Here is a 130,525-nt window from a genome sequence, read left to right as displayed (position 1 = left end):
TTTTGACTGTAGGGAATGCCTCTTATTGTAAACCCACATTTCTTATGAAACATATGAAAGCTGATATCAAACAATGGAAAATCCAGGATGGAATGTAACAATACCAGAGAAGGAAAGTTGCTACTCAACATATGGCGGAGATGCTGAGTCACGATGTGCACAACAAAAAGATTCACACAATTAAAGCTTTTGGCCATTAAGACCTTTGTCAGCAGCGCGCGCGCGCACACACTTACACACACACACACACACACACACACACACACACACACACACACACACACACACACGTAAACACAACTTGCACATGTCTGCAGTCTCAGAGAGGTGAAACTACACTGCGAACAGCAGAACCAGTGCATGATGGGAGTGGTGACTGGGTGGGGGTAAGGAGGAGGCTGGGGCAGGGAGGGAGAGGGATAGTATGGGGGGAGTGTTGCAGTTTACACGGAGGGCAGGAGAGAAGGTGTGGAGGGGGGAGGGAGTAAATAGCGGAAAGGAAAGAAATTAAAAGACTGGGTGTGGTGGTGAAATGATGGCTGTGTAGTGCTGGAATGGGAGCAGGGAGGGGGCTGGATGGGTGAGGACAGTGACTAATGAAGATTGAGGCCAGGAGGGTTACGGGAACGTAGGATGTATTGCAGAGAAAGTTCCCACCTGTGCAATTCAGAAAAGCTGGTGTTGGTGGGAAGGATCCATATGGCACAAGCTGTGAAGCAATCATTTAGATGAGGGATATCATGTTTGGCAGCGTGTTCAGCAGCAGGGTGGTCCACTTGTTTTTTGGCCACAGTTTGTCGGTGGCGATTCATACAGACAGACAGATCGTTGGCTGTCATGTCTACATAGAATGCAGCACAGAGGTTGCAGCTTAGCTTGTAAATCACGTGACTGGTTTCACAGGTAGCCCTGCCTTTGAAGGAATAGGTGATTTCAGTGACCGGACTGGAGTAGGTGGTGGTAGTAGGATGTATGGGACAGGTCTTGCATCTAGGTCTATTACAGGGATATGAGCCATGAGGTAAGGGATTGGGAGCAGGGGTTGTGTAAGGATAGATGAGTGTATTGTTTAGGTTCGGTGGATGACGGAATACCACGGTAGGAGGGGTGAGAAGGATATTTGGCTGGACATTTCTCATTTCAGGGCACGACAAGAAGTCTAGAACTTCAATTTCAAATGACTTTCATCAGTAGCATTAGATTTCCCTTCAGTCTTATAAACACTTACCTTACTATGTTTTCTCAATGTGTGCAAAGCCCAAATTACAAGGTAATATGCCGAGAGCATATTCTAGGAGGCGAGCATTTTAGAATAATAATCGCTGAGACTTTTGCTGCCACTTGTTGACATATTGCTGAAGGTACCTGTTTTCATTTCTTTGGCTGATGGCTGTTTTATTAGTAATCTGGCATTTCGAGTGCTAGCATTCTTAAAGAGTTATCCTCCAATGCTCTTTTTGAATAGATGTCAAGTAGTGGATGGAGGTTACACATACTTACAGTAGTGTTGTCAAAGGGCTGAACTGGAGGCATTATTAGCTTGCTTTCGCATTTACAACCTGCTGTTGATATCTGAAAGACAGGAATCCAACATCTGCTTAGCCTTGGGTTTTTTTCTTTATTGTCAAAGGTGTTTCCTTGCTTATATAACTCAATGGCTTCTCAGAATAAGTGGGTAATGTAACACCTTTCCACAAATTGAACTTGAAGTTTGGTGAATATTATACAACGTTGCACACCACTCAACACACACTGCCCCTGCTATCAATTCTGTTTATGTTGGATGAACCTGGCATTAAGCAGATCATCCTTTCATTTCTATGTGCACTTCATCATAAGTGTTTTAGGTACACAGCTGAGTCTGTGAGTGAGGTCTCATTCGTCTCTGGCTGATCTGATGCTCTCGTGAATTTTCCTGGCCTGTCTGCATATTGTCCTTATGTCATGTTATTGGAATATACTGCTAAATCTGTTTGCCACTTTAGGCATGTAGGGTTAAAATGCCATCCCCGGAATTTCTTCTTTAAAGATGTCATTTTTCCAGGTGTTGATGTTTTTCATGCTTTCATGGAATATCCATTGCTTCTCAGAACATATTCAAATTTGTGTATCTCACAAGTGGAACACTGTGGCTCACATATTCTTATTGTGCGTGTCACAAGTGTATTAATTTCTTGATTCTGATGATTTGGCTTGAGAGGTTATGTAATGCTAACTGATTTGAGTAGGTTTGTGATGTACACTAATAATAAAATTGTAAAATCATTGTACCTGTCTGTCTGTCGATTTGAACTTGTTGATCTTCAAAATTCTCATGGGGTTTTCACAGGTACCTTAGCGTAGCTTGGGGTGATATATAGGCATTATTTCATCAAAATTGGATGACAATCAAAAAGATATGTGATTTGAAGTGCCACCTAAAACAGTTTTGTCTGACTGTTTGAGCATGCTAATCTCCAAAACTACTAGACAAGCTATGCTTATCTAAATTGGCAGACAGACACATGGGGGTTGCTGATGTTATTGCATACACATAATAGCTGACTTGCTTGTCATGTAACAAAGCCACTGATATGCGAGCACAGCCATGGCTCGTGGCCAATGTATATTACGCCCCTTGTTTACACCGACTAGATCTACGTGTATGACGACAACCTGAAAAAATGAAAGTGGAAGTCTCAGGCTAAGTACAGTGCACCATAAGCAGTGGAGGATATTTCTTTGAGAATGCCAATTATTTGGTGCTTTTGAAATGTCACATTATCAGGTAGACATCAACCGAATAAACCAAAACAGATACCTTCAAGCACTATGTAGTCATAGTATGTTCTCATATTTTCACCAAAGACAACTGAAACTAAAATCTTAAAATATCATTTTCACATGTACAGTTATCACCAATGAGGTACAAAATATGGACATTGTTTCTTATAGTTGTTGGTGCAATGTTTCAGTTATGACATTTTCATAGCTGTTTCACCGTACAAGTAAAAAAGACTGTTCCTATGTCAGCATGTATTATCCACTATGTGCTAATGCCTTTGTACAGATTTTATGCCTCCATTTCTCTAACTGATTTTCCCCATTTTTGACCACTGCTGTTGTCACTATGCTGAAACTTAAGATCTTCATCAGAATCAAATAAAGGATCATTTTTTCTGCGTATAAGGTACTGTAATGAACATCTGTGTAGAGACAGTCACAGTGTATAATTAATCAATACACATATGTAGCTTAGAATATTTAGCCATTAACAGCACTGTCAGCATCACCTAAAACAATGTCCGCTCCTGGTAGCTGAGTGGTCAGTGCGACGGAATGTCATACCTAACGGCCCGGGTTCGATTCCCAGCTGGGTCGGAGATTTTATCCATTCAGGGACTGGGTGTTGTGTTGTCCTTATCATCATCATTTCATCCCCATACACATGCAAGTCACCGAAGTGGCGTCAACTCGAAAGACTTGCAGCAGGCGAATGGTCTACCTGACGGAAGGCCCTAGCCACACGGCATTTCCATTTACCTAAAACAATAAACAGACTTCTGGTGAACACTATTTGCTGTAGTCATAAAAATCTGCAAATATGAGATGTTAGCTAACATTGTCCTATCCGTAGTGGAGTAATAAATGAATACTGTGTATCTTGCACTGAACAATGCGTCATGTTTGGAAGATGCAAAAGTAGGATACAAGAAGATTTAAAGATTTGTTGTGTCATCAGTTGTTGCACTGAGTACTCTGTTGCACTTTTCAGACTTTTACAGACTTTTGTAATTTTTTTGGTCGTTATTTCTGTTGTTTTTTAATCACAATACTTTGCCAAATGCCAAGATCCCGGATATAAAATTTCCATGGGGCACATTTTCTTTATCTTAAAGATATTCATATTTTTTCTGAGATATAAATTGCTAATCTGGCATACTTTCATTGATACTAGTGATATGGTCTACTTATACTCATTTTCACTTTTGTGCACATGTGAATGACGTCCTGTGTTGGTTTGGAGACTCCCCCCCCTCATTTGGGGGCCATGTCATGTATGTAAGAATGAATCATTTCTTTCTTAAAATGATTCAAATCTACTGAAGATTAGTATGACTATCACAGTGAAAAATTGTGGGCGATCATAGTGGTTGTGGAAAGTATGGGTGTCGACTAAGAAATGAGCCTGGTTGTGATTCAAACAGCTCTACGGGAGATTCTGATTGGCTACCTGGGAATTAAACAGATCAGAAGAGCATCATACAGAATTGTGGGTATGAAGAGCTAAGCAAGATTCTTGGAGATTTAACTCTGGAAGAGAGTAGAGAACTGAATGGTCATAATTATAATTTGCACTCTAGTACAAAGAAGGATCACTAATGGCAAATGAAAGTAACATGTGGGAATTTTCTATTTGCTGGTTGGAAGGACTTCCAGAATGCAGTTGATACCAACAGTTTACCACTTGATATATTCCTGCGTCTGGTGTACGAGGACGCCTGAAACCTCAATGAAATTAACAGATCTTTGGAGCAGCGTATGACTGTATTGTGTAAATAAGTGGATAAAACCAAATACTGTACAGATGAAGCCATACTTCGTGTTTATGGTAAGAACGGGTCATTCTGGGAAGATGACAGTTCAATTCCTCCTCCACTCATCAGGATTTACTTTTTTTCTGGGTTTCCCTAAATCATTTAAGGATAATGCTCAGATAGTTTCTTTATACGGTCACGGCCAATTTATTTCACCAATCTGAATTTGTGCTCCATTTCTAGTGACCTTGTTGTGAGAACGTTGCAGATGTTTCAGCTCTGTAGACCAGTGACCTCTGAACCATGAATCTTTTTTCAGTTTATTTTAGGTAATTGGATTTTTTTTTTTTTTTTTTTTTTTTATCTCGAGGCAAGGAGAATGGCAAAGTCAAGTGTTACAAACATGAAAATATGGCTTTATCTGCAGTAAGACACATTTTAAAAAATACTAAAATGTGTTTAACCTCTCGTGGTTTAGTTCAATCTATCATTGAATAAATTTTATAAGAACCAGAACAATCAATTTTTGACACAATAATTTAATTGAATAGATGAAAAATCTATTCACCAAGTGGCGGCAGAACAAACACATAAAAGAAGGTTGTAATTAGGCAGTTTTTTGTGTGTGTGTTGTTCTGCTGCTTGGTGAGTAGATTTTTTGCCTATCGAATGTTGCTGTGTAATGTGGAATTGACCACTAGGATATCATGAGAGGTGGACCAATCAGCATAAAAGAATGTGGGGAGCATTGTTTTGTTAGCACAGAAGTAGTAACAGCAGAATGGGTTTGTCAAGAGAGCTCTTGTCTTTGAATGCAGACTAGTATTGGATGTCACATAAGTAACACATCCATTAGAGACATTCCAAGCCTTCTCGATTTGCCCAAGTTGACTGTTGATGATGATATTGTGAAGTGCAAATGTGAAGGAACAACCATAGCTAAATTGAGAGCAGGTAGACCACATGTACGGACGCAGGATCTATTCAGCATTGCAGAGGGTGGCTGTAAAATATCACATGAAATTGTGTAAGAAATCACTAGTGAGTTTCAAAATGCTGCCAGCATCCAGTTAGCATGATGACTGTACCAGGAAGCTAAAAAGAATGGGGTACAATGGTTGAGCAGCTCCTCACAAGCCATACATTTCTGTAGCCAGTGCTAAACAAAGCATGAGGTGTTGTCAAGAGCACTGTCACTGGACAGCAGATGACTTGAAGTAAATGATTTGGAGTGATGAACGATGCTACATCCCGTGGCGATCGATGGAATGATTTGGGTGTGGTGAATGCCTGGAGAATGTTACCTGCTGTCATGTGTAATGCCAGCTGTGAAGTACGGTGGAGCTGGTAATACAGTAGGTGTTTTCCATGGTTAGGGTGTGCTTAAGAAAGGGCTAAATGTGGAAAAATATGAACTCATTTTACAGTATTGTGTACTGCATACAGTAGAGGACATTTCGGAAATGATTGTATGTGCATGCCAGTGCACCCTGTCATAAAGCAACATTTGTGAGGCACTGTTTTGTGGACAATAATATTCCCAAAATGGTCTGGCCTACCCAGAGTCCTACCGAGCGAGGTGGCGCAGTGGTTAGCACACTGGACTCGCATTCGGGAGGACGACGGTTCAATCCCGTCTCCAGCCATCCTGATTTAGGTTTTCTGTGATTTCCCTAAATCGTTTCAGGCAAATGCCGGGATGGTTCCTTCGAAAGGGCACGGCCGATATCCTTCCCCATCCTTCCCTAACCCGAGCTTGCGCTCCGTCTCTAATGACCTCGTTGTCGACGGGACGTTAAACACCACTAACCTAACGCCTACCCAGAGTCCCAACCAGAACCCAATGGAACACCTTGGTGTTAGTTACAATGCTGATTTTGTTCCAGCACCTGCGTCCTACATTGCTACCTACCCTGGTTTTGGCTCTTGAGGAAGATCGGCCTGCCATTCCTTCACATATGTTCAGACCCGTCATTGAAAAAACCACTAGCAGAGCTCAAGCCATCTTTGAAGGTGGAGGGTGGACGAACCACACAGTAATTTCCATTAATAGGTGTCTGGATGCTTCTGATCAGATTGTGTGCAATGTCAATACTACTTAGATCAGATCAAGCATATCTAGAAAAACCACACACACTTGTCAGTGAATTGCTATGAATCATTAAAGACAATTCTAATAATCCAGCTGTTGTGAAACATTGTAAAACCTTTGTAAGGCTGATAGTTAACAAAAGATTGAATTTCAGATTTTTTGTTATATAACCTTTGGTATCCAAAACATTTCCTAAAAATACAGTGTTGATGACTTTCCTTGATAAATAACTTCTGTATATGTTAATAAGTTTTGTGTAGAAATCAGTGAAGAATGTTAACTAAATACCTGATCCATAAATAACAAAGTAAACAATATTCTGATGAATACACTAAAAATTGGTGTGTTAGTTTCAATTTTAGGGTGCTACTATTATTTTATGTAATGGACAATATTATTCTCATCTGTTTTGATCTCTGAGTGAATGGAGAATGACTGCAGTATGTATGTGAAGTATGAATCATTGAAATTGTGAATAACTAAGTGTGAGTGGGAATCAGATTGTGTAGTCTTGATGTGAGTTACATACATAAGGGAAAATGATAATTGTAAAACAGCTAGTTTTTGATACTGCAAAAATGTAAATGTTACTTCAGTCATCCAGACAATTTAATATGAGGTTAATTTGCTTTTGTTTGCTTACTGGGATTGTGTTGGTTTGCAATTTCATGTAAATTAGTTTCAGAATGGAGACTGACCAAAGAGGGAGAATACTGGATTATGTGAATCAAATTATCTACCTGATTGGCAACTATGTTATTCAGCCAACCACAAGAGAGATCTTTCATGTGCTTTGTACTGAGAAAGGAATTTTGTTCATGTGGTTGAGAAAGAGACCTGGTCAGGTATTGTGAGGAAAGATCATATTGCCTGGACCTCTAGGCATTTTATATAAGATGATGATGATGATGATGATAATGTTTTCATGGAGAATTTAATTTATCATTAAAAGTTTATGATCAATTGTAGCTTTTGTCTACAAAGATTTCAGTTTTTTAGTGAATATTGAGCCTTCCTTTTGGAGGGCATAAATTCCATTTGGCATACTGTGCAGTCATAACCACAAATTTACAGAGTCCAAAAGTAGAATCTGCATAGTATCTAAATGAGTGTTCAAAACTGTTAAACACTGTGTGTTTTTGCAACTGTTTATTAACTGACAAAAAGTGTTCTTCCAGTAACAGGTGAGTTAAAATGTTAAACTGGATGCCAGAGAGAGAGAGAGAGACAGAGAGCTGTAAGTGAGAAAGGATTAGTAAAAACAGTGTTTAATTTGGTTCTTTCCTTTCTGAAACTACATGGTAAGACGGACTTGATAGAAAATGTGTGCACACAAAGTGACAATACAGAACATATTTCAATGTCAGTATGTTTCTTTATTTGGTAGTTAGAACCAGGCTTGTTAAAGTTAACTCATTTCAACAGTATAATGCAATTAAAAATATCTGTGCACCCTTTTAACATGTGAAGTGCAGCTGATCTTTTACAACTTTTCTCAGGAAAGGAGTATCACATGTCACATGAGGGCAGGCCATGCTTTTGAAGAACTCACAAGATGAGTACTTTCTATATTACTAGGACGGAAAAAAAAAAAAAAAAAAAAAAACTGTGCTGCCACCACAACATGGTCCAAAGACAGCTCAGAAGGGAAACATTATCAGTGTGATTGACCTGGTCACTTTGAACATTGTTGTAGGAAATCCTGGTGTAATAGGTGTAAACAGGTGAAACACTTAGAGCAAGTGTTTTGGTGGAAGCAAGGTGGCTGGTTGCAAGGTGCATTTATTGCCCTGTCATTAAAAGGAAACAAGGGTGCCGTGGCCACTTTGCGGTGTTCCCAGTAAATGCAAGCACAGGAAACCTGGGTGCAGGATCAGTGGCAAATTACTGTTTGACCATCTTTAGACGGGGTAGAACATTACAGTTTTTCCTGAATACACGTTCTCAGGTATCCATGGCAAATCAAAAGATACTGAAGTTGATGAATTTGGAACTGATTCAGTGGAGTCCGAGAGGGGTAAGCAGGAGTAAAGAGTGTTCACTTGGTTCGGCATGTGTGAACTTCCAAGCAAGTGGGGCTTTCCAACTTGTATGCAAGTGCTTCTTCCTCAAGTTGACACTTCCAGAAAAAAAAAAAGTTAGTACAGCACTGCAGAGGTTTCCAATTCAATCAAGATTTATTCTTGCAACAATGCATATGGAGTCATGAAATGTGTACACAAACAGATCAGTAGAACAAGCAGTTATGAGGTACCAGGTATCGATCCATGCTGAAACGCCCATATTAGTACATGGTGTAGCCTCCATAGGTGGCAATTGCAGGTGCTGATTTTGGCATTTAGTCAATCATACGGATGGCCAAATTCTGTCTTGGGATACATTACACCACATCTGCTTGAACTATACACATAGTTCTGTAAGATGGTTGACAAGTTGCACAAGTTACATCTTATCCCACCTTACCCCTCAAATGCTCTATTGGAGGCAAGTCCATAGATCATGCTGGCCAGGGAAGCTGCTGCCCATCTTGCAGAGCACATTGAGTTTCCCAGGCAGTGTGTGTGGGCAAGCGTTATCCTGGTGGGACAACAAATCACCTTCCTGTTTCAAGAACAGAAACAGAATGGGTCTAACAACATTCTGCATGCACTGAATACTGATTAGCATGCCCTCTAGAACCATCAAAGGTGAACAAGAGTCATAGCTTATCACACCCAAGACTATAAGGCCAGACTATAAGGCCAGTGTGTCTTGGACAAATACTCCCTTTGCTTCCACCAAAACACCAGGTCTACATCGTATGTTCAAACAACCTTCACTTGCATACAGGAAGAATCTGCTTTCATTGCTGAAGACCACAGCACATCATTCCATCTTCCAGGTGATCCTCTGATGGCACCACTCAAGCAGTGCACATCGATGCTGTGGCATGAGTGGAAGAACAGGCTCAAGGTGTGCATGATTGTAGTCCCAGTGTTAATAACTGGTTCACAGCATTTCAGGTGGACACATCTGGGTTCACAAAGTCTCGTATCTGTGCTGTGGCAGCTGTATGATCCACCTTTGTTACTCTTACAATAAGACAATCTTGGTGGGCATCTGTGCTGTGTGGACATCCAGAACCTCATCTATAGGTGTGAGAATGTTCACGTGATCACTGATGCCAGTATCATTGCACAACTGGTGTAGCATGTACAACTTGTGTGGCGGTTCTCTGAAAGAACCATACTACCACTTAGAAGGACACATTTTACCCCTTTCAAACTCACTTAGCTAATTGCAGGAAGCATGAATGTGTGTCTGTGGCATGGTTGCCTGTTTGCTTTACAGGCACTGTACTTTCTGGATGTGAGCATTTCCTAGTAAAGGACACATGAAGATGGTGCTCTGGTAGGTATGCCAATATGTCATCTGTTGGCAAATGATGCTGAAACCACTATCAGTATGTCTACTATCCCCTAGGTTGCATATACCATCATCAGATGAAAATTTACATCTTCTTTCCAGATGTCCTTTTTTTTCAGCTTTGTGGGACATCATATTTGGGCTGGATTCCCTGGTTAAGTGTCATGCCAAAGTTGATCTGAAGTGGAACATGGAAGAACTGGATGATACATCATTTGATTTAGGTGCTGCCACCCGAAAAACCAAACTGCCAGAAGGCACAGCCCTTGGTCTGGGGAAGACACCTAAATTATGTGAACGGTCCCTTAGAGTAGACTTGTGTGATAGTACAGCACAAGGTGCAGGGGAGCTAGTCTGGGTAGATGTAGGTGCAGACGTGCAACTCAATATTGTATGTGTGGTATAGCCATTAGCAAGAAATGGGGAACAGATATGGTTTGCTATAGCATATCTTGTGTACAAGAGGAGGATAGAATTCAGGTAGCAACCATCAGCATGGATGATTTTAGGTCAAAGTACATCTATCATGGGGTGCACTGACAGCCAATCTGGAGGTATTAGAGGAAGAAGAATTAGAGTGTTAGGTATGAAGGATATTTGTTGAGTCATTCAAGCAGAATAGCTGCATTGCTGGAGAAAATGTAACATTTGCAGGGGAAAGATAGGGAAGAAATGGAGGAATTGCTGGTAGATAATGTAGAGTTATTTATCTGACTGGACCAGTGCCAGTAACTCTGGTAACACAGCAAAGGATTCTCACTGGGAATAAACCTACAGTGTATAAGAATCCAGACTGAATTCTACGACTCCTCCAACCTATAATGGGGGAATTTGTAAACCAGTAACTCTGACATGAGGTTATGGAGGAATATACCACCCTTTGGGGGACATTCATGGTACTTGTACCCAAGAGAAGAATGGGTAGAGTAAGGCATAAAGTTCTGTTATGATTGTTGCTATTAAAATTGGCACAGAGTCACAAATTCATATCCAGTGCTGAATGTCACAGTGAATAAGCTAGGGCAATGCCATTATTTTGCAGTGCTGGATATATGAAGTGAGTACAATCAGTTAGAAGTGGCACCAGCGCAAGATAAGAGTTCATGGTTCCTTCCGAGCATTACCAACACTGCAAAATGCCATTTGGATTGAAGAACACACTGGCAACATTCCAGGATTTGCAAGATGAGGTGTTCTGGGACCTAAAACTGAGACAGTGCATAGTTTACTTGGATAACATTATAATATTCTCTGTGGACATACAGGAACATGTAGCCTTTTATGGGACAAATTCAGTCATATACAAGCAGCACAGTTAACCCTGAAACTGGAAAAAATGTCTGTTCGCATTAAAGGAAGTTCACTATTTAGGCTTATTAATGGCCAGGATGAAGTGCAAACTGACCCTCAGCTCGTGCAAAACATAAGAGAATTTCCTACCCCTGAGATGGTAATGGAGCTGCAGGCCTTTTTAGGTATAGTTGACTATTGTCAACAGTTCACGACTAATTTTGCAGAGATAATGAGACCCCTCACACATATTTTGAAGAAGGGGTAAAATTCCACTGGTCACCATAGTGAAAAGAGACCTTTTGATGATTAAAAGGCTTCTTGGCCAATGGCCCTCTCCTTTCTTTCCCAGACTATAAAAAACATTTTATATTATCATGCTATGATAGTAACCTTGCCTTGAGATGTGTGCTGAGTCAGGAGGTGGATGCTGAGTGAGGAGGTGAATAAAGCAGAGCATGTGATAGCCTGTGCTTCCAGGCAATTAAACATAACTGAGAAGAACTAGTCCACTACGGAAAAAGGAATTCTGTGTCTGAAGAATAATGTATTTTCATTGCTACTTGTATTGAAGACATTTTAAGTTAATAATGGATCAGACTGCCTTAAAGTGGTTTATGGGTCTAAAGTTTCCCACCAGCTGTCTGACCCTCTGGACATTGTGGCTGAATGAACATAATTTTGAAATAATTCTTCATCTTAAGAAAACCCACTACAATGCAGATGTTTTCAATTGCAAACTGTACACATTAGAACAAGTCCATATTTCCACAGAGTGATGGCAAGCAGTGGAGAATGCTGAGCCAGATTGTCAACTAATTTGCGACACAAACAAGGTTCAGCACTGATGATGGGATACTGTTTAAGCAGGTCCAGTGTGGGCAGAATGTAGTTATACCACTGAGTTTACGTGATAAATGCTGGTGGCACATCCACAGTTCTGTCCAGGCTGGTCATGGGAGACATTGAGCTACAACAATGTGTCACTGAAAATTACTGCTAATGAACCTGCAAGTGGGATGTGGAGCAATACATAAAGAACTGTGTACCATACACACAAATGGCAGAACTTAGCCATCAGCAGGTACCAATGCAGAGATTACTGGAGGTCAGCCAACCTCTTAAAATTGGACCTTTCATTCACCCACCAAAAAGGAAATGGTATGTCTTAACTAACACTGATATAATGATAGTAACCAATCCATATCAACAAGGCGAGACTGTGACTTAAGCAATGGTTGCCTATTGGATCTTGAAGTTTTGGATGCCAGAAACACTGATAACTGATCAGGGAACCAATTAATGAAGCAGTTCTATCAGTTACAAAAATTCAGTAGTAGTGGACAAGTGCACTGCATCCACAAGCCAGTCAGAGACATGAGCAGGTACACAAGACTGTAAGTACAATTTAGGCTCACTATGTAAACAGTTATCATAACAATTGGGACACTTTGGTACCCTATGTAGTTGTTGTTGTTGTGGTCTTCAGTCCTGAGACTGGTTTGATGCAGCTCTCCATGCTACTCTATCCTGTGCAAGCTTTTTCATCTCCCAGTACCTACTGCAACCTACATCCTTCTGAATCTGCTTAGTGTATTCATCTCTTGGTCTCCCTCTACGATTTCTACCCTCCACGCTGCCCTCCAATACTAAATTGGTGATCCCTTGATGCCTCAGAACATGTCCTACCAACCGATCCCTTCTTCTGGTCAAGTTGTGCCACAAACTTCTCTTCTCCCCAATCCTATTCAATACTTCCTCATTAGTTATGTGATCTACCCATCTAATCTTCAGCATTCTTCTGTAGCACCACATTTCCAAAGCTTCTATTCTCTTCTTGTCCAAACTATTTATCGTCCATGTTTCACTTCCATACATGGCTACACTCCATACGAATACTTTCAGAAATGACTTCCTGACACTTAAATCAATACTGGATGTTAACAAATTTATCTTCTTCAGAAACGCTTTCCTTGCCATTGCCAGCCTACATTTTATATCCTCTCTACTTCGACCATCATCAGTTATTTTGCTCCCCAAATAGCAAAACTCCTTTACTACTTTAAGTGCCTCATTTCCTAATCTAATTCCCTCATCATCACCTGACTTAATTAGACTACATTCCATTATCCTTGTTTTGTTTTTGTTGATGTTCATCTTATATCCTCCTTTCAAGACACTGTCCATTCCATTCAACTGCTCTTCCAAGTCCTTTGCTGTCTCTGACAGAATTACAATGTCATCAGCGAACTTCAAAGTTTTTACTTCTTCTCCATGAATTTTAATACCTACTCCGAATTTATCTTTTGTTTCCTTTACTGCTTGCTCAATATACAGATTGAACAACATCGGGGAGAGGCTACAACCCTGTCTTACTCCCTTCCCAACCACTGCTTCCCTTTCATGTCCCTCGACTCTTATAACTGCCATCTGGTTTCTGTACAAATTGTAAATAGCCCTTCGCTCCCTGTATTTCACCCCTGCCACCTTTAGAATTTGAAAGAGAGTATTCCAGTCAACATTGTCAAAAGCTTTCTCTAAGTCTACAAATGCTAGAAACGTAGGTTTGCCTTTCCTTAATCTTTCTTCTAAGATAAGTCGTAAGGTCAGTATTGCCTCACGTGTTCCAGTGTTTCTACGGAATCCAAACTGATCTTCCCCGTGGTTGGCTTCTACTAGTTTTTCCATTCGTCTGTAAAGAATTCGTGTTAGTATTTTGCAGCTGTGACTTATTAAGCTGATAGTTCGGTAATTTTCACATCTGTCAACACCTGCTTTCTTTGGGATTGGAATTATTATATTCTTCTTGAAGTCTGAGGGTATTTCGCCTGTTTCATACATCTTGCTCACCAGATGGGAGAGTTTTGTCAGGACTGGCTCTCCCACAGCCGTCAGTAGTTCCAATGGAATATTGTCTACTCCGGGGGCCTTGTTTCGACTCAGGTCTTTCAGTGCTCTGTCAAACTCTTCACGCAGTATCATATCTCCCATTTCATCTTCATCTACATCCTCTTCCATTTCCATAATATTGTCCTCAAGTACATCGCCCTTGTATAGACCCTCTATATACTCCTTCGACCTTTCTGCTTTCCCTTCTTTGCTTAGAACTGGGTTTCCATCTGAGCTCTTGATATTCATACAAGTCGTTCTCTTATTTCCAAAGGTCTCTTTAATTTTCCTGTAGGCGGTATCTATCTTACCCCTAGTGAGATAGGCCTCTACATCCTTACATTTGTCCTCTAGCTATCCCTGCTTAGCCATTTTGCACTTCCTGTCGATCTCATTTTTGAGACGTTTGTATTCCTTTTTGCCTGTTTTACTTACTGCATTTTTATATTTTCTCCTTTCATCAATTAAATTCAATATTTCTTCTGTTACCCAAGGATTACTACTAGCCCTCGTCTTTTTACCTACTTGATCCTCTGCTGCCTTCACTACTTCATCCCTCAAAGCTACCCATTCTTCTTCTACTGTATTTATTTCCCCCATTCCTGTCAATTGCTCCCTTATGCTCTCCCTGAATCTCTGTACAACCTCTGGTTCTTTTAGTTTATCCAGGTCCCATCTCCTTAAATTCCCACCTTTTTGCAGTTTCTTCAGTTTTAATCTACAGGTCATAACCAATAGATTGTGGTCAGAGACCACATCTGCCCCTGGAAATGTCTTACAATTTAAAACCTGCTTCCTAAATCTCTGTCTTACCATTATATAATCTATCTGATACCTTTTAATATCTCCAGGGTTCTTCCATGTATACAACCTTCTTTCATGATTCTTAAACCAAGTGTTAGTTATGATTATGTTGTGCTCTGTGCAAAATTCGACCAGGCGGCTTCTTCTTTCATTTCTGTCCCCCAATCCATATTCACCTACTATGTTTCCTTCTCTCCCTTTTCCTACACTCGAATTCCAGTCACCCATGACTATTAAATTTTCGTCTCCCTTCACAATCTGAATAATTTCTTTTATTTCATCATACATTTCTTCGATTTCTTCGTCATCTGCAGAGCTAGTTGGCATATAAACTTGTACTACTGTAGTAGGCGTGGGCTTCGTATCCATCTTGGCCACAATAATGCGTTCACTATGCTGTTTGTAGTAGCTTACCCGCATTCCTATTTTCCTATTCATTATTAAACCTACTCCTGCATTACCCCTATTTGATTTTGTGTTTATAACCCTGTAGTCACCTGACCAGAAGTCTTGTTCCTCCTGCCACCGAACTTCACTAATTCCCACTATATCTAACTTCAACCTATCCATTTCCCTTTTTACCTATGTAGTAACAGCATAAAATTTGAAGGTGCATTAAAGTATAGGCCTCTGGTCCTATGTAGTTGTCATTGAGTGGAAATGACTTCCTCCTTTGAGGTATGTAAACCATCATCTGGGGAGGATGTGTCAACTAACTGTGGTTTCGCAATAAGGTGAAGAGACATGCAGCACCAGGTGTGGAAGGCAAATACTGAAGCAATTGAATGCTAAGAAAATGTACAAAAATGTGAAAACCAAATTGCATTCTGATACTCACCAACTCCTAAGCTCCTAAACAGAAATGAGCTCTATCAGGTGTATGAATGAGCTCCCTGCCGCCACTGGATAAGCAGCACCCAGCAGCAAGTCGTACTATGAGCTCACTTATTTGTTTCAGTTTTCTTTGAGTGTTTTTGGGTACTTGCATAGTTTAATTCACAAATTTCCGGCATATTATAGTATTTGAGAGTTTTAGCATTGCATTTTAGTACCTGAATAATGTAAATTCGTGTAGACATCAGTCATCTGTATTTGTTTTGAATGGCCAGTGTTAGTTGGTCATGCCAGTGAGCTCCCTGCCACCATTGAATAAGCAGCAGCCAGCAGCAAGGCGTACTCTGAGCTTGCTTACTTGTTTCATAGTTTAATTTTTAATTTCTTTGCGTGTTTTGGGGCACTTGCATAGTTTAACTCACAAATTTTGGGCATATTATAGTATTTGAGAATTGTAGCATCACGTTTTAGTACCCGTATAGTGTAAATACACGTAGTCATCAGTCTGTTTGTTTTGAACAGCTTGTGAGATAAAAGAGGGGAAAAAATTGTTAGGGATGGATGGGGACTGCGCCTGTTGTGTACGGATTCAGGGGGAATTGGCCACTGTCCATAGACAGTTGGAAGCTGTGTTGGACATGGTCGACAGGCTCCAGGCTGTTGCCCTGGGCCGCAGTGACACTGGGACACCCGAGGTTATTGCTTTGGCACCTCCGGAACCTGTAGCATTGCCTGAGACCTCTGATGACACTGCGCCCTCAGATTTGGATGTCCCTGCTGGTCAATACTTGCCTGACAGTGATTGGCGAACCGTCGTGGGGCCGCGAATCCCTGGGCGGAAGGCAAAAGTTGGTGCTGGCCGCAAGGCTGTACCCTTGCGCCTCCGTAACAGGTGTGAGGTGCTGCCCACTGCTGAAAGTACTTCTGAGCCAGCAAGGGTGGCCTCGCCTGTTGCAGCAGTAGCCGGTCTTCCTGAGAGGTCTGGACAAGCGCAGAGGGTGGGATTACTTGTCATTGGGAGCTCCAATATTAGGCAGGTGATGGAGCCCCTTAGGTATATGGCTGCTAAGGATGGGAAGAAAGCCAATGTGCACTCCGTGTGTATACCGGGGGGAGTCATCCAAGATGTGAAAAGGGTCCTTCGGGATGCCATGAAGGGTACAGGGTGCAGCCAACTGCAGGTGGTGGCTCATGTCGGCACTAATGATGTGTGCTGCTATGGATTGGGAGAGATTCTCTCTGATTTCTGGCTGCTATCTGAGTTGGTGAAGACTGCCGGTCTTGCTAGCGAGATGAAGGCAGAGCTCACTATCTGCAGCATCATCGACAGGACCGATTGCGGACCTTTGGTACAGAGCCAAGTGGAGGGTGTGAATTAGAAGCTCAGACAGTTCTGCGACCATGTAGGCTGCAGATTCCTCGACTTGTGGCGTAGGGTGGTGGGGTTTCAGCTTCCGCTAAATAGGTCAGGCGTCCACTACACACAGGAGGTGGCTACATGGATAGCAGGGGCTTTGTGGCGTGGACTGGGTGGTTTTTTTAGGTTAGACAGTCTTGGGAGAGATCAAAAAGGGCTCCAGTCTCAAAGGGTACAGGGCAAAGAAATGACAAGAATCCACGAAGCAACAGTCGGTATTGTAGTTGTAAATTGTCATAGCAGTGTTGGAAAAGTACCAGAGCTTCAAGTGCTGATAGAAAGCACTGAAGCTGAAATCGTTATAGGAACAGAAAGCTGGCTAAAGCCGGAGATAAATTCTGTTGAAATTTTTACAGAGGTGCAAACCATGTTCAGAAAGGATAGATTAAATAAAGTAGGTGGTGGTGTGTTTGTGTCTGTTGGTAGTAGTTTATCTTGTAGTGAAGTTGAAATAGATAGTTCCTGCGAATTATTATGGTTAGAGGTTATACTCAACAGCTGTACCAAAATAATAATTGGCTTCTTCTACCTACCCCCTGACTCAGATGATATAATAACTGAACACTTCAAAGAAAACTTGAATCTCATTACAAATAAGTACCCCACTCACACAGTTATAATTGGTGGAGACTTCAATCTACCCTCGATTTGTTGGCGAAAATACATGTTCAGAGCTGATGGTAGACAGAAAACATCTTCCGAAATTGTACTAAGTGCTTTCTCAGAGAATTACTTTGAACAATTAGTTCATGAGCCCAAATGAATTGTAAATTGTTGCGAAAACACGCTTGACCTCTTAGCCACAAATAATGCCCATCTAATAGAGAGTGTCATGATGGATACAAGGATTAGCGAACACAAGGTCTTTGTAGCGAGGGTCAAAACCATATCAACTAAAACCACTAAAAATAAACGCAAAATGTATCTATTTAAAACAACAGATAAAAATTCGCTTGATGCCTTCCTAAGGGAGAGTCTCCATTTGTCCCAAGCTAATTATGTAAGTGTAGACCAGATATGGCTCAAATTCAAAGATACAGTATTGACAGCAATAGATAGATTCATACCACATAAGTTAATAAGCAATGGGACTGATCCACCATGGTTCACAAAACACGTCAGAACACTGTTGCTGAAACAACGAATAAAGCATGCGAAATTCAGAACGCAAAATCCCCAAGACTGGCTAAGTTTCACGGAAGCTCTAAATTTAGTGCAGATGTCAATGTGAGAGGCTTTTAATAGTTTCCACAATGAAATATTGTCTCAAAATATGATAGAAAACCCAAAAGATATTCTGGTCATATGTAAAGTACACCAGTGGCAAAAAAACAGTCAATACTGTCACTGCACGATAGCGATGGAAATGTTGTCGATGATTGTGCCACTAAAGCGGAGTTACTAAATACAGTTTTCCATAATTCCTTCATGAAAGAAGACAAAATAAATATTCCAGAATTCGAAACCAGAACAGCTGTTAGCATGAGTGACATAAAAGTAGATATCTTAGGTGTTGTGAAACAACTCATATCGCTTAAGAAAGGCAAGTCTTCTGGTCCAGATGGTATACCAATCAGGTTCCTCTCAGGGTATGCAGACACAATAACGCCTTTCTTAGCAATCATATACAACTGACAAAAGGTAAGTTCCTAAAGACTGGAAAGTAGCACAGGTCACACCAATATTCAAGATGGGAAATAGGAGTAACCCATTGAATTACAGACCTATATCACTGACCTCAATTTGCAGTAGGATTTTGGAGCATATACTGTATTCGAACAGTATGCATCACCTTGAAGAAAATGACTTATTGATGCATAACCAACATGGATTCAGACAATATTGTTCTTGTGCAACACAGCTAGCTCTTTATTCCCATGAAGTAATGAGTGCTGTCGACAAGGGATCTGAGATCGATTCCATATTCCTAGATTTCCAGAAGGCTTTTGATACCGTTCCTCACAAGTGATTATTAATCAAATTGTGTGCATATGAAGCATTGCTCAGTTGTGTGACTGGATTCATGATTTCCTGTCAGAGAGGTCACAGTTCGTAGTGACAGACGGTAAATCATCGAGTAGAACAGAAGTGATATCTGGCATTCCGCATGGTAGTGTCATAGGCCCTCTGCTGTTCCTGATTTATATAAATGATCTAGGTGATAATCTGAGCAGCCCCTTAGATTGTTTGCAGATGCCACTACAATTTACTGTCTAGTAAAATCTTCAGATGATCAATTTCATCTAAAGAGAATTTCTGTATGGTGCAAAAAGTGGCAATTAGCACTAAACAAGAAAGTGCAAGGTCATCCACATGGATACTAAAAGAAATCTTATAAATTTAGGGTATATGATAAATTGCACAAATCTAAGGGCTGCCAATTCGACTAAATACCTAGCAATTACAATTACGAGCAACTTAAATTGGAAAGACTACATAGATAATACTGTGGGGAAGGCAAAACAAAGACTGCGCTTTGTTGGCAGAACACTTAGAAGATGCGACAAACCCACTAAAGAGACAGCCTACATTACACCTGTCTGTCCTCTGCTGGAATATTGCTGCACGGTACGGAATCCTTACCAGGTAGGATTGACGGAAGACATCGAAAAAGTGCAAAGCAGGGAAGCTCGTTTTGTGTTATCACAGAGTAGGGGTGAGAGTGTCACTGACATGATACGTGAGTTGGGGTGGCAGTCACTGAAACAAAGGTGGTTTTCTTTGCGGCGAGATCTATTTACGAAATTTCAATCACCAACTTTCTCTTCCAAATGTGAAAATATTTTGTTGACACCCACCTACGTAGGAAGAAATGATCATCATAATAAAATAAGAGAAGTCAGAGGTTGAATGGAAATATTTAGGTGTTCTTTTTTCCCATGCGCCATTCGAGAGTGGAATGGTAGAGTAGTAGTTTGAAAATGGTTTGATGAACCCTCTGCCAGGCACTTAAGTGTGAATTGCAGAGTAACCATGTAGATGTAGATCATATGATGTCTCTGGTAAAGTTATAGCTCCAGATGCACATCACTGTGGTGCCTGTGGAATGAGCTCATCCATTCAAAGACACTCCAGAAATTGTTACACTGTTACTGGAGGAGGTAAAGGTAAGACCAGCAGGGTGAGTAACTTTTCACTTAGCTACACTATCTACCTGTAAACCATAAGGTTATGAGATACACTGTGTGATCAAAAGTAGCCAGACATCCCAAAACACACACATTTTTCATATTAGGCGCATTGTGCTGCCACCTACCGCCAGGTACTCCATGTAAGCGACCTCAGTAGTCATTAGACATCATGAGAGAGCACAATGGGGTGCTCCGTGGATCTCACAGACTTCGAACGTGGTCAGGTGATTGGGTTTCACTTGTGTCATACGTCTGTACGTGAGATTTCCATACTCCTGAACATCCCTAGGTCCACTGTTTCCGATGTGATAGTGAAGTGGGAATGTTAAGGGACACATACAGCACAAAAGCGTACAGGCTGACCTCATCTGTTGACTAACAGAGACCACCGACAGTTGAAGAGAGTCATAATGTGTAGCAGGCAGACATCTGTCCAGACCATCACAAAGGAATTCCAAACTGCATCAGGATTCACTGCAAGTACTATGACAGTTAGGCAGGAGATGAGAAAACATGGATTTCATGGACGAGGGGTCGCTCATAAGCCACACATCACGTCAGTAAATGCCAAACAATGCAAGCAGCATAAACATTGGATGACTGAACAGTGGAAAAACATTGTGTGGAGTGATGAATCATGGTACACAATATGACGATCCAATGGCAGGGTGTGGGTATGGCAAATGCCCGATGAACATCATCTGCCAGCGTGTGTAGTGCCGACAGTAAAATTCGGAGGTGGTGGTGTTACGGTGTGGTCGTGTTTTTCATAGAGGGGGCTTGCACCCCTTGTTTGTTTGCATGGCACTATCACAGCACAGGCCTACATTAATGTTTGAAGCACTTTCTTGCTTCCCACTGTTGAAGAGCAATTTAGGGATGGCGATTGCATCTTTCAACATTATCGAGCACCTGTTCATAATGCACAGCCTGTGGCAGAGTGGTTACACGACAATAACATCCTTGTAATGGACTGGCCTGCATGTAGTCCTGATCTGAATCCTATAGAACACGTTTGGGATGTTTTGGAAAGCAGACTTCGTGCCAGGCCTCACCGATCAACATCGATACATCTCCTCAATGCAACACTCCGTGAAGAATGGGCTGCCATTCCCAAAGAAACCTTCCAGCACTTGACTGAACATATGCCTGTGAGAGTGGAAGCTGTTATCAAGGCTAAAGGTGAGCCAACACCATGTTGAATTCCAGCATTACTGATGGAGGGTGCCATGGACTTGTAAGTCATTTTCAGACAGGTGTCCGGATACTTTTGATCACATAATGTAAGTCGTCACATTGATTGTAAAATCCCTCTTCCCCTAGTGCATGATCCAGGCACAACCTGAAGCCAGCACTTGGGAAATGCCGTGTAGCAGCACTACCATGTGCTCCCTGCCGCCGTTGGATAAGCAGCTGCCAGCAGCAAGTCATATACTCTTAGCTCACTTATTTGTTACATAGTTTAATTCTTAATTTCTTTGTGTGTTTTTGGGTACTTGCAGTGTTTAATTCATAAATTTCGGGCGTATTATAATATCTGAGAGTTGTAGCATCGCGTTTTAGTACCTGAATAGTGTAAATTTGCGTAGTCGTCTGTCTTCTGTTTTTGTTTTGAATGGCCAGTGTCAGTTGGTCATAGCCAGTGTGCTCCCTGCTGCCATTGGATAAGCAGCTGCCAGCAGCAAGTTGTATACTCTTAGCTCACTTATTTGTAACATAGTTTAATTCTTAATTTCTTTGTGTGTTTTTGGGTACTTGCATTGTTTAATCCATATATTTTGGGCGTATTATAGTATCTGAGAGTTGTAGCATCGCGTTTTAATACCTGAATAGTGTAAAATCACGTAGTCTCCTCCTGCCGTTCTGCAGTGTGTCAGCAGTGCTCAAGTAGCAGCATTACTGCATTTACTAGGCAATCTTGTATTTTAATAACCGTTTAAATTTTGTGTCAAATTGTTTGTGCCCTATGTAGATTAGTTCAGATGTTCTTTGCACAATAGTATTTAGCATGGATAGGGACTGCAACTGCTGTGTTCGGATATGGGCTGAGTTGGCATCCCTTCACTCCCAGCTTCAGGCAGTGTTGGCTGCGGTCACACAGCTTGAGGCTGTTGCCAATGGGCATCACTGTGGGGGTCTAGATGGGGGTTTCACTCATCCCACGCATCCCCTGATCAGACTACGGCTGTGGCTGCCCGGGATACTGCCCACATTGAGGCTGACCTCTCACCCGTGGTAGAGTGGGAGGTTGTCTCGAGGTGTGGCAGGGGGCGAAAGACATTCCATAGGGCTGAACGGAAGGCCTCTCCAGTTTGTCTCATGAACCGGTTTCAGGCTCTGTCTCTGGCTGATACTGAGCTTCGGCCGTTCCAGAGGTTGCCCCTCAGTCTGCAAGATCCGGGCAGTCGCAGAGGGTGGGCTTACTGGTAGTTGGGAGCTCCAATGTCAGGCACGTAATGGGGACCCTTAGGGATATGAAGCAAGAGAGGGGAAGAAAACCAATGTGCACTCCATGTGCATACTGAGGGGAGTCATTCCAGATGTGGAAAGGGTCCTTCCGGATGTCATGAAGGGTACAGGGTACACCCATCTGCAGGTGGTTGCTCATGTCCGCACCAGTGATGGTACGCTATGGATCAGAGGAAATCCTCTCTGGCTTCTGGTGGCTATCTGATTTGGTGAAGACAGCCAGTCTTGCTAGTGGGATGAAAGCAGAGCTCACCATCTGCAGCATCGTCAACTGGACTGACTGCGGACCTTTGGTACAGAGCCAAGTGGAGGGTCTGAATCAGAGGCTGAGATGGTTCTGCGACTGTGTGGGTTGCAGATTCCTTGACTTGCGCCATAGGGTGGTAGGGTTTCGGGTTCTGCTGGATAGGTCAGGAGTCCACTAAACATGGCAGGCGGCTACACGGGTAGCAGCGGTTGTGTGGCGTGGACTGGGCGGTTTTTTACGTTAGATGGCCTCGGGCGAGTACCGATAGGGCAACAGCCTCAAAGGGTGCGGGGCAAAGTCAGGACATGCGGGAACCAAGCAGCAATCTGTCGAAGCTGCGTTGGTAAAGTACCAGAACTTCAAGCGCTGATAGAAAGCACCAAAGCTGAAATCGTTATAGGTACGGAAAGCTGGCTGAAGCCAGAGATAAATTCTGCCGAAATTTTTACAAAGGTACAGACGGTGTTTAGAAAGGATAGATTGCATGCAACCATTGGTAGCGTGTTTGTCACTGTTAGTAGTAGTTTATCCTGTAGTGAAGTAGAAGTGGATAGTTCCTGTGAATTATTATGGGTGGAGGTTACACTCAACAACTGAGCTAGGTTAATAATTGGCTCCTTTTACCAACCTCCCGACTCAGCAGCGTTAGTGGCAGAACAACTGAGAGAAAATCTGGAATACGTTTCACATAAATTTTCTCAGCATGTTATAGTCTTAGGTGGAGATTTCAATTTACCAGATATAGACTAGGACACTCAGATGTTTAGAACGGGTGGTAGGGACAGAGCATCGAGTGACATTATACTGAATGCACTACCCGAAAATTACCTGGAGCAGTTAAACAGAGAACTGACTCATGGAGATAACATCTTGGACCTACTGATAACAAACAGACCCGAACTTTTCAACTCTGTAAGTGCAGAACAGGGAATCAGTGATCATAAGGCCATTGCAGCATCCCTGAATATGGAAGTAAATAGGAAGGTTTATCTGTTTAGCAAGAGTAATAGAAGGCAGATTTCAGAGTACCTAACACATCAAAATGAAAATTTCTGTTCTGACACTGACAATGTTGAGTATTTATGGAAAAAGTTCAAGGCAATTGTAAAATGCATTTTAGACAGGTACATGCTGAGTAAAACTGTGAGGGATGGGAAAAACCCACCGTGGTTCAACAACAAAGTTGAAACTACTGCAAAAGCAAAGAGAGGTTTCCTGCAAGTTCAAACACAGCCAAAACTTCTCAGACAAACAGAAGCTAAATGATGTCAATGTTAGCATAAGGAGGGCTATGCATGAAGCGTTCAGTGAAGTTGAAAGTAAAATCCTATGTACCGACTTGACAGAAAATCCTAGGAAGTTCTGGTCTTACGTTAAATCAGTAAGTGGCTCGAAACAGCATATCCAGACACTCTGGGATGATGATAGCATTGAAACAGAGGATGACACGTGTAAAGCTGAAATACTAAACACATTTTTCCAAAGCTGTTTCACAGAGGAAGACCGCACTGCAGTTCCTTCTCTAAATCCTCGCACAAACGAAAAAATGGCTGACATCGAAATAAGTGTCCAAGGAATAGAAAAGCAACTGAAATCACTCAATGGAGGAAAGTCCACTGGACCTGATGGGATACCAATTTGATTCTGCACAGAGTACGCGAAAGAACTTGCTCCCCTTCTAACAGCCGTGAACCACAAGTCTCTAGAGGAACGGAAGGTTCCAAATGATTGGAAAAGAGCACAGGTAGTCCCAGTCTTCAAGAAGGGTCGTCGAGCAGATGCGCAAAACTATAGACCTATATCTCTGACATCGATCTGTTATAGAATTTTAGAACATGTTTTTTGCTCACGTATCATGTCATTTCTGGAAACCCAGAACCTACTCTGTAGGATTCAACATTGATTCCAGAAACACCGATCGTGTGAGACCCAACTCGCTTTATTTGTTCATGAGACCCAGAAAATATTAGATACAGGCTCCCAGGTAGATGCCATTTTCTTTGACTTCCAGAAGGCGTTCAATACAGTTCTGCACTGTCGCCTGATAAACAAAGTCAGAGCCTACGGAATATCAGACCAGCTGTGTGGCTGGATTGAAGAGTTTTTACCAGACAGAACACAGCATGTTGTTCTCAATGGAGAGATGTCTACAGACGTTAAAGTAACATTTGTGTAAATAAGGACATCAGCATTGAACAATGTTATTATGCTGTTTACTAAATATGATAAACCATTTATGTATATTGACCTCACTGGTGGTCCTGTGATGTCCTTTGGGGCAGACCAGATATTACATTTGTTTCTGAGGTATATTCGGTGTCCATTATAACTGGTAATGTACGAGAATTCACTGATCCAATTCTTTGAAGGAAGCTTATTTCCTCCAATAACATTATAAAGTTCAAGCTTAAAATATGCTCTAGTACCCTGAAACAAATGGACAAGAGAGCTATTGATCTGTAACTCTGTACTTTTATGCTTTTTGTTAGCAGGAGTGGTGTACACTCTTTTGCAGTTATGTGGGACTGTTTGTCACACTAGAAATGCTTGGTGAGTATAAGCTACGAAATGAGCGAATTTCACAACACATTCAGTCCAAATTGCATTAAATGCCTGGTGCCTTGTTCACTGTGATTGGTCTTAACTGTTTTCCAATATCAGGAATGCTTATTTTAAAATATTTAGTGTGTGAGAATATGTGGTGGTGGTGTAACATTGGTATGATAGTACCCTCATGTGTAAAGCTCTTTTCAAATGCAAATTTAATGTTTCGGCATTCTGTCTGCAGTCTTCAGTTTTAAATCTAATCTACAAGAATTTGGATGAAAGCTTTGAATCATTCACTAAATTTACATTAAACCAGAATGTCTGAGGATTTTCTAGAAGGTCCTTTTCCATAATCTATCCAAAATATTATGGGTATAACATGTAGCCCTTCCAACAAAGTATCACATGCCATCAAGTTTTTTTCTTTAAGTTTCTCTGTGTCCTTTTTTGTAGTTAGACCATAGTAGACATTATATTGTTACATTTTCTATGTTGTATCATTATACCAAGCTGGGTCTTTCCACTTTTGTTTTAGTTTACTAAGTACATACTAGTGTTAATTTGAAGAGCACTTTAAATTAAAAGACCATAACATTGTAAGATGAAGTTTTGAGCTGTTTCTCACTTTCATTCAGAATAATGCTGTCTGATTCATTGTTTGAAGCTCAAAAGTATATTTCTCAATCAAGGGAAACTAAAGCACAAAGGAAATATACTTCCCAGAATAATGATGAAATGAACTTCCTAATGTACAATTTAAGGTATGACATAATGATATGATACGAACTTCTTACTTGTACAATTTAAATTGCAACACTTTAGAACAAATCCATAACTAGAATGGTGTAAGACTTTGTACAGTTATGGTAGATATGACAAAGCAATACTGACTGAGACTGAAAGGACAAATATGATGGTGGTTACTAGCTAGAGAAACTTCTGAAAGAACTTGAAGATGAAAGGACATGCAGAACATTGACTTTGTTCATGAAGTTACATATGCAGCTGCTACATTTTTGGATATCATGCAGATTTTATTTCTAAACAGATACATTGAATCTATAGTTACTGACACTCCTTTTATTACAGAACACACACACACACACACACACACACACACAGAGGCACATGCCTCTCTCCCTACATTGTGTTCAGGTGACTGGCATCTCTTTTCTGGCCCACAGTGAGGTGGGGGTGCAGGGTAGGGTGGGGTGATGCATGAAGAGAGGCAGGGGGCAGAGAGGGGGTTGGGGGGAGTGCCCAGCGGCTTGTGGGAGGATGGGGAGCTGTCTGTGGGCTATCTAAGGGTGCAGGTAGAGGGGGCAGGTGGCAGAAGGCTGAGCATGTGATTTTACAGATTAGGGCATGAGATGGCAGCATAGAACTATGTGACACATATTGGGTGGACATACTGTGGGGTTGTTGTTGTTGTTGTTGTGGTCTTCAGTCCTGAGACTGGTTTGATGCAGCTCTACATGCTACTCCACCCTGTGCAAGCTTCTTCATCTCCCAGTACCTACTGCAACCTACATCCTTCTGAACCTGCTTAGTGTATTGATCTCTTGGTCTCCCTCTATGATTTTTACCCTCCACGCTGCCCTCCAATGCTAAATTTGTGATCCCTTGATGCCTCAAAACATGTCCTACCAACCGATCCCTTCTTCTAGTCAAGTTGTGCCACAAACTTCTCTTCTCCCCAATTCTATTCAATACCTCCTCATTAGTTACGTGATCTACTCACCTTATCTTCAGCATTCTTCTGTAGCACCACATTTCAAAAGCTTCTATTCTCTTCCTGTCCAAACTGGTTATCGTCCATGTTTCACTTCCATACATGGCTACACTCCGTACAAATACTTTCAGAAATGACTTCCTGACACTTAAATCAATACTGGATGTTAACAAATTTCTCTTCTTCAGAAACGCTTTCCTTGCCATTGCCAGCCTACATTTTATATCCTCTCTACTTCGACCAACATCAGTTATTTTGCTCCCCAAATAGCAAAACTCCTTTACTACTTTAAGTGTCTCATTTCCTAATCTAATCCCCTCAGCATCACCTGATTTAATTTGACTACATTCCATTATCCTCGTTTTGCTTTTGTTGATGTTCATCTTATATCCCCCTTTCAAGACACTGTCCATTCCGTTCAACTGCTCTTCCAAGTCCTTTGCTGTTTCTGACAGAATTACAGTGTCATCAGTGAACCTCAAAGTTTTTATTTCTTCTCCATGGATTTTAATACCTACTCCGAATTTTTCTTTTGTTTCCTTTACTGCTTGCTTAATATACAGATTGAATAACATCGGGGAGAGACTACAACCCTGTCTCACTCCTTTCCCAACCACTGCTTCCCTTTCATGCCTCGACTCTTATAACTGCCATCTGGTTTCTGTACAAATTGTAAATAGCCTTTCACTCCCTGTATTTTACCCCTGCCACCTTCAGAATTTGAAAGAGAGTATTCCAGTCAACATTGTCAAAAGCTTTCTCTAAGTCTACAAATGCTAGAAATGTAGGTTTGCCTTTTCTTAATCTTTCTTCTAAGATGAGTCGTAAGGTTAGTATTGCCTCACGTGTTCCAACATTTCTACGGAATCCAAACTGATCTTCCCCGAGGTCAGCTTCTACCAGTTTTTCCATTCGTCTGTAAAGAATTCGTGTTAGTATTTTGCAGCTGTGACTTATTAAACTGATAGTTCGGTAATTTTCACATCTGTCAACACCTGCTTTCTTTGGGATTGGAATTATTATATTCTTCTTGAAGTCTGTGGGTATTTCGCCTGTCTCATACATCTTGCTCACCAGATGGTAGAGTTTTGTCATGACTGGCTCTCACAAGGTCATCAGTAGTTCTAATGGAATGTTGTCTACTCCTGGAGCCTTGTTTCGACTCAGGTCTTTCAGTGCTCTGTCAAACTCTTCACGCAGTATCTTATCTCCCGTTTCATCTTCATCTACATCCTCTTCCATTTCCATAATATTGTCCTCAAGTACATCGCCCTTGTATAAACCCTCTATATACTCCTTCCACCTTTCTGCCTTCCCTTCTTTGCTTAGAACTGGGTTGCCATCTGAGCTCTTGATATTCATAAAAGTCGTTCTCTTCTCTCCAAAGGTCTCTTTAATTTTCCTGTAGGCAGTATCTATCTTACCCCTAGTGAGACAAGCCTCTACATCCTTACATTTGTCCTCTAGCCATCCCTGCTTAGCCATTTTGCACTTCCTGTCGATCTCATTTTTGAGACGTTTGTATTCCTTTTTGCCTGCTTCATTTACTGCATTTTTATATTTTCTCCTTTCATCAATTAAATTCAATATTTCTTCTGTTACCCAAGGATTTCTATTAGCCCTCGTCTTTTTACCTACTTGATCCTCTGCTGCCTTCACTACTGCATCCCTCAGAGCTACCCATTCTTCTTCTACTGTATTTCTTTCCCCCATTCCTGTCAATTGTTCCCTTATGCTTTCCCTGAAACTCTGTACAACCTCTGGTTCTTTCAGTTTATCCAGGTCCCATCTCCTTAAATTCCCGCCTTTTTGCAGTTTCTTCAGTTTCAGTCTGCAGTTCATAACCAATATATTGTGGTCAGAATCCACATCTGCCCCTGGAAATGTCTTACAATTTAAAACCTGCTTCCTAAATCTCTGTCTTACCATTATGTAATCTATCTGATACCTTTTAGTATCTCCAGGATTCTTCCAGGTATACAACCTTCTTTCATGATTCTTGAACCAAGTGTTAGCTATGATTAAGTTATGCTCTGTGCAAAATTCTACAAGGCGGCTTCCTCTTTCATTTCTTCCCCCCAATCCATATTCACCTACCATGTTTCCTTCTCTCCCTTTTCCTACTGACGAATTCCAGTCACCCATGACTATTAAATTTTCGTCTCCCTTCACTACCTGAATAATTTCTTTTATCTCGTCATACATTTTATCAATTTCTTCATCATCTGCAGAGCTAGTTGGCATATAAACTTGTACTACTGTAGTAGGCATGGGCTTTGTGTCTATCTTGGCCACAATAATGCGTTCACTATGCTGTTTGTAGTAGCTAACCCCCACTCCTATTTTTTTATTCATTATTAAACCTACTCCTGCATTACCCCTATTTGATTTTGTATTTATAACCCTGTAATCACCTGACCAAAAGTCTTGTTCCTCCTGCCACCGAACTTCACTAATTCCCACTATATCTAACTGTAACCTACCCATTTCCCTTTTTAAATTTTCTGACCTACCTGCCCGATTAAGGGATCTGACATTCCACGCTCCGATCCGTAGAATGCCAGTTTTCTTTCTCCTGATAACGACGCCCTCTTGAGTAGTCCCCGCCCGGAGATCCGAATGGAGGACTATTTTACCTCCGGAATATTTTACCCAAGAGGACGCCATCATCATTTAATCATACAGTAAAGCTGCATGTCCTCGGGAAAAATTACGGCTGTAGTTTCCCCCTTGCTTTCAGCCGTTCGCAGTACCAGCACAGCAAGGCCGTTTTGGTTAATGTTACAAGGCCAGATCAGTCAATCATCCAGACTGTTGCCCCTGCAACTACTGAAAAGGCTGCTGCCCCTCTTCAGGAACCACATGTTTGTCTGGCCTCTCAACAGATACCCCTCCGTTGTGGTTGCACCTACGGTACGGCCATCTGTATTGCTGAGGCACGCAAGCCTCCCCACCAACGGCAAGGTCCATGGTTCATGGGGGGAGGACTGTGGGGATGGTGTGTGTATTTACAAACAATCTCTCTCTCTCTCTCTCTCTCTCTCTCTCTCTCTCTCTCACACACACACACACACACACACACACACACACACACACACACACACACTACTGGTTGGGAGATGGGTGGAGGGGGAGAGCAAATTACCTTAGGTTTAAACCAGGGAGGTTGCAGGAGCGAAGCATGTGCTGTAATGGTAGCTCCAATCTGCACAGCTGAGAAAGGTTAGTAGTGGTGGGGAGGATCCAGATGACATTTGTTGTGAAGCAGCCATTGAAATCTTGTATGTTGCGCTCTGCTGCATGTTTTGCCACTGGGAGGTCAACCTTGTCTTGGGCAACAGTTAGGAAGTGGCCATTCATTCTGGTTGACAGCTGGTTGGTTGTCATATGAATGTAAAATCCTGTGTAGTGGTTACAGCAGAGCTGGTATATAACATGGCTGCTTTCACAGGTGGCTTGGTGTTTGATGGGACAGGATAAGTCTGTGACGGGACTGGAGTAGGTGGTGCTGGAAGGGTGGATAGGTCAGGTTCTTGCATCTAGGTCTTCCACAAGGATATGACTTGTGTGGCAGGAGATTGGGGGTGAGAGTGGCTTACGGATGGACTAGGATGTTGTGGAGGTTACACCCTATGCCACTCCCACCCCCAAACCCCTGCCACAGGGATCCTATCCTTGTGGAAGACCCAGATGCAAGACCTGCCCTATCCACCCACCCAGCACCTCCTACTCCAGTCCCATCACAGGCTTAATCCACCCCATCAGAGGCTGGGCCACCTGTGAAAGCAGGCATGGTATGTGCAAGATTCCAGTGAATCTTCACACCCCGTGCCATCAGGATCATCCCCATCACCACCAGCTTTCCTCAGTTGTGTAGATAGGAGCAATCCTTACAGCACACGCTTTGCTCCCACAACCTCCCTGTCGAAACCTAAGGTAACTTGCTGTTCCCCTTTCTCCGCAATCCCCACTCCCTAGCATCGTTCCGAAAGCTAGTAAAGCAAAGCTAGTAAAGCAAAGTGCTGTACATCTTATTTGTGTAACTGTCGATGAAGCAGCGCTTCTGCCTATGTTTCCGACCTTATTTTCATAGTCTCTACTACCTTCTTATTTGAGCCCCTTTCTTTTATTCCATGCCTTCAGTTTATTTATCATGTATAAAAATGCAATAAATGAAGCCAGTGAAAGGGAATACAAATGTGTAAAAAATGGCTAAGTGGGAATGGCTAGAGGAGAAATGTAAGGATGTAGAAGCATATATTACTAGGGATAAGTTAGATGCTGCCTACAGGAAAATTAAAGAGACCTCTGTAGAAAAGACAACCACCTATATGAATATCAAGAGCTCAGATGGAAAACCAGTCCTAAGCAAAGAAGTGAAAGCAGAAAGGTGGAAGGAGTATATAGAGGTTATACACAAAGGAGATGCACTTGAGGGCAATAATGTGGAAATGAAAGAGGACGTAGAAGAAAATGAAAGGGAATATGATACTGCATGAAGAATTCGACAAAACACAGAAAGACTCAATTCGAAACAAGGCCTTGGGAGTAGAGAACATTCCATTAGAGCAACTGATACCCTTGGGAGACCCAGCCATGAGAAATCTCTTCCATCTGGTGAGACAGGTGAAATACCCTCAGACTTCAAGAGGAATGCAATAATCTCAGTTCCAAAGAAAGCAGGTGCTGACAAGTGTGAAAATTACCAAAGTGTCAATTTATTAAGTCTCAGCTGCAAAATACTAACATGAATCGTTTACGGAAGAATGGAAAAACTGGTAGAAGCTGACCTCGGGGAAGATCAGTTTGGATTCCAGAGAAATGTAGGGATATGCAAGGCAGTACTGACCCTACAACTTCTCTTATAATGTAGGTTAAGGAAAGGGAAACCTTCATTTATAGCATTTGTAGATAAAGCTGTTGACGATGTTGATTGGAATGCTGTCTTTCAAATACTAAAGGTGGCAAGGGTAAAATACAGGGAGCGAAAGGTATTCCCAATTTATACAGAAACCGAATGGCAGTTATAAGAGTCAAGGGGCATGAAAGGGAAGCAGTGGTTGAGAAGGGAGTGAGACAGAATTGTAGCCTATCCCTGATGTTATTCCATCTGTATATTGAGCAACCAGTAAATAAAACAAAAGAAAATTTTGGAGTAGGAATTAAAGTCCAATGAGAAGAAATGAAACCTTTGAGGTGACATTGGCATTCTGTCAGAGACAGCAAAGGAATTGGAAGAGCAGCTGAATGGAATGGACAGTGTCTTGAAAGGAGGATGTAAGATAGACGTCAACAAAAGCAAAACAAGGATAATGGAATGTTGTCGCATTAAATCAGGTGATACTGTGGAAATTAGATTAGAAAATGAGACACTTAAAGTAGTAAATGAGTTTTACTGTTTGGGAAGCAAAGTAACAGATGATGGTCGAACTAGGGAAGATATAAAATGTAGACTGGCAATGCCAAGAAAAGTATTTCTGAAGAAGAGAAATTAGTTAACACTAAGTATTCATTTAATTGTCAGGAAGCCCTTTCTGAAATTATTTGTGTAGAGTGTAGCCCTGTATGGATGTGAAATGTGCACATAAACAGTTTAGACAAAAAGAGAATAGAAGTTTTTGAAGTGTGGTGCTAGAGAAAAATGCTAAGATTAGATGAGTATATCATGTAACTAATGAGAAGGTACTGAATAGGATTGGGGAGAAGAGAAATTTATGGTAAGACCTAACTAAAAGAAGGGATTGGTTGGTTGAACACATTTTGAGGCATCAAGGGATTGCCAGTTTAGTACTGGAGGGAAGTGTAGAAGGTAAAAATTGTAGAGGGAAACCAAGGAATTCGTACAGTAAGCAGAATCATAGGGATGTAGGTTGCAGTAGTTACTAGAAGATGAAGAGGCTTGCATAGGATAGAGTAGCCTTGAGAACTGCATCAACCAGTCTTTGGACTGAAGAATACAACAACAACAAGATGACATGAGACCAGTGTACATAAGCTTCTGACCCTTATCAGTTCCTCTTTTCATTTGACATATAAAGACAAGCACAATATATTTTCTGACAGAACAAATTTGAAAATATCAGTTAATTGCTAATTATTAACTCTTAAGCTCTCTGTTAGTTATACTCATATTATTTTACTTCTCGGTAAAAATGTAATCTTTTTCATTGATACTGTAAAGTCATGTTTAAGGTAACCACCTCACCTTCCTCACTCATTATTCCCTGAAGTGTGAATTATAGTAAATTGGATCTGTTGTCCCAATAAATTTGGTGATTTGTCTGGGTTTTTCTTTTACTTCACGCTGTTATGAGGATCTTGAGGAAGAGTACTCATTCTGTATGAGGCAGCAGTTCATTTTTCTTAAATTTATTTTGTGGTTGCCACATGCTCTGCTTCAGAAATAGTGTACTGGAAAGTACAAGCTGCTTACTTGTTACGGTGTCTGTTTGTAACTTAACATTGTATATCAGGCATCAAAGTTTAATCACTGGCAGATTTTATATGGTCCTGTTGTACAGAGATTGGTAAATTGTTGAACTGGTTCCAGATTCATGAGTATTTGTTGACGATAAATGCTATATCACTGTGCACAGAACCTCATGCGTATTTTTATATGCGTTATACTCCTTTAGGTATTTTCTGGTTTTTAAATTTACACATGTGACTCTTCTGCAGTCTGCAGTAAGCACTTTAATAATAATCAGTGGTGCATTTAGTAAATAATCGTGGTTTATCATATGTTTGATAGTATTGCTGACATAATCAAATTTTTGATTGCTGCTGTCTGTCATTACATTGTGGGCAATTGAAGCATCTTTTGGGACACTGAATATGATCATGCAGCCAATTATATATATTTATGGCTATCTAATGGTTTTCTACCTCACTTCATTTCCAGTTTTATCACACAAATTTACTAGACACAGCCTGAAAATCTATTACAACATTTATGTGTCTTGTGTTGAGAAGGACATAATGTGTTTCGTTATGAAAAAAAAAAGAAAGAAAAAGAAACATTTGGGTGCCAGTACACAACAAAGTGAAAATCATTAATGTTATAAGCAGGCAACAGTATGCGGTAAATATACATTCTCTGTTGAGAAACAATTATGAAATCTGTAAGTGAAAGATGTTATTAGCTATATTTGCTGTCATTTGTTCATAATTTTATAAAGAGACTCCTGAGCTACACCACCTTTTTCCACCCCTCCTTCAAGTTTTGTATCTATGCCACCCTACTTAGTGAATGTATTCAGTTTCTTTTGTATGAAATCTAGGCGCTAAGAAACAAATTTGCTCACACAAAATAGGTTTAATCAAAGCTATTTGGCCAATTCTATTTCTTTAGAATTTTTATTACCAAAAAAAAAAGTCACCTATAATTTCTTTGTTCAGTATTTGTGGATAACAGTACAGAAAGCACATACAAAGCTTTTATTCAACAAAGTTTTTCTTTATTCCAGTTATATAAGTACACAATTTTCCAGTCAAGTTTTAATTTTAATTTACACTTTTATATCCCTCCTCCCCAACTTACATTAAGCAGATAAGAAATTGATATTTTTTTTCAAGGCTCATAGAATTAAATTGATATTCCCTGATCCTTAAAGACTGCAAGCTATGTAGTTGCACTGTGGTTATGAATTTTTAAATGATCATATAAATGAAAGAAATTGTACCATTTTCAGTGGATACAATGGCTAGAAAAGGCCAATAAAACTACTGACTGTTTCTAAAACTTTTAGAAACAATTGCTCATTTTTAAATTAAATTGTGTAAAATAAAGGAAGAGGAACTTCAAGAAGAAAACAAAAGTAACTGAAAAATAGTCAAAATTTTGTGCCAACAGAAATGCAGTATGCACTGAAGGATATAAGTAAAATATGGACATAATGAATAATTGCATCACAATGTAAAAATGGCATGATAGCCACTAATGCTGTATAGCAGAGAATGCAGTGAATTCCTCAGAGAATAGAGCAAACATAAAAAAGATTAGTAAAGGACAGAAATGCGGTGTGAAATATAGGCAGGAAAGATGTTTATGTGCACATTTCCTGGTTTACATATTCTTCATTTTCTTTTTTGTGTTCTCTCATCCCTTTATTTGTACTGATCTTTTTTTCCCTCTTAGTTATATCTCTTTTTATCCCTCTCTGTGCTCATCTCTAAGTATGTGACTGCATTCTCTTCACATTTTGTCACAGACTTATTTTTCATTTGACATTTCATCCATACAATTGTTCCTCATCACAACTTGTGACCAGTGTATTTGTTTATGCTGATAGTATTTGCACTGATTCATGCTTACATTAATACATTTCAGATGTAATATAGTTTTCTTCTCACTTCAATCAAAAACCGTAAAAGAAATCAAAACAGCTGTTTAAAAGGCAATTTTGAATGCTCAGGATGGCCTATTGGTCTAATAATGTTTTTGTTATAATGAGGACAAATCCTTAATTATCAGTATCATATGTGATGATCCCATTTATTTATTTATATTTATTTTTGCTTAAATTTGTAGAATGCATTGCATGACAGTATTAGAGATATCACATCAGCATTTAGCAGCATTTGTCATGTCACCATCAAAGGTTTCCTGTCGAAATGTCTCTATGTCAGCTTGACTATCTGCATGTACAGCTTTCATCTTTTCTGGCTGTTATTAAAAAAGAAATAAAAAAGAATTATTAAGTGTATTTGTATATTACTTAATGAATTGCATGAATAAATGGAATAGAGCAGGTTGCTTTTAATTATTGCAATGAATTTGAAGTTCATTATTAAATAGTTAATGACATTAAATGACAAAATTTATTTTCAAAATGTAAAATTTTTGTGCATCAGATATTTCTTGTAAACATATACTCTTTTAGGAAGTATGCTAATGAGCAATGTATTTCATAATGGAATTGAAACACATAAAATATTAAATAGATAATTGAAACTAATAATTGAAATACCTTAGGATGCATAAGAACTAACGGTAGTTCTGCAACAAGTTCACCTCCAAGAGCACCAAGATAAAGTTTCACTTTCACGGAATATGACACCACTATTCCAAATGCATCTCGATGATCTGGAGAGGCAAGTCTGTCAATGAAATGGCATGTATTTAAACTCCGAACAGTTTGCTGATGGTGAGAAAGGTATAAATTTCTAAGCTATACTAATCATTGAGCATGAGGAAAAAATCATTATTAATTCTGTGACTATGACAGCAGACAGTAAGTTGCTGATTTTGAACAACAAAATTTTAAAATTGCCATTTTGAACTACAAGCAGTAAACATATTCACAACTATGACAGAATTAAAATATGATTACAAACTCTTTACAAACAAATTACTACTTTGGCACAACTAGAAACTAAACAGAAATTTTATTGTGACATGTATCATTAATTTGTGTTATTTAATCTCAAGATGAGAGGTCACTAAAATTAGTTTTGGTCTACATTTTTGGATTTCATGATGAAACAATGTCTTGCTGACACTCTTTGGCATAGTGCCTGACTTTGACACCAACTGAAATAATCCAAAAGAGCCTCAGTAATGCATAGAGGTTTTACCTAAAAATGCCAGTCGAGCATTGGTTCCCAGAATTCCATAGACCATTACCCCTGAGTGCAGTTAGACATTAGCTATTACCTGGCTCTTGGTTCCATCCCCCCTGCCATCTGTTGCCCTTCCCCCACATTATCACCAATGTAAGCACCTAACTGAACTTCCGAATGACAGACTTTTCTTGGAAAACTTTTATTTTTAAAATCATAAAAAATGAATAATATTTTGTGTGTGTGTGTGTGTAAACTTTTATTTTTAAAATGATAAAAGATGAATAATATTTTGTGTGTGTGTGTGTGTGTGTGTGTGTGTGTGTGTGTGTGTGTGTGTGTGTGTGTGTTAGAATGAATGAAGAAGGAATTTGTGGTGCATCACAAGTGCTACCCGCAATTCCTTCTCAGATAATAAAGCTAACTTCCACAGTGAGGGTAGACACTTGTTACAAAACATACTTCCCTCTTCTCCATTGTGGCACTTGCTTGACCTGCACACTGCAAACTCATGTAAAATCAATGAAGTTAAAATGTATACACTATATGTTATACCAGAGCCAAGGTAGCACCTGAGGGCTGCCAACCCATATTACACCACAGAGGACGAGGTTGTCTATGCCCAAGGCGTACCAAAAGTACCATGGTAAACACTGGCTATTTACATACAAGATAACGGAAACAGACATTCTGAGCACTACTTCCTGCAGGGGGAGCAAGAGCCACAGCCTGTGGGAAGTATCAATCTTCTGAACTTACATCAATAAAAGTTGTGTTTGTGAAAAATTGCGAATTGTCAGTCGCAACACTATACATACTGTTTGTAAATCACTTGGTTGCTGCACTACTTACTTCTGAACTGACAGAAGTTGCAAGACTTCAGGCTGTTAATGTTTTGCATCTAACTGTTCTAATAATAATAATAATAATAATAATAATGCTGTGTACAGCACTATGGTAGCCCTTATGTAGTTACTGCTGTGTCTTGCTGTCAGTTAATTCATTTACTTTTTTCGAAGTGAGTAATGAAGCAATTTATGAACTACTGCAGGTACTGTCAACAACCTGGAGAAGACATTTTCTTGAGATTTTAGCATTTATTCTGTATATATCTCACTTCATCATCAGCGATGGATGGGACAAAACACAACATATGTATGTAGTCAATGAACTATGTCAGTAATCTGTAACCTCCACTGCATTAATGCTACAAATTGAGAAAAAGTAATTATTCTAACTTATATAATCAATATTACAGTTTTACAGAATTGTGCTAATAGTAATGATCTTCTGAAAATAATTTAGTTTTGTGACTGAAATAGAATTGAATCATTTACTTTTTATCCCTCAGAAAATTTCAATTTATCCCTGAGGGGATAATCACCCTCAGGTTGGGAACCACTGCAATAGTGTGTTATTGATATCAAGGATAACATAAGCACTATTTATGATGTTCAACACCACCATTTCTGGGATTTTTGACACTTATTTCATTTCCATTTCCATCCACATTGAAGGTCACTACATATGTTAGTTGAGTTATCGATCCAAAATCCAGTCATGGAAAATAATTGACAATGAGAATTTAGCTGGGAAGGGTAGGAGATGTGATACAAAAGTGGGCATCAGAATGTGTGCAAATATCATAGATTGGATTAAAAATCTCTCCACGGTGCCCCATGAAATGAGAGAATGTGACATTACTCTATGAAAGGGATAAGCTCAGAGATCACTTTTGTAATATTCAAAAATAATATTAATTGAATATTATGAAAAACACAGTGTAATAATTGTGTGCTTGTGACTTACTGAGTAAATATTATACTGTATATGTAAATATTGTATTTTTTATTCCTAGCTGCTTGTAGGATTTCTTTCTTTCATTTAATACAACCATCTCTAACAATGTTTTGCATATATACCCAGCTGCTCACTGTTCAGACTCTGCACTTTACTGGAAGCACTTCCACAATAGCCTGAGAGAGTTGGTTCATAGACAAGAAGCTGACTGAGGATGTATCATCTCCAAAAGACCAGGCCTAAAATATCAGTGTAGTGTTCAACTTAATGTTTAGATTCTTGCCTGATTCATGTTTTTAATCTTGTAATATTTGGAAAATAGTGAAGCACAAAACACTTTAATCATTCTTACCTGCATTCCTACTTAATAGTTTAACATACACAGTAAACACTATTCACAATGTAAAATTGACATTTACTATGCCATAGTCTATATTTTACAAAATCATCACTGATACAATGATGTCTTGAACTTACAGAGTTGTTGATGCTAATGTAACATCTTCGTGTTTGAGAGTACCATCCAGAGCAACACCTCGTCTTCCTCTATTAGACTCTAATGTAGGTATTAGGTAGATTACTTTCTGGAGACTGGATCCAGGATTTACAGGACAACCTTCTCTGGAAAAAAGAAGAATATATACAATATCAACTGGGAGAAAACTATGAAGAACTTTAATTTAGAAGATGTTTCTGAATTGTGTTGTACTTAAGTGCACAAGACCAATATCATTGACCTTATATTCCAAGAGAAGTGTAGTATAAGCTCCTAGTATTGTAAGGAACAAAATCTACAACAATCGTAGCTCACAAAGCTCTGTTTTAGGTCCTATACTCTTTCTGATTTTTATAAAGTATTTAGACTTAGTCAAATTCTAATGTAAATATACATAAATTCACAGACAACACCATTGTACTGACCAAAGGAAGATCTATTGAAGACATTGAAAAGTTTTTTTCTATTTAAGACATTATACTAAATAAACAAATACATTTGCACACAACACTTGCATGTGGTGCTGAATACCTATCCTCTGGAGCCAACTGTAACTATTCAGCAAAACCATGGATAACAAACAAGTCATAAAATTCCTTGGAATAAGGGTGCTACATATCTAAGAAAACAAGTTTCTGTAATGTCTTCATCTAATCATAGTGCATCATAATTTTTTGTTCCTATTATAATTTAATCATCTAATCATACCATGGCACATCGCCATCTGTACTGACAGAAAAAAATTGCAGCACCAAGAAGGAGTTCTGTGACATGGCAGGCATGTTTCAACATCTGAAAGATGACATCTATTCAAATTTCATGCTAGTCACACAATAATGGTGCTAGTAGTGCCAATATGAGGATGTACATTAAGTTTGCATTAAATACATGCTGTAAAGCTCTTGAGCATTAGTTACCTTTGAGATTGGACATGGTGAGTTGAAGTTAGTCAAGAATGCCTTTAAGGTGACAAAGACGCAATTATCAACATAACTATGTGATCAAAAGTATCCGGTCACCCCAAAAACATATGTGTTTCACATTAGGTGCATTGTGCTGTCACCTGCCACCAGGTACTCCATATCAGTGAACTCAGTAGTCATTAAACATTGTGAGAGAGCAGAGTGGGGCGCTCTGCGGAACTCACAGACTTCTAAGGTGGTCAGGTGACTGGGTGTCCGTTGTGTCATACGTCTGTATGCAAGATTTCCACACCCATAAACATCCCTAGGTCCACTGTTTCCGATGTGATAGTGAAGTGGAAACATGAAGGGACTCGTACAGTATAAAAGTGTACAGGCTGACCTCATCTGTTGACTGACAGAGACCACTGACAGTTGAAGAGGGTTGCAATGTGTGATAGGCAGACATCCATCCAGACCATCACACAGGAATTCCAAACTGCATCAGGATCCATTGTAAGTACTGTGGAAGTTAGGTGGAAAGTGAGAAAACTTGGATTTCATGGTGGAGTGGCTGATTATAAGCCACACATCACACCGGTAAATGTCAAACGACACCTCGCTTGGTGTAAGGAGCATAAACATTGGACAACTGAACAGTGGAAAAATGTTGTGCGGAGTGACAAATCATGATACAAAATATGGTGATCTGATGTCAGAGTGTGGGTATGGCGAATGCCCTATGAACATCGTCTGCCAGTGTGTGTAGTGCCAACAATAAAATTCGGAGGCGGTGGTGTTATGGTGTGGTCGTGTTTTTCATGGAGGAGGCTTGTGCCCCTTGTTGTTTTGCATGTCACTATCACATCACAGGCCTACACTGATGTTTTAAGCACCTTCTTACTTTCCACTGTTGATGAGCTATTTGGGGATGGTGATTGCATCTTTCAGCACAATCATAATGCACGGCTTTTGGCAGAGTGGTTCATGACAATAACATCCTTGTAATGGACTGGCCTGCACACTGTCCTGACCTGAAACCTATAGAACACCTGTGCAATGCCGACTTCATGCCAGGCCTCACCAACCGACATCGATACCTCTCCTCAGTGCAGCAGTCCGTGAAGAATGGGCTGCCATTCCTCAAGAAACCTTCCAGCACCTGATTGAACATATGCGTGCGACAGTGGAAGCTGACATCAATGCTAAGGGTGGGCCAACACCATATTGAATTGCAGCATTACGATGGAGGGTGCCGCAAACTTGTAAGTCATTTTCAGCCAGGTGTTCGGATACTTTTGATCACATAGTGTGTAACTGAGTTTGACTGAGGTCATGAAATAGGGCAACAAGAAGTTGGATGCTCCTTCTACGATAATACAGAAAGACTTGGCTGAAATATACCACTGTACATGACTGCTAGTGGTGGTGGCCACGAGAATGTATGATCACAAGACGAAGATAAGGCTCCGGGTGGTCACGTGGCAGTACCGAGAGGGAAGACCACTGTCTTTAGCATATGGCTCTAGCACATTGTACTGCATCTGCAACAGCAATTTGAGCAGCAATCGGTACCACAGTGAGACAACAAACTGTTACAATTGGTTACTTCAAGGACAGCTCCGAGCTAGATGCCCTGTAGCGTGCATTCCACTGACCCCAAACCACCACCGTTTGTGATTTCAGTGGTGTCAAGCGAGAGCTCATTAGAGGGCAGGGTGAAGGTCTGTTGTGTTTTCTGATGAAAGTTGGTTTAGCCTTGGCACCGGTGAGGGTCATGTGTTGGTTAGCAGGCGGCCAGTTGAGGGCCTGCAACTAACCTGTCTGCATGCTATACACACTGGCCTTACACCTAGAGTTATGGTCTGGGGTGCAATTTTGAAAGACAGGAGGAACAGTCTTCAGTTATCCCATGCACCCTAACTGCAAATTTGTGCATCAGTATGGTGATTCAACCTGCTTTGCTGCCATTCATGAACAGCATTCCAGAGGACATTTTCCAATAGGATAACGCTCACCCTCTTACCATGGTTGTAACCCAGCATGCTCTACAAAGTGTCAATGTGTTGCCTTGGCCTGCTTGATTGCCAGATCTGTATCCAATTGGGGACATCATTGGATGGCAACTCCAGTGTCATCCACAAATAGCAGTGAATGACGTCTGTATTGACACACCAAGTGCAATTGGCATGGAACTCCATCCCACAAACTGACATCCAGCACCTGTACAACACAATGCATGCACATTTGCTTGCACACTTACATTAATATGTCATTTTGCAGTGCTAATCACTTAAATAAGTTACTTAGACAAATTCCTGTAATTTCATTACTCCACATTAATTATTTTTTAGTGTTGTGATTCTTTTCTGTCAGTGTACGTTTGTTATCATATGATCTTGCATAATCCACAATATCACTATGCTGACTTGTCCTATATCATCCTGTACCACTTTTACTACAATGATTTATGAATGAATACATAAAAATTACAGTTACAAGTTATTGTAATTTGCTTACTGTGATTCAACACTTGCAACAGCAGAACGGTATTGGCCATTTTGGAAAAGTACAACATCAACACCTTGTTGAACCATTGCTTTAATTTTCTTAACAACTTTGTTGCTGTTATTTCGAATACAAATATTGACACCAATTTTTTCTCCATGGTGGTAAACCTGCAATCAGAACCAAGATAGGCAAAACTAATACAATGTAACAAAAATATAGATTCATTTCTCATTAATTTGGGTTATCACATCAATTAGTCATGGAAGCTGACTATATTAGTTGATTAACTGAAGTGTGTAAAATGCTTTAGAATACTGCACACGAGCATTAACTAGCTAGACAAAATCAAGTAACAGCTTGGACCTCTTAATTTCTAATGAAATTTTTCAGTGCAGTTATTATCAGTTTGTAAGAAATATCTCATTGAATTCTATAAACATTTGTGTCTGTAAAAGTCTTTTGTTGTAAAAATAGTTCTTGACATTGACACAAATTTCATATAACTTAGACTAACAGATAATATCGGTGTCAGGAGAATTTGTGTACTCAATTGTTTATGCTGTGTTGTTTCCCATACTTAGTAAGGCATAGGGCCAGACTTTGGACTTCGAGTGGGAGGCAAAGACAGGTGCTTGATACTTGTAAGGAAGAGGAAGCAGCAATTTCAAGCACGGTGCTGGCCCATTGTGCCAGTTGCTCCTGCGGTGGGCCAGAGTTGCCAAGAGCTTGTCCAGCTCACTTTCCTATGCACGCACCACTCCAGCCCTATTTGGAAGGTTCCAGACACTGCTGTCATGCCTGTTAAAGTGAAACACTGTGCCGGCCCCAGCAGTCAGTAGTTTTTACTCCAATGCTAATGGTGGAGAAAACAATTAAAAATTCAAATATTTTGTTTCAAATGATGTGGCTTGAAAACTGATAAGATTTTATTTTTATTTTCCTTATGCTGTGTTATTACAGTCACAACATAATATCATTGTAATTTTAAATTTCAATGAGAAAACCACCGCAGAACTTAAAAATTGTTTCATTGTCCTCTTTTGTTTTCATCAACTAATTAAAAAGAAACATAAAGCAATAAACACAGATAGCACTCTATGGTATTGATAAAAGCATTTTCACTTGCACGTTCAAAAAATCTAAAACATAGCAACGGCACTAGATTATCATTTCCAACATAATTTGTGAATGATTTCAGCCGGATATTACTGGGTTTAAAAGAAGTTTCGCATGTGCCAAACATTTCTGCATACATTCCAATGAAAAATGATTTCCTTACAGCTGTTCTTTATTTTTATTTTGATATTCATCTCATGTCTGTACAATCAATTTCAAGGCAATTTTGTCTCATCTTCAGGCAGTTGTTAGGTGTGTTTCATGAATCGCATGCCATAAGTACTGTAACTGTTCAGTTCTGCCTTCAACTCCTCTAACCTGAGTCTTGTTTTTGTATAATTTGTAGACAGTCCTTTGCTCTTCACTGAAGCTGACTTCTACCAGTCTTTCCATTCTCCAGTAATAATTTGTGTTAGTATTTTCCAACTACGGCTTATTAAACTTATGGTTCAGTAATATTAACACTTTTTGGCATCTTCCTTCTTTGAAATTTGAATTATTGCATTCTTCTGGATGTGTGAGGGTATTTTGCCTATCTAATATGTCCTGCATACCAGATGGAATAGCTCTGTCAAGGATGGTTCTCCCAGTTCTGCCAAAGATCTCAGTAATTCTAAGGGAATGTTGTCTAATCATGGTGACTTGTTTTAACTTTATGCTATGTCAAGTTATTTGTGCAGTATTATAGATTCCATCTGATCTTCAACTACTTCCTCTTCACTTTCCATAATATTGTTTCCAATTTGTTCCTTTTGTACAGCAACTCTGTATATTCCTTCCATCTTTCTGTCTTCCCTTCTTTGCTTAGTACTTGCTTTCCATATCAGTTCTTACAACTGTAATATTACTGATTATTCTGAGGTTGTTTTATACCTTAAGTCAAATTATATTATTTATGAAACTGGGATGTATAGGTATTAAACAATCACAAATGTATGGATAATATAATTCCTACAAATAAAAAATAGGTAATGGAACCCGTATTCTATAAAATACAGAGGCATGATGCGGTTAGTAAACATATTGACCTGAGCACTGTAAGACACGATACGTATAACGTCCTTGTGGCTGTGGCACGTGCAAGAGAGGGCGAATAAATTTTGCACAGCTTGGCAGAGGCTGCGAGATGATCGCCATTACCTCAGCTAATGACGCAGCCACTTGTGCAGCTTATACAGCCTCGTGGAAAGCTGCAGATGCACACAGGTCGCAGCGCTGCAATGTGTGAAGGCTCGATACTTTTCCGTAGGCCTCGCACTGCATTATGGTGTAATTAAACATAGTGTTTCCTTATACATATGAAAGGGCCCACATGCCGTGTTAGACTGCACTTGCCAAGTATGAACGAGATTGGACCACGTGGATGGCAAGTGATGGGGAAAGAGTGGCACTAGCTCAGTTTGTCACACAGATTATGATGTAATAATGTCTTTACATGTATCTACAAATACCATTGTATGTGCCTATTGGTACTAATGGGTATGGACTGCTATGGTATGTGGTGTAATCGAGTCTAACCAATACCTTATATGTACCTACTGATATCACTGAGTGTCAGTAACTACAGTAGAAAAATCAAACTTTATGTAAGTTAATTTTCAAGTATGAGTAATTTAAATTTGATTTTTTACATTCATTTGTTATGGATTAAATAATTTTGACAAATAGCAACTTGAAAATGAAAATATATCAAACTTACATCACAAATTACAATAATATTTTCTTTAACTTCTGTTAGATAAAATTTATACAAAATTAAATCAGGGAGTTTGTTTAAAGCTATATTGACTCTTAAGTGATTGTACCTTTTTTAAAAAATGCAAGAAAGTTCACCAAAGACTATTACCAATTGCTGGTGACATGTGGTGGTCTCTGAAATTTTTTTTTAAGTAGTTTGTTTGCTAATAATATGAATGTTATCACTCTCTGTTTTGATTATAGTGATTAATGTACAATAAATTGTACTGTAATAATTATTGTAAAGGAAAGCATTGTTTGGACAATATTTTGCCATGCTCATCTTAAGTGGCAGTTTCAGTTGGTAGTTGTTAGCAGGCAGCTGGTTTTTTTATTTTTCTGTGTATATAAAATATACTGTCATTTAGAAGATTATTTTGAGGGCAAAATTCATAACAGAAAACTCAAAAGAAAATTGTGTTAAGATGATTTAATTGATGCTATCTGCATGGTTCACTTTGGTTTATAAAGAAAATTACAGCCACTTCATAATGCAAGATCTGAGTCAACATTCATTACCCTTGAAGAAGACAATGAGATGATCATATAATGAGATAAGTATTGTTTTAGGAAATTAGTAATGTGAATGTGTCTCTATACGATCCATATTGAAATGACACAAATCTGAATATTGAGCCTCAGATAGCAATGACAGAAAGTGTCGTGCACATATGATCAGCCTATCACGTGTGAACGACATGGCAAAGAGTGAAGCCAATGTACATTTTTTTCACTGTGAAAGGCTTTGTTATCCTTAAAATATGAAAGTGGTTGTAGGTGGAGCACCACACAGACAAGACCTGGCAGACTGAACATGTATAAGTCAAGAAATCCCATACATAAATATGAAACTAAACAGAGGCTTTCAAAATATGGTAACCATCAACACTTCTATTAGCAGAGATAACAGGCAGACATACACAGCAAATTTTTGCACCTGAACATTAGAAACAAATGGTAAAAATGATTACTGAATTATTGACAATAAGAGAAAGTGTGTAAAAACTCATGAGAACTTGGCTGGAAAACCATTTGGACACAAGGAAGTATAACAATAGACTCATAAAAATTAAATGCTTCAATAAGTAATTCAACAACCAACAAACTCACCATCCTCAATTCACCATGAAGGAGAGAGGGAAAAGTTGACTATTTATTGAGCAGAAGTGGAAGTTGAGTGTAAAGTGTGATTGAATTGACAGGAACACGGATGACTTGGATTGAGATTTGATGATTTACACTTCATGATTTTGCATGATATATTAAATTGTAAGACATTTCCAGGGGCAGATGTGGATTCTGACCACAATCTATTGGTTATGAACTGCAGATTAAAACTGAAGAAACTGCAAAAAGGTGGGAATTTAAAGAGATGGGACCTGGATAAACTGAAAGAACCAGAGGTTGTACAGAGTTTCAGGGAGAGCATAAGGGAACAATTGACAGGAATGGGGGAAAGAAATACAGTACAAGAAGAATGGGTAGCTTTGAGGAATGAAATAGTGAAGGCAGCAGTAGGTAAAAAGACGACGGCTAGTAGAAATCCTTGGGTAACAGAAGAGATACTGAATTTAATTGATGAAAGGAGAAAATACAAAAATGCAGTAAGTGAAGCAGGCAAAAAGGAATACAAACGTCTCAAAAACGAGATCGGCAGGAAGTGCAAAATGGCTAAGCAGGGATGGCTAGAGGACAAATGTAAGGATGTAGAGGCTTATATCATGAAGGGTAAGATAGATACTGCCTACAGGAAAATTAAAGAGACCTTTGGAGAAAAGAGAACCACTTGCATGAATATCAAGAGCTCAGATGTAAACCCAGTTCTAAGCAAAGAAGGGAAAGCAGAAAGGTGGAAGGAGTATATAGAGGGTCTATACAGGGGCAATGTTCTTGAGGACAATATTATGGAAGCGGAAGAGGAGGTAGATGAAGATGAAATGGGAGATATAATACTCTGAGAAGAGTTTGACAGAGCACTGAAAGACCTAAGTCGAAACAAGGACCTGGGAGTGTACAACATTCCATTAGAACTATTGACAGCCTTGGGAGAGCCATTCCTGACAAAACTCTATCATCTGGTGAGCAAAATGTATGAGACAGGCGAAATTCCCCCAGACTTCAAGAAGAATATAATAATTCCAATCCCAAAGAAAGCAGGTGTTGACAGATGTGAAAATTACCGAACTATCAGTTTAATAAGTCACAGCTGCAAAATACTAACGTGAATGCTGTACAGACAAATGGAAAAACTGGTAGAAGCTGACCTCAGGGAAGATCAGTTTGGATTCCGTAGAAATGTTGGAACATGTGAGGCAATACTGACCCTACTACTTATCTTAGAAGAAAGATTTAAGGAAAGGCAAACCTACATTTCTAGCATTTGTAGACTTAGAGAAAGCTTTTGACAATATTGACTGGAATACTCTCTTTCAAATTCTAAAGGTGGCAGGGGTAAAATACAGGGAGCGAAAGGCTATTTACAATTTGTACAGAAACCAGATGGCAGTTATAAGAATCGAGGGACATGAAAGGGAAGCAGTGGTTGGGAAGGGAGTGAGACAGTGTTGTAGCCTCTCCCCGATGCTATTTAATCTGTATATTGAGCAAGCAGTAAAGGAAACAAAAGAAAAATTCAGAGTAGGTATTAAAAAACCATGGAGAAGAAATAAAAACTTTGAGGTTCGCCGATGACATTGTAATTCTGTCAGAGACAGCAAAGGACTTGGAAGAGCAGTTGAATGGAATGGACAGTGTCTTGAAAGGAGGGTATAAGATGAACATCAACAAAAGCAAAACAAGGGTAATTGAATGTAGTCGAATTAAGTCGGGTGACGCTGAGGGAATTAGATTAGGAAATGAGACACTTAAAGTAGTAAAGGAGTTTTGCTATTTGGGGAGCAAAATAACTGATGATGGTCAAAGTAGAGAGGATATAAAATGTAGACTGGCAATGGCAAGGAAAGCGTTTCTGAAGAAGATAAATTTGTTAACATCGAGCATAGATTTAAGTGTCAGGAAGTCGTTTCTGAAAGTATTTGTATGGAGTGTAGCCATGTATGGAAGTGAAACATGGACGATAAATAGTTTGGACAAGAAGAGAATAGAAGCTTTGGAAATGTGGTGCTACAGAAGAATGCTGAAGATTAGATGGGTAGATCACGTAACTAATGAGGAAGTACTGAATAGAATTGGGGAGAAGAGGAGTTTGTGGCACAACTTGACTAGAAGAAGGGATCGGTTGGTAGGACCTGTTCTGAGGCATCAAGGGATCACAAATTTAGTACTGGAGGGCAGCGTGGAGGGTAAAAATCATAGAGGGAGACCAAGAGATGAATACACTAAGAAGATTGAGAAGGATGTAGGCTGCAGTAGGTACTGGGAGATGAAGAAGCTTGCACAGGATAGAGTAGCATGGAGAGCTGCATCAAACCAGTCTCAGGACTGAAGACCACAACAACAACAACAACAACATGGATTATTTTAATGTATACTGAACGATGAAATAGAAAATCAATTTAACTTTGCAAATGTGTGGATAAGAGCACAATGATGCACCTGACTTTATATGTTGGTGATTCTGAAGCAGCTTTCTCAGTTTTTGGTGTTACAGTTGTGTAAGGTTTAAATTCAGAGTGTTTGAATTACCAGTAGAAGTGTCAATGTTAAATTAATTTTCCTGGTGATCATCTTTAATTATCCTGCAGAGTCACAAATACATATGGAGTAGTCATAACAATCTATTTTAGATTATGTGCAGTTGCTTGCTATAAGTATAAAAATATATTTGTTACTTTATTGGTCTACAAAGTTACAAAGTATAAATCTGAAATCAAACAATTAAAAAGCCAGACCAGAATATCAACAATATTATGAAAAATACAGATTGCTACTCACCATAAAGATGACACTTTGAGTTTCCGACAGGCACAATGAAAGGTAAAGCCCTCTTCTGAAAGGAAAACACACAAGCATTCACACAAGCAAGTGCACCACACACACACACACATGTGACCACTATTTCTGGCCACTCAAGGCAGAATGCAATGTGTCACACAACAGAAATAGCAGTCCACCATGTGGCAGGGTTAGAGGAGGGATAACAAAGTATGGGAGGGGGGGGGGGGGGGTGAGGGGGAGAAGTCAGCACTGCCTGGCAGAGTGTGCAGGGAGTAGATGGTGGCAGGAGAAAGCTACCAGGTGCAGTGTCAGGAGGATGTGAGTGTGAGCGAGGAGAGGTGATAGGACAGAGGGGATGGAAACTATTGGGTGCAGGATGTGGAGACAGTAGTTTACTGTAGGTTGAGGCTGGGATAATTTTGGGAATGGAGAATGTGTTGTAAGGATAACTCCAGTCTGCACAGTTCAGGAAAGCTGCTGGTGGAGAGAGGGTCCAAATAGCTTGGATTGTGAAGCAGCCATTGAAATCAAGCATGTTATTTTCACCTGCATATTTTGCACAGGGTTATCCACTTTGCTTTTATCCACTTTGCCGTTAGTCACAGTTTGGTGATGGCCATTCATTCTGGTGGGCAGCTGGTTGGTAGTCATACCAATGCAAAAAGCTATGGAATGATTGCAACAGAGCCGGTATATGAGATGGGCATTTTCACAGATGGCCTGGGCTCTGATGTGATAGGATAAGACTGTGACAGGAATGGAATAGGAACTGTTGCTTGGATGGACTTGGCAGATCTGTTGCATTTGGGTATTTCACAGGAATATGATCTCTGTGCCAAGGGGTTGGGTTTGGGAGTGACACAGGGATGATCTAGGATGTTGTGGAGCTTGGTGTAGGATGCCCCTCATTTCAGGGCTTAATAATAGATAATGAAAGCCCTCAAGTCCCAGAAGTCCAGTATAACCTCCAATCCCTGCTTAAAGCCTTAGGCTCTTCCCAGAACTTCTCCCCTGAATGCCTTTCCCTGCTCATCCCCATGATATTACATACTACATGCTCCACAAAAATTCACAAACCCAACAATTTTGAACATCCCACTGGAACTGGTCATTGTGCTACCACAGAAAGAAGTTTGGCCCTCACTGAAAAACACCTCCAAACAATTTCCTGAAGTCTAGCCTCCCATGACTGTGATACCAATCATTTCCTCCACCAACTCTCCACCATTCCCACCCCTTTACCTCCTGGATTCCTACTCATCACTGTTGATGCCACTTCACTATTCACCAACATCCCTCATGTCCAAGGCCTTTCTGCTATTGAACACTCCCTCTTGCAGACTCCAAACACACTATCTCATTCTTCATACCACACAATTACTTCTCCTTTGAAGAAAAAGTATGCAAACACATCCATGGCACAGACATGGGCACCCACATGGCATCCTCTAGTGCTACCCTGTTTATTGGCCATTTAGAGGGAACCTTCATAGCCTCCCCAGACCCCACGTCTGATCAGGATCATTTAAAATACCTTCATGATCTGGACTCAGGACCCAGACACCCTATCCTCAGTCCTTCACAAGCTCAATACCTTCTCTCCCATCCACTTCACCTGGTCCTCCTCAAGCCAAAGAGCCACCTTCTGGGACATTGACTTCTTCCTCTCTGATGGCTCCATCCACAGTGCTGTCCACGTTAAATCCACCAACAGTCCCTGAATTTCAAAAGCTGCCACTGCTTTAACACCAAAAAAATCCCTTTCATACTGCCTGACCAACCAGTGACAAGCAATCCCATGCCAAAAACGCTGAAGGTTTCACAGACAGGCATTATCCTCAGACATAGTCCACAAACTGATTTCCCATGCCATATCACCACACACCCCCATTCCTCTCACTACACCCAAGAATCATCTAGAAAGGAGTGCCACCTTTGTCACCCAATACGAACTGAACCACATCCTCCATTAGAGCTTTGATTACCCATCATCATGTCCTGAAATGAGGGACACCCTACCCGATACCCTACCCACTTCTCTTATTGTGGTGTTTTATCACCAGTCCAAAGTTCTAAAACAGTATAGTCCATGCCTATGCCACTCCCAATCTCAGCCCCCTGCCACAGGCATCATATACTTGTAGGAGACCCAGGTGCAAGACCTGCCCAATCCACCCAGCCAACACTTCCTATTCCAGTCCTGTCACAGACTTATCGTATCCCATCAGAGACCAGGCCATCTGTGAAAGTAGCCATGTCATATACCACCTCTGCTGCAATTGTTGCACAGATTTTTATATTGGTATGACTACTAACCAGCTGTCCACCAGGATGAAAATGGCCACTGCCAAACTTTGGCCAAGAGAAAAGTGGATCACCCTGTCCAAAACATGCAGCTGAACATCATAACATGCTTCATTTCAGTGGCTGCTTCACAATCCAAGCTATTTGGACACTCTCCCCACAACCAGCTTTTCTGAACTGTGCAGATTGGAGTTATCCTTACAACACATTCTCCATTCCCAAAATTATCCCAGTCTCAATATATTGTAGCCTACTGTTCCCAGACCCTGCACCCAACAGTTTCCATTCCCTGTGCTCTATCACCTTCTCCCAATTCATGTCCCCTCACCCTCATTGTGCACTGTTCTCTGCCAAAGCACCCATTGGTATTTTCCCCTTCTCTGCTCCTCTCCGTTTCCACTCCCTGATTCCCTCCCCCCACCCACCCACACAGCCTCTTGACGCTGCACCTCGCAGCTAAGCCCTGCCAACTTCTAGTCCCAGCATGCTCTGCCAGGCAGTGCTGACTTCTCTCCCCCCACCCGTACCCTGTTATCGTGCCTCCTTCCCCGCCCCGCTGTGTATTGCTGTTTCTGTTTTGTGAACAGTGCATTCTGCCTGGAGTGGCCAGAAATAGTGGTCACGTGTGTATGAAGTGTGCTTGCTTGTGTAACAGTGTGTGTGTTTTCCTTTCTGAAGAAGTCTTTGGCCAAAAGCTGAATGTGTAACAGTCTTTCGTTGTCCCTATCCGGAACTCTTTGTATCATGTTTAAAGTGACCAGCAATCTATCCTTTTCATAATAGAGTATAAATATGGAGCCTTTTCATGTTTCTCTGTCTTCCAAGTGTGAGAATTTCATTTTTCGTGTTCTTGATTACTTGTGTTAATAGCATCAATTGTGTTGAATTCTATTTTCTGAACTGAAGGGGAATATTTTTAAAAAGGATATTTTCATATGAGACTACTTTATTGTCAGTGATGCACTGGAATACTGAATCATTTAGAATTGGCAGAAGCTGGTGTTTTGGTTGGTGTGTCAAGTAGTTCTACTCACTGCTTTGGTCATCAAACATCAAGTTATCCATTACAAGATCAGTGGGAAAAATGAATGACAATAGACCAGCAGTAAGACAAACATTACACCTCACAAAAGCAGTCAGTTCAAATGGCAGCAAAAATAACAAGAGAAATCAAACACAAGCACAGCTAATAACCCATGCAAGAGCTGCAGAATTGTAAGCCAGTATGAAGTTGTCTACAATTAATTAAAGTGTCAGTACAAGAAATGAATAATTTATTTCAACAAGTAAATAAGAAAAAGTATAATTACTGTTTCAAGACTCTAGGAAGAAAAACCAAATTTTAAAAATCCTGTATCCCATCAGCAGGCTACATACAGCAATTAAATCATAGAAAGAAACTGCCAAACATTTTTTTGGTGGTACCAGGTAGCATGCAACTCCAACCTAAATGATACAGACTGTCAAGTTCAGCAGACTGTCAAGTTCATCACCAAGTACGTGTAAAAGAAATAAAGTAGGCAGAAATACTGGATTGCAGACAGTCATCATGGCTAGAACTATGAGTGAATGTGTATAGGTAAATTGCTAGTAGAGGAAAACGGGTAAAGACAACATGCTGACTTAGTTGCAAGTTGACATCTGCTGTATTAAATGTAAGCTATTAGAAATGGAACATTTTTGTAATATTAATATACTCAGTGTTATATTTATATCTGAACAAGCACTGACAAAAATTAACTGTATTTTCCCCTCAAGGAAATATTGTAGCAGACATCACATGTAGAAGACACACCAAGTGTAATTTTGTAAGATAGTGGGAGTGCAATTTTCAAAAACTGAGGTATCAGCATGCTATGAGAGTGGGGAGTTGAGTTGTGTAGGACTTGTGTACTAAGACGTAATAATTGTTAGCTTGTTCTGTAATGTATTTACTGAACAATTTAGTAGCTAAAAAACTTAAAATTTCAAAACCAGAGTTCATTATTATAGTGTAACATAGTGATACTGAGATGGACATGTAACAGGGGGCAGTCTCTTGCTGGAGGACAGTGCACTCTTGGGCATGGTGGGATGTTCTGTGTCGCATATGGTGTGTGTGTCCTGTGGCATGGTGTAACCATTAAAAGCCATCATCACATCCTGATCACTTCACTTGGTATTCATCACTCACCATGTTGTTCACTCAAACTTTCAGACTTCTCTAAGGACAATGATCCCCGGAACCTTGGTACATTTGTGGATGCTATTTCGATTCACTGTGACCATGTTATTGACAACTCACTATAAACTGGTGTATGGACTGCCACTTCAGTTGCATATCCGTACTAAAACTACATATTTTGTCATGAGTATTCATTACTGTAATGATTTTCATGTGTTTAAAATAAATTCCTCCTCCAGAGTGATTTTTTGCTGGTGATGAGATGTGTCAGACTTTACATTTTAATTAACAAATAATGTAATGGATGCTGTTGTTATAGGAACAACAGTTAGGGAAATTACAGGAACAAATGAACTACAACAGAATAAACAGTTTTTCTAGCGTTCCCATCATTCAAGGAAGCCAAAGAGGATTGGGAAGCTTACATCAAAGTAAAGGACATTGTCAACCGAAAAGCCTTCTTTTGTTATGGTTTAAAATAGATGTGTTTCATTTGCTACATAGTCTGGCCTCAGTAGCAGACCCAGGTGCATTGCCATTTGTGGAAACGTGCGATAGAATCTATTGTTCATGACACAATGGTGCAACATGCACCAGACAAGAAGGTGTGACACATGGATTCAAAGTTATGTGAGCCTTCTCTAGATTTCATTGCCCAATCATTTGAGCTTGCCCAATAAGCTAATGTACAAATAGAACTTCAAAGAGTAACAGTTCTGGAGCAGAGAGCTTCTAATGTATCACAGTCGTTCGGCACATCAGATAGGAGCTCAGACTCACAACAAGTGTGCCCCAAGCATGTTGGGTCATGGCTACAGAATCAATCATGGACTCCATGTCAGAACCGCTAGCATCATGAACAGTCAATAAACCAAGTTGCACAGCAGTTGTTTTCTTGTCCATAGTGCTTTATTAGGTACTGTAGTGTAACTGTAGTGTACTGTAGTGTAACAATCCCTAAAAAATCTTAAATCTGTGGGCTGGGATGAAATTCCAACAAATATCATAAAGACAGGAAGTGACAGCATTGCACCTCAACTCTGTAAAATAATAAACCAATCATTTGATGAGGGCTGCTTTCCAGACAGACTGAAATATGCTGAATTCTGTCCAATCTACAAAAAGGGAAAACAAGATGATTTAGTAAATTTCCACCCAGTGTCTATACTCCCAGTTTTCTCTAAAATAGTTGAATAAATAGTATGTAATCAATTAGAAAAGTACAATAAGGAAGGTAATATTATTCTCAATAACCAATATGGGTTTAGGAAGGGACAAAACACTTTGCAAGCTGTAAATGAACTAATCTTTAAAGTAAGTAAATGCCTTGACAACAAACAAAGTGTATCTGGTATTTTTTGTGACCTCTCAAAGGCGTTTGGTACAGTAAACCATAAGCTACTGCTCCAAAAATTGGGTACCTATGGCTTCCATGGAAAATCTATAAGATGGTTTTCATCTTATCTCAAAAATAGATACCAAAGGGTGGTGATACATCAAAAGGGAGAGAAAACTTGCTCTATCTGGAAAGAAATTCAAGCAGGCATGCCCCAGGGTTCGATATTAGGACCACTTCTGTTCTTATATTACATAAATGACATGCCTAGCAAAGTAAATACAGATACAATACTTTACACAGATGACTCAACTGCTGTAGTCTGCTGCAAAAACACTGATGAATTAGTAAGGACCACAAAGCAAACTCTACAAGAACTTGAACAATGGATAAAAGATAATGCTATGAAATTAAATCTTGAAAAAACCCAAATCATACACTTCAGGACCAAACAAACTACTGAATGTATATCACAAATAGAATATTCAGGTAAAAAACTGACCACAGTTGATTCTATAAAATTTCTTGGGATAACTTTAAATAAAAACTTGCAATGGACCGACCATGTGGACAGTTTACTGAAGAGATTAAATAGTTTAGTTTATGCAATGAGGGTACTACATTCATGCAAACCACTATTCAAAAGCTTGGACTTCATGACAATCCCTTCCATCTTCATATATGAAATACTTCTCTTTGAACAGAAAAACTCGCATTTGTTTGAAGGAAATACATTCACACATGCCTATGAAGCTAGACATAAATTGAAATACATGCTACCTTGTCACCGACTCACAGTATATGAAAATACTCCATATTACATGGCTCTGAAGATCAGAAATAAGATAAGGTCAATATTTGGGGAATCCACATTGGAGACCATTGGCACATACCTAAAAAGCAAATGTTATTATAGTCTAGAAGAATTTCTAAATGAATAAAAAGCAATGTTATAGTTTAGAAGAATTTATAAAGAGGAATAGGGAGTAAAGATACAAGTACAAGTGGTATACTTTCGAAGCCATATAGATACAAAGTATACATGTTCACTGTATATTCATGTTTATATATAGAATTATAGTTTGAATGGCAGTTTGTATCCCGTTCACTACATCCATACTTCATATAGGTGAGTGAAGGCTACGGTAATGATTGGATGAGTTATGAAAAGATTTAAAATATAATGTTGTATTTTTATTATAATAAACAATGTGTGTATTACGTATTTCCTGTAGTATATAAAATACTGTAACAACTTAGGTTAAAGACTGACGAGTCACCAATGTTCTCAATCAAATGATTGTACAAAAACATGTTATATGACAAAAAGTATCTTATCTTATCTTATCTTACCTGAAGTAATGTTTTACAAAAACATTTTTCAAACCAATGAATGATGAGCTTCATTATAAAAAGTTTATTTTCATAATGAATTACATAACCTCCTGTTTGGATGTATGTTTTATGCATGCACATGTATTATGAAATGGATGGACACAACTTTTCTGCAAACTGGATTTATGATAAACATTGTACCATGTTCATAGTACCTGCTGGAGAGGCAATTTATCCCATGCCATCGGGTCCTGCCTTGGAGGTATGATATGAGTCATGGAAGAAGAGTGGTGGCCTTGACCATGCCTATGACATCATGGGGACAAGAGGAAACTTGTTATACACTCCTTTGGAACCTCTTAAATAAGACAGACTGTTTTTGGGCTTGGTCCTTATCAATGTGATTATGATGTTTCGAATATTGAAGCAATTTTTATAGTTAATGGTCAATCTAAACAATAGTACAATATCTGAAAAGGATAGATTGCTACTCACCGTGTAGAGGAGTTGTTGAATCACAGACAGGCACAACAAAAACACTGCTAAACATGTGAGCTTTCAACTAAAGACCTTCTTCTAAAGTACACACACACACACACACACACACACACACACACACACACACACACACATACACACACATGATTACTGTCTAATACTGTCTCTGCCCACTGAGACAGTGGTCATGTGTGAGTTGTGCTTGTGTGAATGTGTGTGCTGTCTACTTTAGAAGAAGGCCTTTTGGCTGAAATCTCTTCATGTTTAGCAATCTTTTTGTTATGACTGTCTGCAGCTCAACATCTCCTCTATATTACAATAAGAAATCTCTCCTTTTCACAATATTGTCATTATTCCATCCTAGATTTTCCATTGTTAGAATACAATATACAATACATTGTTTATGGGAAGCTTCATATTTATTTCAAGAAATGGATGTTGGGTTTGTAGTCTTAACTTCCTACAGTAACTGCCACACTTTGACAAACATAGTTCAATTGGAAAAGGTGGGCAAGTGTGCTGAAAGAATGAAATGAGCAAGATTGGATACCAGAAAGTCTTAGCTCCTGATCAGACTTTACTTTTTCACCTAATATCACAGTAAAGAACAGGCAGAACTTTGCATGTGATGACTGTGACAGGATTCAGAACAAATGCAACTGGGAGTAAACAAAGTTATGAAGATTGAGAAAAGTATACAGAAAATTGAAATTTTAAAGAGGCTTGGTAAATTTTGAGCAATCAGATTTGCAGAGTTGATATTATTGTCAATAGTAACAAAGATCAATAGCCAAAATCATGCTGCAGTGCAAAATCAATTGCTAGCCCTGCAAATCAAGAGAAGTTGGGTAGTTGATGGACAATTATTAAATCCTTTGACTATAATTACCACGGAGACGAAAATAACGATTCCACAAGTCAGAAGATTTCAAGTATGACTATGGAGGGCTTTGACTGTATTACTTCCACAATAGTCTACAACAGCAGTTGCAGATCACAGCTGTAGCTTGTCAACCTGCAGTGGTGGAAGTGTCAACAGTGCACTCACTTTCGGTGATACGGTACAACCTACACCAATCCAGCTTTGTGTCAGCATTTACATGTGCTGAGATTCTTGTGGGCTGTATAAAATCTGAGTTGATTAGTTTCCAGTACAGTTGTGGTGGTGGTGTTTGTGTTGTGGGGTGAACTGCAAGTGATAGTGGAACAGCGAGTGTGGGGGTATTGCAGCGGCATACCTAGCTTTGATACAATATTAAGCTGAGGTTAATTAAACATGCATTCTTGTAGATATTGAGGGCCCATGGTGACAAGAAAAATTGATGTGTATGTATCTGTTTGGTTTAGAAAAATATAGTATACAACTGAGTAATGACCTAATCGAGTTCACTGTTAGTATAAGGCAATAAACATGAGAGCAGAAAATACTAAAACTGAATTAAAAAGTGAAATAAAAACAAGAAACACAACACTAGAACAGCATATCAATGATTCATTTAAGGCAAAGGAAGTCATCGAAACTGGAAAATTGCAGTTACAGATGAAACTTTCCACCTTACCACAGGAGCTAATTTTGGAAATTTTGAAATAGTGTGATTTAATTCAAAATTAAGTGAATGAGCAATCAGAGATGTGAACAAGAACCTGAAACAATCAAAAGAATCAACTGAGTAGGAATCTAACACAACACATGATCAAATCTCAGGCACACAAGTAAGTTTCAGATTGTCGGAAAAATTGAAGATTCAAATGTGACCATCATTCCAGGCTCCATGCTTGGTAGTTTCTATGGGCAAGTAGTTGAATTAGCTGATAATAAAGTATGAAAAAGGATTGAATCATCTGTAGATACATCTTATTTTAACACAGAAACAGAGAAAGACTTCAGAAGGAAACTCTGAGGTGGAGTTAAGCGTACATTTAAAAATGTCAGATGCTACATATAGAATCTATTATTTATGACAAAAATTGTACGGCATGAACCAGATAAGAGGCATGACACAAGGCTTCAGAGTTACAGGACCCTTCACTAGACCACACTGCCTGTGAATTTGAGGAGGAAGGAACAGGAGGAGGCAACTGATGCCCTAACAACACAAGTTTCTGAAATAACAAATTCTTATGAAGCAGATTTTAAGCAACAATTTACATGTCCATGGGAATGTGCTAAAGTATACCATGCTCAGAAACCTACCTGAGTATGCCGATGAAGATTTAAGCCTCGAACATAGTCTGTGTCAGTGGGAGGTGGGATATGAGTGGATACATCAAATCATACTGTGATTTTTATTTTGACTGTGTCTGCTTCCTTAACTGAGCGGTCAGCATGTCTGACTGTCATACAGCAGGCCTGACCAGGTCAGAAGTTTCTCTGCTCAGGTACAGCATGTTGTGTTGTCCTCACGTCATTTCATCATCATTGTCCTCACATCATTTCATCATCATTGACAAGCAAGTCGCCCAATGTGGTGTAACGTGAAAAGACTTGCGCTTCAGTGGCCAAACTTCTCCAGGTGGGGACTCCCAGTCATCAGTGTCATACAATAACCTCACTTCATTTTTATTGTGAGAAGTATTTGAACAAGAATATGCATTTGTATGGAGCACTACCTATGAAAGTGTTTTACATAAACTGCTATGCAATTTATTATCTGTGGAAGCAGTAAGGTTTCTTAGTAGTGTACGGTGCATAATTTTAGGTATGCTATCTTATGTAGATGCTTGGTGCCAAGTAACAAGAAGTGTACTGTTCAGTGCAAAGAGTCAGAAGGTTAGATTTAAAATGTGTCTTTTGCCCAAATCCTAGAGGTGGTTCAGTTATTTTATGCTGAAGACACATAGGACCTGTCTGATGTTGTGTGCCTCACAAAAACCAGTATCTGAAGCATTTTTATTTCATTTACGGTGTTGGTTAAGATTTCTATAATTTTAGTTACCGTTACTCATATTTATTTACCTGAAGCAATAGAGTTATCTATACATTTATTTGTTTGTTGTTGGAGGAGAAGAATAATGTCTCATGTTAGCAAAATGCAGAAAATAAAAGATGAGCCAAAAACTGATGAATATTTTGGAAACATAATAAATTTGTGCGCAGTATATAGGTTATGAAGGAAGGTAAGAGAAATGGTTTACTCAAAAGAAGAACATTATATTGGAGACAGCATGAAAAGTCATACCACCGGAAGCTGCATATATTTAAAATAGCAGTAGGGGATCTGATTTGGTTCATATACACGAGATATGGACATTCTGGTATACAATAGTGAATCTGGCATATGAAAAAGTTTTATTATTTTAAAAATCTAAGTAGATAAATAAAAAGGAATTAAAAAGTTGTGATCTTTGTCAGAATGTTAAAGAAAATAATGAACAAACAATATTAATTGTATCCAGTTAAATTACATGATTTAACCTGGATGTTAGCTTTGCCCTTTTTGCTGGTGGAATGAAGGGGGATATACCCTTAGTTGTGAAGTGTAAACATGATGAGCTAACATCCAGGTATGATTGTTGAACCATATAACAGGAGGACACTCATTAAAACACACGATAAGAGGGCTTTCAGAGTTACTGCAGTGAGTAAGCATGTACGGGGAATGAAACAAATGCGAGAGTGAGTATATAAGGGGAGTGAAATAAATGCAACATAAAGAACAAATTAAAAACCAGGGCTACAGCAGGAGAAGGTTACCTCAATATATAAGTATAAAAGGAGAAGGTAGAGGAAAAGGAAGACCTACATCTGGGAGAAAAAGAAGACTACATAAATATGACAATGAAAACAATCAATTTTTGACAAAATAATTTAATAATTTAATCTAATTGGATAGATAAAAAAAATCTACTCACCAAGTGTTGGGAGAACACACACATCAAAGAAGGTTGTAATTAGGCAAGCTTTCAGAGATAGTGGCTCCTTCTTCAGGCAGAAGAGAAAGGAAGAGGGGTGAAGGAAAAAGACTGGAGAGATCTAGGAAAAGGGGTAGATTTCAGGAAAGGCACTCAGAACCATGGGTCAGTGTAGACTTACCATATGGGATGAGAAGGAAACACTGATTGTTGGGGACTACATCCAATTAGAATACATAAATCGTAGCACTGTAACTATGAAAAATTAAAAAATCGTTAAAGGATAATCTTTCTTCAGAAGGAGGTGTATCTCGAAGATTACTACATAAGTTGGTACCATTAGTTTTAAGGTATCTCCAAAACAGCAAAGTAGATTAATTTAACTGAGTTTGTCAATCTGTTCTATATGCTACTTTATGGACAACATAATAATGAGCCAAGTGTCTGAGTTTTGTATGCTGTTCTTCAGGATTGGAAAGATAGGTAACTGATTATAGAATGTCCAACAACAAATGCTTGTTAATTATTCAAAACACATAACTCCTCTGGTTCGATGAGAGTTTATAAATGCTGATGGTGTTTGATGAGGAAAGTGGCCTCATAACAATGAATGTTGTGTTCCCTACAACAACCACATAGGACAGCATCCCAGTATAGCTCTGTGAGTTTTATAGAGTCTCATATAATCCTGCTAGAATAATATCTTTATTATTATTAATAGGGATGATAAGTATTATGACTACTCTTATAATAATTTTCTTTGGGAGTTTTGGGTGATCAAGTCCATGGAATTAATATGAATGTGGAGTTTACAAAGGCAAATGTGATTACTGTGTTGTGTTGCTACCTTCTTCTCTAGCCATCAATAGTAAGGTGTTAGGGCCACTTTTTGGGGTCTGCATGAATGAAGCCAGGAAGTCAGTTCTGAAGGGTATGCTGAACAACTTCAACCTCTACCTCCTCAATGAAGAACTTGTCAGGAAGGAAATCTTGGGGGGGGATCAGTCTTTGGAATCAATTTTCTTTTTCTCTTAGGTTCTAACATCCTTAGTCTTTCTTTTTCTTTCTTTCTTCTCCTCCTGGATACCTTGGATAATTTCCCTATTTACTATATTCGATAGTCTCCATCATGGAAACCTACTTTTATCTGTTCATCAAAACCTATATTCACACACTTGCCCATGGGGTAGCACAAGACCAGTAATTTCCAAAAGTTTCATGAGCATGGCTAGAAAAGCCTGAGTTCTGGATGCAGCATATTTGATTATGTGAAATAGGGTAGTATATGTTTGCCATCCAAGATTCATATCCAGAGTAAAATAATGATTACTGGGTAGAAAGGTTAAGAAACTTAATTAAAGTGAAGTCAAGGCAAATATATGCCTATGGTTGATGGTTTGCAATTCATTGTGGAGCATTCCACATGCAATAAACATGAATAAGCATAATAATTACATATGAGATACAAGTACATCTGTGGTTGTACATAAAATAAACACAATATATTAATTCCTGTTGCGAGTAGCTTAAAACTAGTTTTAAACTCTGAATATTTACTGTTTGGTCAGCACAGTGATGGCATCATTCTCTAAGGGAAGGAATCTGTAGTGCAGAGCTTCCCAACGTGTGGTCTGTGGACCCCTTAGGGGTCCGCCGGCTCTTTCTAGGGGGTTCGTGGCCACCTTTCACCAAATCGTGTAAAGTAATGAGTGAAATTATTGAATAAAAATGTGAAAATCAAATTCATCATATTTTTATTTTTATTTTTTTTTCATGTGAAAAACATGTGTACTTTTACTTGAGGTCGTATTCCCAAGCAGCCTTTGCAGTTTCTAAGTGAGAACGCATACACAGTTTAGTGCTGGAGAATGCGGCTTCTCTGATCGACTGTTTCACAACAATACGGGGGTTGTTTGCGCGGCGGCTCACAGCGCTAGATGCGCTGAAACCTTTTAAGCATGCACAGAGCGAGCTTTGTCAACCAATCACAGTGCTCGCTGGCACGTATGCGATCCCAGGCATCATTAAATGTTAAACTTGCTTTGTCAGTGCACTACCTATTTCATAAGTCGATTTTTGACCAGTTTATTACTTCTAACATGAATCCTTGGCTGAAGTTGGGGTTGGGTTGGGTTGTTTTGGAAAGGAGACCAGACAGCAAGGTCATCGGTCTCATCGGATTAGGGAAGGATGGGGAAGGAAGTCAGCTGTGCCCTTTGAAAGGCATTTGCCTGTAGCGATTGAGGGAAATCACGGTAAACCTAAATCAGGATGGCCGGACGCGGGATTGAACCATCGTCCTCTCGAATGCGAGTCCAGTGTCTAACCACTGTGTCACCTCGCTCGGTTTGGCTGAAGTCAGGATCATTGAAGAAGGGTGCGGTTTCTCCATCGCCTTCACAACAGGGGAAGTGCCCAGTTGAAATGAATGAGGAGGGGGGACGACCAAAGGAAGAACTATCACAAGAAGCTCCAAAGACTATTGATGCTGCGGGAAGGTGGGGGGTGGGGGGGTGGGGGGTGAGGATGGGGGGGGGGAGGGGCAGGGTGTCATTGGGAACATGGCACTTCCATTAAGAAGCTTTCAGTTCCCATGGGTTTCGCTCTGAAATTTAAAGTTACTGTGCTCTTGATTGACTAGGGTCCCCCATGGATTTTCGACTGTAGAAGGGGTCCACCAGCTGAAAAGTATGGGAAGCCCTGCTGTAGTGGAACATACCACTTTGGTGAAGTGATGTGTTGCACAAGCATTTTTTGAACTGATAAGTGATAATCACCACTACAAAAATTTTATTTTTGTGATGCATTAGATAATCTACTATTTGGATGTATGTTTTATTTATGTTCATGTATCATGAAATGGATGGATGCAGCTTATTGGCAAACTGGAATGACACTAAACATCATACCATGTTCATGGTACCTGTTGATCAAGTGGTTTATTTTGTGTTGTTGGACTCTGCCTTTGAGATATGGTGAGAGTTGTGGAGGAAGAGTAGCAGTGAAAATGCCTACGATGTCACGGGGTCAAGAGAAAACTTGTTATACACTTAATCAATTGGAATCTATTAAATAAGACAGTCAATTTTTGGGCTTAGTCCATATCAATGTAATTTAGATGTTCTGAATAATGAAGAAATTTTATAATTCATGGTCACTGTAAACAAGAGTACAATATATGATACATTATTTATGTGAAATCTTGTATTTATTTTGAGAACTGGATGCTGGGTTTGTATTTTTCACTACCAACTGCAGCACTTTGAGAAACGAAGTTCAATCAGGAAAGGTGGGTAAGCGTGCTGAAATAATAATTTGAGCAAAATTGGATAATAAGAAGTGTTAGCTCCTGATTAGACTTAACATCACCACACAATATCACAGAAAAGAACCAACAGAAGTTCACAGTATCAACATGAACACAGCCATTTTTGTAATGCAGTCTGATAATGATGCAATGTACGATGCCACCTAGAAATAGTCTAATAAAAAGACTGTATGATTGGTCATCCTCAAGTGAGGAAGCTGTTGTAATGAGAGCAAATGTATTAGAAACCCAGTGTTATCCTGATCCAATATGCTCTATGAAATATCAGTGACAGTTAATATCACTAAGCACCAGCATCATTTCTAGTACAAAACAGTGCAATAGTAATGTTAAACAGCACTGAAATGTTGGACCTTGTGGTCCAGTGGTAAAGTGCATACCTGGAAACGAAAAGGACATGTGATTGAATAATAGTCAGACCACAAAATATCTCAATCTGCCTTTAACCTAGCCTTCACTTCTTAATTATATGAATGACATATGGTTTCAGATTCCACATTAAACTGGAGGTTCTCTTTCCTCAGTCTGATTAATGAAGTAGGTTAGGGGTATGAATGTCAGTGAATTGGTCTTGAAAAGTTTCAGAATTCAGCAGAATTAAATTTTGGAAAATTTCCCATTTACATTATAAGCACAAGAATTTCTGTACTTAGGTCATCTGAAAATGAGCAAGTGTGTGATAGAACAACTGTGTTGACTAATTTAATACCAACAATTAAAAGAGATGAAAATGTTCAAGCAGTCCAGGAAGCTCTAATATTCATATGTGGATAAAAATTTTTTATATGTCCCAATACTTATTTTGTGTTTCAATATTTTGTTTGAGGTACTCCTTGGTCGACCTGTGGCAGCCAGAGTTATGAAGCGGAAGGCTGGACATCACATCAAGTGCTGTACGAAGCTACCAATGCCAAATTGGATGTCAAGGAGGGCCTCAGATTACTCCATTCATTGATGTTGAGTCAAAAATTGTCTAAGTATTGAATGTAGAAACAAAAACCTACTAACAGTTAGTACTATATGAGTAAGTGTCAATGTTGTGATGATCAAAGATCTGCAGATTTGTAAGCCAGAGGTTGTCTAGAATAAATGAAAGTATCAGTATAAGGAACAGAGTGTTTAAATTCAACAAGAACATATTGTATAATTATTTAAATATGGGTGAACCTGAGTAATGAAAGCAGAGCTGTGGCAATTGGGAAAGAAGGAGAAGAATGTCTTGAATTGTACATACATGATCTACTGGTTCATGACTCCAGAAAGAGAAACAAAGTATGAATACCTCATCGCATTTTTATTACATCCTCAATAGACAAAGTTGCATTTCAGAATCTAATCAACAGACTTGCATCAGACATTGTGCCACATGAAATAATAATAATAATAATAATAATAATACTAGTATAATATGGAAGTGTTCACCATTATCATGAGCTGGCCACTGACTGACATAATATGGCAAACAAGGAATACCAGTTGTGATGAAGCAAGCTGGGATATTTTTACTTCCCCTCTTATTGTGCCATCAGCCTCCTTAAATTCATTTTTTTTTATTTTTAACTGATTACCATTAACATACGTGAGTATAATCTACATTTTCATAAAAGAGAAAGAGTGGCCCGCAGTTTTATAGAATATAACACCAGATATAATTTTGTGCTTGGTTTTATGTATGTAATTGATTTTCTAATTTATTTTGACTATTACTAGTTAGTATCTTTCATTATAGGGCAAAATCAGTAATTGTTTTGTAACTTAAATTCTATTGTAGACATACAAACAAATATAAATTCTGTATTAATTATACACATTTGGAAGACAAAATACTAGTAATCTTAAAGTATCTATTTGGCTATATTTGAAAACACATTAGCAAAGCCAGCCCTTAATTAATTCCAAAGTAATTAACAAGTATTAAGTGATACATAATGAGTGACCTTAACAAACAAGACAGTGTGACTGAGAAACACGCTGTAGTGGTTAAGTTGCTAAATGGACAGAAAGGCCTAAGTGAGACTGGTTCTGTAGATGATTATAAATCAAACATGAATGTAACTTTGAATGATGGGGACGAAAATCCTATCATAGATGAAATGGTAAATCATCATCTACAGTGTATGGTGAGGTGAGTGAAATGGACGAAAACAGAACAAAAGTGCATGAGGTCATTAAGGTTAAGGAGGAGGAACCTAGTGGCAAAAATCAGCAAGGGCAAAAGTTTATGGCACACAGAAAAGTGGAAGCGATGTTAAGACAAACTATGAGTATTTTGAGTAATATAGCTATGAAAGAAGACATTAATAGTTTGAAAGAAGACATTAGGGGGTTGGGAAATAGTATAAAGAAAGTAGTACATAATGCTAATGAGAAATTAGCATTGAGTAGTAAATGTGTAGAAGAGAGAGAGAAACTTTGTTATGACAATAGTAGAAAGGTGGAGGTTTTTGAGAAACAATATGCTGAAAATAGGGTTAAACTTGACAACCAAATTGGTCACATTAAAAATGATTCAGAAACAGATGTAGAAACCGAGGGTGCTGTAGTGGTAGAGGAAAGACTGGAAAAATTAAATGAAAATGTAGATTCAAAATTGGCTGAAATTGAGAAAAAGGTGGAAGAAGTAGAAAATCTAAAGCATAGAGAAAGTGACAGTGGGTCTGATAATCATTTTGGTAAGCAGGAGGATAGTTTTTCCAGGGAAAAAATTGAGGATTTGTTGTATGAACAAGATGAAATGTTAAGTAAAAAGGAAGTTGGCACCCTGTAATAACAGCAAGGGTACAAGGAATACATGTCAAGTGTTTACTAGACAGTGGTAGTGATATGAATGGCATTTAACAAGCAATTTTTGAACCTATTAAGAACACAGAGAGTGTAGCAGTGATGTATGTTTCTGGAATAAAAATTATTGGTGCTACTGGTAAGCTATCAAAGAGTGTGAAACAAAATTGGCAGGACAGTTGTTGGGGTGCAATTTGTTGGTGATCCAAAATCTCAGCTTTGATGTAACATTGGGACTACATCCTTGTGCAATTAGCAAGAAGGGGTTTCACCATTCTGTGTTGGATTCATTGTTTGGTGATAGTGCTTCCCCAGCTGTCTGTCTCATTTTTCATGTTTCCTGAGGCAACCAAACTCTTCTCCTATCCTGTCTGTAGCTTGTAAGTGAATCAGAATTAAGCTCTCTTCAACTTTGAAGTGATTTTGTGCAGTAGCACACTTTAGTATAGAAATATGTTAGAAAAGTTTTCCTTAGCGTTATCTATATATCTATTTATATTATGTTGTGTTCATTATAAGTAATGAATCACAAGAGGATGGAAGAAAGTAAGTTTGTACAATGGTTAAAGAATTTCTGTCTAAGAGGTAAGGTAAATGAGAGGTGTCAGCATGTGTGGAGGATAATTAAAATCTGAAGTAATCAGCTCATTGGTGCAGCAGCAGAGGCAATATGCTGGATACCAGATCTTAATATTAATTCTTGTATAATTGAAGTTTTTGTGTTCAGTGCAATCAGTATATGGAGATAACTATATATCGGTGTCATGGTACAGCCTTTTCTAACATTAAGGAATTACAACTTTAAACATAGTTGCCAGGAGTAATGTGTATGGAAAGAGTATGGAAGATTTGTATCTATATCACCCTTCAGGCAAGGATCTTAAGCAATTTGATGGAATACAGGTAAATAACAGTTTTTCTGAGTGATAATTTTGTCCGATCAATAATGAGAGTTGTTTGCCTTAGCATAAGGATCTGTTACTGTGGAGTGTTTTTAAATAGAGTCAATTTTGCATTAGATAAGCAGAGCAGGTGTTTGTTTATTAGATAATGAAACAGTAATGAAATAAGAAAATAGTCAATAAAGTTAGGGTCTTAATGGTTAGGGAACCTGTCACTGCAGTAGGGATATTTTTTGAGAATGCACTCCACTAGCTAACAAGGTAAGAAATGTAAGTGTAATAATGGAGCCGACAGACATGATTAATGAAAAAGGTAACTGTATACAAACAAAAGTGGTGTAACTGTATTAATGATCTAATTGTGAACTAGGCAACATTGTGTACTGTGTATATTGTGCAATTCATGACACTGCAGCTGGGAATGTGAGCTTAACCGAGAAAGTAAAATTCTAGTGTGGTACAAGGCATATAATGCTGCATCATTGGACCTATATGTCATCTGAAAACTTCTTTTTGTGTTTTGAGGAATTATGAGCTCGAAGTGGTAACACTAGGATGAAGGACAATAATTTTGCTGATTCACTGATAACTGTGGTGGTAGACTGAGGTGAATATTCTGACAGGTAAACTATTTGGTAACATTGTGTGACTTTGTGAGGATTTAATTTTCTGATTGAGTGAGAGTAGTTCTCAGAGTGGAGAAATAGGGCAATTATTTGGCACAACTTTCATCCCCTTAATTTTGATTTGAATAGTACATATGGTGACTACTCTTTTTTCGTACTGATTTGTAAATCTATGCTACTGCACATCTTGAGTTCTAGAGGTATAAAATGAAATGTCGTGTGACGAGGGCCTCCCGTCGGGTAGACCGTTCGCCTGGTGCAAGTCTTTCGATTTGACGCCACTTCGGCGACTTGCGCGTCGATGGGGATGAAATGATGATGATTAGGACGACACAACACCCAGTCCCTGAGCGGAGAAAAATCTCCGACCCAGCCGGGAATCGAACCCGGGCCCTTTGGATTGACAGTCTGTCGCGCTGACCACTGAGCTACTGGAGGCGGACAGTTCTAGAGGTAATGCACATCTTGAGTTTTTCATATTTTGCAAATGGAAAAGAAACCAAAATCTTTCAAGTTTAACCAGTTTCAGACACTTATGACTTATAGTAATGTTTTGTTGTGTAATGTGTACTTGATTTTAAAATATTTTCTAGTCCACACCTTTCATACTATAGTCAAATTTAGTGCTAATTATTGTGCTGTTGTGAGAACTATGTATTTATTTATGATGTAATGACTATCATTTGCCATTAGCATTAACATTTTTTGGGCTTACTTAGAAGTAAAAGTAAGTGTACTAAAGTAAGATATTTTGTCAATTTTTTCATGTACCACCTCCAAGGAAACGGGTTGCAGTGCATTTCCTTACTAAAGGCCACTTGGACCTGTTGAAGATGTGTACTGCTTGGTGAGAAAGCATGTTGAGGCTCATTAAAAGTGTGGAAGTGATTGCAAAAAATACTAAACACTGAGTAAGTGAATTTTTTGTCTAAACATGAACTGCAATGAGCAGTGTAATTTAAATTCTTTGCTACCCATGAGGATTTATTTTGTTTGACTTGTATCAAAGTGATACGTATTTTAAAATGTAATCTTTGCTTAACAAAAAAGGACGTCATGTATGATGAAGATGCGTAATTTTTGTTAAAAAGTATAACTTGTGGATATTTTGTGATATTGTACAACACACTGTATGCAATTATTTTGTATGGGGATTATCATATGGCCAGTTCACATAAGTATAAATTTGAAAAAAAAAACAACATATGTACTGTAGTTTTGATAAGATTTCTTTTGTAATATTTTGTGTATGTAGATTTTATACCCAATTTCTGGCGTCACTTGTGGTCATTGAATTGCCCATTTAGCTATCTGCAATATCTATCTGGTCAATCCAGTGAGGGGGTGATGTGATGAAACAACCAGGGATATTTTTACTTCCCCCTCTTGTTATGCCATTGTCTCCATAAATTCATTTTTTTTTAACTGATTACCATTAAGCATACGTGAGTATAATCTACATTTTCATAAAAGAGAGACGTTGGCCTGCGGTTTTAAAGAATATAACACCAGATCTAATTTTGTGCTTAGTTTTATATATGTAATTGATTTTCTAATTTATTTTGACTATTACTAGTTAGTATCTTTCATTATAGGACAAAATCAGTAATTGTTTTGTAACTTAAATTCTATTGTTGACATACAAACAAATATAAATTCTGTACTAATTATAAACATTTGGAAGACGAAATACTAGTAATCTTAAAGTATCTTTTTGGCTTTATTCAAAAACAAGTTAGCAAAGCCAGCCTGTAATTAATTCCAAAGTAATTAACAGTCCATTCAAAAGTATTGTTTGTGTACTTATATTTGTTAATTTCATGATTTAAACAAATAATTCGGCCTAACTCTTTTAGTAGAAGAAACTGTTAAAAAGACGGAATTTTTCGATGTATTCAGTTAACTTAATGAGTTAAGTTTTAATTGTAATTTCTGTAAATTTAACATTGAACAATGTGTAGTTTCTGTACCTATTATTGTGAGGATATATAAGGGCCTGATTTTTGGTCACGAAACAGTCAGTCCATGGCCGAGTTTCAGATGAGGAACCTGTGTTGGTTAGAACGACAACAATGCATCAACTTAACAGTGAATAAGTGTCACACCAATAGGCCATGTGTTAAAGCAATGACAGGGACTGTTCAATTTATGTGAAAGGCTGTGAACTATGTGGTTATGTTTTTACTGCTTGTAGATGTTCAACAGTAAACTGTGGTAGCAGTGTATGGATGTCCGCCTGCTAAATATTTATGAGGCTTATGGGAAGTTAGAAAAATTGTGCACTGGCTATATATATAACTGTGTATTATTGGGGGGTTGTGAAAAATGAAAGTAAAAGACTGTGAAACACAACTGTTCATCTGTCGGCTACATTATTTACAGTATTCAGTGTCGGAATTACAAACCCCATTTTTCAAACAGTGTAGCAACACAGTATGTTGACACCGAGGATAATCAATAAAGAAATAAAGAAGGCAAACCGCTACACAATCAAGAATATGTTCAGAAGAGAAGCCAGTTACAAGGAAGTAGTACGAAACATTTTGATGATGGCACAAACAGTGGCAAATATTTTTGAACTTGAGCCATTCAAAACTTTTAAGTTCACTATGCAAGATTCAATCAACTTGAGATATTTCTTTCCTCCATTTAGAAAGGTTGGTGAAGATTTTTAAAGAACAATTTTAGCCTGGACCCAAATGTGCAGGCAATTTTAAAGCCCCCAGTAACATGAAACAGAGCACGGCCAACATCAACTGCAGTTAAAGCAGCAGCCAAGCAGGAAATAGCGCGACTCCAGATGCTCTGCTGAAGAAATCTGTAACTTTAAAGTCTTGTGTCATTCTTCCTTATCTGTGCATGCTGCACAGTAATTTCATGACTAATAGATTTCATACATGGTGTTAAATGTACATTTATGTCCCCAATCACGCAAATCCATAATGCAACCATTGTAAGATTGATTCCTATTGTTACGTGTTTGATAAAAACATAACTATGTTAACTCAATATGTGTTTGCTCATGATAATATGATTTTAGTAAATCACACATTTCCACAAACAACAAAGCATCTGGGTCTGCTGCTTGTGGCATCTTATATAGCAAATGAAACACGTATGGTCCACACCACCACAAAAAGAAGGCTTCTTGGTTGGGTATGTCCTCTACCTTAAAAATTGCAAAATGCTGCCACAATGTATGATTCTCAAAATTCTTTGGCTTCCTTGAATGAAAGGAAAGCCAGAAGTAGCATAGTGAATGACACCAGTGCTGCCTGTGGTTTTTGCTACATTTGTAAGATGTAGTCCCGCCATTTCTGCATATTCATAGACTAGTCAGTATATGCTGAGTGCACTCTACATACTGATGTACTGCTCATACATACAGCACACTCAACATGAAGAGGTGGAACCTGATTATGAACATACACAAAGATTAAATAATACATAAATACATATTACTAATGTATTTTACTACTGGCAGAAGTGACAAGGGATGGATTTATTTTATTCGATGTTGCAGTTAGAAAATTGCCTTGTAAAGCACTGTAAATACCTTTATGAAACCTGAAGAAGATATGATGATCAAAACTGATAGTAAATATGGAATTATTTTATCAGGAGTGACTGGCCATTTTGATATATGATTTTATTTTGAATAATAACATTTAACTGAAGCATTTCCAGATAAAGGTCTCTTTAGTTTACAATGTTATATTTGTAATTCTAAGCCATCCCTAAACTTTTGTGACACCATCTGTAAACATACTTATATGATTGTCTTTTTGTAATCAGTAGCAGTAGATAAAATTAACTGACATATGTCCCAGCAACAACTTCCACCCTAGTATATACAGAGTATATTTACATTCTGAATCGTCATTCTTTCTGTTTTCTGCCTCCTTATTATAATGCACGTGTGTTTGTGTGTGTGTGTGTGTGTGTGTGTGTGTGAAGGGAGGGAGAGTGGGAGGAAGGGAGGGAGGTAGGGATGAAAGAACTGAGAAAGACATGGAAACTGTGCATATCTTTAGAATGATAAGTAGTGATGCCGATTTTTATAGGAAATTGAACCCCAACTGGGGGAAAAAAACTAGAGAAGTTAAGCACTGTCAATCATTAAATTATAGTGGTGTAGTATTTCATACCTGTTTGTCTAGAGTTACTTCCAGTTCAAGCTCACCAGGACTAAGCATAAAATCTTTCCTCACAACAGTACATGGTTGGCGGCCTTGTTTTGAAGGTGCATATTGTACTTTTCTTATGCCAAGTGCTACTGTACTCCTAGACCACAAAGCAAACAGAGAAATTGTTAACAATCTGTACTTATATATTACAACATTAAGAGAATCAGAATTGATTAACTGATTTGCTAAAACAAACAAGCCTTTAGGTATGGATGTGTGTATGACAAGGCATGTACATTTATGTACACAAACACATTTAGACACACACAAATTACATTTCAGATTTCCTTTTGATTATTATTATGTACAAAGATTTCACTGTATGATATAGTGATTTATTATTGCCCATTAGCAAAAACCTTACTAATAAGTTCAGGTAATATTGATGAGGTAATATTCAAAATGATATTTGACAGGATGGAAATTTATAGTGTTTAATATGTTTTGATAAGACCAATAAAATGATAAGATCAATAAAAAAGTTTAAATGTCTAATGTTTGGATCACAAAGGCTACTTTGTATTTAAGAATCACTGCTCCTTCTCTCACGCTACCTAGATGCTGTTTTTGTTTAATACTTCAAACAAAGCATTTATGTAACTTTACAGAACCAATGTCAGCTGTCTATATATTGGAGAAGTCAGGATTTATCTAAAACATATATTAGAGCTAAGCTGAATTTACATACCTGAGTCAAAATATGCTGATAAACTGCAGGAGCAGCTAATAAGATATTCTTTTACTTTCTTTTTGAATACTCAACAATTTTCAATTTTCTTTCTGGTATCTACCAGCAATCTCTTAAAGACTTTTGGAGCAGAATATAAAGCGCCATTCTGAACCATAGAGAGGGATGCATATTCTGTATGGAAATTATTTTTTGCACTTCTAGTACTGTGATTCTGAATTGCTGAGTTCATCCTAAATTCAAATACCTGTATGGAATATAAGAACTGGCATGTAAGTGCAAGAATCCCTATGTCCCTGAAGAGGCTTCTGCAAGATGTTCAATTATTAACTTCATGCAATCTTCTTCTTATTCTCTTCTGTTAAATAAGTACTTTTTTATCTTACCTGCATTGCCACAGAAAATTATTTCATAGGACAGAACTCAGTAAAAGTATGGAAAGTATACTAGAAATTCTGTTGGCAGCCTGTCAATGAGAAAGATTTTTAAGTGCAACGCAGACTGATTTGATATTTTTGGTAGCCTACCCGCTTGCTGGTGCCAGCTCAGGTGTTATCCATCTGGATGTCCAGAGACTTCACAAATGGAGCCTCATTAAATGTGTGTCCATTGGCACTTGTAAGTCATTTTTAATTTGTTTGGAAATAGATGCTGTGAGTGTTTTGTATGATTAAGTTTTAAGCTGTTGGCTGTGAACCAGAAGTAGGTTTATTCCATTATTCTCCTGGTGCATCCAGAATGGATATTTTTGGGCCTATCAACACACCTGTGTAATTAGCAAACATTACAGTTTTGAAGGAAGCCTCCAGTGTTGCAGGTAAATCTCTTATGTAGACCAAGAACAGAAGTGTGCTACACACTGGACATTACAGCACACCACATTTAATGTTTCCCCATTATGAATTTAATCATATTCCAATTGCATGCAACCCTCTGTTTTCTATTGTTCCATGGAAGGAATAGACCTTTAATGCTGTACCATTTTAGTTTCCTCAGTAGAACTTTGCATACTTCAATCTTTCAGGACAAACACCTTCACTCATCAACTGGTAACAGAGGTATCTCAAGTGTGGCACTACCAAGCCAGCACATTTTAGTGATTTACTTGAGGCACCATCTTTGCCGGAAGAACTGCTACTTTTTAGTGACCTAGTGATTGTTGTGACCACTCTAACATATTAATTGGCAAAAAAAAAGAAACCATTTTTTTGTTCTCATGGTTTCATCTTCTGTTGGGAGAATTCATTGAATTTTAGTTGTCAATGATTGAAATTTTATATCATCTGTCATACTGCTACCACTACTCCCAGATGACAATCTGGGTTCAGTATTATTTTTCTTGTTGGGTTTATTTGTTTCATATCTAATAATACTCCATATTGTCTTTGCAATTTTCTTTGAATGAATTTTTTTTGCGTACATGTTTTCTGCCTGTTCACTGACACACTGAAGAATGTTACAATACTGCTAGTAAAGCAATTTTTAAGTCTTGATTAGAGCTAACTGTCTATATTAAATAAAGCACTCTCTCTCTCTCTCTCTCTCTCTCTCTCTCTCTCTCTCTCTCTCTCGTACAAGATACTCTGATTTCCCCTTTTCCGCTTTCATTTTAAATGTCCCCTTACCCACTGTAAAGAAAAGCTGAATTCTGAATTCTCTTTGTTACAAGAATGCTATTGGGAAGAATTCAATTTCTCATGTATCTAGCACCCTATGTAAGCTACTTCCCATTCTTCATCCAGCAAATTCCCCGTAATAGTGTAAACGAGTCAGCATATACAATTCTCAGAAAATTTCCTTTTCCATTCGTAGTTAAATCTGACTGATGGGGATGATTATTGCTGTCATTTTACCATCACAGTCAGATTGGTTCACATCTTTTTCGGGAAAGACAGATGGATTTAAAAATAAAATATGACCTTCTATTACTATTGAGAATGTTACTGTGGAAGTCAACCCAGAGCTGGCCTTCAACTACCCTAGGTACCATCAATCAGAACTGTCTCAGAGGAAATCTATATTGAACTCTCCACATATAATCACTTCCCAGACATTACTATTACTATGTGTTGTTAATGCCCTCTCTTAAAACATTTTTGTTGGGAGCCTATAGACTGTCAAACTGCTATATTGTTTGCTGGTCTATTACTGAATTACAGCAATCAAAGAGCTGGCCGTGTATAAAGTCACTCCTCCTTTCTCCGTATTCCCAAATGTATTATGATTGTTTTCCTTTCTACTCACCAAGCTGGCATTTATTTATTTATTATTTGTCCCGTAGATAAAATCAGTACAATGGCTTGTACAACTGATATGGGATAAGTCAATAAAAATAGTAAACAAGAACACAGAAGAATGATTATTTTACATTACCTACAAAATTATGTTACTTAAAGCTACAGCTTTACAGAGAATTGTTACATGATGTGACAAAATTGACTTAACAACATTCAGCTTTGATACAGTATCATGCACTAAGACAATTTTGATTCCAAATATTCCTGGATGGTATAAAAGCAGTCTTTTATTAAAATAGATTTCACTGTCTGTTTGAATTTATTTATTTCTTGGATTTCTTGTATAAAAGTTGGAAGCTGATTATATAATTTTATTCCCATGCACTTGACACCATCACTGTACAGTTTTGTTGAATGGGGAAGTATTCTTAGAGAGGTTTTTGATCTTGTGTCATAATCGTGGTAATCCATATTTTTTCTAATTTTGTTGATACTTTTTTTGGTAAAGAATAATAATTCTAGTATGTATTGGCATGGGAGGGGCAAAATATTTAGTTTCTTAAATAATGGTTTACTAGTGTCTCTTTGTTTTTTGAACATAGTTGTTGTGACTATCTTCTTTTGCAGTTTGAATATCTTAATTGATTCAGAATTTTGGCCCCAGAAGATGATTCCGTAGTTAAGTACAGAGTGAAAGAGTGCATGGTACATTGTGGTTAGGGTACTTGTGTTAGTGATATTCCTTATTGATCTAATCATGACGCATACTTTACTAAGTTTTGTGCTGGTAACGTCAATGTGCCTTTTCCATGTGAGCGTATCAGTAATAGTGACCCCCAAAAATTTTATTTCATTTTCAAGTTTAACATTATTTTTTTCCAGTGATATAGTTGGTAGTAATGGATTTCTGTTTTGGGCAGTGTGAAAGGTTATTCCAATTGTCTTTTTTGCATTAAGCAGCAGCCTGTTACTTTGAAGCCATCGACTTATTTGATCTGTGGTCCTATCTATATTAGATTGGAGAATTTGTTCGGGCACAGATATGAGTATAGAGGTGTCGTCAGCAAATAAAAGGGTTTTTGTGTTTGGTAGGCTGTGAGGAAGGTCATTTATGTAAAGTAAGAACAGCAAGGGGCCCAGGACGGAGCCTTGGGGAACGCTTTGCTTTATGGTATGTATGGAGGAATGTACAGTGCTAGCTGTACCTGAGAGCTTAGTTTCATTTAATTCGACATACTGCTGTCGATCTTCCAGATAGCTTTTAAACCAGTCATAGGCATTTCCTCTTATTCCATAGGAATGCATCTTTTGCAGAAGTATACTATGATTAATCATGTCGAATGCCTTTGTTAGATCTAGGAAGATACCTATGGCTGGGAGTTTTTTGTCCACAAGCTCCAGTGCATGATCTAGAAATTCTTGTATTGCATCAGTTGTAGCTTTCTTACTTTGGAAGCCAAACTGAGCAGGTGACAGGATATTTTCTTTGTCTAGAAAGGACATGATTCTGGTGGCCATTATATATTCAAATACTTTACTAAAAGTTGAAAGCAGTGCAATGGGTCGATAATTACTGGGATCCTCTTTGCTTCCTTTTTTGTGGACAGGTATAATTTTTGCAATTTTGAACATACCAGGAAATGTACCAATCAGGAATGAGAAGTTTATAATGTGGGCTAGGGATTTACTGATAAAGTTACTGCAATTATGAAGGAGGAAGCATGGGATTTGATCTTGTCCAGCAGATGATTTTTTTTTAATTTTGCTATGAAGTGTCTTTTCTATTTCAATTTCAGATGTAGGCCTTAAAAATAGAGTCTCAGAGCATAAGTTTGGTTCTAGTTGTAAGGGACAGCTATTTTTAAGATGGTTAGCCAGGTTTTCTACTGTTTCTGTAAAGTAGTTATTGAATTCCTCTGCTGTTTCTTTCCCACTGGAGACTAATTTTCCATTTATTTTTAAGCTAATATCACTTTGTAGCTGTTTTCCTCTATTAGTATTCATATTAATAAGTTTCCACATGCTTTTGCTCTTATTTGATGACAATTTGAGGTAGTTATCATTCTGTAGCTTTTTGGCTGCATTTACTATGTTCCTTAATATCTTTTTATATAGAGTAAAGTACTAGCCTAGTTTGGATTTGCTCATGTAAAAAAGTTCTCTTTTTCTTTGTGATGATCTAATGATTCCTGGGGTGATCCAGCTGGAGAGTTTTCTATCTTTGTTGATACATTTTGTTTGTAAGGGAAAGTGGCAATTAAAATAATAACAGAAAATATCAAAGAATGCTTCATATTTGCTGTCTACTGTTTGAGCCTCATATACATTTTGCCAGTTTTCATTTTGTATATCAAAGAGGAAAGTATGCATGTGGGTTTTATTGAAGTTTCTCCTCTGTACAGTGATTTTATTGTGTTCTTGACTGTTATTTTGCAACCAGACCTGCATAATTAATGCATTGTGATCTGAAAATCCTAGTTTGACGGAGGACACAGTACAATTTATATTGCTTGCTACTTGATCCAGACAAGTGGTACTGTGATTTGTTATCCTGGTTGGAGTGTTAACCATTAGGTCTAGGTTGTAGCTGTTCATAAAATTTTTAATGCTTAGATGGCTAGAGTTTTCTGAGAGAAAATCTATATTATAGTCACCACATATTAGAACACTATATGATTTTCTTTTACTTAGATTTTCTATTACTGGTGCTAGATTTTTGTAGAAAGTCCCTATGTTACCAGAGGGTGGCCTGTAAAGTGCTGTTATATAAACATTTAGATCAAACTTTGCGTATTCTGCACACAATTTCTTAATTCTGATGTTAGTCTTCCTAATTTCTTTATTAACACACGATCTGTAAATTAGGTCATGTCTATGAGGCACAGTGGCTACTATTGTGTTCCTAGATTTATTCACTTCTAGAAAGTTCTGTAGCGTTTTAATGCAGGCATCGGCTTCATTTTTAGCTATGTTATTCGAACCCGCTATACATACTATAAAGTCATTATCCTGTATTGTGTTCATCTGAAGATCAGTGTCTACGACATGGTGTGTTCCTGCTCCAGGTTTCACTATGCTAGTCACTGCCGTTTCTCGATTTTTCTCTCAGAGCATGCTTCATAGCTTTCTGCCATTGCTTGTTGCTACTTTGTGTATACTTATTAAGCTCCTCACACTTTAGAAAAATTTAGCTTGAAAATGCCCCCATGAAAAAGTTGGAAATCCTAGTGATTGGACAGCTGGGGTTCAAGTTACAATGAATGATTCTGGAAATTTGTACATTCAGCTATGGACTACGCTGTATGTGATTTGACCATAGGAGCAGCAACATATCAGACGCACCTATTTGTGATTGCCCTAGTCTGTTGTGTGACTCCTGTAGCTCTATATTTAAATGCACAATAGAACATTTCATTCAGGGCTTGTCATTTTGCTCACAGAGTGACACAATCTTCACATCTGTGTGAAGAGCATTCCCAGCAATGTGCCTGATCATCCATTCCATTCAACTAATCTTCCAAGTCCTTTGCTGCCTCTAATGGAAATATATCATCACTGGCAAACTTCAAAGTTTCCATACGTTCTCCCTGAATTCTAATTCCTTTTTCCAATTTATCCTTGGTTTCTTTTACTGGTTACTCAACATACCAACAGAAGAACACAAGGTACAGGCTACAAACCTGTCCCTTCTCAATAATTGCTTCCCTCTCATGCTCTTTTACACTTATTACTGCAGTCTGGTTCCTGAACAAGTTGTAGACAAAGTGTATGTGGTACCTGGTCTTTCGGACATGTCCAAAAAAACACACATCATTTTTTGATCCAGCAGCCATTATGAATGAAGACACAAAGGAACTGCAGTCTTAAGCTGTGAAGGGACACTGATTGAAATCATTGGAGAATGTTGAAAACTTGTGCCAGACCAGGATTCGAACCCAGGTCTCCTGCTTACTAATTAGATGCTCTGACCAATAAACCATCTGGACACAGTGATCATTGCAACTGCATGGACTATCCTAGCATGACTCCCATTAGACCAAAATTCTCAACTTAACCACACACCACTAATGTAGTATTCCTTGCCAATTATCTTCATTATTTGTGACATTTTGCCAATTCCCATGAGAGTTTGAGCCTGTTTTATTTTTTTTATTTACACGCCAAGTTCTGTAGGACCAAATTGAGGAGCAAATCTCCAAGGTCATGGAATGCGTCAGTACATGGCATAAAAGTAATAACAGATAAAAATAAAATGTTTATGAACCTGAAAAAATTCAATTCATAAGTTTATATAAACACAATCAACAATGCGACAAGTATCAGCCTACTTTTTCAAGGAACTCCTAGAAAGAATAGAAGGAGCGACCCACGAAGAAACTCTTCAATTTCAATTTGAAAGTGCTTGGATTACTGCTAAGATTTTTGAATTTGAGTGGTAGCTTATTGAAAATGGATGCAGCAGCATACTGCACACCTTTCTGCACAAGAGCTAAGGAAGTCCGATCCAAATGCAGGTTTGATTTCAGCCGAGTATTAACTAAGTAAAAGCTGCTTATTCTCAGGAATAAGCTAATATTGTTTACGAGAAATGACAGTAAGGAATATATATATTGAGAGACCAGTGTCAAAATACTCAGACTTGTGAACAGGGGTCAACAAGAGGTTCATGGACTTACACCACTTTTTGCTCAAACCGCCCATTTCTGAGTCAAAAATATGCTTTTAGAATGGAAAGAGTTACCCCAGAATATAATACCATATGACATAAGTGAATGAAAATAAGCAAAGTAGACTAATTTCTGTGTCAAACAATCTCTCACTTCAGATACCATTCAAATGGTAAAAATGGCAGCATTAAGTCTTTGAACAAGATCCTGAACGTGGGCTTTCCACAACAGTTTGTTATTTATCTGAACGTACAGAAATTTGAACTGTTCAGTTTCACTAATCATATGCCCATTCTGTGAAATTAAAATGTCAGTTTTATTGAATTGTGTGTTAGAAACTGTAAAAACTGAGTCTTACTGTGATTTAGCATTATTTTGTTTTCTACAAGCCATGACATTAGATCATGAACTGCACTGTTTGAAACCGAGCCAATGTTGCATTCAACATCCTTTACGACCAAGCTAGTGTCATCAGCAAACAGAAATATTAGAGGGCATATCATTTATGTAAATAAGGAACAGGAGTGGCCCCAACACTGATACCTGGGACACACCATACCCCACTCAGACCTCACATTACAGCCATTTTCAACATTGTGAATAATGACCTTTTGCTGTCTGTGAGCAACACAATCAAACACATTAGTTAAATAAAAAAATATGCCTCATGTTCAAAACCTTTTGTTTAGCCCATCCAGTACCTCACAGAGAGAATACAGCATTTTCAGTTGTTAAGCAATTTCTAAGGCCGAACAGTACATTTGATAGCAAATCGTGTGATATAAAATGATCAATTATCATTACATACACAGCCTTTTCAATAACTTTAGCAAACACTGATGTCATAGAAATAGGTCTAAAATTGTCTACATCATTCTGGCAGCAAAGGACATTATGGAAATCGCTCATGACGAAGATGTCGAAGCATATGCCTACGTGGACGACATCGTGATAGGCTCAAAAAACTTAAAGAAAATACAGGAGACTATAGAAGACGTGGAAAAATGGTGCAGAAAACACAAGTTTGTAATCAACACCAACAAAACGGAAATGATGTTATTCAGACCAGGTGGCCAAATCCCAAAAACGACAAGAATTGCACTACAAGGAAAGCAAATATCTATCACAAAAGATTACAAATATCTAGGGATAACACTCCAGGCGTCCGCAAAGTGCTTCACTAAACACACAACAGAGAAAGCGACACAGGCCATCAGAGTGATAAACGAAATAAGTTCCATCAGAACACTAAATCTAGACACAGCCATGGCACTCTTCAAAGCAAAAATAATACCGATACTGGCTTATGGGATAGAAATCATATGGATACACCTAAATGAAAAGAACTTAGAAACATTGGAAAGAGTAAAAGCAACCTATATCAAAAGAGCATTAGGGGTAGCAAAAACCACAAGATCAAGATTAGTCTACCTTCTCGCCCGAGAATCTTTCCTCATCTAGGATCTAAGGACAATGTTCCTACTTCCCTACACATCAGCATCGGAGAACCTACTAAGATCACTACTCAAGAAAAGAGAGGAAGTACCAACGGAATTCTATGGATCCGGGGCCATGATTGACCGCACTTGGACAGCAGCAAATTTTGAGATGAGACACATACTTACAAGACTCGCAGTACACGGATTCCACCATGAAATTTGTGCAAATACAACATACCACGAAGCGTCAAACCTTTGCAAGTGTACACTATGTGGACAGTCTTGTGAGAGATCCCATATAGAAACATGCAACAAGACGACTAGATCAATTAGAGACTATGCAATAAATGGTTCAAATGATAATCTGTTATAATACCTGCACTGAATGTAATCTACTAAGAATTATGCAGACACTCAGTACATCCTTGTAATTCACTCTCAAATGATTGTAATCTAATGTATAACTATAATGGCTATTTTGCTGCAATAAATCGTTTATAAAATTGTCTACATTATCCCTTTGTCCCTTTTTATAAAGCAGCTTTAGTACTTAGTGCTTTAAACGTTCAGGAAACTGACCATTCTTAAAGGAAAAATTTCAAATATGGCTAAATACAGGGCTAACATCTGCAGCACAGTACTTTGTATTCTGCTAGGCACTCCATCATAACCATGAGTCTTCAGTGATTTAATTATTGACTCAATCTCCCCCTTGTCTGTATCACAGAGGAGTATTTCAGACATCAATCTCGGAAAGGCATTTGCTAAAAAAGTTATATGATTCCCTGCAGAAACTAATTTTTTATTTAATTCACCAGCAATGCTCAGAAAATGATTGTTAAATATTGTACATGTATCTGACTTATTAGTAACAGAAATATTTTTACTGAAAACTGACTTTATATCGTCGAACTTGTGCTGCTGACCAGACACTTCCTTCACAACGGACCATATGGTTTTAATTTTATCCTGTGAATTAGCTATTCTATTTGCATACCACATACTCCTTGCCATCCTAATAACATTTTTAAGAACCTTACAATACTGTTTATTATGGGCTACTACAGCTTGATTGTGACTACTTCTAACATTTTGATATGATTCCCACTTTGTTCTACATGATATCCTTATCCCACTAGTCAGCCACCGAAGCTGCCTTTTACTGCTACTATCCCATTTAGTATGTTCTAATGGACAGCAACTCTCAAGGAGCATCAGAAATGTGTTATGGAAAGAATAACATTTATCATCTATGTTATCGACACTATAAACATCCTGCCACTCTTGTTCCTTGACAAAGTTTAAAAAACTCTCTATTTCTGTTGGATTGACTTTCCTACATAATTTGTAATTAAATCTGGCATTTGTTTGAGTACAAAATCCTTTTAGTGTTAAAATTTGTGCATCGTGGTCTGAAAGGCCATTCACCCTTTTACTAACAGAATGCCCATCTAGTAATGAAGAATGAATAAAAATATTGTCTATGGCTGTGCTACTGTTGCCCTGCACCCTAGTTGGAAAAATCTCAGTCTGCATCAGATCATATGAATTTAGGAGATCTACTAACATCCTTTCTCTTGCACCATCATACACAAAATTTATACTGAAATCACCACACATAACTAATTCCTGGTACTTCCTACAAAGTGAATCAAGAGCCCTCTCTAGCTTGAGCAGAAATGCAATTATGTATATGTGGTGTTTGTTCTTTTAGAAATGTGCAAAGTCCTATGTTCAACAATGTGTGCTAAACAGCGTGCTTTGAAAGACTTCTGATTGCACCAGCATTGTACGCTGTCATGAAATCTCCACAAATCACCATCTGCCCTGCCTTATGGGGTGAGCAAGGCTCCAGTCTCCACATTATGTGATGAGGCACAGGTGTCCAACAACTCATCACCTACTCATGGTTTCATTGTCTTTCAACCACTTTCCATGTATGCTTATGACAGTGACCTGAGACACTCATTCCCAGGTGTTGAGCCACAGCAATCTTTGCTTTCTCATTGTCTTTGGTGTCAGTAGATTTCCCCGTTTATGGCCACTATCATCACTAGGATGATTCCCCAATCATGTCTATTCTACTTTTATGTGTTCTTTACTGTGCCATGTGCCCACAACACAAGTAGCAATCAGTCTCATGGTGAGTAGTGGTCATATTGTTCTGGCTCATCAGTGTACATGTATGGTTCACTAATATTAACACCTGTCAGCTCCTGACTTCTTTGAAATTGCCATTATTACTTTTTTCTTGAAGACTTGGGGATTTTGTCTGTTTAATATATCTTGCATACCAGGTGGAACAGTTTTGTCATGGCGTATTCTCTCAAGGATCTCAATAATTCTGAGGGAATGTCATCTACTCCATGTGTCTTGTTTTACCTTATGCCTTTCAGTACTCTGTGAAATTCCTCTCACAGTACCGTAACTCCCCTCTCATCCTTACCTATTTCTGTTTCCCTTTCTGTGATATTCTCTTCAAGTTCATTTCCACTGGATAGCCCTTCTGTACAGACTCCAGAAATCATTGATAAAATCCATGATATGGTGAAGGATGACAGGAGAGTTAAGGTGTGTGAGATTGCTAGTGCTGAGGGTATCTCGAATGAATGGGTACATAATATTTTGCATTACCATTTGGACATGAAAAAGCTATCTGCAAGATGGATTCCGCGATTGCTCACGCTTGACCAAAAACGGAATCGTGTGAAGTGTTGCAAGGATGGTCTGCAGCTGTTCAGGAAGAAACCACAGGAGTTTAGGGATTGTTTCATCACTGTGGAAGAAACATGGATACATTAATATACTCCTGAGACCGAACAACAGTCTAAACAATGGGTTACCAAGGGAGAATCTGCACCAAAAAAGGTGAAGACCATTCCTTCAGCTGGAAAGGTTATGGCGACTGTCTTTTGGGATTCGTAAGGGATAATCCTCATCGACTATCTGGAAAAGGGTAAAACTATTACAGGTGCATATTATTAATTGTTATTGGACTGTCTGAAGACTGAGCTCCAAGAAAAACGGCGAAAATTGGACTGCAAAAATGTCCTTTTCCATCACAACAATGCACCAGCACACACCTCAGCAGTTGTGGTCGCAAAATTATTGGAAATAGGAGTCCAACACGTTTCACATCCCCCCTGTTCTCCAGACTTGGCTCCCTCGGACTGCTATTTGTTTCTCAATTTGAAGAAATGGCTGGCGGGACAAAGATTTTATTCAAACGAGAAGGTGATTGCAGCAACTAATAGCTATTTTGCAGACTTGGACAATTCCTATTATTCGGAAGGGATCAACAAATTAGAACAGCATTGGACGAAGTGTATAAGTCTAAAAGGAGACTATGTCAAAAATTAAAAAAGGTTTACCCCAAACACGTAAGTGGTTTTTATTTTTGCACAAACTTTTCAAACACCCCTCGTAATAGTGCAACAGTACTCACAGATATCTGCACTTTCCTTCTTTGGGATTGTAATTAATATATTTTTCTTGAAACAATCCTGTTGGACAAACATTCACAACTGAGCATTATACCAAAGGTTGAAAATACCGCTTCAGTTGTAAAGTTCTTTTATTATCACACGACTGGTTTTGGGCTTTCATACGCCCATCTTCAGGTGTCGTAACTTGGTGCTGTGACCTCCGAGTGCTGCAGTAGCTGTGTACAAGGCATGGTGTGCTACCTATGAGTGCAGAGCAGGCTTTTTGCTCGTAGGTAGCACACTGCGCCTTGTACACATCTGCTAAGGCACTCGGGGGTCGCAGCACGAAGTTATGACACCTGAAGATGGGCGTATGAGAGCTCGAAACTGGTCGTGTGATAACAAAAGAACTTAACAATTGAAGCAGTATTTTCAACCTCTGGTATTTTTCTTGAAGCCTGAAAGTATTTTCGTTGCACATCAGGTGCAATAGTTTTATCTGGGCTGGCTCTCCCAAAGATATCAATAATTCTAAGGGAATGTTGTCTACTCCAGGTGCCTTACTTTCACACAAGTCTTTCAGTGTTCTGTCAAATTCATTATGTAGTATCATATCTCCTATCTCATCATCACTAACTTCTTTTCTTTCTATTTGATTTCTTCCCCACTATACAAGGGGGATACCCAAAAAAACTGGAATTACTTTTTAAAAGCTATATATAAACAACCATATCCCCTTTAACATACTCTCCATTAGAACTAATACATTCATCCCACCAGTGTTCTCACTGTCTGAAACATTTTTTGTAGGCATCTTTAGAAATTGCTGACAGCTCCTCCCTTGTTTTTTTCTTAACTTCAGTGTTGTCAAATTGGTGTCCTTTCACGTCCTTTTCATGCATGGGAATATGAAAAATTCACACGGAGACATATCAGGCAAGTAAGGTGTGTGGGGTAGCAGAACTATGCCATTTTTAGCCAAAAACTGTCTAACAAAGATGGCTGTGTATGCAGGTGCGTTGTTGTGGTGGAAGAACCAGTCTCCTGTTGGCCACAAATAGGGTATTTTTTATGAACTCTGTTGTACAATCTTCTTAAAACTTCCAATTAAAGGGTCTGATTGATGGTCTGACCTGGGAGAACAATCTTTTAAACATTTTCATCGATTTGGGCAGTTGATGGGTGTGCAGAATAAGGTTTGTCATCAATTGATATGTTGCCATTTTTAAATTGAGCAAACTACTCGTACACTTTTTCCATACCATATCTTGGTAAGCTGTTTTCAACATTAGAACAGTTTCAGCAGCATTTTTACAGAGTAGAAAACAAAATTTTACAGCTGCACATTGTCCACTAAAACATGCCATCATAAAAAACGAAACAAGAACAAAACAGTGCTAGCAAAAACAATCACTGCAGATGAACAGAACAAGCCAAGTCAACATCACAGGCAGCATTGATCTGGCAATGAGTTGCACCATACCTCAAAAATACCCTCTATATATCTTTCCATCTTCCATCTTTCCCTTCTTTGCCTAGTACTGGTTTGCCTTCTGAGCTCTTGATTAATCCGAGGGCCTCTTAAATCTTCTTATAGGTGATATCTGTTTTTCCCCTAGTTCTGCTTTTTCCTATAGCCTTGTGTTTTAGACATTCCCTTTTGCATGCTTCACTTGCCCTAATTTTATATTTTCTGCTTTCATGAAATAAATTCAATACCTATTATGTTATCCAAGGATCTCTACTATGCCTTGTCTTTTCATCTATGAGATTCTCCGCTGCCTTCACTATTTCATCTCTCAAAGCTATCCATTTGTCTTCTATTGTATTCCTTCCCCCTGCTTCATTCTGACATTGCTTAATGCTCAACAACATCTTGTTCTTTCCATTTATCCACATTCCATTTCCTTAAATTCCAACCTTCTTGCAATTTCTTCAGTTTTAAACTGCAGTTCATATCCAATAAATTATGGCCAGAGTCCACATTTGCCCCTAGAGATGTTTTATAGTTTAAAATCTGGTTTTTGAAAATGGTGTCTTGTTATTACATAACCAATTTGAAACCTTCCGGTGTCCCTTGTTCTCTCCCACATTTACAGCCTTCTTTCATGATTCTTAAGCCATATGTATTCCTTTTTGTCTGCTTTGGCTTCCATACTTTCGTATTTTCTCCTTCCATCAACTAAATTCAGTATATTCTGTGTTATTATTAAATTATGCCCTATGCAAAATACCACCAGGTGGCTCCCTCTTTAATTACTTTCCCCAGTCCATGGTTTGCTATTATTTTTCTTTCTCTTCCTTTTCCTACTACTGAATTTCATTCAATGATTACGATTAAGTCCTATCTGATTTTATGTTGACAACCCTGTAGTGAGGTGACCAGAAGTCTATTCTTCCTGCTGCTGAAGTTCACTAGTTCCAGCTACATCAAATGTCAACCTATCCATTTCAGAGTTTAAATTCACTAGCTTATCTACCCAATTGAAGTATCTAACATTCCGTTCTCAAACCCATAGAATGCCAGTTTGTTTTCCTAATGACACCATCCTTCTGAGTAGTTCCCACCTGGAAATATGAATGGGGGGCTATTTTACCCAAGAGGATGGCATCATCATCTACTCATACAGTGAGCTGCATGACCCCAGGATGTATAATGGCTGTAGCTTCCCCTTGCTTTCAGCTGTTTGCGGTACCAACATAGCACTTTGATTGGATTCAGGGACTGCAGTCATGCCTATATAAACAGAAAAGTGTACCACACCTGGTAGCTGTTCTTGATAGTGATGAAAGAGATAGCCAACAAAAGCTTGAGTGTTATATTCGAATTGACAGGCTTGAAAACTGAGAAGATCTTATTCAATTATACAGACTGCTGTCCCAGCAGCTAGTGGAAAGGCTAGCTGTTTTAATAGTTAGGAGCTACCCAGCATACATAAAGGAAAATTCACATCCAGTATAAGAAACTACGATTAGGAATTTAAAGTTTGCATTCTCTTCTAGCCATTGCTGCTTCACCATTCTGCACTTGCATCAGTCTCATTTTTTAGATTACTGTATTTCCATTTGCTTGATTTATTAGCCCCATTTTTATATTTTCTCCTGTCATCAATTAAATTCAATTTCTTGTGTGTTGTGCAAAGATTTTGACTCATCTTCTGGTTTTGCCTATTTGATCCTCAGTTCCCTCCACTGGTTCATCTCTCAAAGATATCCATTTGTCTTCCATGGGATTTCTTTCCCCACTTGCTGTTGACCATTGTGTAATAGTCACTCTGAAAACCTCAACAGCTAGTAACTCTTTTGCTATATCCAGGTCCCAGCTTGGTAATTTCCTATCTTTATGTAATTTTTGAAATTTTAATTTACAGTTAATAACCAAAAAAATGTTGTCAGAGCCTAGATCTGGATCTAGAAATGTTTTGGAATTTAAAATCTGATTTCCACATCTCTATCAAAGATTGTGGTGTCTCCCTCCAGGTTTCTTCCACATATCTCTACATCTACATTTACATGACTACTCTGGAATTCACACTTAAGTGTCTGGCAGCAAGTTTATTGATTCAATTTTTATACTTGGACAGCTTGCAGGAAAAACAAACTTTTAAATCTTTCCAAGAGCCTGGCAGAGAGTTTACTGAAGCATTTTTACACATTTCCCTATCAGTCCACTCTTGAACACCATGCGGGGGGGGGGGGGGGAAAAAAAACTTAGATCTTTCCGTGCAAGCTCTGACTTCTCTTATTTTATCACAACAATAATTTCTCCCTATGTAGGTTGGTGCCAACAAAACATTTTTGCACTTGGAGGGGAAAATTGGAAACTGAAATTTCATGAAAAGATCTAGCTATAACAAAATACACCTTTGTTTCAATAATTTGCATCCAAAATTGTGTATCATTTCTGTGACATTCTCTCCCCTATTTTGTGATAATTCAAACCAAGTTGCCCTATTTTGAATCTTTCTGATGTCTTCCACCAATACTATCTGGTAAGGATTCCATACTGCACAGCAATACTCTAACAAAGGATGGACAAGCATGGTGTAGACAGTATCCTGTAGATTTGTTGCATTTTCTAAGAGTTCTGCCAATAAGTGCAGTATTTGGTTCACCTTTCCCCAACATTATCTATGAGGGGCATTCAATAAGTAATGGAACACATTTTTTTCTGATAGCACACTGGTTTTATTTGGGTTTCCAATACACAATATTATTCTCCACTCTTTTAGTTACAAAGCTCTATTTTTTAATATAATCTCCTTTCAACACAATGGCCTTATTCCACCTTATGGAAGGACCTGTACGCCTGCATGATACTTCTCTACTATTCAATGTCAGAACCAACATATAGCTGCATCAATAACCTCACCATCATCCATTTACTGCTTCCAGCAGAGTGTATCCTCCATTGGGCCAAACAGATGGAAGTTGGGAGATGCAAGATCTAGGCTGTAGGGTAGTTGAGAAAGATAAGTCCAATGAAGTTTTGTGAGCTCATCTCAGATGCCCAGACTTGTGTGAGGTGTTGAGTCATCATGGAGAAGTTTGTTTGCACTTTTGTAGCAATGAACACACTGAAGTCATCCCTCCAGTTTCCTGAGGGTAGCGCAATACATTCAGAGTTGTTCATTGAACCACAAAGGAAGACATCATTCAGAATAACCCCTTTGAAGTCCCAGAAACCTGTTGCCATGATTTTACTGGCTGTGGGTGCAACTTTGAACTTTTTCTTCGGAGGAGTGGTGGCATGGCGCCACTCCATTCCATGGAGTGCCGATTTGTTTCTGGTTTGAAGTGATGAACCCATGTTTCATCACTTGTGATGATTTTCATCAGAAAATTGCCACAATCAGCCTCATAACAAGCAAATAATTCTGCTCAGGCCTTCTGTTAGGTGGCAAGAAACCCACTGGGCACACACTTGCGAGTACCCCAACTGATGGATTAGTGTGTCAGCACTACCAACAGAGACATCCAGATGTGTGACGAGATGTTTGACTGTGATCCATCAGTCACCTCCAATGAGTGTGTTGGATGTTCCAACACTATAGGAGTCATAGCTGTGTGTGGCTACCTGGCATGCGGAAGATCAGATGGGTTTGCATGACCTTGTTGCAATGATGACAGACAGCTTGCCCAATAACTCACTATGCTTCTGTTCACTGCTAGGTCTCTGTAGGCATTCTGCAAGTGCCAATGAATATTTGTGATCCTTTGGTTTTCTGCCAAAAGAAATTCAACAACAACTCTTTGCTTGGAATGCACCTCATTACGGACACCATTTTGAAGGCTTTGTATAGTACTGCAACCTATCAGAACTTCATGAAACTATAGAGGCTGAAATGGGAATATTCCATGCTATCCCACAACAAATTCTGTAATTTTACAACTGAAATTGGCTGAGAATTGCATTACTTACTGAATGCCCCACATACATGACCATTCCAATTTAACTTGTTCATAATTGTTATCTGCGGGTAGGTAGTTGAACTGACAACCTTTAGATTTGTGTGATTTATTGTGCAACTGAAATTTTCTGGTTACTCTTGTGGATGACCTCAAACTTTTCATTATTGAGAGTGAATTGCCACTTTTTGCACCCTACAGATATGTTGTATAAATCATTTTGCAATTGGTTTTGATCTTCTGATGTTTTTACTAGATGGTAAATGACAAAATCATCTGCAAACAATCTAAGATGGCTCCTCAGATTGTCCCCTAAATCATTTATATAGTTTATAAGGCCTGGGGGAACACCAGATATCACTTCTGTTTTTCTCAATGAATGCTAAGGAGGAACACAGGCTACTTCATAAAGTGTGTAGTACAGCATATTTACTGATTTGAAGAATATAACACAAAATACAGAAAAATAATTACTCTTTGAAAAAGCTATTTACTCTTTGGCTTTTTAACTTTATCATATTTGTGAAAATGCTTTTATTGTTTGATTTGTTCTACATAATATGATTCAACATAATGAATACAATGCTTATACAGTCCTTCCGTATTTAATCCGTACGTCTATACTAATACCAGTCACAAGCCCATCACATTTTTATAACTACTTTTTTTGCATTCTAATTTACTTAACAGCTCTGATCATGTGGTTAGTGTCATAGACTCTCAATCATGGGTTCCCAGGTTTAATTATTGCTCGAGTTGGGTTCTTTTACCTGCTCGAGTCGGGTTTTTTTCCCTGCTTGCCTTTGGATGAGTGCATTGTCCTTTTTTTCTGCTCACATCTGGATGTGTGCCTTGTCCTCAACATCATTTCATCATCATTGACATACAAGTCACCAAAGCAGAATCAAATAAAAAGACTTGCACCAAGCTCCCGAACTTTCCAACTGGGGTGTCCCAGACAATAGAGTCATTTTACTGATGCACAAGTGCAGCCATGGGTAACAGCTAGAATACAATGCTTGTACAATCACCAAAGTGTTTAATCCATGCCAATTCATACTTTCATACTACTACTATAAATACAAAAGTAACTCTGTCTGTCATGTTTTCACGACTGAATCGCTGAACCGACTTCCATGAAATTTAGTGTGAGATAGCTTGAATCCTGCTGAAGAAGACAGGCAAGCTGCTCTGCAAAGTGTGTAGTACAAACTATTTATTGCTCTGAAGAATATTACACAAACTAAGGAAAAATATTTATTCTTTAATAAAGCAATTTACTCTTTCACTTTTAAACTTTATCGTATTTGTGATGTTGTACATAATATGGTTCAATGTAATCAGTACAATGCTTATTCAATTCTCAATGTGTTTAATCCATAATTTAACACTAACACAAGTAGCTCTCTTGTTTCGTTTTGACGAATCTACTAATGAACAGATTCCAGTGGTATTTGGTATGGATATAGCTTGAACCCCGAGGAAGGCCATAGGCCACTTTAGAAAGTTGTATCTTTTTTAGTGTTATTAACTTTTTTAAATATGGTACATGTGAGTGACATGCACACAATGCTGGCATGATGGTTGGTGACTCTTGGTGTCTATAGGTTATTCTGTGACAGTGCAAATCCAATGTTACTGTGTGTGTGGTTTATGATATTGAATTCCTGCACCACCTGTCATAGTAGGAAAGTTTTGGTGGAGATACAACAATAAAACTGGACAGTAAGCCTGAGAACCATATTTAAAACTGTTATTATAAGCCTCACAAATGTAAATCTGAGTTAGCACTTAGTTCTAAGAGAGCTCAAGTTGTGAAAACTACTCAAATCCAACAAACCTCAGAGCAATCTCATGATCACTGGAACTTGGGACACAGGCTGTCAGGTGGCCTTAAGAGCTTAAGAGACATTAGAACATTCACAAGCCCATCACATTTTAGATGCAGGCTGTCACACCTCTCTTACAGCTTCCAAGATGCTTGAAGACTCACAATGTTGGCATCATTTAAAGGCTGTATGACAAACAGAGAGTCATACCTTTACACGTGGAGAGTGGGAGGCTTTTCATGAGACTGCATTTGATTACACTTTATTAACTGACTATGTTAATCATAAATTAGTCATCACAGGAGTATGGAGCTTGCATTTAAAATGGAAGAGAGAAATAGTTGGTAGGTGTTGCTCTGGTGGAAAAATCTCATGAACAGTACTAGGTGACCCAAAGACACCCCTAAAAACTCTACTTCTGGACAAATACAAAGAATTGAGGTATTTTAAATATAATTAGAAAATATAATGTATCCTTTCAGATTCAACATTCAGCAAACTAATAGAAACACTTCCATTATGTACCTACACATTGCCATTGCAGACATTTTTTAGATGTATATCACTACACCACAATATTGTTCATCATAACAAAACTACTAATATGCGAGCAAAGCAGCGGGTAACAACTAGTATAGTATAAAAACCAAGTGTAACACACCTTCTGTGAGTTCGGTCAGTTTCAGAATCTCCAGAAAAAACTTTCACAAAATATTTCACACCACAGGGTTCACCTTCATCCTCTCTTCCGGGTTGCAATGTCACTGATGCTGGAGCATTTGGTGGTAGTGTGAAGGTAAATGGAAATGCATTTGGTCCAAGTTTCTTTATGAGACGTTCCTGTAAATACCACATTTTTGACTAGCTATTGTAAACATCATAACTGTTTAAGATATTTATTGTCTCTCATTTACTTTCAAGCTAGTATCGAACAAAAATATTTTCCATCTACAATCAATCAAATTGTTTTGTCCAACTAAGTGTTATATTACAAGAATGTGTTACTTAATGTCTCTGAATCATCTGGAAATTCTAAAAGAAAAAATCATACTGAATGGTAAAGGAGGCCTGGGCCCTGTCTATGATTATCATCATGGTAAAGAGGTAAATGCACCAAAGGCATGGATGGGCTCCCAGTTTCATTAACTAAGTCACTTTAACCTTTCATGAAAATGCTGGTATTCACCCATGCAACAGAATGAGATGACTTTAGTGGTGTATGAAAGCAATCAGAGAGTAGATTATAGCTGTTTTCTGGTACTCTCTGGACCAATTGTGACATTTTACCTCCTTGTTTACTTAAACCTCCTACAGAGTTAGTACACCTAAAACGTTTGCAGTATTTTCTAAACTTCTTAAATACTTTTGAAGCTTATTCAATTTAAACTATTTGGTGCCTGATGTTAAAAGTTTTTGGCTATTTTCAGTGCTTTGCTATGTGTGACCTAATTTAGGCCACACATATGAAATTTCTATAGAAATATCCATTTGTTTGTTTACTCACACTATACTGTACTTATACGTAAAAGTAAATCTTAGACAAACACCTTTCTAGGAAATCAGAATGTCATGGCATATCTAGCCAGGATATCTGTTAAGTAACATACGTAATCCATTGCTTGCTTAAAGCTAAATACAACTTAAATAAAAATGTTATTTACATGTAATTATTAGCCTTTGGTGTGTTCTACGTCATATCTGTAGATTCTCTTGCTAAGATTCTACAATATGTTAATAGTTTCATGATAGCTACTTGATATTATCATTGTGAACTATATCTCAAAGAGCATTCTATTTATATTCTAAGATGTTGGTTTTCATTTCCATTCATTGTAGCCACTGTGACTCTGTCATCCACTTTCATGGAAATAAAGCAGTGGGGCACATGGTCAATTTTTTGTGGGAGGGAGAAGTTTGGTTGATGCCCCTTTATAGTGACTCACTAAGACTGAATACTGGACATTTATAAACAGACATTAGAGTTTTGTTGGACAAATCTTTCCAATGTAATTCTGATGTGGTATCACTGTTTCATCTCTTGAAAGAATTTTGTATGAAAGAAGTTAAAATTGTGCCAGACCAGGATTCGAATCTCTGTCCCTGTATTTAGTGGGTAGTGTGTTACCAATTACATCATCTGAGCATGACACCCAGACTAGCACAAAGTTTCAACTTGTCACGAGCAGTTCTTATTTACTTCCAAATTCTGCAGAAGCTCTCTCATTATTCTGCAAGACTTCTTTGCAGCAAATACTCTGCTCAGAACTAAGCCAGAGGCCATGAGTAGGTCAAAATTCCATACTTGATCACACAGAGGAGATGATGAATCACAAACAGGCACAAAAAAAATATTGCTCTACGTTTATGTGAGTTGAGACTGGGCAAGTTGTGCTTTAGTGAATATTTGTGTATTTTCTGCTTCAGAAGAAGACCTTCTGACTGAAAACTTAAGGTATGACAATTTTTCCATTGTGCCTGTCTGCAACTCAATGTCTCCTCTATATGGTGGAGTAGCAAGATATCCTTTTCATAATATTGTCTTGATTCCATCATGGACTTTCCATTGCTTGATTTTTTCCATACTAGATCCTTTCTCTTGGAGTTGCTAGCCCCATCATTCAGGAAGAAAAGGGGAGCAATTCTGTATCAAGAGCAGAAAATCAATGGAAGACTTTGGCACAAATGTTCTAACATTGTTATTGACTATAGTGAACTGTATTGGTTAATAACAGTCTTGGTTGCAATTTTAGTTTTTTTATTTTTCAATGACGTGGTTCATGGTGTGGGTTCCTGTAGTCATGTCCTAGTTCATGAACCATGGGCAATGTATGAATGGTCAAGTAAGTGGTCCCGACAGTCGGGATACCAGTTACTTTGGAATAAGGCTGGGCATCTCGGACATATTCTGAGTTGTGGTCACCTTTGTGCTCATACGGCAAAGACTACCAAATCCACCAGTTAGTCCCTCAGCCATTAGGGGTAAAACCCAATGCGACTCAGGGCAAGTAAGGCTAGCAACCTGCTTCTCTGGTACTTTAAATAGGATGCTGGTAACAATCAGAGCAAAATTCTTTGGACCTTTGGGGGTGATGGAGTCTCACCTCTAACTGACAAACCAGGGACTCCTAAGATATGACTTGGCAAACAAATGGTAATGAGATGGGGAGCTATTAATATCAATGGGGGCTACTCTGGGAAGAAGGTAGAGCTAGCAGAGGCTGCAAGTAAGATGGGGCTGGACGTTTTAGCTGTTAGTGACATTTGGGTAAAGGGTGAGAAAGAAGAGGAAGTGGGAGAATACAAGGTCTACCTGTCAGGAGTCAAAGCAGGAATAGCACAATGGGGTGTAGGGCTTTACATCAGGAAAGAAATGGAACCCAGCATAGTTGCAATAAGGTATGTAAACGAACGACTGATGTGGATAGATTTGACAGTGTCTAACAAGAAAATTAGGATTGTGTCAGTATATTTGCATTGTGAAGGGACAGATCAAGATACGATGGATAGTTTTTATAAGGCACTCAGTGATGTAGTTGTTAGAGTAAAGGACAAAGACAGTGTTCTGCTCATGGGTGATTTTAACGCCAGGATTGGAAATCAAACAGAAGGGTATGAAAAGGTTATGGATAAATTTGGAGAGGATATGGAGGCCAACAGGAACGGGAAACAACTCTTGGATTTCTGTGCCAATATGGGCTTAGGAATCACAAACTCCTTTTTTAAACATAAGAACATTCACCGGTATACTTGGGAAGGCAGGGGAACCAGATCTGTCATTGACTATATAATAACAGATCAGGAATTCAGGAAGGCTGTGAGGGACACATGTGTATTCAGGGGATTCTTTGATGACACTGATCATTATTTAATCTGCAGTGAAATTGGGATTGTGAGGCTGAAAGTGCAGGAGGTCAGGTCCATATCTAGGAGGATAAGAGTGGAGAAACTTCAGGATAAGGAAATCAGGCACAAGTACATAACAGCGATCTCAGAAAGGTACCAGTTAGTCGAATGTAGTCAATTACAGTCATTGGAAAAGGAATGGACAAGGTACAGGGACACAGTACTAGAAGTGGCTAAAGAATGTCTTGGAACAGTAGTGTGTAAAAGTAGGATGAAGCAAACAGCTTAGTGGAATGACATAGTCAAGGCAGCCTGTAAAAGGAAAAAGAAGGCGTATCAAAAATGGCTACATACTAGAACTCAGGTAGACAGAGCAAGTTATGTTGAAGAAAGAAACAAAGCCAAACAGATAATTGCAGCATCCAAGAAGAAATCTTGGGAAGACTTTGGAAACAGGTTGGAGACTATGGGTCAAGCTGCTGGAAAACCATTCTGGAGTGTAATTAGCAGTCTTCGAAAGGGAGGTAAGAAGGAAATGACAAGTATTTTGGACAGGTCAGGAAAACTGCTGGTGAATCCTGTGGATTCCTTGGGCAGATGGCGGGAATATTTTGAAGAGCTGCTCAATGTAGGTGAAAATAAAATCAATAATGTTTCAGATTTCGAGGTAGAATGGGATAGGAATGATGATGGAAATAGAATCACATTTGAGGAAGTGGAGAAAATGGTCAATACATTGCAGTGCAATAAAGCAGCTGGGGTGGATGAAATTAAGTCGGAACTCATCAAATACAGTGGAATGTCAGGTCTTAAATGGCTACACAGGATAACTGAATTGGCCTGGGAGTCGGGACAGGTCCCATCAGACTGGACAAAAGCAGTAATCACACCAATCTTTAAACATGGAAACAGAAAAGATTGTAACAACTATAGAGGTATCTCTTTAATCAGCGTTGTGGGTAAAATCTTCTCAGGTATTGTTGAAAGGAAAGTGCGAGTATTAGTTGAGGACCAATTGGATGAAAATCAGTGTGGGTTTAGGCCTCTTAGAGGTTGTCAGGACCAGATCTTTAGCTTACGGCAAATAATGGAGAAGTGTTATGAGTGGAACAGGGAATTGTATCTATGCTTTATAAATCTAGAAAAGGCATATGACCGGGTTCCTAGGAGGAAGTTATTGTCTGTTCTACAAGATTATGGAATAGGAGGCAAACTTTTGCAAGCAATTAAAGGTGTTTACATGGATAGTCAGGCAGCAGTTAGAGTTGACGGTAAATTGAGTTCATGGTTCAGAGTAGTTTCAGGGGTAAGACAAGGCTGCAACCTGTCTCTACTGTTGTTCATATTATTTATGGATCATATGTTGAAAACAATAGACTGGCTGGGTGAGATTAAGATATGTGAACACAAAATAAGCAGTCTTGCATATGCGGATGACTTAGTTGTGATGGCAGATTCGATTGAAAATTTGCAAAGTAATATTTCAGAGCTAGATCAGAAATGTAAGGACTATGGTATGAAGATTAGCATCTCCAAAACGAAAGTAATGTCAATGGGAAAGAAATATAAACGGATTGAGTGCCAAATAGGAGGAAGAAAGTTAGAACAGGCGGACGGTTTCAAGTACTTAGGATGCATATTCTCACAGGATGGCAACATAGTGAAAGAACTGGAAGCGAGGTGTAGCAAAGCTAATGCAGTGACCTCTCAGCTACGATCTACTCTCTTTGCAAGAAGGAAGTCAGTACCAAGACTAAGTTATCTGTGCACCGTTCAATCTTTCGACCAACTTTGTTGTATGGGAGTGAAAGCTGGGTGGATTCAGGTTACCTTATCAACAAGGTTGAGGTTACGGATATGAAAGTAGTTAGGATGATTGCAGGTACTAGTAGATGGGAACAGTGGCAGGAGAGTGTCCACAATGAGGAAATCAAAGAAAAACTAGGAATGAACTCTATAGATGTAGCAGTCAGGGCGAACAGGCTTAGATGGTGGGGTCATGTTACACGCATGGGAGAAGCGAGGTTACCCAAGAGACTCATGGGTTCAGCAATAGAGGGTAGGAGGAGTCGGGGCAGACCAAGGAGAAGGTACCTGGATTCGGTTAAGAATGATTTTGAAGTAATAGGTTTAACATCAGGAGAGGCACCAATGTTAGCACTGAATAGGGGATCATGGAGGAATTTTATATGGGGGGCTATGCTCCAGACTGAACGCTGAAAGGTATAATCAGTATTAAATGATGATGATGATTTTTCAACGACGTGTTTTGCCTTATTTAGGCATCTTCATGTTATCTACATAGAAAACAAGGAACTAATACATCTATTTAAGAAACGCGATCACGTTGTGCAGACTTGGATATCCTATAAGCATGTATAAACAGATCACCTATTGAAAGTATAAACAGATCACCTATTGAAAGAGCAAATACCTTAATTTGGTATTTCTTAGAAGAATCCATTAATCAGTGTAGCCAAAGGGCATTGTCAAATATATCAGGCCAACATCGCCTTTGTTAAACTCAGTAAAAACTAGAAATATAAAACAGTAAAATCATTACCTTTTCTAGATAGACACGAGAGGCACCAAGATCTGAATAATGCGTTCCCTTTCACAGGAGTGAGTAACAGTAAGATGGGGGCTCAGGTAGTAAGCATAATGCACCACAGCGTCGTGTGCCAGTACTGAAGCCTAATACAGAATCACCTCAAGAGGTGGTGCTGCGACGCAGCGGTGATTAAAAATGAGAGATCGTAAACTGGATATACATACCCACTAAAATTTTATAAATGTAATGCACATAAAACATAGATAAGATGGAATTACTAGGGGCAACACTTGTGCTTAACTTATCCTAAAATTTTGACAAAGTAAAATATAAATGGAGGCAGTAAATTTAAAATGAGAAGACAAGGTGTATAATACAACACACAGATGCAGTACATAAACAGATTTTTCGTATCATATACCACTAGAACGAGAATATTAAAAACACAGGACCGTAATTTCAGATAAAGAGGTCACCACCCATATAACACTCCATACTGCATCATTCGAAGCTAGAACGTCTAGCAAGAAAACTTTTTTTAATTTTTTTTAATAACATACAAGTAAAATTATTAGGCTTAAAAAATACACACCAATATGGAAGACGGATGTTATGTGGGAAAACTCCCCCCCCCCCCCCCTCCCGTTTTACAGTTACATTGAAATGTGTAAAATGTGTCATCATTTAAAGCGACAAACTCGCAAGTATCCTATTTTGAGTCAAAAAAAGACCCTAATGGCTTGGCTAAGAAGATGACATAAGACCAGAGAGGAACAAGGCTCATATTTAAGCAGAACTATGAGAGCTTCAGGATTACATTAATAACACCGATTTCATAACTTCTAAAAAGGCCTGATTGGCGCCAAATATTTGGCTGTTAAGAAGAGACAAATCTTTGTCTTCCGTATGCCTAAATATTTCAATTTCTTCCAAAATGTTCAACTTCTTACCCTTTTGCGCAAAATGCAAAATCTTAAGATTTTGTTCTTGCAGAGGACTGTGGCCACTGGCTTTAAGGTGTTGGGCAAAGGCAGAGCTCTGTTTTACCTGTCCCCATCTATTAAGAAGATGTTCTTGCGATCTAATTTTGAAGGTTCTGCCTGTTTGTCCAACATATCCTGCATTACAATCGTGACACTCCAGCAGATATACCCCCGATGCCAAAAGGTCGTGCTTTTTAGGTGATTCATTATGTATGTACATAAACTGGAGACTGGTAGCCACGGAAAATACTATACGAGAGCTCACTCCCCGGAAAAGTTTTGCCAGTTCATAACTAAAATTGCCCATAAATGGCAAAGAAATGTAATTGTGCTTCACGACAGAAGGTGCATTGTGTGCACTCTGAAGGGGCATCGTTGTTTTGTCTTGGTATATCTTATCAACGAGCACAACACTGTAGCCATTATTATGGGCGATATACTTTAAAGTGTCAAGTTCTCTATTAACTGTGTCTTCAGATAATGGTAATTCGCATGGACGCGTAATCATAGCTTTAAAAAAATTAATCTTATGCTGGCGAGGATGGCAGAAAGAAGCATGAATAATAGCGTCTGTGGTCGTGAGTTTCTGCCTAAATATGAGCCCTGTTCTTCTCTGGTCTCATGTCGTCTTCTTAGCCAAACCATTAGGGTTTTTTTGACTCAAATAGGATACTTGCGAGTTTGTTGCTTTAAATGATGATGCATTTTACACATTTCAATGTAGCTATGAAAAAAAAGGGGGGGGGGGGGGGAGTTTACCCGCATAACGTCTGTCTTCCACGTTGGTGTGTATTTTTTAAGCCTAATAATTTTACTAGTGATATATGATATGAAAAATATGTTTATGTACTGCATCTGTGTGTTGTATTATACACCTTGTTTTCTCATTTTAAATTTACTGCCTCCATTTATATTTTACTTCATCAAAATTTTAGAATAAGTTAAGCACATGTGTTGCCTCTAGTAATTCCATTTTATCAATGTTTTATGTGCATTACATTTATAAAGTTTTAGTGGATATGTATATCCAGTTTACGATCTCTCATTTTTAATCACAGCTGCATCACAGCAACACCTCTTGAGGTGATTCTGTATTAGGCTTCAGTACTGGCACACGACGCTGTGATGCATTATGCTTACTACCTGAGCCCCCATCTTACTGTTACTCGCTCCTGTGAACGGGAACGTGTTATTCAGATCTTGGTGCCTCTCGCGTCCATCTAGAAAAGGTGATGATTTTACTGTTTTATATTTCTAGTTTTTACTGAGTTTAACAAAGGCGATGTTGGCCTGATATATTTGACAATGCTCTTTGGCTACACTGACTAAAGGATTCTTCTAAGAAATACCAAATTAAGGTATTTGATCTTTCAATAGGTGATCTGTTTATACTTTCAATAGGTGATCTGTTTATACATGCTTATAGGTTATCCAAGTCTGCACAACGTGATCACAATTCTTAAATAGATGTATTTGTTCTTTGTTTTCTATGTAGATAACCTGAAGATGCCTAAATAAGGAGAAACGCGTTGTTGAAAAATAAAAAAAAAAACTAAAATTGCACCCAAGACTGTTATTAACCAATACTGTTAAGCACTGGTTTGCTATTGGAAGAATTTCTATAGTGAACTGTCTTTAATTTACAATATGGTGAGATATGTACAGTAGTTTGTGGCACACTGAGTTCTAGAATACAGTTTAGGTATCCTGAAGATATATGTATTGCTGATTTGAGAGTTTTATAGTATTCAGTGGTCGAAATAACTGTACATGGTGTACTGTGTAGTGATACATGCCATTCCTTGAATGAGACGCATCATGTTCTTAAGACATATGTCAGGGAATAGATGTTTGTGACAGAGAGTAATTAATAAGTGGTGGGCACCACACTGTTGGGAGGTGTTTTAAATCATAGGTGCTGATACCAGGGCTAATGATCCAGTGATTCTATGAAATTGGATAGCAGCCAGACAACCCTACCTGCTGAGTTGGAGATAGGTGTTTCATGGGGTGGGTGGTGCATAGGAAAGAGCTCCATGAAATCTAAGAATGCAAAATGTCAAAGATAATAAATGTATTGTAATTGTTAATCATCAAGTTGAATGTCAGATCTGTTATGTACGTGATACAAAGAGGCAGTATGCGAGTTGGTAGCTGCCCTAATTGATCATGTATTGGGTTGTAATTTTGAATATAGTATAAGGGGGTGAATTGAGTCTCACTTCTTATTTGTGTGTTGGAATGAATGAGAATGAGAAGTTAATTCTCAGCAGCTTTATTTTCAGCCTGCAAAGAGGCGAAGTCTGAGCCAAATTGGAGGAAGAAGGCACAGACTACCTGAACCCTGATTAATAATATTTAATGGTGCCCAAATACTCAGTAAGCAACATTCACTGTTTATACAAGGAATGTTCAGGTGGCAACTTATTTAAGTGTTTGATGCATGAGGTGAAGTATAACAAAACACCACACAGTCTGAGCCAACCTGAAACACTTCAACTGTGGATCCCACTTCCTCCTCCAGTATCAAGTGGTCACTGGGTTTGCCACTAGATAAACTGAGAAAAAGAGAGATATCAGAAAAAAGAGAGATATCACAGCATTAATTACTCTACAGAAATAATTCACAGAATCCGTACTTTGGGTTAATCACAGAACAAGTGTTTATCAAAGTATCAAGGAATTAAAAGAACAAATAGCACATGCATCTTAAACACATTCAGTAGCCAATCGTAGGTTTTGCTCCAATTAATATGCACCATGTCCCCATAGACCCATGGTACCAGAGAAATGTCTCATTTAATATTTATGTAATGTTACTACATTTTTAGTCTAATGTCTTGTCATGCAATTTCTTGTTTTGAGAGGGTAATTTTTTGTCTTTTTCTTCGTATTTGTGACTGCTATGTTGTAGGTAGAAGTTTTACCCACCTTAATTCAAAAAAAGATTTCATACTGGAGTTCATCCTTTTTGCTGAGGCAAAATAAAAAATTTTAATGTTACAGTTTAGCTCAATTCTATATTAGTTCTCATTACATGGACAGGAATGAAATAAAATGCTTAAGGCTTCTTGGTATTCAGATGAGTAATAAGTTGAAATGAAATGAATACATCAGCTAACTATTCCAAAACAGGTTTCAACTGTGTTATATTGTAGTGCCTCAAAAATTTTGGTGTAAATTCTAGAAACACTTGGCCTTCAACTGTCTCAAATGCCTGATATTTTAGGTATGAGTGCAGGAGAGTGAGAACGTTTCTACTGATCCACCTGTTTCTATGTGCAGGTCGGAAGTTTGTTTTTAGAAAGCTGTAAGAGGGGTCAGTCACTGACAACAACAACTGTTTGCCGCCAGTGCCACAGAAGCCATGAGGAGAACTCAAGTAATAATTATGTCATATTCATTGATGTGTTAGTGTCTGTGGTGATTGTAAAAAAGGCATTTGAACAATGACAGATAGACTGCTATGCACATTCATGTCTTGGACCCGGAGGAGTGAAGATGCAGGTTCAAATTCTCATATGGTTTTTAAACCAACTCTTATGTCTCAATGTACTTAATTATTTCTAAAGCTCGACCTGCACGTGAGATGACGAAGATATTTATATATCTAAGAAGAGAATTTTGTTCTGTATAGCAGTTCTAGTACATCATTAATCAATGAGTACGTTGACACTGAAGTTCATAGATTACAAAAATAATAAGATATTTTCTGTCGCAGAAAATGTTAGAACGTGGCAACCTAAGTGACAGGACCAGAAGAAAATGGGGATTTAAAAACAGAAACAGAAAGAAGATATTTGGTGTTGCCACAGCAACCAGGCCAAACAAGATACGAGAACTGTTTTCAGTAATTGTATTGAGTCTAATAAACAAATGGAAGAAAGATGCAAGTTCAATGCAGTAAAAACCATGAGAAAGTAATAGTGGAGAAAACTGGATAGAAGACCTCAACTTTTCGACTAAGAAGATCGTGTGTGGAGAGTAAGCAGTCTCCACACACATACACTGCTTCAATGCAGACGCAGTAATCAGCTATCGATGCTGACTGCACCAGCAGCCTTTCACCAGTGCTGACTCTGCATCCGCTCACCAACGATGATGCTGAAACCAACATCTGACGCCGCTGGTGCCAGTGCTCTCCACCGCCACTGATTACACATTCACTCACCTGCACCTCTAGAACTCTACACCAGGTGAGCGAAAACCAATAATTATCTGGTAAAAGTTGAGGGGATGGGTGAAGGATAAACTGTTATTATAGTTATTGTACTCAGGGATGAATTTTCTTTAGATGATTACAAGGTCTAAGATCAATAAAAACAGGATAAAGAACAACAACTAGCAGAATCAGTCACAGCAATTAGAGTGACCAGGAAAATGCAGACTTGTCTGAATTAGTGAATTTAATTAAACGCCAGCGAGCAAATTCAGCGTCTGTAAATGCTCAAATTGAGAATTTAAGTGAAAAATTAAATGCTCAGAGTGAAGCTTTAAGGAGAGAAATAGGTGTTGTACATTCTAGATTAGATGCTAAGGTAGATGACCAGAGAACAGAGTCAAATGCTCAAAATGCTTCACTGAGAAATGAACTGAATGCGAATTTAAGTCTTAAGTTAGATTCAGTGAATACCCAATTAAATAGTAAATTAGATGCTCCGAGTGAAATTTTAAGTAATCAAAGTGAAACCTTGAACAGTCAAGCAGCAAATACAGTTTTATTAAAGACTGAATTTGACTCTTTAAATAATAAGGTAGAAAATCTGAAGTTAGATTTAAAGAGTGAACTCACTAGTTCTTTGAATACTCTCGTAAATCAACTGGTCACTGACTTTAATCAGAGACAGAATGAGACTTTAAATATTCAAATGACAAATATAGGTTTATTGCCCATCAAAATAGATGCTCAAAGCAAAGAATCTCGTAATTGGTGTGAAGACATAGTTACTTTGGAGACTGAATGCGACGTCAAATATAATAATAATAATAATGTAGAATCTGAATTTAGAAAAAAATTAAAATTTTGTAAAAATGTATGTAATGTTAAATTTAATTCTGCAGGACAAGAAATGAATACTTTGGAAGAGAGCACAGACCAGCCTAAGCAATTAATATTTATTATTCAATCGAAAATTCCAGGTGTTAGTATACGAGCTGTTACTACACGAGCTGTCAGTTCACAAGTAAATAATGTAGAACAAAATTTCAAAGAAAAAATAGTCATCTTTGACATTATAAATATAAGTAATCTGGCAGAAACATTTGAGCTAATTACAGAAAGAGAAATTACTGAGAGTATAATCTCCGGACATGTTGTGACTGTTGCTTTTTCCAAACCTAATGATACTAACAATGTTATAGACGACTTGTGTAAAGAATTCAAACTTGTCCATGACAGAGTAGAAAAAGAATAATTTTACCTAATGTTGTGTTATCTAGTAAAGTGGTGATTGTTTTGTTGTGGGTAGATTTTCACACAGAATTTAACGAAAAGTACCAGGCATTTTCTAAAGTGAGGTTAATATCAGATCCATGGGATCTGGGAAGAGTCACATCTGTCTCCCAGGGACGTTAATGTTCTGTGTTTATGGGCATGGTGACGACTGTTGGATCCCTAGTTGTTTTCGGTGATTCTTCTGTTCTATTTTTCCTGCAACGAATTTCCTTCAAATCTTAAACTATTCTGTAATCTGTTCTTGAATTCTTATACTACCGTATTATCCTATTGCTTCTGCATACTTGTCTTTACTTGGCTGACAAGCAAAGCAAGTCATTGATATCAAGACGATACTGCTTCTTGTAGTAATAGCAATAAGTGATTATATCACTACTCGTGGTCTCAAATGTGTTACTTGTGCTTCTGGTCCACACTATGTAATCAATGTGATAAATTTTGTTGTTATATCGAGTCAGGACTGAAGCATCTATTAATGTTTTCATAATATGCTCCTCAGAAGCAGTTGGATTCCAATTTGATACATCGGCAGTTACATCCAGAACAGTTAGTGCCCAATAAGTATTTCAATCGACTTCACGCTCTGCTCTAGTCAGCGGTGGCCTCGAATCCCAACATCAAAGTATAGTTACATCTTAATTTTGCCTAAGTTATTCTTTGAGAGTAATCAAGGAATATTAGATTAATACAAAATGGAAGTTTATATGAATCATTACATAATTGTGATAGCATGATACATAATAATTTTTACCCTTTGTGAGATATAATGTATCACTTTTGGAAGGGGGGGGGGGGGGTAGTGTAAATACAAGCAGACTAACACTAATCACATACCCCACCTTTCAGACAACCCTTGCAGACAAGTGTAACTGATTCTTCACCATTTGTCATTCCATAGGTGTTCTTAACATTTTCTTTGGGGGGCTTCAAAGGTGAAGGTGAGAATGTCCATTCTGTAGGAGATGTTTAACATCATACCTCCTCTGGCTTCTCACTCAAGTACCGGCAAAGTAGGGATCCTGGGGAAAGGGGGTGGTAAGGGTTTTTTTGTCTTTGGGGCTATCTTCTTTCTCTTCTTTGATCTTAGCATTCTCTTCTCATTTGAGTACCGGTCTATCTTTCCTTCTTTCCATATGCATATACTTCTATCGCTGAAGTCCTCATTATTTTCCATGGTTTCCAAAAACCTTCAACTTATTTCATATAAGTAGGCCAAAGAATCAGAATACACAAACACACATCTACATACACACAAAGATAAACTTAAACACAAACAGGAGAATTTCAAATTAGAAACCAGAAGTGATGTCTGAACTGCCAAGGGATTTGGGGAATAAAGATATACACTTCTGGAAATGGAAAAAAGAACACATTGACACTGGTGTGTCAGACCCACCATACTTGCTCCGGACACTGCGAGAGGGCTGTACAAGCAATGATCACACACACGGCACAGCGGACACACCAGGAACCGTGGTGTTGGCCGTCGAATGGCGCTAGCTGCGCAGCATTTGTGCACCGCCGCCGTCAGTGTCAGCCAGTTTGCCGTGGCATATGGAGCTCCATCGCAGTCTTTAACACTGGTAGCATGCCGCGACAGCGTGGACGTGAACCGTATGTGCAGTTGACGGACTTTGAGCGAGGGCGTATAGTGGGCATGCGGGAGGCCGGGTGGACGTACCGCCGAATTGCTCAACACGTGGGGCGTGAGGTCTCCACAGTACATCGATGTTGTCGCCAGTGATCGGCGGAAGGTGCACGTGCCCGTCGACCTGGGACCGGACCGCAGCGACGCACGGATGCACGCCAAGACCGTAGGATCCTACGCAGTGCCGTAGGGGACCGCACCGCCACTTCCCAGCAAATTAGGGACACTGTTGCTCCTGGGGTATCGGCGAGGACCATTCGCAACCATCTCCATGAAGCTGGGCTACGGTCCCGCACACCGTTGGGCCGTCTTCCGCTCACGCCCCAACATCGTGCAGCCCGCCTCCAGTGGTGTCGCGACAGGCGTGAATGGAGGGACGAATGGAGACGTGTCGTCTTCAGCGATGAGAGTCGCTTCTGCCTTGGCGCCAATGATGGTCGTATGCGTGTTTGGCTCCGTGCAGGTGAGCGCCACAATCAGGACTGCATACGACCGAGGCACACAGGGCCAACACCCGGCATCATGGTGTGGGGAGCGATCTCCTACACTGGCCGTACACCACTGGTGATCGTCGAGGGGACACTGAATAGTGCACGGTACATCCAAACCGTCATCGAACCCATCGTTCTACCATTCCTAGACCGGCAAGGGAACTTGCTGTTCCAACAGGACAATGCACGTCCGCATGTATCCCGTGCCACCCAACGTGCTCTAGAAGGTGTAAGTCAACTACCCTGGCCAGCAAGATCTCCGGATCTGTCCCCCATTGAGCATGTTTGGTACTGGATGAAGCGTCGTCTCACGCGGTCTGCACGTCCAGCACGAACGCTGGTCCAACTGAGGCACCAGGTGGAAATGGCATGGCAAGCCGTTCCACAGGACTACATCCAGCATCTCTACGATCGTCTCCATGGGAGAATAGCAGCCTGCATTGCTGCGAAAGGTGGATATACACTGTACTAGTGCCGACATTGTGCATGCTCTGTTGCCTGTGTCTATGTGCCTGTGGTTCTGTCAGTGTGATCATGTGATGTATCTGACCCCAGGAATGTGTCAATAAAGTTTCCCCTTCCTGGGACAATGAATTCACGGTGTTCTTATTTAAATTTCCAGGAGTGTATGTACATCTGAGTCAATGCACATATTACATTGCTGATATGTGATGATTCTGTATTGTTATTTTTTGTCATGTACATCTGAGTCGATGCATATAATACATTGTTGATATGTGACGGTTCTGCATCGTTATTTTTTGTCACTCTCAAAAATATATTTACATGTGCCGTGCTAGTCCTTTGAGAAAAGGCATAGTATCTACTGGGAGGTGGTAAATACAGGTAGACAGAGCATCTACTATGTGTGGGCTTGATATCTGTTTATATGGTAGAAGTGAGGAGTGAAAGAGAACTCTAGGGTGTTAGATGGAGCATTAGAAAGTGGAGTTAAGGTGTAAAGTAGAGCTGTAATTATTCCAGAGAATATTTATGGATAGTATTCATAAAGATGTATGATAGGGCAATGAAGCAGGTGGCCTACTCAAGAAGAATATGGAGGGCGCATTCAACAGTTATTGGATGAGAAAAAGGGCGGATAGGCAGACATATGAAAGGCTGACCTATACTGCATGGGCAGGGGCACCAAGAAGGGGACTGACCTTTACCATAGGAGGACAGGAATCAGAAAGGGGCATACATACCAAAACGGAAGGAGAATGGGTACTCCTAGTATCAACACATGTAAGATATCAGTACAGTTCCCAATGGGAAAAAGAGCAGTATTGTGACAGAAGTCACACGTTTAAAGGGATGAGTGGTAAGTTTGAATTCTATGCAGCACTAGCATTTTTACGTTTTGGATTTACAAGGGTCAGAAGAAGGGAACATTTTTTTTCTACCCAGAGTTCCTCCAGATTACAATAAGTAATGCATAAGTACATAATTAGGACAAATAGTATGGGAAGTAAGAACAAAGCAGTAGAGTATTCATGAGTTGTGTGCCCCTGGAATTTATGATTGGAAGAGGAATAGAAAACAAAGATGTTTTTTGGAGACTGAAAAGAGCTAACTCACAATGTGGATTGAAAGGTTCACATTTTGTAATTGTGATAAAATATGCATGGTTATTAGTAAAAAAGAGAGGTACTGTTAAAAGATAAAGAATTATCATCTTGTGTAATATTATTGTACATAATGAATATGTATAAAATATCACATGTTCAAGCTAAGGGGAGGGATATATAGTGCCTCAAGAATTTCGGTGTAAATTCTAGAAACACTCGGCCTTCAACTGTCTTGAACATCCGATGTTTTAGGTACGAGTGCGGGACAGAGAGAACATTTCTACCAATCCACCTGTTTCTAGGTGCAGGCTGGAAGTTTGTTATTAGAAGACTGTAAGAGGGGCGAGTCACTGACGACGACAAGTGTTTGCCGCTAGCATCACAGAAGACATGAGAAGAACTCAAGGAATAATTATGTCATAGTGTTTGACGTGTTTGTGTCTGTGGTGATTGTAAAAAAAGACTACTGAACAATGGAAGATAGACTGCTATGCACATTCATGTATTGGACTCACTTGAGACTAGAGACTTTTAAATTATTTCATGTCTTGGCTATGAATTAAACAAGACACATGTATGTTATTTGGATATGTGTAAATGAGTCTAACATGTAAGGAATAAGTTAGCTTGCAGAAGTTATTATCTTGTGAAAGTTAAAAATATAAAGTGATGGAACTAAAAATTATTATACAAGTACCAAACTTATTTCAAGGATAGAGAAGAATTTTAATAAATTCCCTTAACCAGCTATAGTCTTTGGAGAAGAAGCTTGTGGGAGATCGATGAAGCTGATTACCCAGAGAAGAGGATTGGCTACACACAATGTGCAAGTTAACTGAATTGAGAGACATGTGTGCCTTGCAACCCAATACCACACTGTCTCTTGTCGTCTGAAAATGTTAGAATATTTAGACTTGTTTTATAATGAGTCAATATATATGAAAATGTCATGTATTTTATACATTTTATTTGTTTGTGTCATGTGGGATATCTTCCCAGCCTCACTTAAGCTGAAGAATATTTGTACAACAAAATCATGTAGAAAATGAAGAACAAATAATCAAATGTTGGTCATATACTATTTAAAAACAGATCCTTTCTTGTACTTGTTATAATAACTAAACTTATTATTTTTCTTGCTGATGACAGAGAATAATTCATGTATATAAGTGCCTGCAGATTGAAACAAAAAGTAGGGAACAGAAAATTTAAGATATAAGTGGAAAATTAAGTATAAGGAATACAAGACTATGAATTTCTTTCAAAAAAATTAGTGTTGATGGTCTAATGTCAAGTCAGCAATGCTCTTTTATGTAAACCAGTCAGTAATATAAACTGTTCAGTATTTTTTTTACATTATTATTTAAATTATGGTATCCTTGTAAATTTTCATCATTTACTGTGAAGCATAGTTACATTCTTATAATTTAATGCCATTTTATTGTATAATTTTGTCTGTATCCACTGTATTTTTATGTATAACTGTGCTGCATATACTCAAAAATCAACAAAGCATTTGAAAAATAATTAAGTCATATATAGTAAATGAATTATTCCAGCCATGATAACGCTATCTGTATGCTGGCCTATATTCACATAAATGAAAGGTACTTAAAAATGGATTTATCATTTGTTGTTGTTGTTGTTGTTGTTGTTGTTGTTGTTGTTGTAGTCTTCAGTCCAGAGAATGGTTTGATGCAGCTCTCCATGCTACTCTATCCTGTGCAAGCTTCTTCACCTCCAAGTAATTACTGCAACCTACATCCTTCTGAATCTGCTTAGTGTATTCATCTCTTGGTCTCCCTCTATGATTTTTGCCCCCCACACTGCCCTCCAGTTCTAAATTGGTGATCCCTTGATGTCCCAGAACATGTCCTACCAACCGATCCCTTCTTATAGACAAGTTGTGCCACAAATTCCTCTTCTCCCCAAATCTGTTCAGTACTTCCTCATTAGTTATGTGATCTACCCATCTAATCTTCAGCACTGTCCTGTAGCACCACATTTTGAAGGCTTCTATTCTCTTCTTGTCTGAACTGTTTATCATCCATGTTTCACTTCCATACATGGCTACACTCCATACAAATACTTCCAGGAAAGACTTCATGACATTTAAATGTATACTTGATGTCAACAAATTTTTCTTCTTCAGAAATGCTTTCCTTGCCATTGCCAGTCTACATTTTATATCCTCTCAACTTTGACCATCATCAGTTATTTTGCTCTCCAAATAGCAAAACTCATCTACTTTAAGTGTCTCATTTCCTAATTTAATTCCTTCAGCATCATCTGATTTAATTCTACTACATTTCATTATCCTCATTTTGCAATTGTTGTTCGTCTTATATCCTCCTTTCAAGTCACTGTCCATTCTGTTCAACTGCTCTTCCAGGTCCTTTGCTGTCTCTGACAGAATTACAATGTCATCATCGAATGTCAAAGTTTTTATTTATTCTCCATCATCATCATCATCATTTAAGAACGATTATGCCTTTCAGCATTCAGTCTGGAGCATAGTCCCCCTTATAAAATTCCTCCATGATCCCCTATTCAGTGCTAACATTGGTGCCCCTTCTGATGTTAAGCCTCTTACTTCAAAATCATTCTTAACCGAATCCAGGTACCTTCTCCTTGGTCTACCCCGACTCCTCCTACCCTCTACTGCTGAACCCATGAGTCTCTTGGGTAACCTTGCTTCTCCCATGCGTGTAACATGACCCCACCATCTAAGCCTGTTCGCCCTGACTGCTACATCTATAGAGTTCATTCCTAGTTTTTCTTTGATTTCCTCATTGTGCACACCCTCCTGCCATTGTTCCCATCTACTAGTACCTGCATGGATTTTAATTCCTACTCCAAATTTTCCTTTTGTTTCCTTTACTGTTTGCTCAATATACAGACTGAATAACATCGGAGATAGGCTACAACCCTGTTTCACTCCCTTCCCAACCACTGCTTCCCTTTCATGCCTCTCGACTCTTATAATTGCCATCTGGTTTCTGTACAAATTGTAAATGGCCTTTTGCTCCCTGTATTTGACCCCTGCTGCCTTCAGAATTTGAAAGAGAGTATTCCAGTCAACATCGCCAAAAGCTTTCTCTAACTATACAAATGCTAGGAACGTAGGTCCTTAATCTATCTTCTAAGATTCGTCGTAAGGTCAGTATTGCTTCACATGTTCCAACATTTCTACAGAACCCAAACTAGTCTTCCCTGAGGTCGGCTTCTACCAGTTTTTCCATTCGTCTGTAAAGAATTTGTGTTAGTATTTTACAGCTGTGACTTATTAAACTGACAGTTCGGTAATTTTCACACCTGTCAACACCTGCTTTATTTGGAATCGGAATTATTATATTCTTCTTGCAGTCTGAGGGTATTTTGCCTGTTTCATACATCTTGCTCACCAGATGGTAGAGTTTTGTCAGGGCTGGCTCTCCCAAAGCTGTCAGTAATTCTAATGGAATGTTGCCTACTCTTGGGGTCTTGTTTCAACTTAGGTCTTTCAGTGCTCTGTCAAATTCTTCACATAGTATCATATCTCCCATTTCATCTTCACCTACATCCTCTTCTATTTCCATAATATTGCCCTCAAATACATCGATCTTGAATAGACCCTGTATATACTACTTGCACCTTAACTTCTTTGTTTAGAACTGTTTTTTCATCTGAGATCTTGATATTCATACAAGTGGTTTTCTTTTCTCCAGAGGTCTCTTTAATTTTCCTGTAAGCAGTATCTATCTTACCCCTAGTGATATATGCCTCTACATCCTTACATTTGTCCTCTAGCCATCCCTGCTTAGCCATTTTGCACTTCCTGTCGATCTCAATTTTGAGACATTTTTATTATTTTGCCTGCCTCATTTATTGCATTTTTACATTTTCTCCTTTCATCAGTTACATTCAATATTGCTTGTGTTATCCAAGGATTTCTACTTTGCCTCAACTTTTTACCTACTTGATCCTCTGCTGCCTTCACTATTTCATCTCTCAAAACTACCCACTCCTATTCTACTGTATATCTTTCCCCTCTACTTGTTAATTGTTCTCTAATGTTCTCTACAACCTCTGGTTCTTTCAGCTGATCTAGGTTCCAGCTCCTTAAATTCGCACCTTTTTGCAGTTTCTTCAGTGTTAAACTACAGTTTATAACCAATAGATTGTGGTCAGAGTCCACATCTGACCCTGGAAATATCTTACAATTTAAAACCTGGTTCATAAATCTCTGTCTTACCATTATATAATCTATCTGAAATCTTCCATTGTCTCCAGTTCTCTTCCACATATACAACCTTCTTTCATGGTTCTTAATCCAAGTGTTAGCTATGATTAAGCTACACTCTGTGCAAAATTCTACTAGGTGGCTCCCGCTTTCATTCCTTACTCCCATTCCATATTCACCTACTACTTTTCCTTCTCTTCCTTTTCCTACTATCAAATTCCAGTTCCCCATGACTATTAAATTTTCATCTCCCTTCACTATCTGAATGATTTCTTTTATCTAATCATACATTTCTTCAATCTCTTCATCATCTGCTGAGTTAGTTGGCATATAAACTTGTACTACTGTCGTAGGAATGGGTTTTGTGTCTATATTGGCTACAATAATGCATTCACTGTGCTGTTTGCAGTAGCTTACCCACACTCCTATTTTTTTATTTATTGTTAAACCTACTCCTGCATTACCCATATTTTATTTTGTATTAATAACCCTATATTTACCTGACCAGAAGTCTTCTTCCTCCTGCCACTGAACTTCACTAATTCCCACTACACCTAACATTAACCTATCCATTTCCATTTTTAAATTTTTTAACATACCTGCCCGATTAAGGGATCTGACATTCCATGCTTCGATCCATAGAATGCCAGCTTTCTTTCTCCTGATAACAATGTCCTCCTGAGTAGCCATCACCTGGAGGTCCGAATGGGGGACTATTTTACCTCCAGAATATTTTACCCAAGAGGATGCCATCATCATTTAACAATACAGTAAAGCTGCAGGCCCTTGTATATTTAATAAATAAATAAAAAGAGAGAAAATCAAAATGGAAGAACTTCCTTTAAAATCCTGATTTTCTTGTGTAGAGGACAGTCATTTTATTTGCTGTCATGGATCAGTAATAAACAATTGAAGATCACAGTACTTTATTGTTATCACATAAGTAAAACTACAATTAATACTAAATGGCAGAAGCAGTGACAAGATTTTCATTATTTGCCTAATGTGCAGTGATCACTCCCATAGCGATTGTGAGGATGCTAAAGCACATATAGAGGCACTTTAACATCACTCTTTCTGCACTCCATTATTATAGGCTAGGAATAGGCCCAAAGACTGGAACAATGGGAAGTACTCTTTCCCATGCCTTCACTGTGGGTTTGCAGAATATGGATGTAGATGCAGAATGATAAATGAAGTACTCAAGTAAAGGCACTCCGAGTGTTGTCAATGGTCAGTGCAGTTGCATTTATATGACTGAACTAGTACAATATTCCCATAAGGTGGAATGTTGAACCACTGGTAGGACAGGAGACATTTGAACACAGCATGAAATAACAAAGGCCATTTTAGTTTCCTAAAGTGTAATACAATGTATTCAGAATGGTGGTGTTTGACTGGTGGTATGGAAGATGGGTTAATTAAGAGCTCTAACATATGGGGAGAAGGAAAACCAACATTGCACACTGCCGAATGTTGATGCCATAGGCCGTTCTTTCCATTTTATGAATGGCAATCCTCAACAACACAGAGCTCACTATAACCATGAACAATGATTAAAATTCTACATGAGACAAATAGGCCTATAATGACATGCCATGGTCCTAATAAGTTTACTGTCTGCTCCCTATTGGCCAAGTAAAGCACCATCAATTTCATTCAGTTTGACTTCAGCTATGTAGACCCAGACACAGTTACAGAAAGCAGATAGTACTCAATTGCTGGATATTCAAACTAAGCAGGAACAGATATTTAATGCTATAAAGAATTTTAACTCTGCTGCTTTTCCTTCAAGAATATTTTCTCATATTTGTGAGTAGGTTATGAAGGTAGCCTGCTACACTTACAAATACTCATGTTCTTGTGCTTATCCTTCTTTTCATGTCAGCCATCTGTGGACCATGTTAATTTGGATCAGCTTTATTTCTTAAATGGTTTTCTTCAGCTGAACAACTGGAAGCACACCATTAATCATGATGAGGAAACCTGAGAGATCATATAGCTTTTTATTTGACTTCATCCTTGTCCATTTTTCTTTCAGTCTCATACTTTGCAATCTTCTTCATTTCACTGTGCATGATGTTTTCATCTTGACTGTAATTGTGACTTCTATAATTAATATAAACAAAGTAAAGAAATAGATAACTAGCTATGTCACGTGTTCACTGGCTTTGAAGTTTCTGAACTTGTCTGGAGTTCACTTTAAAGATGTACCGTATTTACTCGAGTCTAAGCCGCACTCGAATCTAAGCTGCACCTGAAAAATGAGACTCGAAATCAAGGAAAAAAAATCTCCCGAATCTAAGCCGCACCTGAAATTTGAGACTCGAAATTCAAGGGGAGAGAAAAGTTTTAGGCCGCATCTCCAAATCGAAACAAAGTTGGTCCGCTGTAATATGAGACAATTTAGGTCGAATGAATGACGATACAGCTACAGTAGTTTGCTTCAAGTCGTAAGCTTAGCAGTTAAGCTTTACCAGGTAGCCATTGCTATGCGTCAGGCGCTCCGTCCGTATTTATACGGGTACCCTTCCTTTTTCACGTGCTTCATCTGGTTTGAATTGATTGCTTATTTTTCTTTGATCTGATAAGCGCAGTTTTCTTTGTTATAGGTGTTTACGTCACTCTGCGCTGAAAATGCATTACTGTACTGTGTCATGCATTGTTTGTCGTACTCTGATACTGTGTGTTTACGGCCTGTCGCCGATCGCGGCATAGCTTGCTTCTGTGCGCGCTACCGCCTCCTACAAACAAACAAAAAATACCAAAAAAAAAAGAGAGAGAGAGGAATCGTCTCATTAGCGAAACAATGGCAAGAGACCGCTACTTGTTGTTACTTACACTGCTGCTTTCTTTGATAATGATCAACAAGAACCAAATAATAGACTGCATATGATAGAAGATGTTCTGAACGAGAGTTTAGCGAAAATTTTTCTCCATTTGAAAATCTTTGCAGGCGCCTCTTTAGTACATTACATTCTGCACAGAAATTAGAGTCATCTTAGATTTAAAAATCTAGTCAATTGCCTCGCTTCATTTCTGACTGTATCACTGTTTAGCATAAGAATAATACGAATATAAACATGACATGATATGTATATTCTTCCGCGTTTGCTGTTGTCTCACTCTAGTTTTGTGGTTTATTACGCAGACAGGATTTAAATGAGATAGCAGCAAACACGAAACAATACATGGTAAAATGTTTATATTCGTATTATTCTTATGGTGACGACAATACTGCATGTGATTCACAATTTATAAAAGTTCCTATTAGCAACCATCTCTTCTCACAGATAGGAAAAAATTCAGAACGTAGAGTTGGCCATATTGACAAACATTCTAAACATTCTTGCTAGTCGGGTTTTCGTAGTACATTGAAATGCTGCTACATTCGAAGATGAACAATACGGAATTTGTATTTACTTCGTTGGATAATGTATGAAAATGCAGTGGTCGAAACTCGGCGCGGAGAAAAAAAGCTCGTCTTCCACCTTTTTTTTTTTAAATTAATTTACTGACGCAGACGTTTTGGCGCCAGTATTTATCTTTGTGCCTACAAAGCATGCCTGTGTAGCGCTACATATATTCGACGGCAGAACTAAGTTGTGGCAGCACCCACCGACATTTTTAAGAACTTCCGCTTGCTTTGCACTCGATTCTAAGCCGCAGGCGGTTTTTTGGATTACAAAAACCGGAAAAAAAGTGTGGCTTAGATTCGAGTAAGTACGGTATTACATCTGAAGCAGCTCCTCTCTTAGCTATTCCACAACAGGAATTTTTTTCTTTGAGAAGCAGTAAAATTTCCTCCAGGAACTCTTTTCTCTCCAGGGAGTTATACCATATTCTCCATGGGTTTATGCCGTACTCTCTGTTAATTTAGTTAATGAACAGTCCATTGAACAGCCAGCTGAAGAGTACGTTCAATGAAATTATTCTGGAATGTTCCAAGACATTGTAAATGCTCCACCTTAAATGCTCAGCTGGATACAGTAATAGGATTTAAATTTCTGATTGGTTTATCCATATTATACTGTTGTATATTTTTATTAAATACAGCTGCCATACAAATAAACGATATAAGTAATAATACCTTAATTGTTCTGATGATGAGTGTGTATCTCTGACTGGCTCGGAGATGGCTTGATTTCATACAGGAATTTATTAGAAGAAGTTCGTGTGTGTGTGTGTGTGTGTGTGTGTGAGAGAGAGAGAGAGGGAGGGAGGGAGGGAGGGAGGGAGGGAGAGAGAGAGAGAGAGAGAGAGAGAGAGAGAGAGAGAGAGAGAGAGAGAGAGAGAGAGAGGGAGAGGGAGAGAGAGAGAGAGAGAGAGAGAGAGGGAGGAGGGAGGGGGGCAAAGGTTGGGGGGGGAGGGGGGAGGGAGAGACAAAGTAGATATTTGATCAGAAAAGAAACATACCTGGAGTTTAGTCAGACCATGTTCTGATTTTTCTGGAGGTGAATACAACTGTTCCGAGGCAAGATAAAGATCCTTTTGAAAATTAAGTCCCATAACTTCATCTTCTTCACGGCCATATCTGAAACTGCATATAACCTGGCCAAAAATTTTTCTTTGATCTATGTAGTCCTGATCAAGTAAAATTACACCATCTGAAACAGAGTAGACAGCAACGATTTTAATGCGTTATGTTAAGAATGTTTCTGTACTTCACAAGGACATTTATATACAGTCTTTCTTTCTTTATTTAATCTTAATGTATACTGTCGGTTTCTTACTTTGTATAAAGCACCATAGGTTTTTTTCCATTGCTTTATTGTTATATATTGTTACTTTTCAGAAATCATATGCTAAAGATGGTAGGAAGGAGGCTACACACACACCTGATGTCTGTTCATCGGGTCTCATTCTCAGTGAAGCTTTTGTTTCATCATAGCATCTTCCTTATCAAAAACTACTGTGGTAAAATGGTATAACCACTTTTTCTATATAAAACTGATAACTAATTATACTGATCAGTAACTTTTCATACCCGTTAAAAAACTTGGCGATATTTCATTTCGTAAACACGACCTTAGCAGTGGACCTTTCAGGATGCTGTCAATTGTGTGATTGTAAATGTATATACAAAATGTGGCCTATTTTTGTACATTACTAACTTTCATTTTCTACTCTATACTTTTTGTAAACATTCTGAAATTATATTGACAAACAATTGTGACATCAAAAAGTAATAAGGAAACATTAAAAAGGCACAACACATATGCTACAAATTACTCAGGATGCTGATAAGTGAAAATCTGGAATTACTGGGAACAGATGATAATAAGTCACTATTCTCCAAATAGAAGAGACATTGAGAAACAGGCAGGCACAAAGAAAAGTACGATAACAGCTGTTTTTTTGCAGCGTATGTGAAAATGCTGCATTGTGTGTCATTTGTCCATGATGTTTATATGATATTAATGATATGACAAGTGGCTTTTTTTCTGGTGAAATAAGTGAAAACTTGGAGAGTGAAAAGAGGAATAAGAGTTGGCAAAGCAAGTTTCGGAACAATGGTACACGACACAGGTACTGGAAAGAGTCTGGAAATAGGGAAGCATAGTATCCCACAAGTGTGTTGCCATTTTTCTGATGGATAATAAAATTATGTTGAAAACAAAGAAATGAGAATAGTTTTTATTTGCACACTGGTGGTTTTTTGGTAATAAACCATTTATGCTTGAATAAATATTCACATCAGTTGTGATGACAATTTTTAAGTCAATTGAAAGACATGCTCTTGACTGCTAGACAGGGATGCGATCTGTGACAGCAATGAAAGATGGCAAGGCCAGAGAGAAATATTTATGAGCAATCCAGTGTGCACTAATTAATTAGTAGCTGTCTGTCTATCTGTGTTGGGATCTCAAGGAGACTAGATGCATGTGTATGCCCACCAAGTATGGGTAACATTGTGAATGTATTACATAAAGGTTGTGTGTTCAAATAAATTTTGGGCAGTTATAAAACAGTTGTTTGAATATTTATCAGTCTGCCACCATCCACCTTAACAATTTTGGATGATTGTGATGACCTGTAAGGACACCAGTAATAATGGAGGGAAACATCAGGTTGTCACCACAGCGTTGTAGAGGTTTAACAAGGAAATTATTTCAAAAAGGAACACAAAAAAATTAACTTTTATATCTATGTATTCATAACAAAATGTTCAACCTTTTCTTCATTAGCTATGGTGAATGTTTGATTATTCCAGAATAACGTGAAAAAAGTCATTTACTCATTTAAATAATATTTTCCTGGTCTTTTCCAAATCCGTTTTCTACTAATAATACACTACACAATAAAACCAAATTCAGTAAAATGAAGTCAATGGGGATGAAATAGTTTTGAAATACCAGGTGTCTCAAAATGACCATCAGCATTTTTAGGCTTTGTAGCATTTTTTGTATTCAACTTACAATTATAAATAATACATCAAATGAAAGAGAAACTTAGATAGTTTTGTTTGTATCACTGTATGCATGCACTGTTTCCGAGCTTTCCATTATAAAGCTTGCTTGATGTTGGATGGTGCTTCTGTGCATAGAGGCTGAGTGGCAGGGGGTCTTGAAGGGAATCAGATCTGTGCATGCATGACAGTAGAGAGCGGGCAAACAAAGTCCATGTTGCTGAACTGTGTTATTGCAGACAACAGCCAGGTACCTATGCCTACAGTACATCATTGTATTATACATTCACATCTATCAGGGGAATAATAAATTTTAAAATTGGTTTCAATCAGTCGTCATGAGAGAAATCTTAATTCACATCTTGACAACGTTGTGTCCTCTGCTCCACAGCTTTAGTTTGCATGATGTTAGAAGGCGAGAACAACCCACACAGCTTTGTGAAGACATCTAGTACAATTTTTCTCAAAATGACAACAGTCTAATGACAAGGTCATTGAAACTGCTTCTTATAATTGTGAGTTATTGCAGTTTGGACTGTATTTTAAGTAAAAATGTACGACACAGCAAAATTATCTTGAAATACCAACCAGGATCATTATATTTGGTTGACAACTGCTTCTACTCCATAGAATTTTTACAAATGTGTATAATGCATGTATGTGGGTGTCTTTGACTGTAGTTAAGTTTAATTAGCCTGCATAAAAAAGGATTACTGGTAGAAAAGACTAATGTAAAAGACTATTATAAAAATGGTCAGTATGTTTCATATTTTTCACTGTCAATGGATATTCTGAGTATAAACAAACTTGATCAACATTATACTGAGAGACTGCATTTATAATAACATCAAAAACCACCTATATCATGACACGTAATTGTCCCTGTCATTTTAAGGTATTTTTCAATTTGCACCTTGAAAATGACAGGGGTTTAGCTGTGGAAATATCACAGTTTTTAATGAATTTATCTGGCTGCATTCTTGCAAGTTATTAGAGCATATGACACACTGGGAAAAGCTTAAGTTCTTCTTGGGCAATACACTCAGCCGAAACATTATGACCATCTGATAAATAGCTTGTTTGTCTGTCTCTGGAATGAAACAAATAACTGATTATGCGTATCAGGGATCTGAGAGTCCGTTGGCTGGTTTGTGGAGGTATGTGGCATTAGATGTCTAAGCACCAGGTCAAGTAATTCATGTAAATAACGGGCCACTGATTTGCGTATGTGGAGATGGCACCCAATAGCTACCCAGATGGGTTCCATAGGATTTACGTCAGGCAAATTTGATCAGCAAGACGTCAAAGTGAGTTCACTACAATGCTCCTCAAACCACTCTGGTACAGTTCTGGCTCTGAGACCCAGACAATTATACTGCTGACAGATGACATCATCGTCAAGGAAGACATCAAGCATGAAGGGATGGAGATGGTTCGCAGCTCTCAGCGTGTCTTCGATTGCTAAAATAGATCCCTTGCAAGTGCAGGAGAATGTCTCCCATATCATAATACTGATACCACCAGCCTGCATCCATGGCATGCTGAACATTTTGAGCTGCCATTCACCTCTGATGGCTTTTGTGGAAACAACCATCAACCTAGTGTAGCAAAAATGTTATTCACCCGAAGAGCCAACATGTTTCCATGGATCAACAGTTGAATCCTGATGGTCTTGTGCCCACTGCAATTATGTCATTGGGTTAACACATTCAACAACATCTGATGAATGGTGTGCTCTGAAACACTTGTGCATGACATAGCATTTGCACCCTTTCAGCAGAGATGCCGCAGATCACCATCTATCCTACTTTACAGAGCAGACAAGCCTCAGAACCCCACATTCTATGAAGAGTCATGGGCATCCAATCATTTGGTGCCTAGTGGTAGTTTCACTGTCCTCATTTTTGATATACTAATTAACAGATTCTGTGTAATAATAATCTGCTCTTTGTCAAAGTCGTTTATCTCAATGGATTGCCTCATTTGCAGCCCATATCTTCACTAGGGTGACCCCGTCCATGTCTGCTCCACTTACGTCCTTTTGTTACCATGTTATGTGCCCACACCGCCACCAGGTGGCATCCAACATTGCACGGGGTAGTGGTCATAATGTTTTGGCTGACCACTGTATGTTGAATATTAAAGTCTTCATTCTTCTTAGGATACAAATTCCTAATCAATAAAGTCTAGGAAGTTCTCGTATACTATGTATGCAATTGAAATGTTGACAAATGCATTTCTTAAACCATGAGTCTTTGAAACTAAGAAATATTATTACTTTACTTTGTTCCAAAGCCTACATCATAATACCATCGTCATTGCTATCTGAGTCTGTGTCTGAACCATCTGCTTGTAAATTTATGATAATAAGTTCAAGGCCTATATCCATCTTCACCTCCCTATCAAAGTCTTCTTCCTGAAGCTTTTCAGCATGCCGCACAGACTGTGCCCATGTTGAAATGGGGATGTTTTCTGTTGCTTTTCAATTCAGTTTCCTTTAACCTGGATGATATTTTTTTTCCTTCCCCACACATAGCCTTTAACCTTTTCCCAAATTAATTCCATGGGATTATACTGACAGTAATAAGTTGGTACATGCAAAAATGTGTGACCACCGTCATATGCCAGGAAGTCAAGTCTGTACATATAAAATAATGAGCTGCAGCAGTTCGGCATGAGTCTGATTTATATTGTGTGATATATTTTTATTTTTAAGCTAGGGCAAAATATCCGCTTACCTAGTGTTTGTGATTGGTGTTTTCTCTGTAACAACTGAATGATAACTGATATGGTAATTACAAAGACAAATTTCGAAGCAAGGTATGGCAAGAATCGTTCAGTAAACCATTTCACAAAACTAACAGTATTCATTTCCAAGTGGCAGTCACTGCTGTTTTCTCTACAGCTAAATACAAGTTTACTCTCAGGAACATAAGTAGAAGAAGCACCAGCGTGTACAATAATTATCCAAGAACCTATTCCTATGTGAATTTTAAAACTGCCAGTACATCACTCACATTCCAGCAAGTTTCCCTGGGATGACTCTGACTCACCTTTGTTTCATGAAGATGGTACAGTGTTGAACTACCTCCTTCTCTGGTATCATGCATCTTTATAAGAGATGTGGTTCGTGCTGCACCTATGTCCCTTCTTTCAACTAAAACCTCTCTTCTTAACATACTGTCTTTGAAACCAATGTATTTTAAAATTCTTTACACTGACAAAGTGCGACCTTTGAAGCCATGCATAACTGTGAAAAAGTTTTTGGGATTTTGGGTAGTCACCATTCACAAGGACTGCTTATTGAAGCATTTGTTGTAGCAATTACTCCAGACACAATGATCAAGGTTTGGAAAGACTTCGCCTCTTGACTCAATCTGTGCCATATGACAAATAGTGCTCACGCTGAACACTTGTATGAAAACTGTTTGAGCTGCTCTTTCATTAAATGTATCATTTATAATCATACATTGAGTGTAATAAATGCTACAAAGCCTTACAACCTCAATATTCATTAGAAAATACTCAGTACAATGATAAACAAGGTGAGTCACCTACCATTACCAATGGAAACACCTCCCGAACCACAACAAACACTGAATAATGAGTTCTTATATAAAAACAAAGATGAGGTGACTTACCGAACGAAAGCGCTGGCAGGTCGATAGACACACAAACAAACACAAACATACACACAAAATTCAAGCTTTTGCAACAAACTGTTGCCTCATCAGGAAAGAGAGAAGGAGAGGGAAAGACGAAAGGATGTGGGTTTTAAGGGAGAGGGTAAGGAGTCATTCCAATCCCGGGAGCGGAAAGACTTACCTTAGGGGGAAAAAAGGACGGGTATACACTCGCACACACACACACACACACACACACATATCCATCCACACATATACAGACACAAGACCCACATCCTTTCGTCTTTCCCTCTCCTTCTCTCTTTCCTGATGAGGCAACAGTTTGTTGCAAAAGCTTGAATTTTGTGTGTATGTTTGTGTTTGTTTGTGTGTCTATCGACCTGCCAGCGCTTTCGTTCGGTAAGTCACCTCATCTTTGTTTTTATATATAATTTTTCCCACGTGGAATGTTTCCCTCTATTATATTGAATAATGAGTTCTGCAGACAGAAAGTGTGGGGAGGGGCTGGTGTAATTAGTTAATACAAAACCATTGAGAAATGCACGGAAGTATGATTTTCAACACATACTTATGTTTTTTTAAAAATGTAAACCTGTTATTATTTTTAGCACAACTGAAAATAGAAACAAATACTTAATCAATGCCATTTGTTACATTGTAAAATGTTAATTACATCCACAGTAATTTGTGACATAAAATTGACACTTGAGTAACTCCTCAGCAGTTCAATCATGTGTATAGGAGAGAACCGAATTAATTAGGGATACAAAAAGAACAGTGATGTAACATAGGTACAGAAGAGGCATGAACAGCATGTTACATCCACATGCTAACATTTTCATTAGTCTTTTTCTCTGAAGAATACTGTATGGCACTGATTTGTTAAAAGAAAATGTACATTAACATAAGAATGCAGTTAAACTTACAAATTTGGTTTTTGTTTTCAATTACAGAATGTAAAAGAGTGTGTCTTGACATTTCAGGCCAATAAATGTTCAAAGTGGTGCCCAATATTTTCTGCACACATTTGCAATCTACATTTGCAATGAATGTCTTACACAATGTAGTACACCTGGTGTAATGTTGCCACAGGCTGCCTTAATATGATGTTTCATATTCTCTGGAGTTGTAGGCACATCATGATACACATTCTCCTTTAACGTACCCCACAGAAAGAAGTCTAAAGGTGTAAGATCAGGAGAATGGGCTGGCCAATTTATGTGTCTCCCATGTCCTATGAAATGCCTGTCGAACATTCTGTCAAGGGTCAGCTAGTGTTCATTGCAGAATGTGCAGGAGCACCATCGTGTTGATACCACATATGTCTACGTGTTTCCAGCAGGACATTTTCTAGCAATGTTGGCAGATCATTTTGTATTTTGCAGCTGTTTGGGTGCCTTCACTGTGCTGAGGACCAATGAGATGGTTGCCAATTACTCCGCACCATACATTTACATTCTACGGTCGCTGTCACTCTACCTGTCAAAGCCGGTGAGGATTGTCCATGGACTGGTAATGCATGTTTTGTAAATTCAGTGCTTCATCAGTAAATAGGTAGAACTGCAACACTTTCACTGTTAATACCCATTGACAGAAATTCACTCGATTATTAAAGTCATCTCCATGTAATTACTGATGCAGCGACACATGATACAGGTGAAATTTGTTACGATGAAGTAAGCGCATTACACTACTTTGACTCATTGTACTGCCTCTAGCGATGTCATGTGAACTCATGTGTGGGTTCACAGCAACAGCAGCTAACACACCAACTGCACATGCTTCTCCAGTGATGGGTTTGTTATGGAACCGTTTGTGTGTTACAACCACACTTGTTGCATACAATTGTTTGTAGATGTTTTCAAATGTGCGGTGCATTGGATGGTCTCTGTCTGGGTACCTTTCTACATGCAACATGCAGGCTACAGCTGCATTTTGTGTACACTCACCATAGTTGAGTATCATCTCTGCCTTTTCAGAGTTAGAAAAAAGCATTTTCACAGTTCTTACAACACTGTACACACTGTTGTACTTGTGACCTTCTCTCGCTCCTACTATGCGTACTTCTGTTCTTACTTGTGTACAGTACACTATCACAGACATCTGGTAACACAGCATACTACAGTTATTCTGAGTACAAGGACTAATTCAGCAAGTGCTACATGGAGACACTGAGACAGACGAACTTGTAAACATCGTAGTCTTCATAAACATATCCCTACAGATCTTGTTTGTTACAACACGCAACTGAACGTCTGAGGTTTCAAGTGTCAGCTTTATGTTACAAATTACTCAGGATGAACTTAACATTTTACTGTGTAACAAATGGCATTGATTAAGTATTCATTTCTATATTCAGATGTTCTAAAAATAATAACAGGTTTCCATTAAAAAAAAGTATGTCTTGAAAATCATACTTCCGTGCATTTCTCAATTGTTTATATTAACCAGTTCCACCAGCCCCTCTCCTCACTTTCGGTCTGTGGAATTGGTTATTCAGTGTTTGTTGTGGTTTGGGAGGTGTTTCCAGTGGAAATGTTAGGTGACTCACCCGGTATACACTATATGATCAAAAGTATCCGGACACCCCTAAAAACATACGGTTTTCATGTTAGGTGTATTGTGCTGCCACCTACCACCAGGCACTCCATATCAAAAACCTCAGTAGTCATTAGAAATCATAAGAGAGCAGAATGGGGTGCACCACAGAACTCATAGACTTCGAACATGGTCAGGTGATTGGGTGTCACTTGTGCCATATGTCTGTACGTGAGATTTCCACACTCGTAAACATCCCTAGGTCCACTGTTTCTGATGTGATAGTGAAGTGGAAACATGAAGGGACACATACAGCACAAAAGCATACAGGTTAACCTTGCTTTTGACTGACAGAGACCGCTGACAGTTGAAGAGGGTCATAATGTGTAATAGGCAGACACCTACCCAGACCATCACAAAGAAATTCCAAACTGCAACAGGATCGACTGCAAGTACTGTGGAAGTTAGGCAGGAGGTGAGAAAACTCGGATTTCATGGTCGAGTGGCTGTTCATAAGCCACACATCATGCCGGTAAATGCCAAATAACACCTTGCTTTGTGTAAGGAGCATAAACATTGGATGATTGAACAGTGGAAAAACATTGTGTGGAGTGACAAATCATGGTACACAATGTGGCGATCTGATGGCAGGGTGTGGGTGTGGCGAATGCCCTGTGAACATCGTCTGCCAGCATGTGTTGTGCCAACAGTAAAATTTGGAGGCAGTGGTGTTACGGTGCGGTCATATTTTTCATGGGTGGCTTGCACCCCTTGTTGTTTTGTGTGGCACTATCACAGCACAGGCCTACATTGATGTTTTAAGCACATTCTTGTTTCCCACTGTTGAAGAGCAATTCAGGAATGGCAATTGCATCTCTCAGCATGATCATATTGCATGGCCTGCGGTGGAGTGGTTGCATGACAATAAAATCCCTGTAATGGACTGGCCTGCACAGAGTCCTGACATGAATCGTATAGAACACCTTTGGAATGGCGACTTCATGCCAGGCCTCACCGACCGACATTGATACCTCTCCTCAGTGCAGCACTCCATGGAGAATGGGCTGCCATTCCCCAAGAAACCTTCCAGCACCTGAATGAACATATGCCTGTGAGAGTGGAAGCGAAGGGTGGGCCAACACCTTATTGAATTCCAGCATTACCAATAAAGGGCATCACGAACTTGTATTTTCAGCCAGGTGTCCGGCTACTTTTGATCACATAGTGTATGACATCATTGAAATCCATTTGCAGATGCTGAATGTGCAATGGAATACACATGAAAATTTATACCAGACTGGGATTTTCAGGCAGATCTCCAGCTTTTCATGTGTAAGTATGAGATCTGACCAAATCACACTCCGGTGCGTTTTCTTCAAATATCGGATGATCACTGCATTGTACCACTCCACCTTCTCCCTCTCTCCTCTACAATCAGTCAATTCCATTTTGTATTAGTTTCACGGTGAATCATCATGCAACCCTTTAGTATTAGCAAATGGATGTGTTAATCTGTTGGTTTAGGCATGATGGAGGGGACAGATTATACAACTTTTGGAGCTGGTGCTTCAGTCTTGAAAAAGAGTCAGTTTATGAAATATTTGGTAGCTGATACAGTTGATGAATATTAAGACTATCACCAGCAGGAGGAAACGAGCCCTTAGCACAAGTATGAGAGACAAGGAAAGGTGGGTTAGCATGAACTTCTGAACAAACATGAATTATTTGTTATATCTGGACAAAAATGATTTATTTATTGCTTGGAGTAAAAATTGGTAAAGAACTAAAAGATAATTATTGCTCTACAAGACATTAGTAATTGAACAGCATAGCAACAATCACTACTGAAAAATTTCTGTCATTGCCTATCTTTTGTTTACAACAGCATTTCTTGTTAGTTCCTTCTTTAAGTCCATTGGCACTTACTTAAATTACATAGGGACAACAAAACACTGTGTTCTCACATCACTGTTGAGCTGATAAGGTAGAATAAGATACACAGTGCTCGTAGCATTTCTGTATCTAAATTAGGCCAATACAGAAGGGTCAAAGATTGTAGTCTCAAACAATGGAAAGTCAGGGATGGAATAACAACAATCTACAAAGGGTAGATTGCTGCTCACCACATAGAGGAACTGTTGACTTATCAACAGGGGAACTGCTGACTTATCATCAGGCACAGTGATAAAGACTGCTTTACTCTCAGATATTTACATTGGTACTTCAGTCACAGGCGCCAAAAAGTTTTCTGTGGGTTGCATGTGGAACACAATCTCATTCCACATTTATATTCTTACAAATACAACAAATTCAGAACCCACTCTCTTTTTTGTCTGCCAAAAGTTTGCAACTTAATCAGCGAAATATCAGAACTTTTTTTTTTTATTTCGGAAATTATAACAAATTGTTTGCTTACATTCCCATTGTTTAATAGCTTCAGCTCATTTCTCTTAGCTATGAGTCTAAAATTCAAGGTGAATAAGAATTCTTTGTTCATTCACACATTCTGTCCTCTTATGAAGGAGAACTTTCATGGATGTGGAACGCATCAGTTATATGTGCAACTGACTTTGTACTATGTCACTGTTTATTTCAAAAGTACCATCACATGCGGGTATCAAACAAAGTTTAAAATATTTGCTGTTGAATGACTTCTGTAGCTCTGCATTTACACATTTGATAGAATGCTTTATCCTCAGAATGTTGTATCACTCAAAGAGTGTGCAGTATTCACATTTCTGTGAAGGGTGTTCCAAGAGTCATGCTTTTTGTCATCTTTAAACACATGGTTGGTGTTACTATCAAAACTGCTCCTAGCACCTTCGATAGGCACTATAGTATTGTGCTTATTGAGATCTTTCCCCAGAAGGCCCAAATCACAGGTGGCACAGCTAAGTCCTGTACTTCAGTTAAGAATACATGGAAGGTATGGAAAATGCTAGTTGTTCAAAGCCAGATATCTGTTTTCTTGTCACCACATACTTTTATGCTGTCATGACTATTAATGAGTAAGTGATTGAAGGATCACTTTACAATGCTATAGGATCTGCCAGTTTGATATACAGTGGGTTAATGAGGAGGGACAGGACTAGTGTTTAGCTGTTACCTTCTTGAAGGAACCATTCCAGCACTGCCTGAAGCGATTTAGGAAAATCTAAACCAGAATGTATAGTCTGCTGAAGATTAAAACTTCACATATGAATAATACCTTAGACTTTCTTACCAGATTATAGATCAGTAGACTTCAATCTTAACTCTCAAAACTTTGAAATTATTGCCTCTGCTCCCCCCCCCCTCCCCCCAAATTCCATCCAATGAGTATGTAGTAGGTGCTAGCACTGTTTATGAGAATTTATTGAAGCCATTAATTACACCTTTCTACCCAGCAGCCTGTGCCTGTCTTCATTTTCTATTTTACTAAGAATCTTGTGTCTTGGAAATACAAGATTTTTCTCTCATCTTTTTTCACAAAGAAAATTTTTAAGTAAGAGTGATTTCAAACATGTAGTTTGTACCACAGCTGCATCTTATTACCTTCAATGTTTGTAAGTAAAAGTTGTAGAGAAAACATAAATTGGAATAGCTTATTTAACTACCTTTTTCATTTCCTTGCAATTGGGCATACAGCATCACAAACAGTTGGCTTAGAGAATAAATATGTCCCTATTAAGCAGCCAGGTATAGTCATGTTGCACTTACACAACAATTCTGTAAAAATATGGTGAAAATTTATTCATTCATTTTGTGAGCATAGATGTTTAATAATATGAGTAACAATAAAAAAAGGAAACTTGTAGTTTGCAGAGGTGGGCAAAATACAGCAAAAATACAGGAGATTTGTTTTTATTAACATGACTGGGCCAGCCTGAATAAACATCCCTAAGCACTTCAAAAAACTGTATCTGTATCACATCTGGTTCGGTTGTCACTATGCAACATCATTAGACAAATGCTCACTTTGAAGTTCATAAACACTCATATTGCTTGCAAAATTTGTATCTTTTTGTTAATGTAATATTACTAAAGAGAATTAGTAGTTTGAGAAATATTATAAAAGTTTACTACAGATGTATTCCATCAAGAGTAACTGATTCACAGACATGAGAAGAAAGCAGTTTGTTTCACCTAGCAAGACTAAAACAGTTAAACAATAAATAATAAACATTAACAGATAGTATGAGCTTACCTATTGGTTCAGTGCCAGTAATATGGTCTACAAAGTCCCTTTTCCCCAAATATAACGTAAGTTTTCCATTTGGAGAGCATTTCTTAAAAACTTTGAAATTTACAACCATTGTTGCTAAATGGCTCACTCACGCCTTCTTAAGGAATCTGCACAAGACATTTAAAATCTGGCTTATATATGCCCACACAAATGTGACGTTCACCTCATGTACGGCTTCCTAAGCCTGCTACTAAGCACATAAACTGCAGGAACTTGGGGTAGTTGCTGTGTGCATTTATAGGTCTTCAAGTAATCTAATAAGCTCCAAGGGCATGAAGGGACTCAATGGAAGACATGTAGAGTGAATCAGTCCCATCGAAATGCAAGCAGTGTTACTGAGGGTATTTCTTTCTGAAAATGCGTCAACTGTTGCAAATAATATATGATCACCATATAGTAGAGCTACTCTATTTCTTATGATGATTATATTGTGCATTGACCCCGAATGACTTATTTCCTGCTAAACAGTCACTATTGAAAGACACCCATAATTGATTAAAAGCTAATATGTAGTGCTTCTTAGTTATTTAGAATTTCTACTTTGATT

General features: G+C 38.6%; 1 protein-coding gene across 1 annotated transcript; it reads right to left on the bottom strand.

The window, feature by feature from the left end:
* Window positions 1–34,809: 34,809 nt before the first annotated feature.
* LOC126479107 (arrestin homolog) lies at window positions 34,810–130,097 on the bottom strand. Its single transcript, XM_050103755.1, has 8 exons — window positions 129,940–130,097; window positions 117,579–117,769; window positions 93,063–93,241; window positions 72,669–72,804; window positions 42,654–42,811; window positions 39,213–39,356; window positions 36,344–36,473; window positions 34,810–36,039 (listed from the first exon to the last, which is right to left on the bottom strand). Exons 1-8 carry the CDS (start codon window positions 130,046–130,048, stop codon window positions 35,938–35,940), a joined length of 1,149 nt encoding a protein of 382 aa, XP_049959712.1. The 5' UTR covers window positions 130,049–130,097; the 3' UTR covers window positions 34,810–35,937.
* Window positions 130,098–130,525: the final 428 nt, after the last annotated feature.

The sequence above is a fragment of the Schistocerca serialis genome, chromosome 1 (assembly GCF_023864345.2).
Source record: "Schistocerca serialis cubense isolate TAMUIC-IGC-003099 chromosome 1, iqSchSeri2.2, whole genome shotgun sequence".
Taxonomy (NCBI): Eukaryota; Metazoa; Arthropoda; class Insecta; order Orthoptera; family Acrididae; genus Schistocerca; species Schistocerca serialis.
Note: the sequence above shows the minus strand (reverse complement) of the source record. Positions and strands in the feature narration are given on the sequence as shown.

Excerpts from the sequence above, each read along its gene's own strand:
- LOC126479107 (XM_050103755.1), bottom strand. The coding sequence starts at position 130,048 with ATGGTTGTAAATTTCAAAGTTTTTAAGAAATGCTCTCCAAATGGAAAA. Across the intron at positions 117,770-129,939 it reads TACTGGCACTGAACCAATAG|ATGGTGTAATTTTACTTGAT; the intron begins GTAAGCTCATAC and ends ACTCTGTTTCAG. Across the intron at positions 39,357-42,653 it reads GTTGCAAGTGTTGAATCACA|AGAAGGTTGTCCTGTAAATC; the intron begins GTAAGCAAATTA and ends TCTTTTTTCCAG.